The 134,720-nt window shown below is 33.5% G+C and overlaps 7 protein-coding genes, 1 long non-coding RNA gene and 2 pseudogenes across 9 annotated transcripts in view; 3 read left to right on the forward strand and 7 right to left on the reverse strand.

The window, feature by feature from the left end:
• LOC11434448 (uncharacterized) overlaps positions 1-2,556 on the forward strand; it is a 4,239-nt gene extending 1,683 nt beyond the window's left edge. The window contains exons 3-10 of the mRNA XM_003622864.4: positions 438-510; positions 613-725; positions 810-894; positions 1,152-1,224; positions 1,355-1,410; positions 1,872-1,937; positions 2,050-2,115; positions 2,202-2,556. Of these exons, the coding sequence (XP_003622912.1) occupies positions 438-510; positions 613-725; positions 810-894; positions 1,152-1,224; positions 1,355-1,410; positions 1,872-1,937; positions 2,050-2,115; positions 2,202-2,282 (613 nt within the window). The 3' untranslated portion in view covers positions 2,283-2,556. The remainder of the gene's footprint in view (positions 1-437; positions 511-612; positions 726-809; positions 895-1,151; positions 1,225-1,354; positions 1,411-1,871; positions 1,938-2,049; positions 2,116-2,201) is intronic.
• Positions 2,557-2,713: 157 nt separating this feature from the next.
• LOC11433990 (probable LRR receptor-like serine/threonine-protein kinase At5g48740) lies at positions 2,714-9,177 on the reverse strand. The gene is made up of 16 exons (XM_003622863.4): positions 8,855-9,177; positions 7,914-8,454; positions 6,931-7,382; positions 6,514-6,631; positions 6,051-6,119; positions 5,892-5,960; positions 5,742-5,810; positions 5,560-5,631; positions 5,365-5,433; positions 4,955-5,190; positions 4,672-4,877; positions 4,310-4,436; positions 4,138-4,206; positions 3,858-4,047; positions 3,643-3,775; positions 2,714-3,101 (listed from the first exon to the last, which is right to left on the reverse strand). Exons 1-16 carry the CDS (start codon positions 8,928-8,930, stop codon positions 2,895-2,897), a joined length of 2,703 nt encoding a protein of 900 aa, XP_003622911.2. The 5' UTR covers positions 8,931-9,177; the 3' UTR covers positions 2,714-2,894.
• A 2,684-nt stretch (positions 9,178-11,861) lies between these two features.
• LOC11420561 (transcription factor HY5-like) lies at positions 11,862-14,746 on the forward strand. The gene is made up of 4 exons (XM_003622862.4): positions 11,862-12,113; positions 13,089-13,284; positions 14,228-14,384; positions 14,505-14,746. The coding sequence occupies exons 1-4, from the start codon at positions 11,999-12,001 to the stop codon at positions 14,550-14,552; spliced, it is 516 nt and encodes a 171-aa protein (XP_003622910.1). The 5' UTR covers positions 11,862-11,998; the 3' UTR covers positions 14,553-14,746.
• A 4,887-nt stretch (positions 14,747-19,633) lies between these two features.
• On the reverse strand, positions 19,634-19,995 carry LOC120577130 (uncharacterized). Its single transcript, XR_005643184.1, has 2 exons — positions 19,937-19,995; positions 19,634-19,732 (listed from the first exon to the last, which is right to left on the reverse strand). It is a non-coding gene; the product is annotated as an uncharacterized lncRNA (long non-coding RNA).
• Positions 19,996-53,456: 33,461 nt separating this feature from the next.
• On the forward strand, positions 53,457-54,549 carry LOC25498397 (putative F-box protein At1g23770). Its single transcript, XM_024770163.2, has 2 exons — positions 53,457-53,689; positions 53,978-54,549. Exons 1-2 carry the CDS (start codon positions 53,551-53,553, stop codon positions 54,367-54,369), a joined length of 531 nt encoding a protein of 176 aa, XP_024625931.2. The 5' UTR covers positions 53,457-53,550; the 3' UTR covers positions 54,370-54,549.
• Positions 54,550-56,459: 1,910 nt separating this feature from the next.
• On the reverse strand, positions 56,460-57,104 carry LOC25498398 ((-)-germacrene D synthase). Its single transcript, XM_024769980.2, has 2 exons — positions 56,898-57,104; positions 56,460-56,831 (listed from the first exon to the last, which is right to left on the reverse strand). Exons 1-2 carry the CDS (start codon positions 57,066-57,068, stop codon positions 56,538-56,540), a joined length of 465 nt encoding a protein of 154 aa, XP_024625748.2. The 5' UTR covers positions 57,069-57,104; the 3' UTR covers positions 56,460-56,537.
• Positions 57,105-75,541: 18,437 nt separating this feature from the next.
• Positions 75,542-76,156, reverse strand: LOC120577043 (probable terpene synthase 2). Its single transcript, XM_039827946.1, has 2 exons — positions 75,932-76,156; positions 75,542-75,826 (listed from the first exon to the last, which is right to left on the reverse strand). Exons 1-2 carry the CDS (start codon positions 76,154-76,156, stop codon positions 75,542-75,544), a joined length of 510 nt encoding a protein of 169 aa, XP_039683880.1.
• Positions 76,157-85,882: 9,726 nt separating this feature from the next.
• On the reverse strand, positions 85,883-100,831 carry LOC120577044 (uncharacterized; the record flags this gene model as incomplete). Its single annotated transcript, XM_039827947.1, has 2 exons — positions 100,664-100,831; positions 85,883-86,287 (listed from the first exon to the last, which is right to left on the reverse strand). Coding segments are annotated over exons 1-2 (573 nt in total), but the record flags the coding sequence as incomplete, so codon positions are not given.
• A 15,261-nt stretch (positions 100,832-116,092) lies between these two features.
• On the reverse strand, positions 116,093-119,728 carry LOC120576883 (probable terpene synthase 2; annotated as a pseudogene).
• A 5,032-nt stretch (positions 119,729-124,760) lies between these two features.
• LOC120576879 (probable terpene synthase 2) lies at positions 124,761-128,222 on the reverse strand (annotated as a pseudogene). The gene is made up of 7 exons (XR_005642959.1): positions 128,116-128,222; positions 127,613-127,892; positions 126,860-127,232; positions 126,535-126,753; positions 126,298-126,436; positions 125,502-125,750; positions 124,761-125,405 (listed from the first exon to the last, which is right to left on the reverse strand). The product of XR_005642959.1 is annotated as a probable terpene synthase 2 (transcript).
• Positions 128,223-134,720: the final 6,498 nt, after the last annotated feature.

Raw genomic sequence — 134,720 nt, forward strand, 5'->3', positions numbered from 1 at the left:
TCTTATTTGTGGTTGAGCTACTGCTTAATAGTTATGGAAAATCTCTTCATTGTATTGCTCCATATTTGTGTGTTCTTGTAGATTAAGATTTTGGTTTATTGTTTACTATGTCCGCTACTTGTAATTCATCCATGCATAGTGAACTAGCAGTTAGAGACCAAACACGCCAAAGCTGAAGTAACATAACAACTATTGCTTATAAGAATGGACAAAGAGGTTAAGTTTACTTCTTGACAAGAATAAGAAATCTCTTGCTACAAGACTGTTTTGTTGTTAACTAATTGACATTTTACTGTTATAGTGACAAAGGATACATGTAAAAAATCAGCCTATAATGGCATTGTGGTAGCATGCATAGTTCTTCATATTGCAGCTAAGAGTATTTTAAGCTTTCTCGTAAGTTAACAAGTTCTATCATGTATCTGAATTCCCTGCAGATGGATCTACTTCTGGTTGCTGATGGCTGCAGGTTGCGGACTTTTCATCAGTGAAGAAGCTTTAAATATTTGGGTCTGTGCTTTTCACTGATACTTCTGTTTTACATCCTCGTGTTTTTGCTTCTTGTTTTTCCCGTTGAATTGAAAACAACTTTGCTTTCAAGATATTTATTAGGTTGGTACGTCAATAGCAAGGCTTCTGTCTCTCGATGGAACATGGCAGTCGTTTGCTGAATCTTTCTCAAGGAATGCTCCGTACATCATATCAACCGTTCTATGGGTTTATTGGTAATTAGCAACTCTATCAAACATTTATTTACATCATTTATACACATTGTTTTACATTCAAATAAAAACTACTGATTGTTACAGGGGAGTTTGCATTAGTGACATGATACCCTTTTACTTGGGGAAGCTTTTCAGACAGTCTGGCGCATCTGCTGATGTTACTTCAAGGGTAAGTTGTACATAATACTTCCTTCGGAACCTGAGTTAGTTTAGTTCAGATTTATACATTGGAAATCGAATCCAACTAGGATGGCCTGTTTATATTGGCTTATTTTAGTTTATCTAATGACATAAACACTTGTGATACTGTTTGAGAGAGCTTATGGAGACAGCCTATGACATGTCGATAAACTTCGGTGATTTTTTTTTAATGAATTGTTTTGATGTTTTCATTTTATTCACGAATATTTTTGGTGGTGCCAACAGTTAGGCATTGGCAAAGAGAAGGCTATAGAAATCACAGACGTTGTACAAAAGTATGGCAATCTTATTGGTTTTGGTAAGCTCATAGTGCTTTCTATTTGTGTGTTAAACCTGTCCGTGTCTTTATGTATAAGTATACAGTCTTGTGTGTCAAATTGTACTTAAATATTTTGTTATTTATGATGTTCTTGTTACTGAATTTGCAGTTGAACGATTCTCTCTCGGAGTGAGAAACCCTACAGCTTTTCTTGCAGGAGCCTTGGTTAGTGATTGATAGATTTCCCTTTTATATTTGATAAAGTTACATGGAAAGAAAAAGTAAAAGAAATCACGTTAAGAAGGACTCATTTAATGTGGCTTGTGAATAATACATTGGAAAATACAATATAGATACAACATTAAGTCATACTTTCACAAGAATTATTTCAATTTTCGAAAGTTCTTTTAGGTTCTAGAAAATGTAGATTGTGATAATGTGATTTCTGTAAGCAGATTTCTCCCGGTATACGGCATACACCTAAAGTTTGTGTTTATTAGTGTCCATGTATGGCCCTAGATGAACTTCTAATAGCAAATTTTGCACCTGTTTTTGTACATCTTTTCGGTTAAAGATAATCCACATTTCTATAATTAACTAGGCCATGGTGATGATTTTTTATGCTAATTTTGTTTAAAAAAGACTTGGCCCTTTTATATGGATAATAATTTTTTCTTCAAGTGCAGGGTATTTCTCCGGAGTTGTTTTTTGCAGGGGTCTGTGGTGGGGGTCTGTTCACACTTTCCATTCAGGTGAATTTGAAGCACAAATCTTTACAAGAACAAAACTTTAATTTTTTACATACAAGGAGTAAGCAAGTTTCTAATGTGGTCACTAATACTTCTCCTTTTCATATGTGATCAGCTTGGAATAGGATTCCTTTTGAGGGAACGGCCGATATTTGCTCTTGCTACTGTCGCAACCGTAATGGTAATAATAATGTTAGTTTGAACAATAAAATTCTTGTTTAGTCAAAAATGTTAACTAAAAATTACCCTTTTTTTTATTTTATACAGGGAATTTGGACAATTTTTCCATATGCTGTGGCTGCTTCAACTGCTTTATTCTTTTATGTCAGGCGGAAGTACTTATCTTAGTCCTTGAATGCCATATAAGAGTATTCGGGATATTGATTCCTAAGTTGTATATGCAGATAAGTGACATATTCATCCATTTATTGAACTTTTTCTATCTTATCAGTCACGTCAACCAATTTCTGTTATAGGTAATGATCAATTACTATGGCTGATTAGCCATATATACGAGTCTAGGGTTCAACATTTAAGATTCTTTTGTAAATGAAGAATAACTTATTAATAAATCCCTTTGTGGTACTTGAATGTATTTAATAAATAATTGGCTTTTTTAATATTTCTTGAGGATAAACTGCAAATTATGATGAGCTTATTGATAGAAAACCCTTGTTTATGATGATTTCTACTGCACACGGCATGCATTTTAAAAGATAATCTGTCTTACCCGTGTTTCCGCAATGTGCTTATTGGATTGGACATATTACAACAAACGATAGTAAAGCATATGTAATTTTTTCTGTTCAGAATAAATACTCATTTATAGACTATAGCACAATTTAGAAGCTATGTAAAATAATTTACTAACTTTCTGTTCAGAACTTGATTAGATCTCTCCCTCTCGTTGTTTCTCTGATGTGAGAAGAATCAAACTTCTTTGGCATTGCAAATCAATTCTCATTTTGACTCGAGAAATCTGAGCTGAATACCATAAGCTTCCTTAAGCTCTGCTAATACTTCAGCAATAGGCGGCCTCTGTGATGCATCCCTTTCCACTGACTTCACAGCAATGAATGTCGCCTTCTTCATGCTTTCTAGATCAAAAGTTCCTTGTATGCTTTCATCGACAACTTCGAATGCACCTGCCTGCAAATAGGGTTTGGCCTGCAGTAGGAAAGTTTGAAACAGCGATGTAAATCCCTAAATTTTGTATACTATAGTTGCAGTGCACAAGTCATAAATGTGAAAAGAGGGAGGAAAAACAACACTGGAAATTGTAGACATGCATGAAATATATGCAAACAAATTAAGGAAAGAAACACACTTAGTTTGAGTATAAAATTGGAATAAAATAATCATTGTTACATTGAAAAATACACATTTCTGTCAAGAAATTATTTTCTTTGCTAAAGCAACACTTATTGTGAGATGGAAGTTATTGTCTTTCCAATGAAATATGAGCTTTATGAAACATGGATACAGACACGAACATCGGACATGACACAGACACATACACTGACACACCGACACCGCTAATAATTTGAGAAAATCACGTAATTCAGTGTAATTATATGTGTCGGTGTCGGACACAACACATGTCCGACAATGAGACACGCCTAATCCGAGGAGTGCCCGTGCTTCATACTATGAGAAAAAAATGTCAAGTTATAGCTTTGTAGAAACAATTGAAGGGACTTTAGGTTACCCATAAAACCAAATTGAATGAATCAGGAGTCCCAGAGTGAATCAATGGCTCTCTTCCACAAATGAGTTCCAAAAGAACAACTCCAAAACTATATACATCACTTTTCTCAGTAAGCTGTTGAGTGGAATAATACCTATACACAGAAAATTGACATGATAAATATGATATAAGGGTTTAAGGTAACTATAACAACTTGATTAATTGCAATAACATACTCTGGATCTAGATAGCCAGCAGTTCCCTTGACAACAGTGGTGACATGAGTTGCATCTGCTTTGGTTACCTGCTTAGAGAGGCCAAAATCACAGACCTTGGCATTCAAATCCATGTCTAAGAGGATATTACTACACTTGACATCGCGGTGTATGATTCTTGGTTCACTTCCATTATGCAAATAATCCAATCCTTGACAAGATGGAGAGTGAGCTTAAGACGTAGTTTATACCAGTAGATAGTCTTAAATAAACCAATCCAAACAGACCCTTAAAGCAGTACCTTTTGCTGCATCAACAGCAATTTTCAACCTTCGAATCCAGCTTAAGGGAGTTTTATGGCTGTTTGCACCTATACAAAAGAGAATAAAAGGTCATTATTAAACAGAAAACTCTACTGAAACTAAATGGCATGATTATAAACTAGCAAGTATTTGTGTTCAAGAATACAGTACCGTAGAGGTGATCAGCTAGGGATCCACCAGGCAAGTATTCATAAACCAATATCTGATGCTTTGCTTCATGACAGAATCCTTCCAAAGACACGAGATTTTGATGTCGGATTTTCGACAAGAGATGAATCTAGGAGCAACATAAGATAGAAAAGGAAAAATTAGAGGAAATCATGAGCAGACGGCTGTAAGTGTTGATCACTTAGCCGTTAGATTAATCCAACAAACGTTATTTCATTCAAGAGGCAGGAGGCGTAGCTAAGGATTCAACTCAAACGCCAATACGTATCACATGTTGTTTTACTTATTCAGATATACTTACATAAGCATTAATGGTATATGCGAGTAGAATTTAGTTAATAAACCTCATTGATAAAGGAATCAACCCCAAGTTGGGATTTATCGAACCGAACTTTGACAGCAACTGATTTTCCATTTGGAAGCTTTCCAAGGTAAACAGATCCAAAACCTCCTCTTCCAATAATTTCCTTAAAATTGCTAGTAGCTACTTTGATTTCTTTGTAGGTAAAAACTTTTTCTGCACCCCAGTTCCTCATATCAGTTTCTTCCCCTAAGTCAAAAAATAGTACCCCCTTAGCACATGAAAGAAGTGCTAACTATATAAACATGATGTCAAAGAATACATACTAGTTGTGTGCGAGGCTCGATATCTTATTTTAGAATTGTATATATATACTGAAATACATATCAGGAAAATGGTAAATGTAGCTCCTCCAATTGTGCCTAATATTATTGGTAGATGGTTTTGTCCATGGTTCTTCTTTTTGGGAATTATAATCAGTTGTGGTTCCACAATTGGAGGATTGGATGATGCATCATCGCACGTGGTTGTGGAAAAAGTAAGACACAAATTTCCAGATGTTCTGCAAAAGATCAAGATATTAATATGCATACTTTTTAGGCTGTGGATCCTCTCCCTTTACTAGATGGTTTCGGTAGGAGAGATTCGCCGTGTTTTTCTCTCCTACCGAAACCATCCTATAACTGAGAGGAATCCAACTATACTTTGTACGGATACCTATGTACCACTTCCATACCTGATCTCTATAGTGTCTTTGTTCAAAGACTGTGGAAGTGGTCCTTGTAGTTTGTTATTTTCTAGATTCCTGCAGAATCGAACACATTGTTATAACTTATACGAAAAGGAAAAGAAACAGAAAGTTAAATTAGAACTATATATGAAAATAAAAAAGGATTTCAATCTTTGAGCTAATTGTGTGTTGCTCACTTACAGTAAGTGGAGGTCTTCTAACTCTCCCAAGTTATCTGGCACTACTCCTCGGAGACTATTATCTCGCAAGTCTCTTCATGTAAGGCAAAAAGAAAGTTTAAAAAAGTGATAAAATTAATAGAATTTTTGGAATCCATGTTCTGGCTTATTTGAAGTTCTAATTTTGTTTTTTTGGAGACTCACAAAATTTGAAGACTAATCAAGTTCTCCAGCTCTTCACCAAAGGATGTCAGCTGATTGAAACTAAGGTTCCTGCAAGTTTGAGCAGTCACTATCAATCTTTGCTTAGAAATTTAGACCTAAGTTCAAGGTGTTATGGTTTAGGAGCATTACAGTTTTGCAAGGCTTTGCAAACTACCCAGATTCTGGATTTCACCAGCAAGTGATGTGTTGTGCAAATCCCTGATAAATAATTAAGGTCAATTATCATCGTAAGACAGATTATATGCAATAATTATATGGACTATGTCCAAATAGGAGAAAGAAAATTACAATGTTTTAAGGTCTAACAAGTCACCAAATGTAGGACTAATTGATCTCAAATTTATGTCTGAGAGAGCCCTGAAAAAATTTCATTACTATTAGATCTTTGTTTCAAAAGTGTGTAAAAGCACACAACTCTACTTGTCCATCTAATGATAAAGGTTTCTACACATTAGTGGTCAAATAATGTCACCAAATTAGTCCCTCAAAGATACAACATAGTCACCATATCTATCCTTTTCTGTCACCACTTTAGTCTTCTATAACGGCGAATATAACGACACCTTAGATCGTTGAAGAACTAAACTAATTAGTGACTTATTAGGTAACTTAACTAATATGGTGATATAGTACTCTATTAAGGGATTGATTTGTCGACCAAAAGTTTTGGATAAATAGTGTGATGACAACTTAATAGTTGAAGGACTAAGTAGAGGATTTAATCATAAAAGAATGTAATGAATTCACACACAATGATATCACTAAGTTTCCTTCACAATGTATGTGATCCCATGGGAAAGGAGAACATGGATCATCTTGCCATCCTAGATCCAATCCAGTGGACTGTTGAATAACCTGCATTGCTGAAACTGGAATTCAAGTTGAGCAAACAGTAAGTATAAAACAAACAATAGTTAGACCATGTTTGTATCAACAGCCTAATTAAGCACTTACGTATAAGCTGTTTTTATAACAAAAAATAAAATATAGTCAAGTTTTTTCTCATACAAGCTATAAGTTGTTTTCACAAGTTATCCTAGTGAGCTTATGGAAATAATCTGAAAACAACTTATGAACATGTCGTAAGCTGTTTCCATAAGCTCTCCTGAACAGTCTCACAAGTGCTTATGCTAGTTGGTAAGTTAAAAAAAAGAAGGCGATGAGGCACCTGTGGTTGACGAGGCTTCAGGTGGAATATCAACCATATTATATACCTCAAATGCATTGATCTGAGGGTAAAAGTTGATACTTCTTAGTGTTATATTCAAGCTGCTTATCCTCTTTTTTGTAACATATAAAGCACTGATTTCTGATCTTTTTATTGTATAGTTTGACTTTACAAGATCTCCATTTATGAATACATCAAATGAAGGGAACACAGGAAGAATTCCAGCAAAATAGAGGATAATATAGTAGTCTCCTAAGCCCTCAAGAGGTAGGTTATATGCCATTATATTTCGTCGCGCCAAGACTCTTCCAGTTTGAAGAACAGGAGCTGGTGGTTTCTCGAAAATATTGGATTGATTGAAGCTATTCTTGATCTTAAACCCACTTGTAGCATGAAAAGGAATGAAACTTCTATCACTGTTCCATATTCTGTCATATGGATCCATAGGGTACCTGTTTTTTAGAAGCTAAACCATGTTATCAAATCGAAATTCAAATCATGAACTAGAAGACCTATTTTCTGAATTGTGAATAGAATCCTCTTACGAATCGTAAGATACATTACCGATAAAAATATGACATTTTAAACTAAAAACATGTGACAGCTATTATAAGTTGATATATCATATTCGAACCTTAAAATAATTGAAGATTTAAGTCATAAATCAAATGACAAAAGAAAAGTGTCTGACTAAAAAAAGTTGACAAAAAAAAGTGCCTGACTATACTAAATTTAGGTAACGATTCATTACAGTGAAGTGAGATTCATCGTAGTGAATCGGAGTTCATCGTAATGAATCAGGATTCAGCATGAGATTTTTCCGAAATAGTTGCACACTAGAGATTCATAGTGATTGGACTCGGTTTTGCATCGAATCGAGATAAAACTCAAATGCATAATAAGATACTGCTAACCATGAGCTAAACCATAACTGTTCATAATAAAATTAGTTGCATAATTAGAAATCAATCTATGGTTCATACCTTATAGACTCATTGATGTGTCCACAATCAACTCTATAACTCATCCTAAGCAATTTATTTGGAAAATTTTCCTTGCCCTTTATGTAGGAACCTTTAGGAAGTGGTCTAATTTCAAGTAAAGAAATTATAGGAGAACCACCACTTGGAATTGAATTCAAACAGCATGCCAATGTATCCTTATTGACTTCCCATAGAAACTCTTCTATCCATGGATCCTTTCTAGCTAGATTTATCTTAGCAGCAATGGCTGTCCCAAGAGAAACATAAAAAATAGGCGGTTTTCCAAGTCCATCATAGTTCTTGTACACAAATTTTGCTCTAACAAGAATCAAACTAGTGGCATTGCTCATTGGTATCCGATAGCATGCGCGACGTTTGGAATGAGGGAAGAACCGAGCTGAGACATTTGTTGACAAGGAACCGTCATTGTAATTGATGGTGGTTGTTTTTCCTGTGGTTATGTAAGGAGTGTCTGAGAACCATGAAATGTTTGATGAATCATTGAAGCTTGTTGTTCCACCACATGATAGACTCAAGAAACCTGTTACATGAAATTCAACAAGAAAATAGTGAAAACTACTTTCATGTTTGTAATCTAATAGGCTTTGTGAAAGATATTAATATTCAACAAGTATTGAACTTAGAAAAAATGGCCATGAAATCATGAGTATATAAGTTAGTGATGAACTTTTCCCACCCTCTAAGATACTACGGATGCACACATTCGGAAAAAACGTAGTTTTTGTGTTGTCCAGATGTGTACTTCTGAACAAAAATACTGTTTCTCCTTTGAAAATGCACACTCTCAGGTCCGAGGTCAATACCACCAGGTCAACCCAAGTATTGAGGATGGACAAAGATTTTTCTATAAGTTAAGATTGAATAATGAAAAAACATGCTTAGAAAAATGTCATTATCTTATAAAGTTGTATAAGACATACCATCTTGTCCAGAGAAAGCAACAAACAAGAAGCTATGAAGCAAAAAGAAGATAGTCCATGAATTTCTTGAATCCATGAATTGTGATGCATACTATAAATTCCAAATGTTGTGTTTATCTTTTACAGAATCAAAGGAAGAAAAGTGTATATAAATAAAAGTAGTGTGACTAGTGTCATAGTTGTGTGTAATGATGAGAAAGAACAATTGTTACAACATTATATGAAAGAAACATGATAAAGCTTTAAGGAAGGGAAAAGAACACTAAGTGTAAATTCAGGAAAGTGTCTTGGTTTGGTAGAGTGATCAAGTTGTTGAGCATAGAGATGGAGAAAGGAAAAGTGCATAGTTGAGGTTATGATGATTAAAGGATTGTAGAGTCATTGAAGATGGGAAAGTTATTATATTATTTTAATTTGTTTCTTTAATGTAAGCTTTAACTAGATTTTCCTAGTACTTCTAGTGCAGTGTTCCTTTTGGAAACATTGGGAAAAAAATACCTTCCATATCTAGTTTGAATAGTGTTTTTTTTACATTTTTTATATTTTAGCAAATGAAGTTTGAATAGTGTTATTTATAAAAAATAAATTAAATTTTCTTTCAAAAAAAAAAATTTAATTTTTAATATAAATATAGACGTCTCAAAGGAGTGGTCCAATGATTTAGGTTGAAACATTGAAAGAGTTATATGTAGAAGGTGGAGGTTTAAATCTACTTTTAACATTTATATATTAGGATATACACCCTCCGATCACTATTATAAGTAAAAACCCAATTGTTTGTTTCATTGAATAACCAATGAATCTTGTTTATAATATTGACTATATACATCAATCATTTTTTTTGAGCAATGTCATCAATTATTCATGAAACCCAACAAGTAAATTTTTGTCTATAATAATGACTAAAGAATACATAGGGTTAATGGAGATCTCAAATACAATGTGGCAACAATAACATTTGATTAAGGTTACATATTTAATCAAACTCATGCTAAAAAAGTTGTTTAAGATTTTTTATAAAAATTAAAAATCATTTAGTTAATGCATCTTGATACAAAAATATCCTTTTTTTTATTTCAGAAATTATTTTACCAATTTATATTTTCAAAGCAAAAAAGAGTATACATTTCTACAAACAATTTAAAGATATAATTGAAACAAATATAAATTATATTTTTGGTCTATAAAAGAAGTATAAACTATTACTTCTGAAGGCTACCTAATCTTCAAATTCAATGCTTAGAGTACAAGTCTTGATTAACATTAGTGGTACTTGATTGGGTTAAATCATTCATGTAGAAAATAGGTCCTTCGTATCAAAGTAACTTCTAAAGCACAATTAATGCATTGGCCCTTCATATTAACAAATAATTATTGGCTAAATCATGTTTATAGTTTGACCCAGATTGGTAAATTAAATATTTTTATCAGGATTGGAGTGTATTTGTATACTATATTTATAGTTTTAGCTTTTAAGTTAAGAATAAAGATCGGTAGACACCCTTAATGTGTATATCTCTTTGTGTTACTCTCGAAAATTTCAGTTAACCAAATATATGGTCGGTGTGACCATATTTTTTCAGTTGTGTGACCACTATTTAGAAGCTGAAAAATGTGGTCACGCAACTAAAATACGCGTGACCAATATTTTTCCACTTAGTTAACCAAATAAATTCTGAAAAAAAAATAGTGGTCACTCAACCAAAAAAATGTGGTCAAACAGACTATATATTTAGTTAACTGAAAATTTTCAAAGTGATACAAAGGAGTGTGCATATTAAGGATATCTACCTATCATTGCTCTTAAGTTAAACTCTGCCAATCACAGGTTTTGTTCCACAACTAAAGATGAAGGACATTCAAGTGTCTATGCATGGTACCTCACACTAGATTTTTTTGATGTACCCATTGTTGTGTTTATAAATTCGAAGCATTGCTATGAAGACATTATTGGGTAAAATTATGTAAGATTTTTAATTTGGAAATTTAGATTCAAAGAAAAAGAAGTTATTGGAGAAAGAAAAAGGAAGAATGTGACATGTCTATATGAGTTATCCCAATAGTAAATCCATCATATTTTACTTCGTTAGCTTTTGTTTTACTCAACCTTAGCATGTTCGAATATAAAAAAATTTAAAATTTATATTTGATCAATGCATGGTAGGATTGGTGAAATATGTTTTAGCTTAGAGTGAAAAAATTCATTACTTTATACAATCATTAATCTACTGAATTATTGTGTCTAGTCGCTTTGTTAATTTTCTTATCATTTTGAAACAAATTGTAGTCGGAACGAGGCAAAGTGATTACAAATTAGAATCTAAGTTAGTGAAATCAACAATATCATAATTAAGCACGATGGAGGTTGTTTAATTTGAAATAAAATTTATTTTTATAAAAGAAAGGTACGGTTGACGGCCGTGGCTGAGTACGAGTTTTGTGTCGAAGCTAGGTGGTTGGTAACGGAGAGTATTCATCATTGTATAAAAAAGAACGTTGAAAACTACTCTCTCCGTTTCAAAATATAAGCAAAATTCACTTTTTTAGTTCATTCATTTAATAATGTATGTGGTCTATACATGTTAGATAATGTATTGCTAACACTAATCATGCAAAAACTAATTTTGAAGTTGGAACGTTTACATGACTATAAAAACTAAGTCGTGGTAAAGCTATATAAGAGTTGTATGTTCTCATACCCGGTTTTAAATATAAATAAAAGGAAACAAATATAAACAAAAGAAAAAAAATTAAACAAAATTGATCTATATGATTAAAAATTTGAACCATATGCATCAACTTTGTTTATAAATGATTGTTATTTTGTTTATTTGTAAAAAAGAAAAGATTTTCGTTTTAAAAATATTTAATATGAAATAGTAATTGGACGTATTGTGTAAAATGAGGCTACAGAAACACGTAAAACACAGAAGAAAGGTTTGGTTGAATGCACATCAACGTGTTCATTTCTGAACCAAAACTCTTTTAGGCCCCATCACTCTTTCAAAGACAATGTTTCATCATGAAAACATTTCAACACAACCCAACATTGCAAGTGCATTAACATGTTACACACACACACATTTCTTTTTTGTTACTTGAAATTTCTCTGAGGTATCATAAACAAATCATAGAAAACAAAACATGTCTCTTTCAAGAGCCAATGATACTGAGATGAAGGAATCTGCAACAACAGGAGCACCTTCATCTTCATCTTCTTCATGGAATAGGTTACCTCCTATGCCTCCAAATAGATTTGGTAAGTGTCATTTTCAATTTTTTTTTATTATTTTATTTTATGCTAAAGTTTTTTTTGACTCATATTTTATCCTCAAGTTAAGGTCTTTTATTTTATTTTATTTTTGACATAATCCTAAGTCAAGAGTTTATCAATATGTTATTAAAAAAATATGATAAACTAATCCAAAGTCCAAACATACAAAGATTCTTCATAAAGTTTGTCAAAACAAAAAAATATTAAGTATATTGTTTTTTTTTTTTTTTTCATTAAGTATATTGTTGGATTCCGATCATTTAAAAACAACTTGTTTCATGAAAAGTAAAGGTATATATATATATATATATATATATATATATATATATATATATATATATATATATATATATATATATATATATATATATATATATATATATATATATATATTGTCATGTAGTAAAATTTAATTGTGAAGAAGTGGAGTGTCCAAGGTTCGAACCCCGATCCCTAAATATAAAATACAATATCCCTACCAACTGAGCTAAACTCATGGATAGTTGGTCCATATATTAAAGGGCCCTTATAATATACACGCGCATATATATATTAAATTGGTCTAACATTCTACCCAATTATACTTTCATAGCATCATTCTTTTTAGATATGATTGAATCTGTATAAACCGTTTTTATATCAACAATTTGACAAATTTAGATTATCCACAATATCATATCAGGGAAGTTTATCCACATTCATATGATCGATACATCAATAATCATTTGATTGAGATGAAATAGTATAGATTTCAAACTTATTTTATCAATACAAAATTGTTACTTTTAAATTCTTTAACATGTAATCTTAGTACACAAGTTAGTTATTATAACTCTTTAAATTTCATTTGACATTGTATGCAAATTCAACTTAGTCCATATTAAACGTGACATGTTTTGTTTTTACAAATACTACTAAATATGTCATGCTAATAAGTCATGATTTTTTTACAAATTCCAGAAGATAGCGATGAAGATCTATTTGAAGTTCCGGATGTGGAAGGTACACAATGTCAAAGTGTCCATTCTGAGTTAACAAATCAAAATAGTAACCACAATCAAAGCAATGTAACTGATGCTCAACTTCAAGCTGGCTTCCCCGGAAAGCGCCGCCGCGGAAGAAACCCGGCAGACAAGGAACATAGACGTCTCAAAAGGTAAGGGACATAAGTTAACACAAATTTTAACTATACCTTACACCCTATAGTCACTATTATAAACAAATAATCACTTTTTAAATTCATTGAATAACTGATGTATTTTGTATATAATATAGACTTTTGAATTAATTTCTACATTAAATTATCAAACTTGTCACTAAGAAGATTTGGATACATATTGCAATTAAGGTGAGGTTTAGCATGGGAAAGCTATTTTTTTTCCACCATGGGAAAGTTAGTTTTTGACCATTAAATCAAACCAAGAACACATCCTTATCATACTCCCTCATCACTAGATTTTGTAATTTTATTATTTTAAAAACAAAAAATATATTTCAAAATTAAAATAAATATTTAAAAATAAAAAATAAATTTAAAAATATGGAAATTAATTTTCCAAAATTTTAAAAAATATAAATAAACTTTTTGAAATAAACTTGTTTTCAAAAAATTTAATTATGATTTTCGAAGATTAAATTTTTGTAATTTTCAAAAATTAATTTCCATATTTTTTTAGAATTTTTTTATTTCGAAAAAAATGTAAAAATTTCTGAAAATATTTTTTTTTGTATCAATCAGACTTTTATTTTTAAATTTATTTTTTTTATTTTTAAATGATTATTTTAATTTCGAAATATATTTTTTATTTTTAAAATAATAAAATCTAGTGATGAGGGAGTATGATAAGGATGTGTTCTTGGTTTGATCTAATGGTCAAAAACTAACTTTCCCATGGTGGGAAAAATATAGCTTTCCCATGCTAAACCTCACCTGCAATTAAAATGTTATTCAAGAGTAATTAAGTTATTGAACTCAAACGGTTCAAGAAGAATCATTCATAATACTTAATTAGAACAATTTTAGTCCAATTTTACATATCTTTCAGCCGAACTGCAGACTATACTATTTGAAACTAATAAATGACTTATATTACAAATAGGTTGCTAAGGAATAGGGTCTCGGCCCAACAAGCCCGTGAAAGAAAAAAACTGTACGTGAATGACTTAGAATCAAGAGCTAAAGAGTTTGAAGATAAGAACTCCAATTTAGAAGAACGTATCTCAACTTTGACCAATGAAAACACCATGCTCCGAAAGGTAACATAATCTGAACTAAATATGTTTTAACAAATTGTTTGTCACTTACTATTTACTATAGAATTATATAACATCATGTTGATCAAGTGAAAATTTATTCTATGATATTTACTTGTACAGGTTCTTATGAACACTAGACCCAAAGTTGATGAGAGCAATGAAGGTTAGACAGGGATATAAGGTTCTTCTAAATTAGGGCATTGTTTATGAGGTAGTATTATATACCTCACTCACATGTGTACCACTATTACTTATTTATAAAATTGTGTAATTCATTATGAACACTAGTATTATTTCCCAAAAAAAACTGATAGTTTACATTTTTACTTTTAAATTGTGTAATTCATCAATTATATTTAAAATGTGCAATTGCTTGATAAAAGTAAACAAGCCCAAGCCCAATAACTCTGATCGCTTCATTTGACCAACAAAAATTCCAATTTGTTGAGGATTCATGGTCATCCATCGGTTAAACTCTTAATCCCATTAACTTGATGGGTTTCATGGTCAATTGACTATTAAGTAATAAGAAAAAACATATTTGTTTCCTTAAAAAAAAAAAAAAAACTATATTTGTTGATATTATTGAAAACGATAAGAAATTTTATTATATTTTTATATTATTGGTAAAAGATAAACATATTTTGTTACAGTTTAAAAGTCACAAGTATCTATACATATAATTTTAATGAAAATCAAAATTTTATTAAAAACATTGCCAATAAATTACACACATTAGTGCAGTAAAAAAAGTAGATTGATATAAACATGTACAAAATAGATTTTTAATAGAAACACCAGATAATGTTGATGTTTTGAAAATAGTCACGACTTTTCAAAAGAAATTCATATCGACTTTCTCATATAGGTAGATAAACATTTGCTTTCACATATACAAACACATAAAATCTACAACAAGCATGGTGCAAATATTTAACGGTGTTTTGCATATAAAATAATAGAATATTTATAAGAAACACTAAATTAATATTGATATTTTGAAAATAGTCATGAGTTTTTAAAATATTATTATATTGATTTTTTTTGAACAAGCCTAAATGGAATATATTAATCACCAAAAAAATCTACTTCTCAGCAAGGTGTGCCAAAAAGAAGAAAAGATTTATATACAACACCATATAACCCACGCCTTTAAAAGACAAAGGCGTTGAAAAAGAAAACAAAGAAAAACAATTAACCAACACCCAAACAATCAAAAGGGCCTTACGACCAACCAACAAACGCAAGAGATACAAAAGTAGTATTATACTTCAACCACCATAAAGACACATATTTGACCTTATCGAGCAACTACAACAGTGATTTCTCCTTTTGGTTAAAGATCTTGTGATTACGTTCTAGCTAAATAACCCACATAGTAGAAAACCAAAATAAGTGCATAAGGGATCTTCGCGCTTTCGAACCACTTATCAAAATAACATAGTGAATAAAGTGATCTGAAACAGAATGAGGATCAACAAAAAAAAAAACCAACCTACCACGAACAAAATACAAATGAGAACTAAAAATACTGCAATGAAGGAACAAATGATTTATTGACTCCATCTCACCACAATCTTCAAAAATGACCGTCATCCTGAAGAACACCATGCCTAACCAAGTTATCCTTAGTTGACAACCTGCTTTTGAAGTTATCGCCATGCAAACACAAAAACCTTCAGAAGAACTTTCTTACGCCACACCAACTTGGGATCTACATCTGAAATGAGCCCTTGATGACTAGTAAGAAGTTGGTACACACAACGAAAAAAAGTAAACACCACTCCTGTCCAACTGGAACTGCCACAAATCAACGGCATCCTCATGCAAGTGAACATAAGAAAGCAGCAACGTGCACTCCCTAACCAACTCCTCCTCCCACGCCCACAGACGATGCCTCCACCTCCAACCCCCCCACCCCCACCCCACCTTGACTCCCTCATATCTGCCACTGAAATATATTTATCCACCGTTAACTTGAACAACCTCGTATAACGAACGCATAACAGGACCTCTCCTAATCACCTATTTGTCCAAAAGCACGTGTCAACCCCATTACCTATCTTCCTAAACACATTCTCCTCAAACCAACTCCCTCCCTCAAAATCAACACCATCCTGAATCCTCCCCATATCCTTCCACCAACAGAAACCTATACCACAATCCCTTCATGTCCACCAACATCCTCCAACACCATTTACCTAACAAAACAACATTAAAGTCCCTCAATCTCCTAGCTCTCAATCCTCTTTTATTTTTACTAGAACAAATATAATTCCAGGCAATCCAAGATATTTTCCTAAAATCCTCACCCCCGTAAAAATAGATCGAGGCAACAAAGAATAAATAGAGGAAATGACTCCGGAAGGGGACTTGAAGACGGAAAGGTCATAGACAGAAAGAGAGGACAAAACAACCTTCAAAAGAATAAGTCGACCACCCAAAGATAAATTCTTACTCCTCCACCCAGACAGTCTAGACTTAATTCAATTAAGCACCGGTTCCCAAAACAAAGCACACTTTGGATTACCCCTAACGACAAACCTAGATAGACGAATGGAAGCTTTCCAAATTTACAATTCAGCATGGTGGCCGCCTCAGTTAACCAAGAATCATTGACATTAACTCCAACTAACAAGCTTTTTGTGGAAATTCACTTGAAGGCCAGAAAGAGCCTCAAATAAAATTAAAATTGCACGCAAAGCTCTAACATTTACCCAATTCTTACGACCAAGTAGCAAAGTGTCATCATTAAATTGAAAATGAGGAATTGCCAAAGAACCAAAAGAACCCACCTGATACCCCGCAAAAAGATTGTGATCCACCAAAGAAGACATCATCACATGAAGACCTTTAGTTGCCAACAAAAACAGGTAGGGAGAAAGAGGATCCCCTGCCTCAACCCCTCTCCAAATGGAATTCCTCTGTAGGACTTCCATTAACCAACATTGAACCGTCGTTGTACTAAAATTTTGCTTATATTTTATTAGTACATATATAAAAATTTGCTTCCACAAATAAAATCAGCAACAAGACACATTGCAAATATTTAACAGATTTTCGTATATAGAAAAATTTAGGCTTTTATATGTGTTTAGTCCCTGCAAATAGGGGTCATTTAAAATTTAGTCCGTAAATTTGCTAATCCTTGTTTTTTGCCACTACAAAATTTAATCATTTAAAATTTAGTCTCTCTCCCCAATTAACCACCGCCACGTCACTAATCTAATGAGATGGCAATGCTGATTGATTCATATGCACGTGAAATGACCAAAATGCCCTTAGTTGTTCTAGTTAAACAAGAAAGGACTGAAATACCCTACTATTTCATCTTCTTCTTCCATTGAAGAAGGAGAATTGCTGTTCCCACATATAGTATGGTTGTGCCATACGAGTAAAATACCAAAATGCCCTTCGGCAGTTTGCTACCGAAGTTTTAAGGAAACCGGCGGCAGTTAGCTGCCGAAGAAAACCTCGGTAGTTAACTGCCGAGGAAATTCCTCGGCAGTTAACTCCCGAGGTTTTCTTCGGCAGTTTTCTTCGGCAGTTAACTGCCGAAATTTTCTCAAATCCGGCAGCAGTTAACTGCCGAGGAAATCTCTCAAATTCTCTCTAACAAACACAACCAAATCCAACAAACTTTATTCAACAAAATCACAAGTAAGTAATTATAATACTATTAACTTACATTTTAGTTGTTATAAATGTTATTATTTTTTAGTTTTTGAGTACATTTATTATTTTTTAGTAGATTTACATGTTATAATTAAATTTTAGGGTATATGTTAGTTGATTAATGTTGTTAAAATATTTGCATGATGTTTATGTTATATGATATAAAATTTTTTATTTTAGTAAGAGTATATGATTTATAATTTTAGGGTTATTTTTATGAATTTTAGAGTGTATGTATAATGTGTTTTTGATTGATTGTTTTTAGTTTCTTATTGTGTAGATTTAAAACAATGGCGGGGTGGATCGACGTTCATGCGCAATTCAACGGTGGAGAACCTCAGAGGTTGAAGGTTCGGTGCCTTGGTGTAACGTTAAGAGGTCTCAAGGATACACTGACTGAATTCAACCAAGGAGTCAACCCCAGAGACACAAGGATGGTGGAACACATTTGGTATAAACGTCCAACACTCGACGAGGGGAGAGTATCATTCAGTTGGGTGGAATTAACGAACGACGAAAACGTGACGACCATGTTTTGGGAGCACAGCATGTTCCAGTGGATCGATATGCGGGTGAAGTTGCTTAGATCAACTGAAGATATCATCAAAAGTTTGATTCCGCCACAAGATCGTCATTAGTTAGGGTAAGGTGCATTCCAACTACAACATTTGTATTCCTTTGAATGAGGTAATTCAAACTTGTCAAACAACAGGACTCAAGCATTTCGCAAGCACCTCATGTTTCTCCTTTGAAAATATTAAATTTTTGTTATGCTGGTTTAGATGAAGGTATTAAGTGTCAAGGATTGAACCTCAATTCGGTGGCACTTGAATACCATCATCTAAAGCAAGCCTCACAAAAATTTATTATTTTCAAAGGGAAAACATGAGGTGTTTGGCGAAATGCTTGAGTCCTGTTGTTTTGCAGGTTTGAATTTATCCCATTCAAAGGTAACACAATTGTTGTGGTTGGAATGCACATTCCAACTGCAACAATTGTCTTACCCTGGATGGGGCAATTCAAACTTGCCAATCTGCAGGACTCCAGTATTCGATGAGCATCTTGAATAATGGTATTCAAGTGTCAAGGAATGCACCTCATTCTGTTGACACTTGAATACCAGCGTTCAAGATGCTGATCGAATGCTGGTGTCCTGCTGCTTGGCAAGTTTGAATTTGCCCCATTCAGTGGTAAGATGATTGTTGCAGCTGGAAGGTAAATTTCAGAATGTAATGTAAAATGCAATGTAATGTGATAACATATATTTTGTTTTGAATGGAACAATAATTATCTTATTTTGTTTTCAAATTTATTTATTCCAAATGCAATTTTATTCTAAGTACCATAATGTCAAACAAAATGTGCGCGACACAAAAATAAAACATAAAAAAATCCAAAACAATTAGGCATTAAAAGCCATTACATTCATTCTTCCTCGTCACACAAATCGATTGGCTTGTCCGCTACAGTCCCTGCGGTACCTTGTTTTGGTTGAGGACCGAAATAGCATGTCCTCCCGCTCCTCCTCAACCTCGAGTGATTGTACACCGGCACCTTCGAACCCTTCTTTTTTTCGGAACCATCGCAAACAATTCCATGCCATGTCATAGGTGACTTTTCTTTTTTCGTCTCATCATCGTGAACGTTACCCTGATTCTGATTCTGAGACATATCTACATTTAAAAAAATATGGCGATCAATTCAACCTACACTAACCTAAACTATCCTAACAATTCTAACCATTCTAACCCAAACTATCCTAACATATCATAAAATCAACAAATCAATATAATCGAACCTATATAATCAAAATTTAACAAAAAATAACATACAATTCGACCACAAAGCAACAATGCAATAGGATTCAAAAAACTTACTTGTTTTTGTGATTAAAATTGGCTTCTAATGGCTTCAAATGACTCAAAATCGCACCTTGAAAAATTAAAAACGCAACAATGGAGTTTTGGAAACTCCTATGAAGTTCTGTTCTTATAACATTCTCCTCGGCAGTTAACTACCGAGGCGGCACTTAACTGCCGCCGGTGTCCTAAAAACTTCGGCAGTTAACTGCCGCCGATTCCTAAAAACCTCGGTAGCAAACTGTCGAGGGGCATTTTGGTATTTTACTCGTGTGGCACAGCCAAACTATATGTGGGAACAACAATTCTCTTGAAGAAGAACAAAGAACATAATGATGTCTTTCCACCTCCAACTCTGACGGCAATAACGATGGTGATAACAATCTCGGCTGCGATACCGCTGGTTTCACTGATCTCGTGAACAAGCCTTCATCGAGAACAACTCACCGTCACCGAACGGAATCGGGTCATCACTTCCCGATTTCACTTGTGGATTCACCGATTTCCTCGAGATTTCAAAAACATTTTTTACTCCGATTTCCCTCAACGCGAAAACATCATGTCCGGTAACAGTTTCAACACAAATCGAAATTGAAGGGATGTTTGGATCTGGGTTTTCGGTCCTCTCATTACAACAATAATCCTTCTTGTTCTTCTGATTCACCATCAAACCCCTTTGTCAATTGGATATGTTGCCTTTATTGTTTTTGCTTTCGTTTTTTGCATTCTTCGTTTCTTTCGTGAATTGAGGAGCTGGAAAATTCTTCGTTTCTTAATTTGATTAAGTTTCTTTCTTGAATTGGATCTGTTCCAAGAATTCGGAGCTGGAAAATGTTTTCTTAATTATAAACAATCAAGAAATCAACAACAAAATAATCTTTCATTTGCTTTCTTTACCCATGAAGATGTTAAATCAAGATTGAAATATTGGGTACAAATTGTTGTGGTTTTGAAGATGAATATGGAAGATGAAATCAGAGGTATTATGGTCTTTTCAAATTTGTTTGAGAAGCATAGGGGTATTATTGTCCATCCGCGCCATTATATGATGAGTCATACATCCATTGGACCAATCAGAGGTGACACGTCAGCTAATCAGTGACGTGGCACTGATTAACTAGGTTGAGGACCAGTTCTTAAATGATTAAATTTTGCAGTAGCTAAATACAAGAATTAGCGGATTCAGAGACTAAATTTTAAATAACCCCTATTTGTAGGGACTAAACACATATAAATGCTAAAAAATTAATAGAAAGATTACGTTAATGTATTTAACAATATTACAAATGTATTTTTTTTTATGTCATTACCACAATGTTACGCTATCTGTGAATGCATGAGTCTTTTTCTATGAACTCCTTCACCAGTGGACCACTATTAAGAGGTGTCAGATTAATCAAATTACACACATCTTTTTGTACATTATCTACACTGGATCACAAATATCTTCTTCTCTTAGGGGTAAATCATGGCTCTAGGATGATGTTATTTTCACAACTGTTGCCTGGGTTGAAAACACGATCTCTGGTTTTGCAGGCAATCAAAGATTAAAAGGAAATTAAGTCATCATATCAATTTAAAAACTTTAATTCTTTTGCCTAAAAAAAACTTTACAGTGTTCCATTTTTTAATTTATTTATAGAATGATTGAGTTATAGAAGAACAAAAGGAATCAGAGATTAAAAGGAATCAAATCTTTATAGAATGATGATTCAGTTATAGAAGAACACCCTTTATATGATATTTGGGGGAGAAAGATACATTTAATTTTTTAAAGATAATTCATAAATTCAAAGGAATTTTTTTTATTAAGGAATAGTTGTGCATGATGGAATGAACGACAATAGGATTTGAAAAGGTGATAGATGTAAACAAGGAAGGCATCAATAGAGAAAATTAAAGAGGATAAAAGAAGAAAGAAAAGAGGTCAAGTGCAGGAAGGTATATGATAAAAACTGTGGACTCATTTAATCTAATGGGGGACTTAATTGCTCCCTCACCCTAAAATCGACCATATATATATATATATATATATATATATATATATATATATATATATATATATGATTTTTCTAGAAAACACCCTTTATGAATGTGTCTTTTAGCAAGTTATCCTATTAACATTTGCTAAAAGACACCAAGTAATTTTTTATCAAGGTGTCTTGTAGCAAATTATAACTAAAAAGTGGATAATCACACCTTGAGGTGTGGATTGCTAAATGTAACGCTCACTTTCGTTTAATTAATTATTTAATCGAGTTTAGACGAGTTATATTATATTTATATAATATATGTGTGAATTTTGTTGATTTATGACGATTTAGATGATTTGGATGATTTTGAGATGAGTTATGAGTTTTGATGAGATTATGAGACTTATTTTATTGTTAAATAAAATAAGATTTGAAAATAAAATAAAATATTTAGTTGAGGGCTGTTTTGAGATTTTAGATAGTTTTGGGGGAGAAAGTGAGATAAGATAAGATATTATGAAGAGATATAAAAGAGAAAAACCTAGTTTTAGAAAAACACTTTGTACGTACGATCAAAACTTTGGAAAAGGAGGAAAAAGCCATAGAAGGGAGAAGACCAAGAGGAGAGCTGCGATTTTCATCTAACAAGGTAAGGGTGAGACTAATAATTCAGTAATGTTAATTCTTATAATTCTGATGATTAGTTAGCAAGAATTAGGATTGAATTGGAGAAATCGAAAACTAGGTCAAATCCCTAAAATTGATGATCAAACGATAGAAATTGATTAGATTGTTGTAGAAAACGTCCCTTGACCTTAGAATATGTTTAGGATGAATTCTGGAACTGAAATTAGGCTTAGAACCATGAGATTAGATGAATTTTTGAAGAAAACTGCATTCTGCCCGAGCCAACATTCATCGCTCGCCCTGGCGAACGATGATCCTCGCCTCGCGAGGGATGAAGTTCATCGCTCGCCACGCGAGCCATTTCCCCTCGCCTCGCGAGTTACAAGTCGTAGCTCGCCACAGCGAGCAACCCTACTCGCCATAGCGAGCATGACCAGAGAGCATGTTGATTTTCGTATTTTGAACTTTTGAGTTGAACTTTTGATGCTTTTGAGTACCTTTAGATGTCTACTAAAGATTATAGGATGATTTAGAACTAGATTGAACCTGGAACAACCTTAGTTGAAAATCTGGCAAGTACTCGCCATGGCGAGCAGATGCTCTCGCCTCGCGAGCACTTCTAGAACTGAATGTTTTTTATAATGTCGTGACCTGAGTTGAATGAATTGATTAGGAATGGACATTAGGTAGTAATGAAACCTATTTAAGATGTTAGCTGATACATGTGAAGTTGTTAAGAACTGTTAAGTTGTTTGTAATGTGATTTAACGATTAAATGCATTACTTGAATTATTCTTGAATAAACTTGATGTTGTTGAAAATGAATTGTTGTTATGAAATTATAATGCTGTTGTGATATGATTATGTTGCTGCTGTTATTTAACTAAGTTGCATGAGTCATTATAAGATGAATAGATGTTGTTGAGCTCCAAATTATGGGATGCATATTGAGATGTTGATTAAGATTGTTTTAGATTGATTGAGTTCATGCATTAGCATATTTGTTGGGGGCTCATGCCTTGGAGCTTTGTCCTCACCATGAATTGAGCTTTGTCCTCACTTGATGCCTTAATAGTATATTAATACTATGATTGTTGGGGGCTCATGCCCTGATTGGTACCACATGTATAAAGAGGTTTAGATTTGCATTGTCGCATTTGTCGAGTCAAAAGATGTTTTGTTATTGATGATGATTGAAATGATGTGATTACTTGATAATTGTTTATTGAAGATGCAATGATGCTTAAGATTGATTATGTCGTTAATTATGATTTTGAATTATATTGATTAATATTATTGTGTTATGAAATCTCACCCCTTCTGCTTGAAAATGTTGCTCTTCGTATGAGTAACTTGCAGGTGATCGTGCTTAGTGTGCAGTTTGCTGTCGTGAGTGGCCTTGCCTCACTGAGTCGTCTAGGTTGCTCTGATACGTAACGGGATGGGGTCTATGTTATGCATGCTTCATTTCCTTTACGTGAATCATTTATGATATATTATGATGTTGATTATTTAATTGAGATATTTTGATGGGGCCTACGTGCCAAAACGATTTATTGATTTTCGAATTAATTTCCGCTGCAAAGTTTGAGATATTTGTTGAAGTTAAATTGTTATTTAACTGATTTTGGACTATGTTTCGAATGTGATATCCCGTTATTTGATGTTTACTCTGACAATTGTTTAGAAATTTTCATATTGGAAAAACGGGGTGTTACACTAAAAGACACCTTCATTAAAACTAAAAGGTGTCTTCTAGCAAAACTCATATATATTTGCAAAATTATCATATTTTTATTTTTTCCTAGAACAAATTAAGTTCCACCAGCTAATGAGTTCCACCAAAGGCCAAACTTTGGATGATTACTAGGGTTGTCAAAATCGGGACTCTACTTCAGGTTGAAAGGGAATAACAAAATTGAGACTCATAAAATCGCAATCAAAATTGAAAGATTTTACTCAAGGACTTTTGTAGAATCGATATAAGAAATTATAAAATCACAATCAAAATCGATGGACTTTACCAAAAAAGAATAATACTAAATATATGTTATAAATGGTATATAGTCATAAATGACTTATTTTATAAGAAATCGTAAAATTGCAATCAAAATCGATGGATTTTGTCTATTTTTAGATTCTACTATAGATTTAGGTAGATGAAGAAAGTCACAAAATCTTGGATTTCAGAATTTAAGTCGGGAGTTTGACTTTTCCATGTGAATCTAAGATTAACACAAAAAATTATAATATTCTTTCTATACTTACGTGAATAGAAAATCAAAACAAATCTTTATTTAAAAAAAATATATATACATTAAAAAAGAAAAAAACAAAACAAATCTCGAAATAGTCAAATGCCGATTCTCCCGTAAAATATTGATCTCAATATCCTTATAAATATTGCTTTTTTTTTTTTTTTTGAGAGATTATAAATATTGCTTGTTGGATTGTTACCTTGCATCAACTATTTATTTAGTTATTAGGGTTGGACGTCGACCGCAATCTCTCAGCCTCAGCCATGTGTTATCAGTCTCCTACCACCAAAATCGCGGCAGAGTCACTAGCAATCCTCCCGGAAAAACTTCTCATGGAAATGCTTTCCTACCTTCCTTTGAAAACTCTAATTCGATTTAAATGTGTTAGTCATTCGTGGAAAGAACTCATACCACTACTACAATTTTGGCTTTTTATAGCAGTATTTTAATAGCGTTTTTACATAAACGCTATTATAAAGGCAACATAGAAACTTACCATAGCACTTTTGGTCGAATGCTAATATAGGCTACTCAAAAATTGGGTTCGATAGCGTTTTTTCAAAAACGCTATTATTCTACTTCCCAAAGATAGCGCTTTCGGTAAGGCGCTAATGTTTTGCTTCACTTAGATAGCGTTTTCCTTTATCAAATTAATAAAACAAGGTGGGCCCCTCACGTTAACCCAAAACGCTTCTCTCACATAAGCCAAAACCATTCACGATTGTCACCTATGTATCAATCCTGATATCAACATCCCCTTTTCCCTTCAATCTCCTCGATCCCACACCATTATCACCATCTCTCCCAAATCCTTGTAACTCACTCTCCGCTTCACCACCTCAATTCAAACTCACCCACCTTCGCTGAAGCTGATTCATGGAACCTCCGAGCTTCTTCTAACCCTAATTTCATTGATCTCAACTCCTATCTCTTCTCGTAGCCCAAAATCGAAGATTCCGTCTCCGTCGACGTTAAAATAGACTCGTCGGAGCAATACCGCAGTCTCAGAGCAAAACCACCGTAGGCGGAGTCGTTCCAATGTAGTCTTGCTCTGTCATCGAACACTAACACTACTCCCATATCAACATCGATTTATGCATGTGTTTATTTAATCTGATTTCCATCTTTTTGTTTTCAAAATGAGTGAATGATGATGGTGCATTTGAATTGGGGATTAATTTTCTGTTTCCATCATTTTTCAAAATACAAGCTTTTAAATCACGTATGAGCTTTATATATGTATTTTAATGCAAGTGTACACTAGATGTCTTTTATGATTAATTAATATTATGACATTTGTATTAAGTTTCTAAACAACACATTACTAGTGTTTATTTCTAATCAATAGATTACTCATGAATGCAATGAGGTTTGTTAGCAATTTGTAATATTGTTTTAGTTATGGCTTCAATTTTCATATTTTGTTAGCAGTTTTTATATATATATATAAATATCAGTGTCTTATCAGAGCTATTTTGGCAGTAGTTTTAATTATAAAAAAAGGGGACTTATATTAGCGCTTTAGTGCAGATGCTATTAAAGAGGGGTTCATTTTGATAGCGCTTTTTGTAAAACACTAAGAAACACCTGTGTAAAAATCTACTTTAATAGCACAAAAGAAAAGCTATAATAGCGCTTTTCTGAATGCGCTATCGAAACGGTGCTATTTAATAGCCTTTTGAAAGCGCTATTATAAGGGTTTTGACCTATTATAGCGGGGGCTTTCTTAGCGCTTCACAAACACTATTAAATACCCAAAATGAATGCTATTAAAGGGGGTATTTTGTAGTAGTGTACCCACTATAATTCGATCGATAGTTAGGTCATGGCTACAATAGGGTAAGGCTTGTGCGTCTTGTGCTGGTTTCACGTCAACAATATTTGCTAGTTTAAGAATTATGGTTTTTCTATTGAATTTAACTCTTTGTGTGATGATGGATTGACTGTTTTTCTTATGGAGAATGATCTTGTTACATGGTAGTTCAAATTTGGAGTTCTAGAGTTTTGGCATAGTTGGTTTAAATTATTTATCGAAGTTCTCTTCCCATTATACATTTTTTTTTTGTGTTAAGCCTTTGATTTTCACGGATCTTGTTAATTCAGAGTTGGGTTATGAGGTAAGAAAAGTCTAACAACAAATTATTTCATCTAATAATTGAATTTAGTTCTCTTAGCTAATTTATTATTCTTTATTGAAATTTATTAATCACTTGAGCCCGACCAAGATTTTTATTATACATTCTAATTGTTTGCTACTTTTGAAAATATCATCCCATGGATTGTTGCCTTTTTTTTTGTCTTTCTTTGAATATAGTTTAATTTAATTGATAAACAATCATGAGAGATGCTTATAATTTAGAGAGATAATATAATAGAGTGATAGACAAAAACGCCGTTGTAATTGTATCTTTCGTCAAAAACTAAATGACTTTTAAGAAACTTCAAAAAAACCTTTGAAATTGTCAACGTATGTCAATTACCCCTTCGTTTGTTTTCCTTGTTAACCCGTATGATGTGACAAGTAACTGTATACGTGACACCTCCACGTGAACTGAACGTTATACCACGTCACAGGGGGTAATTAATTATTTTTTTTTTTAAATCGGTGTGATTATAAAAATAGGAAAGTACCCCCTTCAAATTTAACAATTATATGCAAATAACCCCTCAAATTTAAAATTTATGTAATAAATATGTTTAAAACTTATGTTCAAATATCCTCCACAAATTTAAAACTTATGTGTAAATATCTCCCTAAAATTTAAAACTTATTTACAAATTACACTCTGAAAATGATAAGAATCATAGGTTAGCACGAAAAAAATTTATTATATATTTTTTTAGGAGTTATTAGTATAATTATTAATAGCGGAAGGACGGGCATGTAGAGCCCGCTTGTCTTCTCTTTTTACTACGCTAACGTGTTTGTATATTTTATTATTTTTATTTGTATAATTTTGATTATAGTTTTTAAATATTAATGGAAATTGGAAATTATTCTTTCATCAATTTATTTACAAATTATTGTCAGTGCATGCATATAACAAAATTATTTATCAATTTGTTTATTCTAATAATAATTAGTAAAATGATAACATAAATGTATAAATGACTTGTTATGTAAAGAAAATATCATATGATTACGATAAAAGACTATCTTTAAAAACTACATTTTTTGTAAAGGTTTTTTTTGAACAAGCCAAAATGAAATATATATTAACACAACAAAAGTGACCCCCTCCCACACAAGGTGTGCTAAGGGAAGTTATCAAGAGTTAGTACAAAGGTAGCAAAGCCAAAAGCAAAGGTGAGCTGCCGCAAAGCAATGAAGTAATTGCAAAAAAATGCCCATACATACTAATGGGTGTCACAACCACTCATGGTAAGTGTAGGAAAAGTTTATCGATTTAGTATTGAGCCTTGTAAAAGAAAGTAATTTGACTTAATCTAGCAATTGATGTAGCTCCAAAATTGATTGCTGAATATCCGATTGTTTGTTTCTTTCTTTCTAGATTGTCCAAACAAATGTGAACCATATAAGTTTTAGGAACAAATGAGTTTGTCTGGGGAATCCACCTAACTGATTGAATTGATGGAAATTATTGTTAGCACAAAAAAAATCGACCGAAGAGATGCGAAGCCAACTAAAAATTTGCGTCCATAATTGACTGAAATGACGACAAGTAATGAAAAGATGATCTGCTGACTCTTGAATCCCGCAACCACCTAAGCAGGCATTTGCTTCTGCTTGAATGATACCCCTCGTGATGAGATTATCCTTTGTTGGAGGACGGTTGTGGAAGAGGTGCAATGAAAATAAAAATATTTTAAGTGAGCCAAACATTAGTTGTGTTAACCCGTGCAGTGTTTTGAATTGGATGTGATTAACATCGCTGATTGAGAAACCGTTGATTGGATCAAGTAACCATTTCCAACGGTCGTGAACACCATCCTGCAAAACAATGATACAACTTTTTTTTTTTTAAATAATCACTTTTAAGATTATTTCATCCATTTGTTACAACTTTTAAAAAAAATCTAAATGTAAATTATAATATTTTAAAAAATAACTTTTATTTTAATTCGTAATAAACGGGCCTAACACACAAAATTATAATATATTTTCTTTACTTTTTTTTAAGGAATATCTTTTCTTTACTTACCGTGCATAGAAAAACAAAACAAATCTTTATTTAAAAAAAATAAATACATTAAAAAAGAAAAAAAAACAAAACAAATCTCAAAATAATCAAATACGGATTTTCCCGTATAATAATATTGCTCTCATCCGTTGCACGAACATAATATATATCCTTATAAATATTGCTTGTTGGATTGTTAACCTACATCAACTATTTATTTCTTGAAGAGTAGTATTTAGTTATTAGGGTTCGACGTCGACTGCAATCTCTCAGCCATGAATCATCAGTCTCTCACCATCAAAATCGCGACGGAGTCACCAGCCATCTTTCCGGAAAAACTCATCAATATGGAAGTGGTTTCCTACCTTCCTGTGAAAACTTTGATGCGATTTAACTGTGTCAGTCATTCATGGAAAGAATTCATCTCAACTCCTTCCTTTGTTAAGTTGCACCTTAAGCGAACAGTTAGGTCACTGTCTATAAGGGCATAAGGCACCTTTGTATTTAGTTTCTGTTGCTACCTGTGCGTCTTGTGCAGGTTTAACGTCAATAATATTTGCTGATTAAGTTTTGGTGATAATGTATTGAAGTTTTCCTTTTGTTTTCTATTCAATATTCTCTAGTTTAAGAATTATGGTTTGTATTTTGAGTAACATTGTTACTTACTTGGTTGATCGACTATAGTGTATATCATGAGTAATAATATTAACTGGTTGATTATTTACAATAACTGAGTTTTGAATGATCAATTTGGGATAATTATTGAACTCTTTGTGGGATGATGGATTGACTTTTTATTTTATTTTATAGAATGACCTTGTTATATGGTAGTTCAAATTTGGAGTTCCAGAGTTTTGGCATAGTTGGTTTAAGTTATAATCAAATTTCTTCCTACTATACTTTTTTTTTTTTGTGTGTGTGTGTGTGTGTGTTAAGCCTTCGATTTCTAGGTGTGAACAGATCTTAAATTCAGAGTTGGGTTAGGAGGTAAGTCAAGTGAAAAATTATTTCATCTAATAATTGAATTTAGTTCTCCCGAATGAACTGGAAGGACTGGAGTTGTTGGATGTTGCTATAAATTAACCGACAAAAAGCTCAGTGTCAAACTTCAGCCCCTTCAAGTCGGCGACGGAGCAACAACCTATGATGCCCACCATTGCGGCAGGTTTGTTCTTTGATGGAATTCATTGATCACTTTTTTTTTTTTTTTTTGGCCAGGGTTTGAATCCCAGACCTTGCATATTTTATACATTGTCCCAACCAGCTGAGCTAAGCTCACGAGGACATTCATTGACCACTTTAGGCCTATCAAGGGTGGAGTAATAAAAGTGTGACGAATATGCATCTCTAAAAAATAGTTCAATAGTGGACTTATTCCATTTTTAATAATAAGAAATGAATTTTATAATAATAAAAAGACAATAAAAATAGTATTCTATTTTGAAAAAAAGTATTTTATTAAAGTTCACTAAAAATAGGAGAATCTATTGTTGGGCCGGAGTTCATATTAAACGGGCCATCTTATAATATTAAAAAATTGTTTAAAAATATTTTATTAAAATTTAAATTTAAATGCAATTTTGATTCCCTTATATATTTAGTAACTTTTATTCCCCCTATTTTAAAAATCAACTTTTTTGGTCCCTCCATTATAAAAGTCAATGATATATTTAAGTCTCATCAATTTTCTTAATTTGGCACTGACTTGTCCATGATGTGTTGGATAACATGTTGGCCACCTCATTATTGTCGTAATTAATTCTATTATATATTTTATTTATATATTAAAATATTAAAAATCAATTAAATTCTTTTTTTTCCAAAACGGAAGCAGGAAAAGACAGTTGCGCCTCGACTTTTTGCATGCATGGGGCGCATATGGGATGCCTTAGGCGCATGAGAGTGAAGCGAAAACCATGCCCTAGGCAGATGGTAAATTCGCTAGGCACATGGTAAATGCCCTAGGTGCATTGCTTGCTAAACAATGCCCTAGGCATTTTTCAAATGACCTAGGCGCATTATGTCTTCCTTCCTGGCCCAATCTCCGATTTTCCGTTGTTTTTAGGTCTTCGTCTTCAAATAACTTTCCTCGGTACTTTGGGAACAAAATTTCTTTCATTTGTAATACTTCCGAGACCTCTTGAATCTTTATTCTTGTGTCTTTAATCTTCACAATTCTTCAGATGCTTTTGATTTGCCGATTTGCATGATTTCTTCGTGAATTACTTCAAAACCCCCCTCAAATTGCTATGTTTCGGGAATACTAGAATTACAGGCTCAAATATAGAAAACATTACAAAAGTCTCGAAATCATAGGCAATCGTTCTAATACTCCTCAATTTTGCTACTAATAACAGAAAAAATTGCTAAGAATAACGTAAGATGACATGTCATCACAACCCCGAACTTAGACTGTTGCTTGTCCTCAAGTAACGAAAGAAAAACATAATTTATTCTATGCATTTTTTCAGGAAAAACATAACTTTCTGGGAGTTGTACTTAAGAATTATTCATCATATTTATAGCAGAGCAACAACTAACTTACCACTGTACATTTAAGTGGGTCCGGCTTGGTGAAAGGAACCTATATTCTCAGCCATATTCTTTTATATGATAAACATAAACATATGGATCTCCTAAAGCCAGTAGGGCTGGTCACGATATTTTTCCACTCTAGTCATCACATGAATGTACTTGTTATTCAAACACTTGGAGGACTTTGAGGGTTATAATTTGGCTTAGGTTAAGGGTGGATATAATTTGGAAAGTAGGCTAACAAAGAACTTGGAGTTAGGTCACTAACCTAGGGATTCCTAATAAAACATTAATGTACTGCAATCCTTCCTTCCTTGATTCAAACATGATGGGTAAAACATTAGAATTATTTTTCGTTTTATTTTGATAAAAAGATACTTTTTTTTTATAAGAGACCATTATTAGCTCTTGATTTTTTTTTTCTATTTTTTTTTGGTGTAGACCATTCATCTACATTTTTTCATTTTTTTCTTTTTATGACAAATGTGTTCTACTGTTACCCAACCCTAAACTTAAGATGTTTCTAATCCCAAAGAGAAACCCCAAACTTAGTTTTAAAGCATGTGTAGTCATTATAATACCTATCTAACTCCAAGTGAAATCAAACAAGGTTCATGTAAGTGCAGGACTGTGACGTGATTCGTCACTAATAAAGAAAATAAATATTTCGTCTGGAGGCTCAAAGTGGTTTCACAAAGTATAATAAGAATATAAACATGGTGGCTTGAAAGGCTCAAGGTACCAAAGAAAAATTGACTCATGTGTAATATAACCTAACTGTTTGTCCGTAACGAACGGGCGGAAATTCAAGCAATAATAACATTCATATGGAACATTCATAATATTTGAGTATCTAACTACCTAGAATGGATATGAAAATATTTGGCTCTGAATCTCACCGGTATGCTATTCAGAAAAGAGTTGGTGATCCTATAAGTACCATTACTAGCAAGCCCTAGAAATTTACCTCCTTTGGCGAAAGAAGGAAACTTTGCTCTTGAATGTATGGATAAACTAGCCTTTGACTTAAATTGTAACACTCTAATTTTTATTTAATTATTTTTAATTGTGTGGTGTCATTTATGTGATTTTTGGTGATTTATGTAGTGTATATTTATTTATTATATGATTATTTTATTAAATAATTAAAATAATATAAGAATAGGATTAATTATTATTTTGGGGGTTATGAAATAATTAACATAATTAGTAGGGAGTTAATTGCTAATTAGGGAGTGGGAGGTTACATTTTGGGAGTTGAGAAAAGGAAAGAAAAATAGAGAAAACAGTTTTACGTGAAAACAGTCTAGTTTGGGAGAAAACCAAGAACAAAGGAGAGGAGCCTAGGAACCATTTTCTGCTGTGTTTATTCTGCAATTCTAAGGTAAGGGTGAGGTTTACCGCAATTATATAGATTCTGAATGTTGATTGTGTTCTAACAGGTTTATGTGAGGATTTGGGAGAAATTGGGTTTTTGTTGATTAAGGAGTTTTGGGTGTAGGAATCATAGAATTGAGGGTAGAAATGGGTTCTGGGTGCATAAAACCTTTCGTTTCATATCTGTAAACTAATTTGGGGAGTGATTTGAGGAAAAATGGGATTTTTGGGAAAAACCTGCATTCTGCCCGTACAGGAGTTCATCGCTCGCCATAGCGAGTGAACAACTTCATCGCTCGCCTCGCGAGTGATACAGCTCGCCATGGCGAGTAGCCTTGTGAAAATCTGGATTTTGAAAAAGTTGTTATAAGCCGTATTTTGGGTAGTTTCGTGTACCTAGATGATTCTTAAGAGGACTAGAGCAAGTTTTAAGTGTAAAAGATGATTAGGGAGCTTAGAATTGAGGTTTGAGTGAGAAAAATGTCATTTTTCCCGAGAGCACCATATTTCTGTTCGCCTCGAGTTCGCCTCCAACTCGCCATGGCGAGTACCTGTTTTTCTGAGCTCGCCATAGCGAGTAGATGAGCTCGCGAGGCGAGCTGCCCAGTATTTGGTTGGTTAATTTCTGTTGTTGTTTGGATTGTGTATTTTGTTGAATTATTGCATGGCTTGTATGCTGATATATATTTCCCTGGATGCTTAGTTGGTTTTGATGAATGGATGCTGACTGATGTGTGTTGTATATAATTAAATTCCTTTAAAGGTGTAAGTTGGTTGGTGAATCATATATATGTATATGTCTAGGTTGGTTGGTATGTAGATATACTCTATGGGGATTAGTTGCATTAACATAACAGTGGGAGAGCTTCGGCTCTGGAATGCTTAGTCGTTCAAAGTGGTGGAGTACTAGTTACTCAAAGTGGTGTAGTGGTGAGGACTTATGTCCTGTTGAGAATGCTTTAACCATTCGACAGCGGTGTGGGTCACGGCCCTGATTTATGGTACCACATGCATGGGAGTTTAGAGGAGTCTTAGTGGAGTGGTGATAAGTTGCATATATTGTTGAGAGGTGTATGAATTAATATTATTAATAGTATGCGAAAATGATGTTATGAAATTATAATTAATGTGGATGAATTATGATAGGGTGTTAGATTCAATTGATGTATTCTTTATCTATATTTTGTTGTGAATCTCATCCCTTCTGCTTGGAAATGTTGCCCTTCCTATGGGTAACTTGCAGGTGATCCTGAGTAGTTGGTGGTGGCTCAATGTGTCTAGGACTCTGATGCGTGGGATGGGATTTATAGTTTAAATTTCTATCTATGTATCAAATTTTGGAACAAGTTAACGTAGTCCATGTTTATCGTTGATTTTTATGTTGCGGCTTAATGCCAAGATTATTTTGGATAATGGAGTTTAATTTAAAGAATTTTCCGCTGCAGTTTAATGAAGGATGTTGTTAAATAGTTTTAATCTATTTAAGAGTTTATATTTTGTAGTGTGACATGCCGTTTAATGTGGAACTCTGATTCTATAATTATAATTAAATTGATTTTGGGAAACGGGGTGTTACATAAATTCTTTGAAATGAATACCTAAAACAAATTTAAGCATAAAAGGAAAGGCTGCAAATGTAATGCAAAAGAAATAAAATTTTATTAGATAATACATGAATGAAAAGCAACAGAAGAAAAAAGGAAATTGATTAGTCAGATCATCTCAGCATAGCAAAAATAAAATGCAGAAAAATAAAAAAAATGGGTTGCCTGTCATAACTTCTGAGTCGCTACAATCAATAGGTTGCATCCTACTCAGCGCTTCTTTTACGTATTGATCCCGATGGTTTCCATGGGTTGTCGCCCATGCATCGCTCCATTTAACGTCTATTAGCTCGACCCCTTGATCATCTTAGGGTGGCCTGTATGAAAGAAAGAACACATCAACCTTCCTCTTTCTCTTGTTCGGAAGGAACTCCATGAATTTGACATAGAGTGGTAAGTGTTCACATCCTTCCATCAAAAGGATTTCAGAATCAAATCATGTTGTTCTCTCATAACAATTAGACTTCTTTTGTCGATGAACCTTCTTTTGTGGCTCTGATGTCACAAAGGTCTTGTCCGCTTCCAACACTGTTTCCTCCACTACTTTTAATGGATCATACATTGATCTATCTGCAAGTGTTAGAGGGCAATTTGATGGTTTTAACTGAATTCCTTCGATCTTTCTTATCAGAGATGATGGAATACTTTCACTTGGACCACACCATGCTTTTTTAATGGACAACTTCCCAATAGAATTGAAGGTTCCTGGCTCCTTCTTCGTTTGAGGTAACCACCATTGAGATATTGCATTACAACTTCTGGTTAATACTACAATTTTTTTTTTTTTTTGGAAACCCCTGCTTCCCTAACAGGACCTCATTCATAAACTTTGCGTAGATGGGCATCTTATTCAATGCTTCAGCAAAGGAGATGTTTACTTGTAGATTCTTCAACAATTCAATGAGTCCAAGAAATTCTTCATCTTCTTCCTTATTATGAGGTTTTTTTTTTTTTTTTTCTTCTAATGTGAGGGTAATAAGGCGGTTTAGTTTGGCTTGGGAGATCCTTAGGATTGTCTTCTTTGTCCATGTTTCCTTCCGACTAGTTCCTACATTGGAATCTTGCTCTCTAAGTGGTTCCTCCAGCTAAACTGTGTTTTGCTTTTCCTCTATTCTCTTCTTCTTAATCTATAAGGGAGCCAACACCTTTTTTCTTCTTAATTGTACTGCCATTCCAGTGTGACGAATATCCCTCTTTGTATCTAACCAGTCTTGAGCTTTGTTAATAAACATGCTTAAGTGTGAGCCTCTTCTTTGATGTTCACGTTCAACCTCTCTAATTTTATTAACAATCGAAGAAAGAGCTCGCTAAGTGGTTTTCATGAAGGTAAGAAAATAGTTTTCCAACGGGAAATGTATAGCGTCCAGAAGTTTATAACGTTCATACTCCCTAGCATAGGTATTGGATAGGTGTGATAATGACAGGAAATTAAATAATAGAAAACTAAAGATAGAAAAAATAAGTAATTGAAATTGCTTAGTAAAAAATATCAACAATCCCCGGCAACGGCGACAAAAATTTGATGAAACGTTTGATGCGGTACAAATATGGCAAGGGTACCAAATCGTTTACCAATTAATAAAGTGATAAGTGTATCGTATCCACAGGGATCGTCGTTTCTTCCATACAATTCTCGTTACTTAATTTTATAAGTTGACGATATAAAAGGTAAGGGTTAAAAAGATTTGCAATTTTTATCTATTTGCAACAGAGCAAGTTTACCTGTTTTGGTTGCAGAAAAGTAAGCAGCAGTTAGGATTCTTCGAATCCCATTTGTATATATGTTGTTGAATAATAAGTAATATAAATGTCGCGTTTATTTATCTTAGGTAGACTATACAAGTGATGAGGTCGTTGGGACGTTACTAACCTAATTTGGTCTATACCACCGACGGCTAACTGCACCTGCTGATCGCACGGTGATCCTTACATGCCGGGTCTTGCTAATTCAAAGGTAATTGAAACATAAACTTAAATTGTCTTTCAAGTGTTTTCCAAGGCAATGAAGGTCAAGGTTCCCTTAGATCTACCCATCCATGAATCTTATGATACTCATAGCACACTCTCTCTACACTTTCTTAGTAGTTCTACAAACAGGTAACCCTAATCTACGTCTTCCTTACTAAGGGTTTCAAAAGAATGGTTCTATTAGGTTATATATTAAATCAGACAGCTAGGCATTTGTTTCCCTTATTACTAACCAGTTAATTCCTAGGTTCGGTAAGGCACCATGTAACAGCCCGATATTCGCTAGATTTATTTTTAATTGTTTTAATATGTGTTTTTATGTGCTTGTGTGTGATTATTTATCGTTGGGTGCATTTTCATGGGTTTTCGTGTTAGAAGGGTAAATTAGTAATTTTTGGTGAGGGACATTCTTAGTGTTCAAGTGAGAACCATTATTTTTACTAAGTTGCTAGAATGGTAAATAGTTGGGAACCGGTAAGTGACCGATGTTAGTATTTTACCGTTAAGTGTGTAGAAACTTTTAGACTTGTGATTGAGTGGGTTAAGTCCACTAAGGCATTAGGATTAAACCCATTTGAGTAGAGCCTATATAAGTTTTAGACTTGAAAGAAAAATAAGTTTACATTTCATTTCACAAGATATTTTGAGAGAGGTAGAGAGAGAAAGTGCAAGAGAAGATAAAAGGGTTAGAAGAGAAGAGACTTGAAGACCTAAGAGGTGGTGGTGATTCTAGGAGCTAAAGTGTAGCTTGGGGTAGGATTTTTGCTAACTAAGGTAAGGGGGTTAGAATTCAACCATAATCAATTAGTTGTAATTTTTCATTAATTGCATGATTAAGTGCCTAATTGAATAAGTGATTATTTGTTCATAGTTGTTGAAATTTTTGCCCTAATTATGAAGATATGTTTGAATACATGAAATTGGTGATAATTGAATTATTGTTGATGAAATTGCATGTTCATAGTATGTGAAAATGATATATTGTGAATTATGCTCAAATTGTTGAATTGTGCTATGTTGTTGTTGAATTATGATGAGAATCATGTTTAATTGATGTTGTTGTTGTTAAGGGATATTGTTGTTGATGATTCATGGCTTGGGTGTTCATAAATCATGATTTGATGATGAGAAATAAGTTGTTGTTGTTGTTGGTTTTGTAAAAATGGGTTGATTTGGTGAATTATGTTCAAATAGCCATTGTTTTCATGTTTGATGTGTTCTTGGGAACCCTTTTCGTTGTTTTGACATGTAAACAAACTTTGGAAACATATTTGGCCGTTTGTCACTTGATACGGTCTTTGTCAAAAACGATTCCTTAAAGCCAATTACCTTATAAATCTTTCGTGACTAGCTTTATATGACTAAATGAAGATACGTGAATGAATTGTTAAGTGTTGGATATGATGTTTATCATAGGGTGTTGTATTTTCTCTTACTTGAAATATGAGAAATACGTGGAGTGATGAAACTATATTATGTAGTTGATATTGAATGATGTTGATGATTATTGATGATTATGATGACAATGTGATGATGACTCTTAATGAAATCATGACTTGATTGTTGTGTGGACGTAAATACTTGATAATGCAATTGTTGTTGAGGTAATCAATATAATTGGAGGTTATCTGTAACACATCGTTTTCCTAACTTGATTTTTTTTGCATAAATCAGAGTAAAACAACTAAACAGGATGCTACACTTCTTTCAAATCTGAGTATAGTAAAATTACTAATTATCTCAATCATCAAATTAAATCTTATTGCAGCGGAAATTATTTCAACGTTTAAAATAACCTTGGCACAAAGGCCTCAATGTAAAATCTCATAAAATTATTTCAATAATATGTTCATAAAACTTCATAAAATAATACGTAAGGAACAGAAAGCAACAACCAAAATTCCCATCCCGTTACGTATCAGAGCGACCCTAAGACGACGACACGTGAGAGAGTTGACTCACTTCATAGCTAATCTTGATTACCTGCAAGTTACCCAATTGTGAGGGTAACATTTCCAAGCAGAAGGGGTGAGATTTCACATTCAATAATAATAAGCATATAATTCATCAAAAGCATTTAACAACTTAAACTTCATCAATTAATAACATTAACTCTTCTTATAATACTTCATTAATAGATCAACCAACTTCTGATCATCATTAACTTCATATTCATCACATTATATACAACATCATATAGCACATAATAATCAGATCATAAACATCATCATATAACGACATAATCTTCACATCATAAACATCATCTTATAACAACATAAACGATACATCATAAACATTATCTTATAACAACATAGACAACACATCATTTTATAACAACATAAACAACACATCATATACGTCATCTTATAACAACATAAACAACACATCATAAACAACATCATAACATCATAATCAATATCATAAACAACATAACAACAACATAATCAATATCATAAACAACATCATATAATCTTCATAAGCACTTCATTAACAACATGTGGATAGAAGACAACTCAACAACTTAACAACTCATGGATGACAACTCATCAACAACTTAACAACTCATGGATGACAACTCATCAACAATGACTTTGACTCGACAATGCAAATTCGACTTCTTAATCATGCATGTGGTACCAATTCAGGGCATCAAGCCCCCAACATATTGAGCATAAATACACTCCCAGGGCATCAAGCCCTCAACTTAAAGAGCAAAAGCTCACAGGGCATCAAGCCATCAACGTAAATGAGTATGCATGGACTCAACAACTAATGCAACGACAACCAACAACTTCAACGACATCGACAACAACTTACAACTTTAACGACATTGACAACAACTTACAACTTTAACAACTTGACCAACATATGCAACTTAATGATTTAATAATCAATACAGCAGAGACAACAACATACAACAACTTCACGACATAGCATCATTAATAATAACAACTTGAATGGTATAACAACATTATTTTCTATATCATACCTTTTCCACATAAATATATGTAACTCAAATTATTCAACAACAACATTCACATAATATATGTATTTCAAATTATCCAACAAAAATGTTCACATCAAACCAAATTAGATCCATCACAACATAAGTTAAATACTCTTAAACACCCTAGTTGAACTCATAGTACTTCTAATTTTGAGGTTTGAAATTATTCCTTAAGTTTTGGATTAACTTAGAAACGGTTATGCTGAATTTTCATAAGATTTCACACCTCCTTGGAGTATTTTCATCATACCTCAAGAACCAAAACTCATTTTCACGTCAAACCAAAGCCACGGGAAAGCTAACTCAATTATCTACAACTTTCATGTTTACACCTAAGGCCAATTCAAAACAGAAAAGTGTGAAAAAGACGCAAGAACATGAAACAGGACGTGCTGTCAGAGAGCAACTCGGGAAAAACCCACCTTTCACCCCAAAATCCCAATTTTAACTTCCCTATGCCCAAATTTGATCCAAAAACTTGTCAAACCATTTCTATACATGTTAAGGCACTCAAAACCATATAAAACATTGCATTAAAAATAACCCATTATCTGAACATCAATTCTACACAAATTCAACGGATTTTCTACTCTATTAACAACCAATTGCAACTTCAAACCCTAGTTTCCTAATTCCCATAACTACAACCTACAACATGGTAAACTCAATTTCAGAATTATACAACTTAGAATTAGAGAAAGTTAGTCCCACCCTTACCTTAGATTGATCGACGAAGGACTCTACCGTTTTCTCTCCTCTGACTCTTCTCTTCTCTTGGTTTTCTCCCTTTTTCTCCAAAAACAGGTTTCACGTAATCCTATTTTCTAATTCTCCCCTTTTATATAAATCCTTAACCTACTTATTTTCTTTTATTTCCAAATCTGCCCTCAAAGTCTCAATATTCTATCCTAATATATATATATATATATATATATATATATATATATATATATATATATATAATATAAAATTTTTCTATAACAAATAACAAATATATCTCTATAACAAATATATTTCTATAACATATATATTTCTTCACCAAATAACAAATATATTTCTACACCAAATAACAAATATATTTCTACACCAGATAACATATATATTTCTACACCAAATAAAAATATATTTCTACACCACATAACATATATATTTCCACACCAAATAAAATAATATTTCAACACCAAATAACATAATATTTCTACACCAAATAACATAATATTTTATATTAATATATACCAACATATAACATAACAAAATATCACTCATCAAAATAAATCGACTAAATTATAAAAAGACATCTAAATTCAATTAAAGTAAATAAATAATAAAATAGGGCGTTACATTATCCTTTATATTGTGTGAATATTATGAAGTGATTTTGAATTGTCGAGTCATTGCTTATATGTCCATGCATCATAGTCATGTTGAGTCTTGATGTTATAAAGGAGGGGTACTCTTTTATTTCGGTGATAATGTAAGACGGGTGTGAAATCTTACATATGATGTTTTTGTTGCATCATGAGTGACGACCTTGAGGTGATTTGGTACCACATGCATATATGTGTCGGAATTAGGCGCATAGCATATTAGCATGAGTCGTAATTGTTGGATGTGAATGATAATTGTTGAAGGTTGTGATGAGATTGTGAATGATAATTGTTGATGATAAGTGTGCTTGGTTAGTACTTGATCGTGATATTGGGATGGTTATGTGAATGTGTACATTGAATTAACTGTTATATGAAGTACTCAGAATTGATTTTAATTCATATATGCTTAAATTTATTTTATTGATTTTGATTGATGTAAAGCTTACCCCCAGTGGTTTTGACCGCCTACCTGTCTATATGGATGGGTAGACGACATGCAGGATTAGTTGATTCGGTGAGTTGTTTGGTGCTTGCTTGGATATCGGGAGCTATCTTCAATATCAGTTTCCTTAGAGTCTAGGATAGACTCTGATCTAGGTGTCGGTCTTATGATATATCTTAGATTTTCTATCCTAAATGTATTTATGTTTTGGAGAATTTTTATATTGAGATATTTTTATATCATGGTATGTATACTTTTGAGGTGTATGGTTTATATTCGTTGCGTCTGTTGAGAATTTTTATACATGCATGTTGTTTTGGATTTTGTTGAAGACGTGATGTCTATTTCTTGAATATTCATATTATTCGCGTGTTTTATCGCTTTAATAGAAATAGGGCGTTCCACACCACCCGACTCAATGGGCATCATCCATGAAGTACGTACGTCTAGGGTCAACAATTCTTATGATATCTTTGGGTAATTAATAATCACTTACTTCCTAGATAAATATTTATCAGTAAAGGGATATAATTATCAAGATATAAGCATCCAGTTAGTGATAGCAATATTAGGCCATGTCACAACCCAAGTACCTAATCTAAGGTTGCACCTCTCACAGAAATGAATTACTTCAATAAAATTTAATAGCGAAGAAAAGAATAGATAAAATAAAATAAACGATATCCAACAAAAATATACAGAGGTTCATCTTAGAACTTTAACCTAAAAAGATTTAGTTACATATGGTAACCAAAAACAAATTGCTAAACAAATTGCCACAATGGTCGACACGTGGCACCTCACTTAAGGGATGTGGGTGCCACGTCAGCGAAGACTAAGTCAAAAGTGGCCTTGGGGGCTAAAACTGCCAAAGATCCAATACATAGGGGGCTGTTTTGTATTTTAATTAGTTAGGGGGCCAAAATCGCAACTTTTGAAAAGATAGAGGGCCAAAAGTGCAATTAAGTCAATTATATATTCAAGCCGTCATTTCATATTAGAGCTTTTAGGGTTTTGAGTCAGTGTGAATTTGAGTATTTCTTGTATCACCTTGATGAAAGTATAGGATTGTGTTATTGAGTTGTAAGGTTGTATACTGCTCCTAAGCTTTGAAGCACGGAGTTAGTTTGTGTTTGAAGGTGTCTTCATCATATCGTTTGTATTCATATAATCACAGGGTGTGTGATTGAGTGGAAGTGAGATGAGATCTCAGATCTAGGAGTTCTTAGGTTGAAGTTAGTGCGAGTAGGTCCTAGGTGATATATTGTAAACTTGGAGTTTGTTGAGAACTTAGAACAACGACTACACTAGTTGATTTCCTTCCTGGCTTGGTAGCCCCCAAAGTAGTTTGTTTGTCACCGAACTGAGTTAACAAATCATCTGTGCATTTTACTTTCTGTCTTTTACTTTTACCTTGTTTTGTTTGTTATTGTTAGCACGATTTTTAAACATTATTCTCAACTTACGTTTTTTGTCTGGTGTTGAAACATTATATAAAACATTTGAAAGTTAGCGTGCTAGAATTTCAATAGGTATTGATGCAGGCACCCTGGCTGTTTTAGGGTGAGCTCCAGGGAAGATACTTTATGGAGTTATGGACAAGGAAGGAAGATTTGTGAACAGACCACCTCTATTGGATGGTTCCAACTATGATTATTATAAATCTCACATGAGTGCTTTCCTTAAATCAATTGATAGTAAGACCTGGAAAGAAGTTATGAAGGGTTGGGAACATCCCGTTGTACTTGACAAAGTTGGAAACAAGACAACTGATCTAAAAACAGAAGAGTGGTACAAGGATGAATATGAATTAGCTCTTGGAAACTCCAAGCTAAGGCATTAATTGCTTTATTCAATGGAGTGGACAAGAACATGTTCAGATTGATCAAGCAGTGCATTGTGGCTAAGGATGCTCGGGAGATCCTCAAAACTTCTCACAAAGGTACATTTAAATTAAAAGTCTAAACTTCAACTTCTTACCACCAAGTTTGAGAATATAAAAATGAAGGAGGATGAGAACATAAAAGATTATTATATGAATGTCCTTGACATTGGTAACTTTTTTGACTCACTTGGGGAAAAATGTCAAATGAAAAACTACTAAGGAAAATTTTCAGATCTCTACCTAAGAAATTTGATAGGAAGGTAACTGCATTGAAGAAGATCAAGACATTTCCAGTATGAAGGTTGATGAACTTATATGATCCCTTCAGAATTTTGAAATAGTTGTTGATAACACGACTGAAAAGAAAGGCAAAGGCATTGCTTTTTTTCAAATACTGATGCTGAGGAGTCACAAGGAGACCATGTTCATGATGAATGCTTGTCAGAGGATATTATGTTGCTTGGAAGACAGTTTAACAGGATTCTAAAACAAGTGAACAAGATACCCAGGAGAAATGGTCTGAACATCAGGTTCGACATCAGTAAGCAACAAAACAATGTGAAGAAAACAAGACTGATGAGAAGAGCAGTCAATCCAAGGGAGTCCAGTGTCATGAATGTGAAGGATATGGTCACATTAGATCAAAATGTGCCACATTTCTCAAGAGACAAAAGAAAATCTTGGTTGTTTCTTGGTCTGATGAAGATGACTCTTGTTATACCCTGATTTTGGACCTAAAAATACTCGTTCAAATTTCTTTTTTAACAACTGATATTTGTCAATTCTCTGTTATTTTACTCTGAATCCTTACTCTCTTTTTAAACGAATTTTACTGCCTCTGTCTTTTCTGACATTCCAAGTCATTTAAGAACTCTCTGAAACGTCGCGTTACTTTTTTGCATTTTATTTCAAAAATCATACAAAAGGGTATTTTGGTCATTTCCTGCAGTGGAACCCATTTTAGTCCCTGTGTTTGCCTCTGAGTCTTTTCAATTTGTCTGTACAAATCATTGTTGAGTCTTTGTTAAAAAAAAAATCATTTCAAAATTGCATTTGAGTCAGTTTGGGTCAGTTTAGTCCCTAGGGGCATTTTGGTCTTTTCCTGTCAAAATTCCGACAGGGAGGTATTTTAAAATACCTCATGTCGGTAATTTGTTCGTTTTAGTCCGTTTGTTGATTTTATTTTTCGTTTCACTTTACCTTTTTACCAATTACCAATTTTAATTCATTTTATTTTTTATTTACATTTCGGTCCCCCAAAAGGGTCCCAAAATTGCATTTTTGTCCAATACTTTTTTTAATCGCATTTTTTTTTAGTCTTTTTTTTTATTGCAGATTAGTCCTCATATTAACTTTTTTGCAGATTAGTCCTTAAGTCCAAAACAGTCCAGGTGTCAATTTTCCATTGGGTCTCCAATACACATGGCAGGCTATAAATAGTAAATGTGTCAGATCCATCACAATCAGTCAAAAAAATCAGAATCAATCACAATCAGTCTCAAACAGAATCTTTTTCTCTCTCTCATCCATAACAGAATCAAAACAGAAAAAACTCAGAAAAAAGAGGAAGAACACCAAGAACACCTCATCACCAAAATCAACAGATCTAAACCGGATCTGCTCGGAATCAACTCCAATCACCACAAAATCAACAAATCCGAACCGGATTCACTCAAAACCACCGCGAATCATCACATCAACACCAAAACGTACCGGATTTTCGAGCAAAAACAACCACAAACGGAGTAAAACGCGCGCGCACGGAGGGGGAAAAAGGGAGATTCGAAGTTTTCCGAAGATTTTTCTCCGTTCTACGACAGAGGTAACGCATTTCTCTCCTCTTTTTCTTCATTTTCGCGCGCGCATATAGTGTAAAAAGTGTGAAAAAGTTTGTTACGGATATGTATTTGTAGATCTAGGCTTGTACGTTCGGATTTTAGAAATTCCGAGACCGGATTCGGACTCTATAAAGAAAAGGATATCTAGATCCGTAGTTTTTTTTGCGAAAAGTGTGAAAAAAATTTCAAAATAAAAACGTAGATCTAGCCCAAATCTCTCAGCCCTTTCTAAAACTAGTGCCGGATTTGTGTAGAGGAGGAGGAGACGAAGCTTTTGGTATAAAAATTTTGAAAAAAAAAAAGAAAAAAAAAACTCCGACGCGGTGGCGCCGCCGCCGGAAACCGGCCGGCCACCGCGCCGGAGCAGCTCCGGCCACCACCCCCACTTAGCTCGCCGGCGGCGAGTTTCTAGAGAGAAGGGAGAGCTTTTTTGTGATTTTTGAGTTTTAGAGAGAGAAGGAGAAGAGGTTTATGTGTTTTTTGTGTGAAAATTCCTTTATATACTCCCTCCGTTCCCACGCGCGCGCGTGCATGCTTCTGTGGTGTTCCCTCGCTCTGTGAACCATCAGATCTGGATTGTTCCAAGATCTGATGGCTGCTGTGTGTTTGATTTTGAATCCTGTATGTGATTTTTTGTGTGGAATATGGTATATGATCTAACGGTCACTGTGCTTCCTGCATTTTTACACTATCTTTTGTGCTTTTTTTTGGACCCTTGGATCTTTGATCCAGTGGCTGTGATGTGATCTTGGGAGTTAGATCTGGACCTCTGGATTCATCCAGCGGACCAGATTAAATCCTGCTGAGCCTTTTTTTAATTGCTTTTTAATTGTGTTTTAAATACTTTTTTACACTTTCTTGGCATTTTATGCTCCTAAAAAATTTCCTAAAAATATTTCCCTATCATTTTAATTTTTCCTCCAAGTGTTAGAATTTATTTACTTATTTTTGCATTTATTTTCTTTACTTTGTTCTTTTAATTCTTGCTCATTAAATTCCATATATGTTCTTGATGCATTTTTTTTACATATTATGATATTTTTGCATGTGAAATAATGTGTGAAAATATCTCTAGGAATATGATATAATGCTTTGCTTGTGTGTACTCTTATGATCCTCACATTGTAGCTTAAATTCAAACCTTTCAAAAAATGGCTATAATGAGGGAATTATAGGTCATATGCATGTCTAAGTATCATAACCAATTTTAGGTATATTTTGCCACTTTATTTCATTTCATTACTTTTTTTCTCTCTTGCTATTCTATTCAATTTTGTTTACCTTTCTACTATTTTTATGCCTTATGATACTAACCATTTCATCTCACATTTCATTCATCCCATAGTTTTAGCATCATTTTTTTTGTTTTTATTCATTTCTATATCAATTGGGTTTGTAATAATTTTAGATAGATTAGTTCTTTTTTTAATTCCTTGCAAGACCATAGCATGTATTTAGGATTCAATGTAAAGGACTATGGACACTATAAGTGATGTACACCGACACAAGCACCGACACGCACACACGTTGCATGTTTACCGTTTAGATGTATGCTTAGGAAACGCGATTTTTTAGACAAATGCCAATTTTCAAGAAAATAATAAACCAATTCCATCACTCAAATTTTTCCAAACAAACCTTGGAGTCAAAACTCCATTGAATTTTTTCTTTCTTAAACAAATCCAAATGAATCCTAATTTCTACTTAGACTTTTTTAATAACAATTGAACCAACCATTCACCATTTTTCTCTCTTATGCCTTTAAGGCCTCTTTCTCTTCTTCAAAACCATTTTCCAACAAAAACTAAAATCAACCAAACACACAAAAAAACATTTTTTGAGAGAGAACTACATGGAGTTTGATCCCTTAAATGGGTATGTAGGCATGAGGTCAAAACCTCTCCAAGTCCACTAAAATAAAACCTCACACACTTTCCCCCCCCCCCCCCCCCCATTCTTAACATAAATAAATTTCTTTTTTCATAAATAGCATTAAAAATAAAGCGTAGACATAAATTAAGAAAACGGCTCCTATAGAGTACTATAGTCATCGCGGGTGCCTAACACCTTCCCGTAATGAAAACGACCCCCGAACTTAGAATCAAAGGGTTTTTCCTCAATTTTGCCCTTCCCAAGAAAAAATAGAGAATATCAAAGATTGAAAGGTTCAAGCCTAATTAATGACTTGACACCCGAAAATCGCGATAACAACTCTGAAGGAGAAGTGGAGAGTAAATCTGCCAAGCATGTTGATGAAATCTCGTCATTACGTAATTTTTATATGTATTTTGATCACAATTTGGAGTTCACAAGACAACTTATGCAGCAAAAAGAGCAGAAAACTGAAGAAAATAGAAGGGACGAAAACGTGTCACGATTTGGTAAAAACGTGACACGATTTTAGAAGACCAAAAACATGCTTCGACATTGAAGAAAACGTGTCACGATGGCAAAATCGTGACACGATTTGAGGAAACCCTAATTTAGTTATTTGTGATTCAAAGGGAAACGTGTCACAATTTACTTAAATCGTGACACGATTTTAGGCGAATTTTTGTGCCTATTTAAGCTGAAGTCTATTCCAAAGACATGGGTTACGAATTGGAGAGAGCAAAGTGCGATTTTGAGACCTAAAGACGGCTAGGAGGGCGATTTCTTCAACCTTCTATCAGTTCATGTATGTTTTGATTCCACTATTGATTATGCTATTTGTAAACTCAATTATGAGAAGCTAAATCTCTTAGAAATTAGGTCTGAGATGATTCTTTGTAACCCTAATTGAAACTCTATTTATTGTGAATGACATTCTAGTTCTTATTCAATTCAATTGTTCTTAATGCTTTTTATATTCTGATCAAATATAAATATGATTTAGTGAGAATGAATGACTACTGACCATAACTTTCTACTTAGACATAATTGAATTGTTCTAATAAACAGGGTTAGTGTAAGAATGGATAATCGTTTTTTAGTGATATTAGGTTAACGTGCTTAAACCTTCAAAGATTATTAGACCACCTAAGGAATTAGGGGCTGTAGTTTGAGAAGAGGGTCCTAAGTCAAGGGATTGATTAGGACTATTTTGTTAACTATCGTGAAACTAGAAAATCATTCATAAGAATACGTGCAGTATACCAATTAGGGGAACATAGATGATTCGAAAGACCTGATCTCATCTCTCTTCATATTTTCTAACCAAATCTTTAAGGTGGGAGAGCTCAAATGACAAAGATTTAGTGGCTGGAGCATGGGAGCATCTACTGCTTTGTGCCAAATTCATGGAATTCCTACCAAACAAGAGGAAGAAGAAGGATGACATATTCTTTCTATCATTTTTGCCACCCTAACAGTGGTTGAAGCGTCAAGCTCAATGACGTAAAAGAAAGCGCTTGGTGGGAGGAAACCCATCATTTTTATTATGTTTTTATTTTCAGTATTTTATTCCTATTATTGAGTCAGACAATTGTCAGTGTGTTTGAATAACTCAGTTGTATCCCTTGTTATGTGATTGAATCTGAACTTGTTTATTATTGATGAATTTACTTGTTTGTTGACTTTTTCCAGTTTAGTAACAATTGTTTGTTCAAGTGGTATTCCAAAAGTTCAAAAGGAGGAGTGAATTGTAATTCAAAGGCGAAGTGTACGGCAGTGAAAGATAGGTAGTCACAGCTCACAGAAATCTAAACTGTAAGGTTCATGGCCAAATTTTATTTTTCCAATTTACTTATAAAGAGTGTTCCATGCATTTACTTTTCTAGAACTTGTAATTTTTCTCTACTGTCGATTGATCTTTGTCATTAGCACACTGAGGCAAAAGTGCTTTGTCCTGTGAGCCTTTTTGAAGCCTACCCTGTTTTTATATGAATAATTATCCTTTCTTTAGCCAAGTTAAGCCCGTAGGTTTAGAACTTTTTGTTCGGTGACAAACTACATTACAAGCTTAGAGACTTTAGGATTTATCCCTTATTGTTTTTCTGAGTTAGGCATTGTAGGATGTTGCTAAATATTAAGTTGGGGTTGCTATTGGAATTTGCAACCAATTAAGTTTGGGGTGGGGGTACTAGAGAACAAAAGGAAAAAAAATATAAAAACATTCTCATGAAAACAATATGCCAAAATGGTGTATTAGAAAAAAAAAAAAAAAAAAAAAGAGAGAATAGAATGAAAAAGGTACAAGACATTGAAAACCCGAGTAACTTCAAACTCGATTGTCCCAATTATTAGAAATAATCTCTAGTACCCTTGCAAGAATTGTTGTTCCAAAGGTGAATGATGGATCAAATTTGTGCTTTAACTTTTGTAGGAGTGCCTAACTCAAATTTTGTGTAGCCTACTTATCCAAATATTATCCCACCTTCACCTAAGCCCCGTTATAACCCTTTAAGACCTCAAAGTGTGCATTGACAATTGATTTTGATTGACGTTTAGAAACTTTTCAAGCTTATGGTAATATGTAGATTGCATGTCGACTGTGTGTGAACCCTTTCATATTTTTTTGCGTGGAGTTGTGAATTGGTGGTTGCTAACAAGTCAAACTAGCTCATCTTTAGCTAGTAAGGTGTTGAACTTTTGGGTACAATCGCTTGATCAGGTAATTGTTATTTTACTGTCATTTGTCAATTTTTCAAGTGAATTCCTTGAGGACAAGGAATAGTTCAAGTTTGATTCCCTTCATACTTACTTGATAGAATTTTGGCAAGTGTATCAAATACTATCTAAGTAGTAAAAATTTCGTTCCCACAATGACTGGTTTTAATTTCAATAATTCAACTACGTTGTAAACTAACTTACAACGTAGTGGTACTCCACATTTTTTCTTGCTAGAATTTTTTGTTTCTGTTGCTACATGGCTCTGCTACTCTTTAGTGGTACTCCACATTTTTTCTTATCTACTACATTCCATTTACAAAAATTCTTCTAGCCAAAAATTTGCCAAAGGGGAAGATTGTTGGATATTTGTATGTAGGCCTCATTTTTGCTAAATCAAATTTACAAGCAAGATGTTGGACCAAGTGTTGCAACATGTTGGTACGGTTCAGTGTGCTATGATTATGTGTCATGTTTAACGCACACTTGTCTATTTAAGGAAACGACGTGTATTTACTTGTTGGCCAAGACACATGTGTTTTGTCCAGAATCAGCTTTGTGATTATTTCCTAAAGTAGTGACAATATTTTAGGAAACTTTTGATGTGTATTTGTTGTTCCGAAAAATGTTCCTACATTTTGGGAAACGTTTTGTTTGTTCCTGATTCTTGTGAAGCAGATCAGCTCTTGGATCAGGAGTGTTTCTAAAGCCCAACAAGTTTATTCAGACCGTACTGCTTCAGAGTATTTATACAAGGACTCAAAACCTAATTCAATATTCAACCCGTCATTTCATATTAGAGCTGTTAGGGTTTTGAGTCAGTGTGAATTGTGAGCCTTTATTGTATCACTTTGATGCAAGTATATAATCGTGTTATTGAGTTGTAAGTGTGTATACTGCTCCTAAGCTTTGAAGCACAAAGTTAGTTTGTGTTTGAAGGTGTCTTCATCATATTGTTTGTAATCATATAATCACAGTGTGTGTGATTAAGTGGAAGTGATATGGGATCTCAGATCTAGGAGTTCCTAGGTTGAAGTTAGTACACTTGGGTCCTAGAAGATAAGTTGTAAACTTGGAGTTTTCTGAGAACTTAGAACAAGTACTACACTAGTCGATTTCCTTCTTGGCTTGGTAGCCCCCAGAGTAGGTGTGTTTGTCACCGAACTCGGTTAACAAATCACTTGTGCCTTTTACTTTCTGTCTTTTACTTTTACCTTGTTCTGTTTGTTATTGTTAACACGATGTTTAAACATTAATCTCAACATATGTTTTGTGTCCGGTGTTGAAACATCGTATAAAACATCTGAAAGCTAACGTGCTAGAATTTCAGAGAGTTTCTACCTAGGTTTGAGCTAAGAGTGCGGACTTTACCCAAAACGGATGCAGGAAAAGATAGTTATGCTCCGATTTTTTGTATGCACGGGGCGTATGAGGGATGCCCTAGGCGTATGAGAGTGAAGCAAAAACCATGCCCTAGGCGAATGGTAAATTCCCTAGGCGCATTTTGTCTTCCTTCTAGGTCCAATCTCCGATTTTTTGTCGTTTTTGGTCTTCGTCTTCAAATAACTTGCCTCGGTACTTTGAAAAAAATTCCTCCCATTTCTATGTCTTCTGAGGCCTCTTGAATCTTTATTCTTGTTTTTTTTAATCGTTAGATGTTCTTGGTTTGCTGATTTGCATGATTTCTTCGTGACTTACTTCAAAAACCCCCTAAAATTGCTATGTTTCGGGAAAACTAGAATTACAGACTCAAATATAGAAAACATAACAAAAGTCCTGAAATCATAAGTAATTGTTCTAATACTCCTCCTTTTTTATGCTAATAACTGAAAAGCATGTTAAGAATAACGTAAGATAACCTGTCGTCAAATGTTCAGAGTTAAGTGAAGCAGATATAAGAGAGAGAGAGAGAGAGAGAGAGAGAGAGAGAGAGAGAGAGGAGACAAAGACACAAGCAACTATCCTGGTTCCTTTCACAATCCGGAAGTAATTCAGTGCCCTTGTCACTTACACGAGATTTGTCACTATAATCATACAAGATTACAATTGCTCAAGCACATTAGCAAGAGACTTACTATGCTCAACCACATAGGCAAGAGAATTCTAACAAACAAAGTCTACAACGGAAAAATTGTTTGGTTGATCACTAGATATACTATCAGTGGTGTTCACAAATACAAAATAGTTCAGACTCTAGACTAAGAATTTCTAAGATATGAAAGTTTACAAGAAATTCTAAGGATGCGTAATGAATTTGATGGAGTTTTAGTTTTTGTAAAATATTGCAGAGTCTTGTTTATTCTTCAAGTCTTCAATACTTTATAAAGAGGTAGAAAAGAGACGTTGATGAGTGATAACGCATCAAAGAGTCATTTGAGAAGCTTGATCATTCAACATTGATTTGTTGCTTGATTTAGTTAATGTCATGTGAAGGAATGAATTTGAATCCTTTCCCTGATAAGGAATTAACCGTTCTTTATATCTTCACTGAAAGTGACATCCATTGACCTTCTAATATCTCCAAAACCATTGTGCATGAATATCATAATATTTCAGACTTGATCTTCAAGGCTTCAGCTCCTTTGTCGTTTATCTAGATCCTGACCTTCAAAGTCTGAAACATCTTCAGAGTTTGACTGCTTCCAGAGTCTGGATGACTTTCAGAGTTTGACTACTTCCAGAGTCTGACTTGCAACATACCTTCTCAGTTCTCATGAAAATCATTGCTCTTGATTTGTTCTTTCATAATCAATACTTGATTTAGACATAATAAACTTTAGTCTATGTTCCTGCACACTTGAACAAATATTAACATATCCAATTGAAATTTTAATACCTTATTATCATCAAAACTTAAGAGACATAGTTAAACTTATTTTTGAAAAATTAAATAATTTAACTACCACAATAATGAAAGGAGCAGTAATTTTTTTTATTGACTTATCTAATGACAAGTCAGCGCCACATCATCAAAATTGATGGAGCACTGATTTTTTTATTGACTTTCATAATGGAAGGACTAAAAAGTTGATTTTTAAAAGAAGGGGACTAAAACTAATTAAGCTCATACCACACCACGTCTTGAGCATAAAACATGTGCTTAATATATGGTTAAAAAAAAAAACATGACTTTTAAGAAAAAATACATGGTTTTCAAAAAATAAATTACTATCATAATATTCTATAAGCAATAACTTGGAGAAAAAAACGTGTTGATTGTATTGTTAATAATTATAAAAGTGTGAAGAGTTTCAACGTTCCGTTCTCTCTCTCACTTGATTTCCACATGTTTCCAATTTTATTTTGTTTCTTTAAGTGATTTCTTTTATTTGCATATTCGGCTTGTTTTAACTTACCATCTTTATGGGTTGTGTTTTTGATTTAACATCTTATTGAAGTGTTTATTTATTTGATGTAGGTTAAAAAATTATCGTTGAGCAGATTAGAATTTAATCAATGATTTTGGTTTCGTCAATGTTGCAGATCTTGTTGTTGTCTATAAGTGTGAGTTATATGTCCCATATCGGATAAAAAAGTAAAGGATAAACACTTTATAAATAAGAGGACATATAAACTCATTGCCTTAACGTTTTGGGTAAGAGAGTGTGGTGTCTCTCTTGCTTGTATGGTTGTTTTAACCTTGATGTGAACGGTCTCTCGAGCTCCCTCATGACCCAGATCTAAAGTTATGAAATATTTGGATATACCATGTTTTTTTATAATATCACCGCTGCTCCCCTTATAAAAATCATTTAGAAATCAATTAACAATAACTAGAGGACAATAACAGCCACTTTCAAATTAAACAAATCTTAAAAAATATCGCAGTACTCGTGCGTGACAAAACATAGTAATATATTGCTAACCAGCAATAATAGTTTCTCCCCACAAAACACTACTCTATTAATAACACCATGTATCATAGTACTATATATTTATATATTGCTACCAACAATTGCTTCTCCCCACATAACGCTACTCTTCATCTCTTACCATCATCAACCGATCATTATATTAGAATGGAATCAACACCTAATTTTGTGAAAAGGGTGCTTAGAGAAGCACTTGGCGACGACGTTAGCGATTTCAAACTACTGGTATTTGCTGTTCATGCTTTTATTCTTGAATCAGGGTTTGTTCGTGTGGATCACGTTTCAGGTATGGCTATCAGTATCTCTCATCTTATTGATGACATGTCTTCTTCTTCAATGATATCCTTGAGGTATACTCTTCCTGAGATTCTTACTAATGGTTCATCTCATTCTTTGAATTTGAAAATTCAGACATTAGGGCATTTTGTGAATGTTTATGGTTCATTGTATGATGATGTTGGGTCAAGTGTACATATGGTTTATTTAGATAAATGTAGATTTGCCAAGCCTTTAGAGTTTCTGCTGATGTCAAATTCTGAATCTAATGCTTGTGTTAATGTTGATGGTGATAAAGATGAAGTTTTGGAATTGTGGAAGATAGTGAACGATAGGCTTGCATTTCCACTTTTAATTGATCTTTGTGATAAAGCTGGATTGATTCTTCCACCTTGTTTTATGAGCCTCCCAATGGAACTTAAGCTCGTAATATTTGAGTATCTTCCTGGTGATGATTTGGCCAAAGTCTGTTGTACTTGTTCAAAGTTGCAATACCTTGCCTCAAATGATGAGTTATGGAAGAAAAAGTTTGAGGAGGAGTTTGGACAAAGTGTGAATGGTATGAGGTTTTATAAGAGCTTGTATGCTCAATACCGGGAAACAAAGAAGAATTCAGAGCAATCGTTTTCTTTTCGAATTCCTCGGACTCGTATTTTGAGATACTTTCAAAGGAGAAGAGGTGGTGGTTAGTGTCATCTTGGAGGATTTAAAAGAATAATCCGGTGATTCCAAGTGTTAGGAATGAATCCTTGTTAACCTTTGTGTGGAAAAGACCTTGCTAGAGTGAATGATGTAATGAGTTTTATAAAATATTAAAATGTATTAGGTCTTTTGGTGAAATATATTTACTTGCTCACAAGTCTAAATAAAATATTCATTTAGGCACATAATGAAAAAAGTATGAATTTCATTTTTCCTATAAAAAATACTTACTCATTATATTTAGTTCCTTGCAAGTATTTAACTATAGCTCTCCCTGAAAAGTGTACTATTTAACTAACTGCCCCTAACAATGATATGTATTTATTTATATTTATTTTTTTCCTACAAAAGAGGGCCGAAACCCATAGTGATATGTATTTTATTAGGGTGTGTTTGTTTTAAGTTTATTAAACTTATTTCTAAGAATATTATTCTTGGGAATATAAATAAGGGAGTTTTATTTCTGGACATTTAAAAAAAAATGTTTGGTTAATATTTATTTATTCCCAAAAACTATTATAATAGGAAGGTTAATGGATAGGTACAATTTATTCCTATATTTGTGGGAACTTTTTATTCCCAACATTTTCCATGGAAATATTTTTTTCTTAGGAAAATTTTACACCTAGAAATAAAATTTAATAAATTTATAACAAACATTAGAATGTACATTCCTATCATTTTATTCCATGGAATATACAAATATGAATTATAAAAGGAGTTATTATTTACAAAATTAATTGTAAATACTAATTGAAAACAGAAATCCCTATATATAAAATGAGCACAAACATTTTTAAACTCATCATTAACCTAACTAGTGTGATACCCGTGCTAAGCACCGGAAATTAAGTACTTGTTATTATTTTTACTCAAGGAACTAACATACTTATCAAAGTTTAATAAAATATTATTTCAAGTTGAAAATTAATTTACTCAAAGTTAGTGAATGTTTTAGTTATTTGATATATAAATCAGTACAAATTTAAAGTATTTTTAATATAAAATATATATTTTTTTGACAAAACATATGACTTATAATATTGTTTAGTTTTTGTAAAAAATATTATATAGTTGTATTAAGATATTTTAAATTAAAATTTTATCCTAACTAATAAATTGTTTCAGGGGTTGAGTAGTTTAAATGATTTGAGTTAAGGATTAAGGAGTTGAAGGTAATGGGTCAAAATTAAATGAAGGAGTAAATATTAATTTAACAACTAACTATTAACATTTTTTATTAAAAAAAAAGGACAAATGTTTCGATCTCTCTGACATAATTACATCTGCCCCAATAATATATTACATTGACATTTAATAAAAAACATAGATTTACTATTGTCAAAATGGTTTTTCGATAAGATCTAGGGTAACCCATGTTCCTAAGATAATTGTCAAGGCTCTAAAGATATAGATACCCACTTCGAACCAGTACCAAATGTAGAAATATATTTATATGTAACATGAAAGTCTCTAAATATTATCCCTACTTTTGACATATTTTTGAAAACATATTCATATTCGTAATCCTTAAACAAATAAGTTTCCCTCTTATCTTATTTGTGTTTTTTAAGTTGTTGTTGGGGAAACATGGAATGAATAATACATTTTATCGTTTAAATATTTGTCTTGCTTTTTTTTTAGGGATAACATGTCTCATGTTATTTTTACGTATTCATGACAATATCTGTCTTGCGTTTTTTCTTCATCTTCATCAAAGACAAATATTTATTCTATACACTAATTTTAACTAATTATTTACTGACAATCATTTTTCTTATGCATGGTTTTTATTTATATCACCTCATATTCTTTAATTTCATTAACAACTAAAACTTCATTGATTTCCATTAGTTACAATAACACATTACTATACAACTCACCCGCACGACGCATGGATGTACGATCTACTTTCTTTTTATTCATGAAAATGAAACCCCACACACGAAATACAAGCAGTGCATGCATATTCAAAGTAGAAATATAAAGAACATAAAAACAAATTTTTTAATAGGAATTATTTTAGGCTTAATATAATCAAGGCGTGTCATATAGATGTTGGCAATTACTCCACTCTGGAACTTTAAGAAAATCCATGTGCCACTTGGATTTTTCAAACTTAATGTGAATCCAAACATCCACTAAAACCTCGGTGCTCAAATTGGAACAGGATCAACCAACACTTCTTTAATAAATGTCTTCATTAGTCCGTTAGAATCCGTGTAGTTATCTTTGTTTTTGTAAATAACATCCATAAAACGCGAAAGATTGAGAACACAAATCATAAAAGGCATTGGAACTTTGGTTGGCCTAAGACATTCTTCATTTATATCTTTCCAAACAATTGTCATACAATTTTTGCATTCTTGAATAGCAGCTTCTCTAGACATATCAAATTGCTTCATATAACAATCTAACAATGAGCAAACATGTCCTCTTTTCTGTTCAAACTGTACATTAGCCTGCAAAGAGTTGCAGCGGCGTTAACAATTTCATCCATTATATTTTATAAATACCTCACTGGAAACAATTTCATCCATTAGCCTGCAAAGAGTTGCAGCGGCGTTAACAATTCTTGGCTCATTTGATACCCAACTGAAGATCTCCTTTGTGGTTATGTCACCCATACCAATGTAAGACGTTAATATCAGCAAAGGGTAAGCACCTGATTTTTTTGATATGCGCATGTACTCTTCTATTGTTGGTATATGGTTTTCATTCAGCCATCTCGCCTCTGTCATAAATGCTTGGACTGACTTTTTGAACTACCATCATTAACAGACAACAAATTTAAATACGAGGACACTCATGTTTCTTATATAGGAACCTTTTACTTAATTAGTCCAAAAAAAGGTTAGCGGTTTCTTGGTCTATCCTTTTCTTATTTTAAAAATCAAGATCTGATATAGAGACTAACTAATCTAAGGGCTCTCATCCAACAATTCACTTGTATGGACTTGCCCACCGAAATGGGCATAGGGGAAATTGAAAGTGGATCGTTGAAAGGAGCACACACCAAAAACCCAAGCCAACACCACTGGACACTAACACAAATGGTTTTTTAAAAGTACATATTTATATTGTTTTACTTACGAAACTGAACCACAAAGAAGTGAACAGTAGAAATTCCCAAAAAATAGTTAAAAGTGCATAAAAAAATTTGTGGCCCATACTCTGTTACTAGTGGGTAATTAGAAAAAGCAGAAAGTCATACTTCAGTTTTGTAGTAGGCAAGGGTATATATCCTTCCTTCTTTTCTAATTTCTTTCTCTATTTCTTCGTAAACTGTTAAGAATGATCTATATATAGGCAGATCCCTCGACCTCTTATTGATTTCTCAACCGTGGCAGCGCAGGCTTTAAATATCACGCTTCTGGTAACGCCCTTACCGGACAAGCGTGTTTGGAAGCATGCTACTGATGGCGTTCTTACTGCTAGGCTTGCACATCTGTTTTTACGGCCTACTCTTGTTTGTCTTGATTGGCCGGCTGTTATTTGGAGAACTTGCATTCCTCCCTCACATTCATTTGTTTTCTGGAGAATGATGTTGTCTAAGCTCCCAACTGATGAGAACTTACGAATGCGGGGCTGCACCTTAGTTTCGGTTTGTGTCCTTTGTTTCAAGCAGGCTGAAACATCATCTCATTTATTTCTTGAATGTGACTTTGCGGTTTCTGTTTGGAGATGGTTGAGCGTTAAATTACAATGCAATATCTCGCTGCTATCTTTCTCCTCCATTCTTGATTGCATACCGCAGCGCTGCAGCTCTCAGGTTTCAGATGTATTTGCTGCTGCCCTCGTTCATACGGTGCACACTATTTTGTTGGCAAGAAATGCAATTCGGTTCAGCTCTTTAAAAACTACTCTTCATAACACTTTCGCAAAAATTTCTACTTTGGTAACCATGTCGGGTGTAATTTCTACCGGTAATTGTGTTATTGGTGATGTTGATTTGTTACATAGCCTGTTAATTCCTCCATCGCACCGTCGTGTTAGGGATATTTTTTCAGTTATTTGGAAGCCTCCAACAATTACTTGGGTGAAGGCGAACACGGATGGATCCGTTATTGGTATTAATTCTTCTTGTGGGGGAATTTTTAGAGATTTTACAGGCGCTTACTTGGGCGGCTTTTCTAGCAATCTTGGAGAGGGAACCGTTTTTGAAGCGGAGCTTACAGGTCTTATGCTTGCTATGGAATATGCGGCAAGACATATGCTTTTAAAAATCATTCCGCCATTCTTATGCGTTTCAGAAACCGTTGGCATAATTGCATGCAACTTGGTTTATTTGTTATCTGTTCTCATATTTACAGGGAAGGAAATTGCTGTGCAGACGCTATGGCTTCATTGGGACATGAATTGACTGACACTACTTGGTTCCACATTATGCCAGTTTCTTTGTCAATTGATTTCAGTAGAGATAGAAATGGGCTGCCTAACTTTAGATTTCCGTAGCCTTTTCTGTCTGTTTTTCTGTTTTGTTTTTTGCTTTGTTTTGAGGGTAATGGCCCAGTCCCCCCTCCTTTGTACAGTTTTCCCTTTTTTATTAATATTACTGCGTATTGAGAGGCGGTACAGGATGGGAGCTGCTGTTGTGTGCCAACCTAGTTGGGATGTTTCAGCTTCTCCCTGATACCTCACCTCTCTGTTTGCCTATATAGATATTTATAGTAAACTTTAAAGAATTATACTAATTCCCATTGTACGCATGTTGAACTAAAACTTTTTTAATATATTCTCAAGTTCCTGCATGTGTTAAAAACCTTTAAAATATATTCTCAAGTTTCGGCATGTGTTAATTTGAGCATTTATTTTTGAACATTGTTGACCTAATTGCCTGTCTTATTTTAACTCTAGCTACTGGATCTAGATTTGTTTTTTTATATATTTATTTCATTAATTTGGCATGTACATCATATATAAGTTTAATATTTATTTCAACCTCTAATTTTTAAGGCAAAGCTGTTGGTGTGCGCACGCAACAATTGTTGACATGCATATAGTATATGCATTCTTAGAAACATGTGATAATTTGATTATCTTCATAATTATAAATAAATAAGTTCCAATTTGTGCTTGTTATCTTTTCATCATATTCCTCTCAACAAAATAAAAAATATTCTTTTCAACTTTTCGTTTTTTTCTTATAAACTAAAGGATTAATTGTTTGAATTGACCATGCAAAATACGCAATGTTGAAAAATGACTCTGTAAAACAAAAAATAGAGATTCTTTTATTTGTTTTACCTTATAATATACGCGTGGTCCAAAAAAATGATCTAGAGATTGAATTTTTTCTTGGTTTTTTTCGGATATCTTTAATTAGGATGTTAAAACATGGTTTTACACACAAAAGTTAGATTTTTCCGACTAGGGACAGATTTATCATGAAATTTTATTACCCATAATTATGAATTTCTTAAACAATTCATAATTAATTTGTATCTCGTTTAAAAACATCAAAATTTCATGGTGAAGGTTCTTATCATGTTCTAACCATGCCTACAGAATTATATAACGAAATTTGATCCGTGAGTATACACTTACTCGGAACAAAATTGCAATTTCGCACGTTTTTGTTGAAAAATAATAATCGATCGAAACATCTTTGAAAACCTACAAAATTTTTGCAGATCCTTTTTTTGTATTTCTATAAATGTCTCTGCAAACAATCAGCTCAAAATTAGTTTTTAGGTTAGTGTTTTCATTTTTTTGTTTTTTGTGTTTTTGACGCTTTAAAAATTCATAATTAATTCAACCTTAGTTGAAAAATTATAAATTTTTGTGTAAAGTCATATTTTAATGTCCTAAACATGCTTGAAAAAATTCAACCTCTAAGAAGATTTTTTGGACTTCAACTATATCACAAGGTCAAAAGCCTATACTTGATGCTTATTAGGCCAAAAACCACTATCGAATAGTGCCCCGATTAACATATGATTCAAAAGGTAGTGTATGATGTATCGTCAACAAAATACAAAACTATCTATACGCCCATCAATGAGAAGCTTTAGATTCCTGATAATCTTTAATGTCTCCGACCATCTTTACTCTACGATGGTTGATGGATACAAAAATTGCCGTACAAAACAGTTTTCTAACGACTCTTTAGGAGTTGTTCCATAAGTTCTATGGAAGGATCCTTAGACCACCACTCAAGTACACAATTATTATCCTTTCAATACATCTCACTCTTGCTGTCTTACCTAAATAAGTGTCGCCGTGTTTGCAAGTGTCTCCCGAATTGCATAGCCATGGTTGCTGCTCGACAAATGTCAACATTATGATCACTTCAGGTCATTAGTGAAAACTAAATTCTTAATAAGGATGAATGAAAAAATAGTCTACACGAAACTTTAGCAACAGACAAGGATATTTAATTTTAAGAAAGAAACAAAGACTAGTCTTTAACGTTTTTTAAAGAATCTTATTAGTTTTGCATGTCTTAAAGCAACCAAACAATGGCATTTGTTTTTAAAACATTAATTATTTATTAAAAATTATATATTTAATATTTATTAAATGTACAAATTCTAATATAAACTTACTATTTTCAACTTCTTAAACATGTGAAATTTTACACATTATGCAAAAATCCTTAGTTTATTAATATTTTGTTGAGGGAAAGGTTTCAAATGGAAAAATGCTTAGTTTAATGTCCTAAACATGCTTGAAAAAATTCAACCTCTAAGAAGATTTTTTGGACTTCAACTATATTACAAGGTCAAAAGCCTATATTTGATGCTTATTAAGCCAAAAACAACTATCGAATAGTGCCTTGATTAACATATGATCCAAAAGGTAGGGTATGATGTATCGTCAACAAAATACAAAATTATCTTGACGCCCACCAATGAGAAGCTTTAGATTCCTGATAATCTGTAATGTCTCCGACCATCATTACTCTACGATGGTTGATGGTTACAAAAATTGCCGTACAAAACAGTTTTCTAACGACTCTTTGGGAGTTGTTCCATTAGTTCTATGAAAGGATTCTTAGACCACCACTGAAGTACACTATTATTATACTTTCAATACTTCTCACTCTTGCTGTCTTACCTAAATAAATGTCGCCGTGTTTGCAAGTGTCTCCCGAATTGCATAGCCATGGTTGCTGCTCGACAAATGTCAACATTATGATCACTTCAAGTCATTAGTGAAAATTAAATTCTTAATAAGTCTGCACGAAAAAATAGTCTGCACGGAACTTTAGCAATAGTCTTTAACGTTTTTTAAAGAATATTATTAGTTTTCATGTTTTAAAGGAACCAACAAATGGCATTTTTTTAAAAACATCAATTATTTATTAAAAATGATATATTTAATATTTATTAAATGTACAAATTCTAATATAAACTTACTATTTTCAACTTCTTAAACATGTGACATTTTATACATTATGAAAAAAATCCTTAGTTTATTAATATTTTGTTGAGGAAAGGTATCAAATGGAAAAATGCTTAGTTTATTGATATTTTGTTGAGGAACAGTTTCACAATATCTATAATTAAATTTATTGCATATGTACTTCCAACATGTATAAATATCCATCCGATAATTTTTTAAGGTAGGCTTCCGGTGTGCGCATGTCGTAGTTTATCACATATGCACATTCTAAGAAACATATTCATATTCGTAATCCTGAAACAAGTAAGTTTCCCTCTTAACATATTTGTGTTTGTTAAGTTGGTACTGGGGAAACATGGAATGAATAATACATTTTATCGTTTAAATATTTGTCTTGCGTTTTTTTAGGGATAACATGTCTCATGTTATTTTTACGTATTCGTTACAATATCTGTTTTGCGTTTTTTGTTCATCGTCATCAAAGACAAATATTTAATTTACACACTAATTTTAACTGATTACTTAATGACAATCAATTTTCTTATGCATGGTTTTTATTTATAACACCTCATATTCTTTAATTTCATTCACAACTAAAACTTCATTTATTTTCCATTAGTTTCAACTAGCGGAAAGACGGGCACGCTATTGCACTAAGGCATGTGATCATTTTATTTTGTTTGTCAAACTCATGATTGAGGATTATTTCATTGTTTAGAACGAAAGAAAATTTTCGGAACTCAAACTCATGACTGCGGATAATCAATTATATTTATAAAAGAAATAATAAAAAAATAAAATCCTTAGTATTTTTAATTTTGGGTACAAATTTATTTTAACTATATTTAGAATTTCATTAATTTGGCATGTACATCTACATATATAAGTTTAATATTTATTTCAACCTCTAATTTTTTAAGGCAAAGCTGTTGGTGTGCGCACGCAACAGTTGACATGCATATAGTATATGCATTCTAAGAAACATGTGATAATTTGATTATCTTCATAATCTATCAATAAATAAGTTCCCCTTTGTGCTTGTTATCTTTGCATCATTTTCCTCTCAACAAAATAAAAAATATTCTTTTCATACTTTTCGTTTTTTTTCTTATAAACTAAAGGATTAATTGCTTGAATTGACCATGCAAAATACGCAATGTTGAAAAATGACCCTGTAAAATAAAAAATAGATATTCTAACCCTGTAATTAGAGATTCTTTTTTTTTTACCTTATAATATACGCGTGGTCCAAAAAAGTGATCTAGAGATTGAATTTTTTCATGGTTTTTTTTTTCCAGATATCTTTAATTAGGATGTTAAGACATGGTTTTACACACAAAAGTTAGATTTTTCTAACTAGGGACAGATTTATCACGAATTTTTATTACCCATAATTATGAATTTCTTAAACTATTCATAATTAATTTGTATCTCATTTAAAATCTTCAAAATTGCATGGTGAAGGTTCTTATCTTGTTCTAACCATGCCTACAGAATTATATAACGGAATTTGACCCGTGAGTATACGCTTATTCGGAAAAAAATTGCTATTTTGCACGTTTTTGTTAAAAAAAAAATAATCGATCGAAACATCTTTGAAAACCTACGAAATTTTGCAGATCCTTTTTTTGTGTTTCTATAGATGTCTCTGCAAAAAAACAGCTCAAAATTAGTTTTTAGGTTAGTGTTTTCATTATTTTGTTTTTTTTTTTTTGTGTTTCTGATGCTTTAAAAATTCATAATTAATTCAACCTTAGTTGAAAAATTATAATTTTTTGTGGAAAGTCGTATTTTAGTGTCCTAAACATGCTTGAAAAAATTCAACCTCTAAGAAGATTTTTTGGACTTCAACTATATTACAAGGTCAAAACCCTATACTTGATGCTTATTAGGCCAAAAACCACTATCGAATAGTGCCTTGATTAACATATGATCCAAAATGTAGGGTATGATGTATCGTCAACAAAATACAAAATTATCTTGACGCCTACCAATGAGAAGCTTTAGATTCCTGATAATCTTTAATGTCTCCGACCATCATTACTCTACGATGGTTGATGGTTACAAAATTTGCCGTACAAAACAGTTTTCTAACGACTCTTTGGGAGTTGTTCCATTAGTTCTATGAAAGGATCCTTAGACCACCACTCAAGTACACTATTATTATCCTTTCAATACTTCTCACTCTTGCTGTCTTACCTAAATAAGAGTCGCCGTGTTTGCAAGTGTCTCCCGAATTGGATAGCCATGTTTGCGGCTCAACAAATGTCAGCATTATGATCATTTCAAGTCATTAATGAAAATTAAATTCTTAATAAGTCTGGACGAAAAAATAGTCTGCACGGAACTTTAGCAATAGTCTTTAACGTTTTTTAAAGAATCTTATTAGTTTTCATGTCTTAAAGGAACCAAAAAATGGCATTTTTTTTAAAACATCAATTATTTATTAAAAATGATATATTTAATATTTATTAAATGTACAAATTCTAATATAAACTTACTATTTTCAACTTCTTAAACATGTGACATTTTATACATTATGAAAAAAATCCTTAGTTTATTAATATTTTGTTGAGGAAATGTATCAAATGGAAAAATGCTTAGTTTATTGATATTTTATTGAGGAACAGTTTCACAATATCTATAATTAAATTTATTGCATATGTACATCCAACATGTATAAATATCCATCCGATAATTTTTTAAGGTAGGCTTCTGGTGTGCGCATGCCGTAGTTTATCACATATGCACATTCTAAAAAACATATTCATATTTGTAATCCTCAAACAAGTAAGTTTCCCTCTTAACATATTTGTGTTTGTTAAGTTGGTGCTGGGGAAACATGGAATGAATAATACATTTTATCGTTTAAATATTTGTCTTGCGTTTTTTTAGGGATAACATGTCTCATGTTATTTTTACGTATTCGTTACAATATTTGTTTTGCGTTTTTTGTTCATCGTCATCAAAGACAAATATTTAATTTACACACTAATTTTAACTGATTATTTAATGACAATCATTTTTCTTATGCATGGTTTTTATTTATAACACCTCATATTCTTTAATTTCATTCACAACTAAAACTTCATTTATTTTCGATTAGTTTCAACTAGCGGAAAGACGGGCACGCTACTGCGCTAACGCATGTGATCATTTTATTCTGTTTGTCAAACTCATGATTGAGGATTATTTCTTTGTTTAGAACCAAAGAAAATTTTCGGAACTCAAACTCATGACTGCGGATAATCAATTATATTTATAAAAGAAAGAATAAAAAAATAAAATCCTTAGTATTTTTAATTTTGGGTACAAATTTGTTTTAACTATATTTAGAATTTCATTAATTTGGCATGTACATCTACATATATAAGTTTAATATTTATTTCAACCTCTAATTGTTTAAGGCAAAGCTGTTGGTGTGCGCACGCAACAGTTGACATGCATATAGTATATGCATTGTAAGAAACATGTGATAATTTGATTATCTTCATAATCTATAAATAAATAAGTTCCCCTTTGTGCTTGTTATCTTTGCATCATTTTCCTTTCAACAAAATAAAAAAATATTCTTTTCATACTTTTCGTTTTTTTTTCTTATAAACTAAAGGATTAATTGTTTGAATTGACCATGCAAAATACGCAATGTTGGAAAATGACCCTGTAAAATAAAAAATAGATATTCTAACCCTGTAATTAGAGATTCCTTTTTTTTTACCTTATAATATACGCGTGGTCCAAAAAAGTGATCTAGAGATTGAATTTTTTCATGGTTTTTTTTTTCCAGATATCTTTAATCAGGATGTTAAGACATGGTTTTACACACAAAAGTTAGATTTTTCTGACTAGGGACAGATTTATCACGAATTTTTATTACCCATAATTATGAATTTCTTAAACTATTCATAATTAATTTGTATCTCATTTAAAATCTTCAAAATTGCATGGTGAAGGTTCTTATCATGTTCTAACTATGCCTACAGAATTATATAACGGAATTTGACGCGTGAGTATACGCTTACTCGGAAAAAAATTGCTATTTCGCACGTTTTTGTTAAAAAAAAAATAATCGATCGAAACATCTTTGAAAATCTACGAAATTGTGCAGATCCTTTTTTTGTATTTCTATAGATGTCTCTGCAAAAAAACAGCTCAAAATTAGTGTTTTCATTATTTTGTTTTTTTTTTGTGTTTCTGATGCTTTAAAAATTCATAATTAATTCAATCTTAGTTGAAAAATTATAATTTTTTGTGGAAAGTCGTATTTTAGTGTCCTAAACATGCTTGAAAAAATTCAACCTCTAAGAAGATTTTTTGGACTTCAACTATATTACAAGGTCAAAACCCTATACTTGATGCTTATTAGGCCAAAAACCACTATCGAATAGTGCCTTGATTAACATATGATCCAAAAGGTAGGGTATGATGTATCGTCAACAAAATACAAAATTATCTTGACGCCCAACAATGAGAAGCTTTAGATTCCTGATAATCTTTAATGTCTCCGACCATCATTACTCTACGATGGTTGATGGTTACAAAATTTGCCGTACAAAACAGTTTTCTAACGACTCTTTGGGATTTGTTCCATTAGTTCTATGAAAGGATCCTTAGACCACCATTCAAGTACACTATTATTATCCTTTCAATACTTCTCACTCTTGTTGTCTTACCTAAATAAGTGTCGCCGTGTTTGCAAGTGTCTCCCGAATTGCATAGTCATGGTTGCTGCTCGACAAATGTCAGCATTATGATCATTTCAAGTCATTAGTGAAAATTAAATTCTTAATAAGTCTGCACGAAAAAATAGTCTGCACGGAACTTTAGCAATAGTCTTTAACGTTTTTTAAAGAATCTTATTAGTTTTCATGTCTTAAAGGAACCAAAAAATGGCATTTTTTTTTTTAAACATCAATTATTTATTAAAAATGATATATTTAATTTTTATTAAATGTACAAATTCTAATATAAACTTACTATTTTCAACTTCTTAAACATGTGACATTTTATACATTATGAAAAAAATCCTTAGTTTATTAATATTTTGTTGAGGAAAGGTATCAAATGGAAAAAAGCTTAGTTTATTGATATTTTGTTGAGGAACAGTTTCATAATATCTATAATTAAATTTATTGCATATGTACATCCAACATGTATAAATATCCATCCGATAATTTTTTAAGGTAGGCTTCCGGTGTGCGCATGCCGTAGTTTATCACATATTCACATTCTAAAAAACATATTCTTATTCGTAATCCTTAAACAAATAAGTTTCCCTATTAACATATTTGTGTTTGTTAAGTTGGTGCTGGGGAAACATGGAATGAATAATACAATTTATCGTTTAAATTATTTGTGTTGCGTTTTTTTAGGGATAACATGTTTCATGTTATTTTTACGTATTCATTACAATATCTGTCTTGGGTTTTTTCTTCATCTTCATCAAAGACAAATATTTAATTTATACACTTATTTTAACTGATTTTGCATGCAAGCAGCTGAATCTTCACAACATATATTTTTTGACTGTCTTGTCACATATCAGCTTTCGGAGTGGCTTGGAAAGGGGACAGACCAGATTTTGGACTGTGCAAATTGGTGTCAGCTTCTTATGGGGAGAGTTGGCATCTGAAGTAAACTTGACCATCAGACTTTGAGTTCTGCTATAATTCACACCTTAGGGGCCATTTGGATTGAAAGAAATCAACGGTACTTTCATGGCAAGAAACACGCCATGACCACACTTTTTAACATTGTTCTGGCAGAAGTAAAATTAAGCTACACCTTAAGTTTGGCTAAGGTGAGTCTGCTATGCTAGACTACAAAATAGCAAAACTGTTCAGAATTCCTTTCAAAATCCAGAGAGTTGTTTTGGTGTCTGAAGTGGTTTGGAGCCCTCCCTATGAAGGAGTCATCAAGCTTAATTGTGATGGCTCATCTGTAGGTACCCAGCCTTGTGGCTCTATTGGAGTTGTTCTCGGAGACTCTCTCTCTACTTTTCTTGGGGCCATATCCAGCAACATAGGCTATGCTACACCTTTAGAAGACGAGTTTAGTGCTTGTATGCTAGCTATTGAGAAGGTCAATGCGCTTCATCTATCTCATATTTGTCTGGAAACTGATTCATTAAGTGTGGTCAAGGCCTACAATAAGGATATGGGCATACCTCGGCAGATGAGGGCCAGATGGATAAACAGCAGGAAATTTTGTGACAACATTTCATGTACTTGCAAGTTCATAGAGAGGGCAATATGGTAGCAGATGCATTAGCTAAAAACGGACAGGGCCTCTCTTGGCATTCCACTCAATGGTAGCCTTCAACACCTTCTTTCATCTTTGCTCTTCTATCTAGAGACATATTAGGATTTTTTTTTTTCTTTCTAGAATGCATATGTCTTGATTCTTTCTTCCCTTCTGCTTACTTTGAGAAGGGTTTGGATTTGCTTTGTTGTTTTTTTTTTTTTTTTTTTACTGTTTTGATTTCTATTTTGTAAAAGGTTCAGACCTCTCCTGGGTTTATATTGCATTGTTAACTTTATCAAAAAAAAAAAAAACTGATTATTCAATGACAATCATTTTTCTTATGCATGGTTTTTATTTATAACACCACATATTCTTTAATTTCATTCACAACTAAAACTTCATTTATTTCCCATTAGTTACAACTAGCGGAATGACGGGCACTATCGTGCCCGTTTGTACGCTCTTTCTACTGCACTAACACATGTGATTATTTTATTATGTTTGTTTGTATAGTTTTGATTAAAAATTTTAAATTTTTAAATATTATGAAAATTATTGATATATTGATTTATAAAAAAAATATTGTCAAGGCATATAACAAAATTATTTTTGAACTCAACATATTTTAGTTTTCCTGCATATAAAATTAAGGTAAAATAATGATCATTTATTGTTTATTCTAATAGTAATTAGTTACATCATAACATAAGTGTGTTATGTAAAAGAAACATCATAAATAAATGTATAAATGACATGTTATGTAAAAGAAACGTTGTTATGATTGCAATAAAAGAATATCTTTAAAAACTACATTTTTCGTAAAGTCTCCATCTTCCCCTTCTATTTTCCTTTCTTTAATGAGAACTTTTGTTGAATTTTGAGAAACTCCTCTTGAAATTGCAACATATAATTGACCATGGCTGAAAACATGCCGTGGAAAATAGATTCCGACATTGAAAAATAGTCTGCCCTTGTGACTTATTTATGGTAATAGAAAAAGTTAGTTTAACAGGAAACTGTTTTCTTCTAAGCACAATGGGAAGTCATGAACTCACATTTGTTTTTCATTTAATTCTGGGCAAGAATGCTCTTTTTCCAGCATTGCTTCCTGTTAAGATTTCCACATTCAACATATTCTTAAATAAACCACGACATAACAATCGTGTTCCATTACACATGCCATATCTAGGGTCTATGTTTCGCAACAACATCAAAGGTGCACCTTTTTTTTATCTTTAAAATATGTGATGGGATTCTTCCTTGAGCAGTTGAGTTTAAAAATTCATGTTGATATAAGTTATGAGTATTCCCTTCAACCTCGTTAAATGACAACAAATTATGTTATTCTCCTGAAAACTAATTGATAATTATGTTATTAATTATTGAACATCATCATTTGTAAGTGTAATTATGGCTCTTTCAACCATATATAAATTATGATATTACTCCTCGCTTATGAATCACATATATTCCTCATATTAGATGTGTCTGAACACGTGTTGCATCCGTATCCCGTATCCACTAATATAATTACCCTAAATTATGTGATTCTCTCAAATTATCAAAGTTACTGGCGTGTCAGTATCCATGTTGTATTTGGTGTCGGTGTTCGTATCCATACTCTTAGCGGTCCTCTCTTTTTATGCTCTCTCAAATGGTGGCTTGAAAGTAACCAAAAACAAAAGATGGTGGTTTGAAGCTTTCTAGTGTTTCTGTTTTTAGTTGTTGGTAACATGAGTGTGATTATCGTTTAACAATTTTGTATTGTTTAAATGGTTTTAACACTTTGATTTCACTATATTTTATTGGATATTGAACGGGGGGCATGGGAGCAGTTTATCAATTGTATACATGCAGAACGTTTGGAATCACAAATGAAAAAGCAATGCTTTTATTCCTTTAAATAGCAGTGGAAGGAGCTTAACGGAAGGTGATGTTATTACTTATTTTCCCTTTATTTAATAATTAAAAAAAACCACAGTTCTCTTTATATATAAAAAAAAGTCACGCTATCATAGTTTGTATAAGCAATTATAAACCAACAAAGTCAAATAATTCTTAAAATTAATCATAAATAATTTGAATCATAATCGCTTATAAACCAGCAAAGTCAAATATATAATCGACAAAATTAATCGACTTTGATTAGTTGTAACATGAAAGAAAAAGAAAAAAAAAACTTAACAGGTTAATTCCGAATTCTGATGCAGAGGGGTTGAGAGACGTTGAGAAAAACTAAACAATACGGGAACGGACTATTAACTATGAGAACTCTACTTATTAATATTTATTATAGTGCTAACAAAACTTTTTCTAAAATATTTTGAGTCCTAATATTTTTTTTAGAGGATTTAAAGTCCAAACATTAACATTATTTTTTGCTCACGTTTGTTATTAATATTTTTTTACAAGATTTAAAGTATAATCTTTAACATTATATTTTGTCCACGTTTGTTACTAATCTTTAAAGTCCACGTCCGAGGGTAACCCTGCTGCCTTGGGAAAACTTAATTTGGAGCTCCTCTATTCCGCCTTCTCACTCATTTATTTATTGGAGATTCCACCATGGTAAGATGCCCACGGACGAAAACCTTAGGAGTCGTGGCTGCAATGTTGTATCAATTTGTAATTTATGCTTGAAATCTGAAGAAACACCCGAGCATCTGTTTCTTCGATGCCAATTTTCTAAGAAGCTTTGGGAGTGGTTTGGTGGTAATCTCAATCGGCCAATTGACTGTTCAACAGCTGATTCGCTTCTCTCTTGTGTTCCGGCGAGTTGCTCTTCCCAAGTGTCTGATGTTTTTGTGGCAGCAATCGTGCACACTCTGCACACTATTTGATGGGTTAGGAATTCTTTGCGTTTTACATCATTCTCGCCTTCTTTACATTCAGCCAAAGTTCGTATTCACCATTTGGTTGCATCGTCTGGTAACCTCTCTAAAGGTAAGTTTTGCAATCTTATTTTGCTTTCCTTGATGCTTTGGCGGTTTCCATTCATTGCCGCACTGTCAGAGATATTATTATGGTTCTATGGAAGCCACCATCTGCTCCGTGGCTGAAAGTTAACACAGATGGGTCGGTGGTGGGTGGTTTCGCGGCTTGTGGTGGTCTGTTTCGTGACCACTTAGGTACGTTTCTTGGGGCCTTTTCTTGTAACGTTGGTATACAGTCTGTTTATTATGCAGAGGTTCTTGCTATTATTTTAGCTATGGAGTTTGCGGACCAGAAAGGGTGGAGGAATATTTGGATTGAGGGTGATTCAACAAGTGCTCTTATGATATTTTCGAACCATACCTTGGTGCCTATGATGCTGCGTAATAGATGGCATAATGCTATCACTCTTGGAATACAAGTTATTTCTTCTCCCATTTTCCGTGAAGGCAACTGTTGTGCAGATAAATTAGCTAATTTGGGGCATTCCATGATTGGTGAGGTTTGGCTTGACACACTGCCGAATGATTTGAAGGCTGATTTTTTTCGTGATAGATGCGGTCTCCCTAATTACAGATTTCCATAATCTTTTTTCTGTATTTGTCTGCTTTCTGTTTATTTTTCTGTTGCGTTTTCTTTGGCTTCTTGGAGGGTTTTGGTCTAGACCCCCCTCCTTTTGTAAATATTTTTTCCCCTTTTTTTAATAAATTTTTGTTGAGTGTGGCGGTATACGACGGTGGTATCTTGGGGTGCCAACCTAGTTGGGATGTCGATGACGTCTCCTGATGGCTGACTTCACTCCTTGCTTATCAAAAAAAGTCCAATCTTTAACATTATTTTTTTCTCACGTTTGTTACTAATATTTTTTTAGAGGATTTAAAGTCCAATCTTTAACATTATTTTTTGCTCATGTTTGTTACTAATTTTTTTTAGAGGATTTAAAGTCCAATCTTTAACAATATTTTTTGCTCACGTTTGTTACTAATCTTTTTTTAGATGATTTAAAGTCCAATCATTAACAATATTTTTTGCTCACGTTTGTTACTAATCTCTTTTTTAGAGGATTAAAAGTCCAATCTTCAACATTATTTTCTGCTCTCGTTTGTTACAATTGATCAAAGGCTAAGGAAGAGTAACTTATGTAACATCCCGTTTTCCCAACTTGAAAATTTCATATATAAATCAGATTATTTCAACATAAACGGAATGTCACACTTCTTTTCATAAAATCATAAACAGAATAAAATAACTATTTATCTTTCAAATTCAACAATATATCATTTATTACATCGCAGCGGAAATTATTTCAACGTTTAAAACAACCTTGGCACAAAGGCCTGAATGTAAATTCTCATAAAATAATTCCAACAACATGTTCATGAAAGTTCATAAAATAATACGTAAGGAATAGAAAGCAACAACAAAATTCCCATCCCGTTACGTATCAGAGCAACCCTAAGACGACGACACGTGAGAGAGTCCTCTCACTTCAACAACTATTCTTGATTTCCTGCAAGTTACCCAATTGTAAAGGCAACATTTCCAAGCAGAAGGGGTGAGATTTCACATTCAATAATAATAAGCATATAATTCATCAAATGCATTTAACAACTTAAGCTTCATCAATTAATAACATTAACTCTTCATATAATACTTCATTAAATAATCGATCAACTTCTAGTCATCATTAATATCATATTCATCACCTCTTATACATTCATCATATAACAACATAATCATCACATCATAACATCATCATGTAACATAAACATCACATCATAAACATCATCTTATAACATCATATACTTCACATCATAAACATCATCATATAACAACATAAACAAAAACGATTAATAAATATTAATACTTCGGATAGTTCTTCATTAACAACTCATTGATAAATTACAACTTAACGACAACGACAATGCGACTTCAACAACTTAAACTCGACAAATGCAACTTCAACTTCTTAATCATGCATGTGGTACCAACCAGAGCATCAAGCCCCCAACGTATTGAGCGTAAATAGGCTCATAGGGCATCAAGCCCTCAACGTATTGAGCGTAAATAGGCTCACAGGGCATCAAGCCCTCAACATAATATGTATAAATATACATTACAGGGCATCAAGCCCTCAACTTGAATGAGTATGCATGGACTCAACGTCTTACAACTTAGAAACATCGACCTCTTATATAAATCTAATAATTTGGAACAACATCTTTCATCTTAGACCGACTCATGCAGTTTAATTAATATACAACAACAACATAGGCAACACATAAACATCTCAAGATATAACAATGTCAAATAATAATCAATCATCAACTTAAGCATCTTATATAATTCACATAATGCATATACAAATATATCACATTACTAACAACATCAAATCATATTCATCAACATATACATTCATATAATAATTCATCAATCATTAACAACATCATATAACATCATATTCATCAACATATACATTCATATAGATATTAAATCATCCAACAAGGATATTCACATCAAACCAAATTAGATCCATCACCACGTAGGTTAAATACTCTTAAACCCCTTAATTAAAATCCTAATACTTCTAATTTTGAGTTTTGGAATTATTCCATAAGTTATGGATTAACTTAGAAACGGTTATGCTGAATTTTCATAAAATTTTATTAAGACCTACTTGGAGTATTTTCATCATATCTCAAGAACCAAAAATCTTTTTCACGTCACACCGAAGCTACTGGAAAGCTAACTCAATTATCTACAACTTTCATGTTTACACCAAAGGCCAATTCCAAACGGAAACGTGTGAAAAATACGCAAGAACATGAAATAGGACGTGTTGTCAGAGAGCAACTCGGGAAAACCCCACTTTTCACCCCAAAATACCAATTTTAACTTCTCTATGCCAAAATTTGATCCAAAAACTTGTCTAACCATTTCTATACATGTTAAGGCACTCAAAACCATATAAAACATTGCACTAAAAATAATCCATGATCTGAACATCAATTCTACACAAATTCAACGGATTTTCTACTCTATTAACAACCAATTACAACTTCAAAACCTAATTCCCAAATTTCCATAACTACAACCTACAACATGCTAAACTCAATTTCAGAATTATACAACTTAGAATTAGAGAAAGTTAGTCCCACACTTACCTTAACAAATCGATCCTTGGTTTTCTGACTTCTCACTTTCTCCCTTTATCTCCCAAAAACAGTTTGCACCTTATTTTTTAATTCTAACTCTCCCCTTTTATATAAATCCTTAACCTTCTTATTTTCTCTTATTTCCAAATATGCCCTTCAAGTCTCAATGTTCTATTCTAATATATATATATATATATATATATATATATATATATATATATATATAATATTTCTATAACAAATAACAATTATCTCTATAAGAAATATATTTCTATAACATATATATATTTCTACACCAAATAAGAAATATATTTCTACACCAGATAACATATATTTCTACACAAAACAACATATATTTCTACAACAAATAACTTATATTTCTACAACAAATAACATAATATTTCTACACAAAATAACATATATTTCTACAATAAATAACATATATATTCTACAACAAATAACATGTATTTCTACAACAAATAACATAATATTTCTACTTATTCAACTAAACTCTTCTAATTTCCAAAACAGCCCCCACAACTTAATCTTATTTTATTTTCAAATCTTATTCTATTAAATAATAAAATAAGCCACTTAATAAATCAACAACACCTCACAAAAACCATATAAATCACAAAAGTCATAAAAATAGACTATAAACTCAATAAAATAAATAAATATTAAAATAGTGCATTACAACTTATATTAATAAAATAATAAAATAATCTGGAAATATTGTTTTTTGTGGAAGTAATAAAATAATATGGAAATATTGTTTTTTGTGGAAGGGATATGAAAATATTTGGCAATCTTTGTGGGTTGTATTGAGGCGAACAACACAGATGTACAACATAAAATCGGCTGATAAAAAAGTAACATGAGTTTTTGTTTTGTGCTAGTTTTTTGTGAGTTTGATTTGTGGTTAACGGAGGTAAAAGAAAGTTAACGGGGACGATTAGTGACATGGATTAGTAATCTACTTGTTATTTTATAATTGCCTAATAGTAAGAACAATTCATAAGGAATTGTGTGTAAGTTTTCTCTTTAAAATTAAATTTATTCTTATATATTTGTTATATGGGTTATTTGTATTTAAAATTAAAATAAAAAATTAAGGGAATTTTTGGAAAGAAAAGTCCAACCCAAAAGCGTGCTGAAAGGGATTGTTTACTTTATATATAATATAGATAACACATTACCATACAACTCACCCGCACGACGCATGGATGTACGATCTAGTTTCTTTTTATTCATGAAAATGAAATCCCACACACGAAATACAAACATTGAATCCTTATTCAAAATTGAAATATAAAGAACATAAAAACAAATTTTTTGATTGGAATTATTTTAAGCTTCATAATATCAAGGCGTGTCATATAGTTGTCGGCAATTACTCCACTTTTGAACTTTAAGAAAATTCATGTGCCACTTGGATTTTTCAAACTTAATGTGAATTCAAACATCCACTAAACCCTCGGTGCTCAAATTGGAACAGGATCAACCAACACTTCTTTAATACAAGTCTTCATTAGTCTGTTAGAATCTGTGTAGTTATCTTCGTTTTTGTAAACAACATCCATAAAACGCGAAAGGTTAAGAACACAAGTCATAAAAGGCATTGGAACTTTGGTTGGCCTAAGACATTCTTCATTTATATCTTTCCAAACACTTGTCATTCTATTTCTGCATTCTTGAATATCAGCATCTCTAGACATATTAAATTGCTTCATATAACAATCTAACAATGAGCAAACTTGCCCTCTTTTCTGTTCAAACAGTACAATAGAAAATAAATAATGCAAGTGGTCATTTCGAGTGAAAGAAAGCAATTATATGTTAGTGAGAAGTTAATTTTGATATTTCATAAATACCTCGTTGGAAACAATTTCATCCATTAGCCTGCAAAGAGTTGCAGCGGCGTTAACAATTCTTGGCTCATTTGATACCCAATTGAAGATCTCCTTTGTGGCTATGTCACCCATACCAATGTAAGAGGTTAATATCAGCAAAGGGTAAGCACCTGATTTTTTTGATATGCGCATGTACTCTTCTGTTGTTGGTATATGGTTTTCATTCAGCCATCTCGCCTCTGTCATAAATGCTTGGACTGACTTTTTGAATTGCCATCATTAACAGAAAAAAATTTAAATACGTGGATACTCATGTTTCTTATGTTGACTAAAAGGTGTGTGTTTTTTTGTTGTCGTAGGGACTAGAAACGAAAATTTTAATATTTGTAGGGACCTTTTACTTAATTAGTCCAAAAAAAAGTTAGCAGTTTTTTGGTCTATCCTTCTTATTTTAAAAATCAAGATCTGATATAGAGACTAACTAATCTAGGGGTCCCATCCAGGAATTCACTTGTATGGACTTGTCCACCGAAATGGTCATAGGGGAAATTGAAAGTGGATCGTTGAAAGGACCACACATCAAAAACCCAAGCCAACATCACTCGACCAACAAAAATGGTTTTTTAGTTTATCCTTACCTAACTATAGCCAATTTTATAAAACAAATACATATTTATATTGTTTTACTTACCAAACTTAACCGCAAAGAAGTGAATAGTAGAAGTTCCCAAAAAATAGTTAAAAGTACACCTTGTGGCCCATTTGGATTGAAAGAAATCAATCGTACTTTCATGGCAAGAAACAGGCCATGACCACACTTTTCAACATTGTTCCGGCAGAAGTAAAATTAAGCTACAACTTAAGTTTGGTTAAGGTGAGTCTGCTATGCTAGACTACAAAATAGCAAAACTGTTCAGAATTCCTTTCAAAATCCAGAGAGTTGTTTTGGTGTCTTAAGTGGTTTGGAGCATAGTTTTAAAAACCGGACCGGTCATCGACTCGGTAAGGGCGTCGGGTCACTGAGTCAATGGTCGAATCACTGGGTCATTGGTTGAACCGCATGACTAACTCAGTTTGAACCAAATAACTCGGTTGTATGACTCGGTCATATAATTTTCTTGTATAAGTATTAAACCGAATTGAATCAGATGTTTCGGTCTCAAAATAAATTACATTATTTAAAAACAATATCATACTCAATTTAATTTTTATTTTATAACCCATACAATACCAACCTCTCAATAAAAAAAGAAGTCATAAAATATCAAGATTAAACAAATTATCATAATAAAAATTAATGGTATTCTTAACAAAACAGTTTTTGTTGGTATTTGTAAAAAGAAAACATAATTGTTAATAGTTGTAAAAGAAAAGAAAAAAAACATTGCTTTGTTATTTTTGTTGATACGGGAGTATATTGAGCAATTATATCCATGAAACATTAAAAATGGGCCTACGTTTGATAAGCCCATCAGACCACAAACCCAAACCCTAAATATCCACTAACAGGTTCAACATCAGCATAAGAAAGTATGCTTCTTCCCAAACACACCAGCCACCTCACATAAGAACAGTGTTGTTAATTTTTTTTCTTTCTTTGAGTTCTCTGCTTCTTCTTTGCAGCTTAATTGAATCATATTCCCATTCCATTTACAGTTTATAATCGAACCATATTCCTTTCTTCTCTTCTATTTCTTGTTTTCTGTTTTTTATTTTTTTTATTTTAAAATCTGAGTGTTGAACCGGTCCGGTTTTGTAAACCGGCCGATTCACCGGTTTTTACCGGTTTCCGCCGAGCCATGTCGGTTTACACCGGTTTGATTGCATGGCCGATCCAATAAATAGATTGAACCGGACACCCCACCGGTTCATGGTCCGACCGGTTCAACCGGCCGGTCCGATCCGGTTTTAAAAACTATGGTTTGGAGCCCTCCCTGTGAAGGAGTCATCAAGCTTAATTGTGATGGCTCATCTGTAGGTACCCAGCTGATGAGTCAATAATTAGATGTTTTAGTTTAATATTTAGTTTGGTTTAATTAGATTTAAGTTTATTTTATTTTAATATTATTTACTTTTTGAGCTATTTTACTTCAACTGCATTTTATTATATTTCAGAAATGAATATTTGATAGATTGAGTATTGGAGCAAAAGAAAGGGGTTTTGGAGCTGATTCGGTACGAAAATACGCAGATTCAGAGACAAAAATATATCTCCCTCAAGTCAGAAACTTGGCACGGCCCGTGCTAAGGTTGGCACGGCCGTGCCACCTCCCAGACAGCCTTTTGCTGCTTTTGCTTAGATTCTAAGCTACTCTATTTGGTTTTACCACAAAGCCCTTTGCTTGTGGAACATTCTAGTGATGTAATTGCTTAGATTTTAAGTCGAATGTTACCTATAAATAGAGTAGCTAGCCGTCACAAATATTCATCTTTTCTTTGGAATTCAATAAGCGACAGTTGTCTTTTGAATAAAAGTTCTTTTCTTTTCCTTTACTTTCTTGTTATTTACTTTTATACTTTCTCTCTTCTTCTGCATGTCTACGATGACCATGAGTGAGTAGACTTCTTATGTCTTTGGATTGTTGGATAAGTCTAATGACATAATCCTAATCAAGTCAACCTTAAATCTTAATATTATGTAACCCTAGTTTCTCTTCTAAATTCACCGTTTTAACATGGATTAAATATTATCAAATTGTGGAAACGAAAGTGGAGGGTTTGATAATCGTTAATCCGTCATTCCAAATGTTAATTCATAAAACGAAAGTGGAGCTTTAATATTCGATCAAGTGAATTTAGACAAGGATTGCGAAACATGAAAATTGTCTAGTGAACCTTGAGACTTATAGAGTTTTAAACTTCAAGGATTCTAATAGTAATCAACCATGAAAATAGGCGTGCTTGCTAGAGGAACACACTCACTGAGACCGATAGGAGATGTGATAGGCTTAAGAGAAACTCGTCTTTAGAAACTAGGTCTAAAATAAGGTTTAGGTTAGCTTGGCTTGTGAATGATTTGTTGCCTATGGCGGACCAACGATCCCAGCGCTCTCTTTTATTATTATTTTCTCTTTTAACCAATTGAAAACAACAATCTTATATTCTTAATTCTCTTCTAATCACCAACTAAAGTTAATTGAATTAAACAACTCTCTGTCAGAACGATACTCTTTTCATTACTACTTCGGTAAGACCGTGCACTTGCGGTTTTATCCTATCATTGGCATTTGAAGTAAACTTGTCCATCAGACTTTGAATTCTGCTATAATTCACACCTTGTGGGCCATTTGGATTGAAAGAAATCAATTGTACTTTCATGGCAAGAAACAGGCCATGACCACACTTTTCAACATTGTTCTGGAAGAAGTAAAATTAAGCTACAACTTAAGTTTGGCTAAGGTGAGTCTGCTATGCTAGACTACAAAATAGCAAAACTGTTCAGAATTCCTTTCAAAATCCAGAGAGTAGTTTTGGTGTCTGAAGTGATTTGGAGCCCTCCCTGTGAAGGAGTCATCAAGCTTAATTGCGATGGCTCATCTGTAGGTACCCAGCTTGTTCTAGTATGACTCAAAATTTGATGGATGGAGAATATTGTTGCTAAAAATATAAAAGATTTGTTTCAAATATATTTTGTGCTGAAAATATATTTATGGACAATAAATATATTTTTGTATCGTATGAAGAACGATTTGATACAAATATATTTTGAAAGGGAATATTATATTTTTGATGCAAATATTTTTTCACTGAAGGAGCAAAAAAAAACGTATCTTCAGTGTGGTATTCGTTCCAAATTTATGAGTTATATGTTTATTATAAATATAGACCTTCTATCAGACTAAACTTTGAGAGAGATAGAGGGGGCTGAAACAAGGGTTTAGAAAGGCAACAACAAAACTAGGGTTTGTATAGAGTTTGTCTGTTTGGAACAAACACTAGGTTTTGAGGGTTGATTCACCTTGGGAAACACTATTAGGATTGAGTCTCTTGGTTACGGGAAGAGGCTGGGACTTTGGGTAGAATTAGGATGGAGACTTATTCTTGTAACCCATTGATTTCTCTTTTGTAACGTTACTCATCATATAGTGGATCGGAGGGCTGCTCTCTCCCCCAGACTAGGTCAATTTGGACCGAACTGGGTCAACAAATTCTTTTGTGTTCTCTCATCTTTTTCTCTCGCTGTTGTTTTCTACTTTTGGCTTATATTTATAACTTCCATACACTTTATTTTGGTTGCTTGATTATCTCTTGCTCCACACATCAGGTTGTTATTGGTGTGATTTTTCATCGAATTCGCAACACAGTTGATGAGTCAATAATTAGATGTTTTAGTTTAATATTTAGTTTCGTTTTAATTAGATTTAAGTTTATTATATTTTAATATTTTTTTCTTTTTGAGCTATTTTACTTCAACTGCATTTTATTATATTTCAGGAATGAATATTTGATGGATTGAGTCTTGGAGAAAAAGAAAGGGGTTTTCGAGCTGATTCGGTACGAAAATACGCAGATTCGGAGACAAAAATATATCTCCCTCAAGTCAGAAACTTGGCACGGCCCGTGCTAAGATTGGCACGGCCGTGCCACCTCCCAGACAGCCTTTTGCTACTTTTGCTTAGATTCTAAGCTACTCTATTTGGTTTTACCACAAAGCCCTTTGCTTGTGGAACATTCTAGTGATGTAATTGCTTTGATTTTAAGTCGAATGTTACCTATGAATAGAGAAGCTATCCATCACAAATATTCATCTTTTCTTTGGAATTCAATAAGTGACAGTTGTCTTTTGAATAAAAGTTCTTTTCTTTTCCTTTACTTTCTTGTTATTTACTTTTATGTTTTCTCTCTTCTTTTTCATGTCTATGATGACCATGAGTGAGTAGACTTCTTATGTCTTTGGATTGTTGGATAAATCTAATGACATAATCCTAATCAAGTCAAGCCTTAAACCTTAATATTATGTAACCCTAGTTTATTTTCTAAATTCACCGTTTTAACTTGGATTAAATATTATCAAAATGTGGAAACGAAAGTGGAGGGTTTGATAATCGTTAATCCATCATTCCAAATGTTAATTCATAAAACGAAAGTGGAGCTTTAATTTTCGATCAAGTGAATTTAGACAGGGATTGTGAAACATGAAAATTGTCTAGTGAACCTTGAGACTTGTAGAGTTTCGAACTTCAAGGATTCTAATAGTAATCAACCATGAAAATAGGCATGCTTGCTAGAGGAACACACTCACTGAGACCGATAGGAGATGTGATAGGCTTAAGAGAAACTCGTCTTTAGAAACTAGATCTAAAATAAGGTTTAGGTTTAATGGCTTGGCTTGTGAATGATTTGTCGCCTATGACGGACCAACGATTCCAACGCTCTCTTTTATTATTATTTTCTCTTTTAACCCATTGAAAACAACAATCTTATATTCTTAATTCTCTTCTAATCACCAACTAAAGTTAATTGAATTAAACAACTCCCTGTCAGAACGATACTCTTTTCATTACTACTTCGGTAAGACCGTGCACTTGCGGTTGTATCCCATCATTGGCATCTTAAGTAAACTTGTCCATCAGACTTTGAATTCTGCCTTGTGGGCCATTTGGATTGAAAGAAATCAATCGTACTTTCATGGCAAGAAACAGGCCATGACCACACTTTTCAACATTGTTCTGGAAGAAGTAAAATTAAGCTACAACTTAAGTTTGGCTAAGGTTAGTCTGCTATGCTAGACTACAATATAGCAAAACTGTTCAGAATTCCTTTCAAAATCCAGAGAGTAGTTTTAGTGTCTGAAGTGATTTGGAGCCCTCCCTGTGAAGGAGTCATCAAGCTTAATTGTGATGGCTCATCTGTAAGTACCCAGCTGATGAGTCAATAATTAGATGTTTTAGTTTAATATTTAGTTTCATTTTAATTAGATTTAAGTTTATTTTATTTTAGGCTAAACTTCACTTTTTGCCCTCTAAGTTTTAAAATGTTGCGATTTTGGCCCCCTATTAAAAAAAATGGCAAAAGTGACCCCCTATGTTTAGGGAAATATGCTCTTTTGACCTCCTAACATAAGGGAAATATGCTTTTTGACCCCTTATCTTTACAAAAAGTTGCGATTATGACCCCTTTTTTGGGACACGTGGCGTTTTCTCAGCAATTTTGGGATGAAGGGGCCAAAATTGCCATTTTTTTAAATAGGGGGTCAAAATCGCAACATTTTGAAACATAGGGGGCGAAAAGTGCACTTTAGCCTTTATTTTAATATTATTTTCTTTTTGAGCTATTTTACTTCAACTGCATTTTATTATATTTCAGGAATGAATATTTGATGAATTGAGTCTTGGAGCGAAAGAAAGGGGTTTTGGAGCTGATTCAGTACGAAAATACGCAGATTCGGAGACAAAAATATATCTCCCTCAGGTCAGAAACTTGGCACCGCCCGTGCTAAGGTTGGCACGGCCGTGCCACCTCCCAGACAGCCTTTTGCTACTTTTGCTTAGATTCTAAGCTACTCTATTTGGTTTTACCACAAAGCCCTTTGCTTGTGGAACATTCTAGTGATGTAATTGCTTAGATTTTAAGTCAAATGTTACCTATAATTAGAGTAGCTAGCCATCACAAATATTCATATTTTCTTTGGAATTCAATAAGTGACGGTTGTCTTTTGAATAAAAGTTCTTTTCTTTTCCTTTACTTTCTTGTTATTTACTTTTATGCTTTCTGTAACACCCCGTTATCCCAACAATTAAATATTAAATAAAATAATCAAAGTTCCACAACAACGGGCATGTCACACTTCTTTTCAAAATTTCTAAATAGAATAAAATACTATTTATTAAAAATCAATTTTAAATAGTTTCACCAAAACTTTGCAATGGAATATTTTTCAGTAAATAACATCAACATCAACATCAACAATGAATTCTCCAATAATAAATTCTGGCACAAAGGCCTCAACATAATTAATCATCAACATTTGTTTCAAAACAAGCAACAACAAAAGGCTCCAACAGCATGTTCCAAAATTGATACATAAGGAATGAAAATAAACAACTAATTCCCATCCCATTACGTATTAGAGCCCTAGACATTTGAGCCACCACATCTACTACTCTGGATCACCTGCAAGTTACCCATAGGAAGGGCAACATTTCCAAGCAGAAGGGGTGAGATTCACAAACAACAATAATAGATATAAAATTCATCAATTGAATCTAACACCCTAAAATAACAATAATTCTTCAATATACATATATATTTCATAATCAACAACATCATCAACATATGACAATTTCAACCAACAACAACGACTCATGCAATGACATGACGACCCCAATATGACTCAACAACAAAATGCGACAATGCACATGCATGTGGTACCATTTTACGCGTTTGAATGACAAGGCATTCCAGGGCATGAGCCCTCACCGAATTTGAATGGTTAAAGCATTCACAGGGCATAAGCCCTCACCAATTTGAACGACAAGGCGTTCTAGGGCATGAGCCCTCATCGCTTTGAACGACAAGGCGTTCCAGGGCATGAGCCCTCACCACCGTTATGTTTATGCAATGGACTCAACATTTGTGTATATCAACATACAACTCAACAATGCATACAACGACATCTGCTACCCAACGATGCATATATATATGAATATGACTTACACCCCAACAATTCAACAACATGTATGATTTATTTAGATATAAGTATACATCACAGTCATCAACAATTCATCATAATTAATTCAATAGCTCCAGAAAATAACACAATTAATTTAATCATGTTCCTACATCAAGTTCATTCATTTCTATTCAAAACATAGCAAACAGCTTAAGGTACTAGGCAACTCGCCTCGCGAGTGTAACACCCCGTTTTCCCAATATAAAAATTTCTTAAAACAATTATCAGAGTAAACAACATAAACAAACGGGATATCACATTTAACATAATCCAATATTAGTTAAATAACAATTTAACCAAATACTTAAACAATGCAGCGGAAATTATCTCATAATCCATAAATCTTTTTGGCTCGCAGACCCCATCAAAGTATTTCAAAAGATAAACAACCTTATAAAAATAACATAAATGTTTCACGTAATAGAATGAAGCATGCATATCAAAACTCCATCCCGTTACGTATCAGAGCGACCTAGACGACACAGTGAGGCAAGGCCACTCACAACAGCAAACAGCACACTAAGCACGATCACCTGCAAGTTACCCATACGAAGGGCAACATTTTCAAGCAGAAGGGGTGAGATTTCATAACAAAATAATGTTAATCAATGTAATTCGAATCATAAATTAACATTAACATCATAATCAATCTTAAACAACTTTGCATATTTGATAAACAATTATCACGTATTCACATATTCAATCATCATCAACAACATAGCATCTTCGACACGACAATGCGACAATGCTCTTAGACTCCTTATATGCATGTGGTACCAATCGTCATCATAAGTATTAATATACTTTAAACGTGCGGAGGACAAAGCTCCTAATAAATCGTGCGGAGGACAAAGCTCCTAATAATCGTGGTGAGGACTAAGCTCAATGAATGCTAATGCATGGACTCTTATCAACAAATCATCGTAATCGTCATATCAATATGCATCCAATAATTTGGAGCTAAACGTCATCTTATTCATCATATATAGACATTATGCACTTAGTTAAATAACAACAGCAGCATAGTCAAGTCACACAACAACAGGATGATATCATTATATCAATTACAATTTAATGGCATCATAATATTTAATTCATATCTTACATAATGCATCGTACATTAATCATGCTCAATTAATATCGACATATCTTAAACGGCTTTACAGATTGCATTAAACGTCGTCATTAGGTCTCATTACCAATTAGGGATTCACTCTTGATCAAAACGTGCGACACAGATCGCACAAACACTCAAGGCACTCCAATCTGGAATTGCTCGCGAGGCGAGAGTTCCTACTCGCCATGGCGAGTACCAGTCAATTTCCAAACTAATGTTGTTCTAGGTTCCATCTTGTCCTACATTCATTCCTAATCATTACTAGGTATGTTTAGGCACTCAAGGTCCAACTAAAAAGTCGAAATTGAAAAATCTTACATGCTCTCTGCCTTAGCTCGCTATGGAGAGTAAGGTTGCTTGCTGTGGCGAGCTGCATTGCACAACTCGCGAGGCGAGGGAAAAGGGTTCGGGAGGCGAGCGATGAATGTTCATCACTCGTGAGGCGATATTCAGAGCTCGCCGTGGCGAGCGATGAATGTCGCTACAGCCAGACCTGCTATTTTCACAAAAATTCAACGATTCTCATGGTTCTAAGCCTAATACTGATTCCAAAGTTCGTCCTAAACATTATCTAAGGTCTAGGAACACTTTCTACACCAATTTAATCAATTCCTACCGTTTTGATCATCAATTCTAGGGATTTGACCTAGTTTTCGTTTTCTCCAATTCAATCCTAATTCTTGCTAACTAATCATCAGAATTATAATCGATTACCATTACTGAGTTATTAGTCTCACCCTTACCTGGTTATGAAGAAAAATCGCAGCTCTCTTTGATTCTCCCTTCTCTTAGCTTTTCTCCCTTTTTCCAAAAGTTTTCACGTACAATAGTTTTTCTAACAATTAGGTCTTCCCTATTTATATCTCTTCCTAATTACTTATCTTATCTCACTTTCTCCCCCAAAACTATCTAAAATATCAAAACAGTCCCCAACTAAATATTTTTCATATTTCTATTTTCTTATCAAATCTTATTTTATTTAACAATAAAATAAGTCTCATAATCTTATCAAAACACGTCAAATTATCCAAATTAACTCAATCAACAAAACTCACACATATATTATAAAAATATAATATAATCGCTTAAACTCGATTAAATAAACAATTAAACGAAAGTGGGCGTTACAACTCTCCCCCACTTAAAAGATTTTCGTACTCGAAAATTTACCTCAAGCAAACAATTCTGGATAAGACTCCAGCATCTTACTCTCAAGCTCCCACGTCAAGCTTTCACCAGTCGCTCCCGACCAAATGACTCTCACGAGAGGTATCTCTTTGCCTCTCAACGTCTTCACTTTACGATCATCAATCCTCACCGGTAAAGTCTCTACCGTAAGGTTGTCTCTAACTTGCACATCGTCACTCTGGATCACATGAGATGGATCCGGAACATACTTCCGAAGTTGCGACACATGGAAAACGTCGTGCAAATTCGAAAGATGCGGTGGTAAACCCACTCGATAAGCCACCGTTCCAACTCTTTCTGATATCTGATACGGACCAATAAACTTCGGGGTCAACTTCTTTGACTTCAATGCACGTCCTACACCAGTCATAGGAGTGACTCTCAAAAACACATGGTCTCCTTCCTGAAACTCAAGATCCTTTCTGCGCTTATCATGATAACTCTTTTGTCGACTCTGCGACGCTTTCATTTTCTCTTGAATCATCTTAACTTTATCAATAGTCTGCTGAACAATCTCTGGTCTTAAGACCACTCTTTCACCTGACTCAAACCAACACAACGGAGTTCTGCATCTCCGACCATACAAATCCTCAAAAGGTGCCATTCCAATACTAGAATGATAACTATTATTGTATATGAACTCGATCAACGGAAGATGACTATCCCAAGTTCCTCCTTGCTCAAGCACACAAACTCTCAACAAATCCTCTAGCGACTGAATTGTCCTCTCCGACTGACCATCTGTCTGTGGATGATAAGCCAAACTCAATCTCAACTTCGAACCCAAAGCCTCTTGCAAACTCTTCCAAAATCTAGAAGTAAATCTTGGATCTCCATCTGATACAATGCTCGAAGGAACACCATGTAACCTCACAATCTCCTTGATATAAATCTCTGCCAACTGGGCAACAGGAAAACTAATATTAATCGGTAGAAAATGAGCCGACTTCGTCAATCTATCAACAATAACCCAAATTGCATCATTCCCTCTCGGAGTATTTGGCAGACTCGTCACAAAATCCATGGATATACTATCCCATTTCCATTCTGGCACATCTAAAGATACCATCATACCAGCAGGTTTCTGATGCTCAATCTTTGACTTCTGACAAACTAAGCAGGAATACACAAACTTTGCCACATCTCGTTTCAAACCAGACCACCAGAAAATCTTCTTTTAGTCATGATACATCTTCGTAGCTCCCGGATGGATACTCAAGCTACTTCTATGACTCTCTTCAAGAATCATCTTCTTAATCTCTTCATTGTCTGGAATACAAATTCTTCCTCGGAATCTCAACACACCTTGATCATCGATTTTAAAATCAATGTCTTCAGTCTGATCTCTAGCAACCAACAAGTCCACAAACTTTACATCAACTCTCTGTGCTTCATTGATACTTTTCAGAAATTCACTATCAATCTTCAGCATACCAAGTTTCACACTTTGAGGTAACCATTCGCAAACCAAACTCATATCTCTGAACTGTTCAAGTAACTCGAACTCTCTAACCATCAAAGCGGACATATGCAATGTTTTCCTACTCAAGGCATCTGCAACAACATTAGCTTTACCTGGATGATAATTCAAACCAAAGTCATAATCCTTCAATAATTCAAGCCACCTCCTCTGCCTCATATTCAATTCCTTTTGGTCGAACAAATACTTCAAACTCTTGTGATCGCTAAACACTTCAAACCTTGAACCATACAAGTAATGTCTCCATATCTTCAATACAAAGACCACGGCCGCCAACTCTAGATCATGCGTAGGATAATTCTTCTCATGAATTCTCAACTGTCTTGAAGCATAAGCTACCACTTTACCTTCTTGCATAAGCACACCTCCTAAACCCAACTTGGACGCATCACAATACACCACAAAAGGTTCATCGGACTTCGGCAAAATCAAAACTGGAGCAGTCGTCAAACGCTTCTTCAATTCACTGAAACTTCTCTCACAATGAACATCCCACACAAAAGCTTTACCTTTACAAGTCAACTGTGTTAGCGGAAGAGCTAACTTGGAAAACCCTTCAATAAACCTTATATAGTAACCAGCTAAACCCAAGAAGCTTCTAATCTCTGTAACTGACTTAGGAGTCTCCCATTGCGATACCACTACAACTTTTGACGGATCCACTGCAATACCATCACCAGAAATAACATGGCCAAGAAAACTCACTTCTTTCAACCAGAATTCACACTTAGACAATTTGGCATCAAGTTTCTTCTCTTTCAACACTTGCAAGACAATCTTCAGATGCTCAGCATGTTCTTCTTCAGTCTTGGAGTAAATCAAAATATCATCGATGAACACAACTACCAATCGATCCGAAAATGCATGGAAGATGCGATTCATATACTCCATAAACACTCCAGGTGCATTGGTAACACCAAAAGGCATAACTTTATATTCATAGTGACCATAACGCGTTCTGAAAGCTGTCTTCTGCATATCTTCATCTTTTACTTTAATTTGGTGATAACCTGACCTCAAATCAATCTTGCTGAAAACACGTGCACCCACTAACTGATCCATTAAATCATCAATTCTCAGAAGTGGATACCTATTCTTGATAGTTACTTTGTTCAACTGTCCATAATCAATACATAACCTCATACTACCATCTTTCTTCTTTACTAGTAAAACCGGCGCTCCCCAAGGTGAAACACTTGGTCTAACAAATTTCTTCTCAAGCAAATCTTCCAACTGTTTCTTCAACTCAGATAATTCGGAAGCAGACATACGATAAGGTGCCATCGACACCGGCTTCGTTCCAGGAACAAGATCAATAGAAAACTCAACTTCCCTCTCTGGAGGCACATCAGGAATTTCATCTAGAAAAACTTCAGGAAAATCGCATACCACTCGTAGCTTATCAATCACTGCTTGATTCTCAATAGATAAAGAAGCCATTAAAGAAAACATCAAAATGCCATCACGTTCCATTTGCTTCAGCTGCTTAGCAGATAAGAACTCTGCACCACTTTCCTCTTCGGCGGAAGAGAAATACACTGACTTGCTAAAACAATTAATATGAACATGGTTGTACTCCTACCAATTCATACCCAGAATCACATCCATACCACTCAAAGGTAGACAAACTAAATCCATTTCAAAATCACGACCAAACATAGACAAAGGACAACGCAAACATACGAGAGAAGTAGTCACCGAACCCTTAGCTGGAGTTTCAACGACCATCTCTCCATTCATATCAGACAAATCAAGACCCAAAGTAGAAACACAATCGAAAGCAATAAAGCAATGAGTAGCACCAGTATCAATAATAGCAACTAAAGGAGTATTATTAATATAGCAAGTACCTCTGATCAAACGATCCTCATCCTCTGTCTGAGTACCAGTCAAAGCAAAGACCCTACCAGTAGTCGGCGCCCTCTTAGGCTGAGTACACTGTGAACTAATGTGACCCTCTTCATTGCAGTTAAAACACACAATGTCCTTACGCTTGCAATCAGCAACGATATGACCCTTCTTGCCACACCGGACACACTTCTTGATCTCTTCAGGACAAACATTGCTTTTGTGGCCTTTCCCACCACAATTGAAACACACAATCTCAGTAGCATCCTTCTTCTTAGGCCGCCTATCATCGACCATCCTCTGTTTCCCTTTATCAGCAGGGGCACTGTACGGCTTAGGACGACTCTGTTGTCCCTTGCCCTTCCTCTCGTTCACAATCTTATAGTGAGCCTTAGTATCCTCTTCATAGATCCTGCAGCTATTGACCAAATCTGGAAAAACTCTAATTTGTTGGTATCCAATCGCCCTCTTAATGTCGGGCCTCAAACCGTTCTCGAACTTGATGCATTTCGAAAACTCAGCAGTCTCAGCAGCATAATGCGGATAAAACTTCGCCAACTTAACAAACTTGGCAGCATACTCAGTCACGGACATATTTCCTTGCTTCAACTCAAGGAACTCGATCTCCTTCTTCCAGCGAACATCTTCTGGAAAGTATCTTCTCAGGAACTCTCTCCTGAACACAGCCCAAGTCAAAACAGCTCCTTCTTTCCCAAGGGTAGGTAGAAGGCTAACCCACCAGTCATCAGCTTCCTCAGCTAGCTGATGAGTACCAAATCGCACTTTCTGATCTTCAGTGCACTGCATAACACGGAAGATCCTCTCCATCTCTTTAAGCCACATCTGGGCTCCATCAGGGTCATATCTTCCTTTGAAAGTTGGAGGGTTCTTCCTCATGAAAGTCTCCAATATCCTCGTCTCAGCATTAACACCAGCATTCGCGTTAGGTTGTTGTCCCACAGCTTGGGCAACAGCTTGTAGAGCAGCAGCTAACGCAGCATCGTTCCTTCCAGCCATTTCTGATATTCTAAAAAAGTAGCAACAACAATATAAGATAGTAATATAAATATTACTAAGACTCGACACGACTCTTCTAATTGACCGGATGGACCGACCTCCTCTGATACCAATTGTAACACCCCGTTTTCCCAATATAAAAATTTCTTAAAACAATTATCAGAGTAAACAACATAAACAAACGGGATATCACATTTAACATAATCCAATATCAGTTAAATAAGAATTTAACCAAATACTTAAACAATGCAGCGGAAATTATCTCATAATCCATAAATCTTTTTGGCTCGCATGCCCCATCAAAGTATTTCAAAAGTTAAACAACCTTATAAAAATAACATAAATGTTTCACGTAATAGAATAAAGAATGCATATCAAAACCCCATCCCGTTACGTATCAGAGCGACCTAGACGACACAGTGAGGCAAGGCCAGTCACAACAGCAAACTCCACACTAAGCACGATCACCTGCAAGATACCCATACGAAGGGCAACATTTTCAAGCAGAAGGGGTGAGATTTCATAACAAAATAATGTTAATCAATGTAATTCGAATCATAAATTAACATTAACATCATAATCAATCTTAAACAACTTTGCATATTTGATAAACAATTATCACGTATTCACATATTCAATCATCATCAACAACATAGCATCTTAGACACGACAATGCTCTTAGACTCCTTATATGCATGTGGTACCAATCGTCATCATAAGTATTAATATACTTTAAACGTGTGGAGGACAAAGCTCTTAATAAATCGTGCGGAGGACAAAGCTCCTAATAATCGTGGTGAGGACTAAGCTCAATGAATGCTAATGCATGGACTCTTATCAACAAATCATCGTAATCGTCATATCAATATGCATCCAATAATTTGGAGCTAAACGTCATCTTATTCATCATATATAGACATTATGCACTTAGTTAAATAACAGCAGCAGCATAGTCAACTCACACAACAACAGGATGATATCATTATATCAATTACAATTTAATGACATCATAATATTTAATTCATATCTTACATAATGCATCATACATTAATCATGCTCAATTAATATCGACATATCTTAAACGGCTTTACAGATTGCATTAAACGTCGTCATTAGGTCTCATTACCAATTAGGGATTCACTCTTGATCAAAACGTGCGACACAGATCGCACAAACACTCAAGGCACTCCAATCTGGAAGTGCTCGCGAGGCGAGAGTTCCTACTCGCCATGGCGAGTACCAGTCAATTTCCAAACTAATGTTGTTCTAGGTTCCATCTTGTCCTACATTCATTCCTAATCATTACTAGGTATGTTTAGGCACTCAATGGCACTCAAGGTCCAACTAAAAAGTCGAAATTGAAAAATCTTACATGCTCTCTGCCTTAGCTCGCTATGGCGAGTAAGGTTGCTCGCTGTGGCGAGCTGCATTGCACAACTCGCGAGGCGAGGGAAAAGGGTTCGCGAGGCGAGCGATGAATGTTCATCACTCGCGAGGCGAGATTCATAGCTCGCCATGGCGAGCGATGAATGTCGCTACGGCCAGACCTGCTATTTTCACAAAAATTCAACGATTCTCATGCTTCTAAGCCTAATACTGATTCCAAAGTTCGTCCTAAACATTATCTAAGGTCTAGTAACACTTTCTACACCAATTTAATCAATTCCTACCGTTTGATCATCAATTCTAGGGATTTGACCTAGTTTTCGTTTTCTCCAATTCAATCCTGATTCTTGCTAACTAATTATCAGAATTATAATCGATTACCATTACTTAGTTATTAGTCTCACCCTTACCTGGTTATGAAGAAAAATCGCAGCTCTCTTTGATTCTCCCTTCTCTTAGCTTTTCTCCCTTTTTCCAAAAGTTTTCACGTACAATAGTTTTTCTAACAATTAGGTCTTCCCTATTTATATCTCTTCCTAATTACTTATCTTATCTCACTTTCTCCCCCAAAACTATCTAAAATATCAAAACAGCCCCCAACTAAATATTTTTCATATTTCTATTTTCTTATCAAATCTTATTTTATTTAACAATAAAATAAGTCTCATAATCTTATCAAAACACGTGAAATTATCCAAATTAACTCAATCATCAAAACTCACACATATATTATAAAAATATAATATAATCGCTTAAACTCGATTAAATAAACAATTAAACGAAAGTGGGCAGAATGTTTGTACGGGCAGAATGCAGGTTTTTCGCAAAAATCCCAATTTTCTCAATTTCACTCCCCAAAACAGTTTACAGAAGTGTAATAACATGTTGTATGCAATCTGAACATATTTATATCACTAATGTCATGGATTCTACACTCTTTCTATCCAAAAATCAAAGAAATCAAAATCTAAACCCAATTTCCAAACTAACCAAAAACATGTTAAACCAAAATCAGAATTATAATCTATACTATTGAAAGTAACCTCATCCTTACCTTAATTCAGACGAACAAACTCTACAGAATTTTGGTTCTCTTGGCTCTTCTCCCTTGATCTTGGTTTTTCTCCCAAAACTTGATTGTACGTAAAAACAGTTCTGACTTCTCCCTTTCCTAACTCCCAAACTTAACTCCCTTTTATTTCATTTAACTCCCTCTTAATTCTATTAATTCTAATTTAATCCCCAAACTCCAAAATAATAATAATTCTCAATTATTCTAATTAATATCAAAATAAATCATTAATAAAATATAACACACCAAAACATCAACATAAATCATTTAAAATCATATAAAAGACTCTAAATAAATCAGAAATAAATAAATAACGACTAGGGCGTTAAAACTCTCCCCAACTTAGAGAATTTCGTCCTCGAAATATTACCTTAAGCAAACAACTCGGGATAAGATTCCCGCATCTTACTCTCCAGCTCCCAAGTCAAACTTTCACCAGTTACTCCTCCCCAAACAACCTTTACTAGAGGTATATCCTTGACTCTTAACTTCTTCACCTCATGGTGTTCGATTCTCAACGGTAAGGTCTCAACTGTAAGGTTGTCTCTAACCTGCACATCATCTCTCGGAATAACATGCGAAGGATCCGCTACATACTTCCGAAGTTGCGACACATGAAACACATCATGCAAATTCGAAAGATGTGGTGGCAAACCCACTCTGTATGCCACTGTTCCAACCCTCTAAGATATCTGATACAGACCAATAAACTTCGGAGTCAACTTCTTAGACTTCAACGCACGACCTACACCTGTCATAGGAGTGACTCTCAGAAACACATGATCTCCCTCTTGAAACTCAGGGGCCTTCCTACGCTTGTCATGGTAACTCTTCTGTCGACTCTGCGACGCTTTCATCTTTTCTCTTATCATCTTGACCTTATTCGTAGTCTGATGAACCAAATCCGGTCCCAACACTACACTTTCTCCCGACTCAAACCAACACAAAGGAGTCCTGCACCTCCGACCATACAAAGCTTCGAACGGTGCCATACCAATATGAAGGTAAATCGACACATATATCAGAATAAGCAGCGGAATAAAATTTTCGATTTACTTTCCTTGGATCATTACGAATTGGAACTTGAACCAGTGATTCGATTGTTACCTTAGAACGATTGGTCTGAAAACGATCGGTGGAATCTGCGAACCGGAATCACGATCACAGCCAAGCAAATAGCAGAGCCTCTATCAAGTCCACACGAACAGTGCTCCTCCAAAACCTCGGTGCTAGCCAAGAAGACGGAAGTCAGAGAACTAGGGTTTCTGCAAAAGAACGTAACCGCAAACTGTTGCACTAGGGTTCTATTTATAGAACTCCTTATGTGCTTTGCAAGTCAAACTCGTTTTTGACTTCATTAAGCCCAATACGAGTTTAGTAAACTTTGCTAAATCATTAGCATTATTTACTAAGCGCACCCTTTATATAAGTCGTACTTATACATATCTCTTTTGACTGTTCTTTGTGTGTGTCCCTTTAGGTTCTAGTCACGTTGGCAATAATATTAAATCTAATATTTAATATTATAAACAATGAGCGGTATCTAGCAACACATCATTGCTACCCAAGTGACAAGAATGTCAAGTGATCTGACGAAACCTTTCATGATAATACATATGTGTATAATTACTCCTTTGTCTCAATATCTTCATTGATCCCAAGGCATAGATAGTGTCACCCTTGTATAGATCAATGTTCATTTATCTTGATTCCGAAATATACTATTTAACGAATAAGTCCAATATCTTATATTGACTTAGTTCGGCATGGCCATGCATATTTATAGTCATATTTCATCAAGAGGCCTAAAGATATATCTCCTGTTTATGAGGAGGGACAAATCCCATCTAGGACACTCATGACCCTCAGCATGATTCATCAAGTGCCCATCAACCAACGTTATTGTTATCCTTTTACAGACAACGTTAGAATGGCAACAAAGCACTTGAGTCCACATCTAGAGATCATAGTGGTTTCAGGTCTAAGAGCGATATACATTATTATCATTGTGAGAATATCTTATGACAATTTCATAACTTACTATGTAGTATTCTCACAGTGGGTCAATCCAATATAAATATTACTCCTAATATTTATATCTATGTATAGACTTGATATCTCATATCTATGACCCATGAGATGCGGTCATCAGTCTACATACATAATAGTCTCGACGCTTTATTATTATCCTTTATTCATATTAAAGCTTTGACTACGGATACATTTAAGAATAGCGTTCTATAAGATAATGTAATCTCATGATTAAGTCACACTTAATATATTATTACACGAACTATCTATTCTAAGGACTTTATTAACATTATCTAAATATAATAAAGAGTGTCATATATTATTCAATAATAAAAGTCATGATACATAAGATAGGTTTAACATAAACTATTGGCCTCTAGGGCTTACACCAACACAATACTCGAATGGTAACTGTTGTTGTACGTGAACGCTATCAACGGTAGATGACTATTGTAACACCCCGTTTTCCCAACATAAAAATTTCATAAAAATAATCAGAGTATTCACATAAACGGAATGTCACATTCTTTTCTTAAAATCATAAACTGAATAAATAACTATTTATCCTTTAAAATTCAATAACAAAATCTTTAATACTTCGCAGCGGAATTTATTCAACAACTAAACAGTCTTTGGCACGAAGGTCTCTTCATAAATGTCTCATAAAAATCCAATCTAAAAACATGGTCATAAATTTTCAAAAGCAATATGTAAGGAATAGAAAAGCAATAACAAAGTTCTCATCCCGTTACGTATCAGAGCACCTAAGACACACGAGAGAGTAACTTCACACGACATCAACTATTCTTGGTTACCTGCAAGTTACTCATACGAAGAGCAACATTTCCAAGCAGAATGGGTAAGATTTCACAAAACAATAATATTAAGCATATAATTCATTAATTATATTTAACAACATAAATAACTTCCTCTATTAGTAATAATAATCCTTCATGTAATAATTCTTAATAACTCAACCAACTTCTAATTATCTACTTCATATTCATCACATTATAAACATCATCATATAACACATAATAACCAAATCATAACCAACATAGATCATCACATCATAATCATAGTTCATATACAACATAACAACATCTTAATCATATTTCATATACAACATAACAACATCTTAATCCTAATTCATATACAACATAATAATAATCATATACAACACAACATAATCAGCACTTAATAATATACATCACAACATAAACATCATCTTATAATAATATAACAACAACATGTTCATCATTTTATAATAATATAACAACAACATGTTTATCATTTTATCATAATATAACAACAACATCATATTCATCATCTTATAAAAATATAAACAACACATAATAACATCATAATCAACATCACAAACAACATCATATAACAACATCACAAACAATATCATAAACAACATAGCAATCGTCCTAAGCAACTTGACAACGTCATGAACATCGTATAATCTTCATAGGTACTTCTTTAACAACACATGGGTAGAATACAACTCAGCAACTCATAGATGATAATTCGTTAACAACTTAGCAACACATGGATGATAATTCATCAACAACGACTTTGACTCGACAAATGTGACTCCAACTCGACTATGCAACTTAGACCTCTTATATGCATGTGGTACCAATTCAGGGCATGAGCCCCCAACGTTATTGAGTATTAATATACTTCCAGGGCATAAGCCCCCATCGCTAATTTGAGCTAAAGCTCCATCGTGGTGAGTACAAAGCTTCAGGGCATGAGCCCCCAACAAATGTATGCTAATGCATGGACTTGACTTCTTAAACAACTTAATTCGACAACCTCTTATATTAGTCCAATAATTTGGAACATCATCATCTTCAACAACTTAGACAACATCAACAACTTAAGACTCCAATACTTTCGAATACTTTGGAACGACAACTTACAACTTTACAACTTAGACCAACACCTGCAACTTGATCAACTTTGGAATATCACATCATAATCAACAACAACACATCTTAAACAGCTTCACAGATTATAATTAGCCTCTTCATTAAGTCTTAATACTACCCAAAGGTTCAACTCTCAACAACTCGTGCAACAAAGGTCACAAAGTCTCACAAGGCACTCTGTTTCCGGGTCACTCGCGAGACGAGAGCCTCTGCTCGCCATGGCGAGTTCAGGTCAGAATCCCACAAGTTTCATTCCAGGTTCAATCTCATCCTACATTCTTTCCTAATCATTACTAGTCATGTTCAGGCACTCAAAGTCATCTAAGGTTCAACTCAAAAGTCAAAAATACAGAATTCAACATGCTCTCTGGTCATGCTCGCTATGGCGAGTAAGGTGGTTCGCTGTGGCGAGCTACGACTTATAACTCGCGAGGCGAAGGGAAATGGCTCGCGTGGCGAGCGATGAACTTCATCCCTCGCGAGGCAAGGATCATCGTTCGCAAGGGCGAGCGATGAATATAGGGTCGGGCAGAATGCAGTTCTTCACGAAAATCCAACATCTCACATGGTTTTAAGCCTAATTTCAATTCCAGAATTCATCCTATTCATACTCTAATGTCAAAGGACAGTTTCTACATCTTTTTAACAAGTTTCCACCGTTTAATCATCAATTCTATCAATTTGACCTAATTTCCGATTCCTCTTAAACTCATCCTGATTCATCTTAAATGTAACCGTTGATTCACATACTTAATAGAATTGCAAAGTTAGTCTCACCCTTACTTTAATAATCAAAATCGCAGCTTCCTAGGTCTTCTCCCTCTTCTCTTGGCTTTTTCTCCCTTTTCTCCAAAACTGATCGTACGTACGTTATGTTTTTTCTAAAGTAGGTCTCTCCTATTTATAAAAATCCTTAACCTACTTATTTTTCTCTTATATCCAAATCTCCCCAAAATCTCAATATTCTAATATATATATATAATATTTCTATAATGAATAACAAATATATCTCTATAACGTATATATATATATATATATATATATATATATATATATATTTATATATATTTTCTACACTAAATAATATTTGTTTCTACAACAAATTATATATATTCCTATAACAGATCATATATATTTCTACAACAAATCATATATATTTCTATAACAAATAACATATATTTCTACAACAAATCATATATATATTATACTAATAAATATCAACATATAAGTATATTCTAAACTCATTAAAATAATCAAATAATTAAAGAGGGCGTTACAACTATTCCAAGCTCCACCTTGCTCAAGTACACACACTCTCAGTAAATCCTCTAACGATTGAATCGTTCTCTCCGACTGACCATCTGTTTGCGGATGATAAGCCGAACTCAACCTCAACTTAGAACCCGAGGAATCTTGCAAACTCTTCCAAAACCTTGAAGTAAACCTCGAATCTCTATCCGACACGATGCTCGATGGAACCCCATGCAACTTCACAATATTATGAATATAAATCTCCGCCAACTGAGCTATCGGAAAACTAATATTGATCGGAATAAAATGTGCCGACTTCGTCAACCTATCGACAACAACCCAAATGGCATCATGCCCTCTCGGAGTATTCGGTAAACTCGTCACAAAATCCATGGAGATGTTGTCCCACTTCCACTATGGCACATCTAACGGTGTCAACAACCCTGCAGGCTTCTGATGCTCAACCTTAGACTTCTGACAAGTCAAACATGCATAAACAAACTGAGCAACATCACGTTTCAACCCAGACCACCAAAACAGTTTCTTCAAGTCATGATACATCTTTGTAGCTCCTGGATGAATACTTAAGCTACTTCTGTGTATTTCTTCCAAAATCGACTTTTTCAACTCATCACTATCAGGAATGCAAATTCTTCCTCTGAACCTCAACACACCCTGATCATCAACCTTGAAGTCACCATCTTCAGTTTCATTACTAGTAACCATTAAATCCACACACTTGACATCAACTTTTTGTGCTTCTCTGATACTGTTCAAGAAATCACTATTAATCTTCAGCATACCCAACTGTACACTCTGAGGTGACAACTCACAAACAAGACTCAAGTCTCTAAACTGCTCTAGCAACTCAAACTCCTTTACCATCATAGCAGACATGTGCAACGTCTTCCTTCTCAAAGCATCTGCAACCACATTAGCTTTACCCGGATGGTAATTCAAACCAAAATCATAATCCTTCAACAACTCAAGCCATCTTCTCTGCCTCATATTCAATTCTTTTTTATCAAACAAATATTTCAAACTTTTATGATCACTAAACACTTCAAATTTGGAACCGTACAAATAATGTCTCCAAATTTTCAAAACAAAAACCACCGCAGCCAACTCCAAATCATGTGTAGGATAATTCCTTTCATGAATCCTCAACTTCCTAGAAGCATAAGCTGCCACTTTGCCATCTTGCATCAAAACACCACCTAAGCCCAACTTGGACGCATCACAATAAACAATAAAAGGTTCATCTGGCTTCGGTAAAATTAAAATTGGAGCAGTAGTCAACCTTCGGTTCAATTCATTGAAACTATTCTCACACTGAGCATCCCACACAAAAGATTTACCCTTACAGGTCAACTGAGTCAATGGAAGTGCTAACTTCGAAAATCCTTCTATGAACCTGCGGTAATAACCAGCCAAACCCAAGAAACTTCTAAACTCAATAACTGACTTCGGAGTCTCCCATTGTGATACTGCATCAACTTTAGATGGATCAACTGCAATACCACTACCAGAAATAATATGGCCAAGAAAACTTACTTCACTTAACCAGAATTCACATTTGGACAATTTGGCATACAACTTCTTTTCTTTCAACACTTGCAATACAATCTTCAGATGCTCTGCATGCTCTTCTTCAGTCTTAGAATAAATTAAGATGTCATCAATAAACACAACCACAAATTTATCCAGATAGGCATCGAAAATTCTATTCATATACTCCATTAATACACCAGGCGCATTAGTAACACCGAAAGGCATCACCTTATATTCATAATGACCATATCGTGTCCTAAAGGCCGTCTTCTGCATATCCTCATCCTTCACCTTAATCTGATGGTAACCTGACCTCAAATCAATTTTGCTGAACACACGAGCACCCACTAACTGATCCATTAAATCGTCAATTCTCGGAAGTGGATACCTATTCTTTATCGTCACTTTATTTAGCTGACGGTAATCTATACACAACCTCATGCTACCATCCTTCTTCTTAACCGACAATACCGGTGCTCCCCACGGTGAAACACTCGGTCTTACAAATTTCTTATCAAGTAAATCCTCGAACTGTTTCTTCAATTCAGCTAACTCGGACGCCGACATACGGTAAGGTGCCATCGACACCGGCTTCGTTCCGGGAACAAGGTCAATTGAAAATTCAACCTCCCTCTCTGGTGGCACATCTGGAATCTCATCAGGAAAAACTTCTGGAAATTCACTCACAACCGGTAATCTATCAATCACAGCTTGATTCTCCAATGACAAGTATGCCATCAAAGAAAACATTAAAATCCCATCACGTTCTAACTGCTTCAACTGTTTAGTAGTCAAGAACTCAGCTTCACTCTCTTCCTCAGCAGAAGAAAAATGTACCGTCTTACTAAAGCAATTAATATGAACACGGTTATACTCTAACCAGTTCATCCCAAAAATTACATCCATACCCGTCAACGGCAAACAAACAAGATCAACCTCAAAGTATCTACCAAACATAGACAACGGACAACTCAAACAAACAAGAGAAGTAGTTACTGAACCCTTAGCTGGAGTTTCAACAACCATTTCTCCATTCATATCAGACATAACCAGACCCAACTTATATGCACAATCAACAGCAATGAAACAATGAGTAGCGCCAGTATCTATAATAGCAATTAAAGGAGTACTATTAAAGAAACAAGTACCTCTGATAAGTCGGTCCTCATTCACAGTTTGCGTACCAGTCAACGCAAATACCTTGCCACCTGTCCGAACCTTCTTAGGCTGCGTACACTGTGAACTAATATGTCCTTCTTCATTACAGTTGTAGCAAACAATATCCCCACACTTGCAATCAGCCAATGTGTGTCCTTTCTGTCCACATCTGAAACACTTCTTCTCATCTCGGTCACATACATTACTCATCTCGGTCACATACATTCTTCAGTAGGAGCATCTCTCCTCTAAGGCCTCCTCTCATCATTCAGCCTCTGTTTATCTTTGTCAGCAGGAGCACTATACGATTTCGGACGACTCTGCTGTCTATAACACCCCAATATTTTTATACCTTTTATATGTCTTTTAATATTCTCTTTTATTTGTCAACTTATTTCATATGGTATAGAATTTAAGAAAAGTATATCATTCTCCTTTTATTTATTTTTCCATACATTCTCCTTTTGGTTCTTAAAATAATTGACCAATGTCTTAGCTAGTTTTAATCCCACGTAATATTTTTATTGATTTTTTTCAAAACATCATATAACTAATTGTTATTATCATCTTTACTATTAGTAAATTCCCTTTAATTTTGATTCAATCTCCCAACACTATATGTATTTGACCTTCATCATTTCTTTACAAATTGTTAATTACCTATTAATGATATTTAGGATATGTTTAAATGATTACATCTTTCCCTCTATGCCATGCCGCCTAGCTAGTCAACGAAAGAGGTTTTAACCAACTTTTCCTCTAATTATTGTACGTTCCTTTAGGTCGGGTTTCCATCACTTATGATCAATAGGCATTAGTCCCATCCTACTGGATGTATTTGCGACTTTCTCTCTGTTTAGTCCTTTCGTCAAAGGATCAGCTAAGTTTTCATTTGTTCGTACGAAATCTACTCTCACCGTTCCGTTCGAAAGATATTCTCTTATCGTGCTGTGTTTTCGTCTTATCTGTCGTCTCTTACCATTGTAATAACGATTCTCAATCTTTGCGATAGCCGCGGTACTATCACAATGAATTAACACAGCTGGTAACGGTCTCTCCCATAAAGGGATTTCAGATAGCAAGCATCTTAGCCAACTTGCTTCTTCACTAGCAGCAGCTAGAGCTATCATCTCAGATTCCATTGTGGACTGAGCCAGAATGGTCTGTTTCTTGGATTTCCAGGAAACAGCTCCTCCAACAATGCTAAATATATAGCCACTGGTCGCTTTGGAATCATCTGATAAGGTGTTCCAATCTGCGTCACTGTATCCTTCAAGCACTGCAGGATATCTCTGATAATGCAGTCCTAGAGTCATGGTCTTCTTCAAATATCTCATGACTCTTTCAATAGCTTGCCAATGCTCCATGCTTGGCCTGCTCGTAAACTTGCATAGTAGTCCCACGGCGTAGCCGATGTCGGGTCTAGTACAATCAGTGGCATATCTGAGACTGCCAATGATGCTCGCATATTCAGTTTGTCTAACACTATCTCCAGTGTTCTTAAATAGCTTCACACTTAGGTCACAAGGTGTGCTCGCAGGTTTACAATCGAAGTAATTATATTTCCTTAAGATCTTCTCAACGTAGTGAGATTGATTCAAGGAAATTCCATTATCAGTTCTAGTAATCTTGATTCCAAGAATGACATCTGCTTCTCCTAGGTCTTTCATATCAAAGTTGTGGCACAACAATGATTTCACATCTTTAATGACATTGAGGTTTGAACCAGATATGAGTAAGTCGTCTACGTATAGACATATGATCGTACAAGTGTTATTTTCGTACTTGTAATAAATACACTTGTCGCTTTCATTCACCTTAAACTCATTCTCAATCATAAGATTGTCGAATTTCTCATGCCATTGTTTCGGTGCTTGTTTTAGACCATACAAAGATTTGTCTAACTTACAAACTTTGTTCTCTTGTCCATGGATTACGAAACCTTCAGGTTGGTCCATGTAGATTTCTTCTTCTAATTCACCGTTTAAAAAAGCAGTTTTTACATCCATTTGGTGTACTATCAAATTGTGGACAGCCGCCAATGAGATTAGTACCCTAATGGAAGTGATTCTAGTTACAGGTGAATATGTGTCAAAGAAATCTACATTTTCTCTTTGTCTAAAACCTTTGGCTACAAGGCGTGCCTTGTATTTGTCGATTGACCCATCAGGTTTTAGTTTCTTTTTCAAAATCCACTTACAACCTATAGTCTTGCATCCAGGAGGCAAGTCAGTTAGGTGCCAAGTTTCGTTGGACATTAGAGAATCCATTTCATCATTTATAGCTTCTTGCCATAAATCAGCGTCAATTGAAGACAGAGCTTCCTTGATGCTTGATGGATCCTCTTATATTGTATATGCCACATATTCAGGGCCATATTCTTTAGCAATTCTTGCTCTCTTACCTCTACGAGGTTCTATAACATCTCTTTCGATGTTTTCATTGCTTGTTATGATTTCAGAAGGTTGATCAAGAACTGAATTATCGGTGCCCCCACTATTACCCCCACTGTCTCCTGACTTAAAGGGAAATTTATTTTCATAGAAGTCAACATCATTTGATTCTATGATCGTTTTAGATTTCAGGTCGTAAAACCTATAGGCTTTACTATTTAAGGCATACCCAATGAATACACATTCATAGGCTCTACTTGCTAGTTTGACTCTTTTGGGGTCTGGTTTTCTTACATAGGCTAGACAGCCCCATGTTCTAAAATAAGACAAGTTTGGTTGTCTTTTCTTCAAAATTTCATATGGAGAAATTTTGTTCTTTGTTTTGGGTACTCTGTTTAGCACATAGCAAACAGTCAATAAAATTTCTCCCCACCAATGAGGCGCTGCTCCGGAATTAAGCATTGTTGCAACTACTAATTCGGTAAACGTTCTATTTTTTCTTTTCCGCTTTACCGTTCATTTCAGGAGAATAAGGAGCAGTTGATTCATGAATAATTCCGAGTTCTTTATAATACTCATTGAATGTATGTGATCCATATTCAGTACCTCTGTCACTTCTAAAACGCTTGATTCTAATATTGAATTGATTTTCAATTTCTTTTACATACTGTTTAAACATATCAAGCACTTCATTTTTATTTCTCATTAAATACACATGTGTGTAATCCGAGCAGTCATCTATAAAAGTAATGAAATATCTTTTTCCATTTCTAGTCAAGTTTCCATCTAATTCGCATAAATCAGAATGAATTAATTCAAAAGTTTCAGTTATTCTGGTTACTAATTTATGTGATTCTTTATTTATTTTTGCTTGACTACAAAATTGACATTTTTCAAAATCGTTTAAAGATATTTTAGGAATTAATCCTAAATCGCTCATATTTGAAATAATTCTTTTGTTAACGTGATAGAGTCTAGAATGCCAAATATTAAAATCACACAACATATACGCAGAAGAAGAAATTTTATTCATATCAATGTTCAACTTAAACATGCCATCAGTGGCGTACCCTTTCCCAACAAAAATACCATTCTTAGTGATGGTGTACAAATCAGCCCCTATGCTTTGAGTAAACCCAGCCTTATTCAAAAGAAAACCTGAAACTAAATTCTTCCTATTCTTAGGAGTGTGCAGCACATCCTTCAGTATCAGTGTCTTTCCAGAGGTGAACTTCAGCTCTATATCTCCGATTCCAACAACATCAGTGGAGTGGGAGTCTCCCAACAACACCTTCTGATCATCACAAGCAGTATATGTTTTGAACATATCTCTATCATAGCAGACATGGCGAGAAGCACCAGTGTCCACCCACCAGCCATCATAACCTGCAATCATATTGATCTTAGTAATCATAGCCACATAGGGCTCATCAGGTGCAGCAGCAGTAGCCATGTGAGCCTGTGCTGGTCGGTTGGTTCTGTTTCTGCACTTGCGTGCCATATGACCTTCTTGCCCACAATTGTAACAGTTGAAAGGTGGAGCAGCATCATTCTTTGGTGGCTGTTGAATCTGGGGTCTTGGATTGTTCCCAGTCTTATTCCTGTTGGAATTCTTATTCATAGGGCGGTTCTGATTCTTAAATGGTTTGCCAGCAGGCTTCAGAACAGCACCTACAAATTTCTTTTTAGTGTTGTTGTTAGAAACAGCAAACACCTATTCATTTTGATCCTGCTTTCTCGCTTCTTCTTCAATACGAAGGCGAGTGATCAGACTTTCAAGAGAGAACTCCTTAGTTTTGTGTCTAAGAAGACTCTTGAAGTCCTTCCAGGCAGGAGGCAGCTTATCAATAATCACAGCTATTTGGAACTGTTCGGGAAGTGCCATCCCTTCACCTATGATCTCGTGAGCAATTTGTTGCAGCTCATGTGATTGTGCCTCAACGGACTTATCATCACTCATTTTGAAATTCAGATAGCGGCTTACAGCGTATTTCTTAACACCAGCCTCTTCAGTATCATACTTCTTCTGAAGTGCTTCCCATAGTTGTTTAGCAGTATCATAGAGTCTATAATAATCATACAAAGGGTCTGTGAGTCTAGTAAGAATATAATTCTTACAGAGGTAGTCATTTTCCTTCCATAGAGCAATGGCTAGCTGTTTATCTGGGTCAGCTTTCTCAGGTTCAGCTTTCTCAGCAGCAGTAGGTTCTGCTGCCTTACCGTTATTATTCGCTCCAGCAGGAGTCGAACTCGTAGGTGCTACAGGCATAGCTTCCTTCAAAACGTAGGCAACCTTTTTAGTGGTCAAGAAGAACAGCATCTTTTGCTGCCAACGTTTGAAGTGGCTACCAAACCGCACCTTCTGAACCTCACTGCATTGCATGACTCTGAAAATCCTCTCAACCTCTTTGAGCCACTTCTGAGCTCCATCATGGTCATACCTCCCTTTGAATGTTGGTGGATGGTTTCTCAGAAAGGTCTCCAACATCCTCACACCATCATTACCAGCACCAGCATTCGGTTGTTGTCATACAGCTTGAGCAACAGCCTCAAGTGCAGCAGCAATAACAGCATCATTTCTCCCAGCCATCTCAAAATTCTACATAAGAAACAACATTCAGAACAACAAAAGACAACTTAAAGTTGACACTATCCTATGTGGCTCAACATGACTCTACTACTTGGCCGGACGGACCAACCTGCTCTGATACCAATTGTAACACCCCGTTATCCCAACAATTAAATATTAAATAAAATAATCAAAGTTCAACAACAACGGGCATGTCACACTTCTTTTCAAAATTTCTAAATAGAATAAAATACTATTTATTAAAAATCAACTTTAAATAGTTTCACCAAAACTTTGCAGCGAAATATTTTTCAATAAATAACATCAACATCAACAATGAATTCTCCAATAATAAATTCTGGCACAAAGGCCTCAACATAATTAATCATCAACATTTGTTTCAAAACAAGCAACAACAAAAGGCTCCAACAGCATGTTTCAAAATTGATACATAAGGAATGAAAATAAACAACTAATTCTCATCCCGTTACGTATCAGAGCCCTAGACACTTGAGCCACCACATCTACTACTCTGGATCACCTGCAAGTTACCCATAGGAAGGGCAACATTTCCAAGCAGAAGGGGTGAGATTCACAAACAACAATAATAGATATAAAATTCATCAATTAAATCTAACTCCCTAAAATAACAATAATTCTTCAATATACATATATATTTCATAATCAACAACATCATCAACATATGGCAATTTCAACCAACATCAATGACTCATGCAATGACATGACGACCCCAATATGACTCAACAACAAAATGCGACAATGCACATGCATGTGGTACCATTTTACGCGTTTGAATGACAAGGCATTCCAGGGCATGAGCCCTCACCGAATTTGAATGGTTAGAGCATTCATAGGGCATAAGCCCTCACCAATTTGAACGACAAGGCGTTCCAGGGCATGAGCCCTCACCGCTTTGAACGACAAGGCGTTCCAGGGCATGAGCCCTCACCACTTTATGTTTATGCAATAGACTCAAAATTTGTGTATATCAACATACAACTCAACAATGCATAAAACGACATCTGCTACCCAACGATGCATATATATATGAATATGACCTACACCCCAACAATTCAACAACATGTATGATTTATTTAGATATAAGTATACATCACAGTCATCAACAATTCATCATAATTAATTCAATAGCTCCATAAAATAACACAATATAATTAATTTAATCATGTTCCTACATCAAGTTCATTCATTTCTATTCAAAACATAGCAAACAGCTTAAGGTACTAGGCATCGCCTCGCGAGTGTAACACCCCGTTTTCCCAATATAAAACTTCATTTTTAAGCTCCATATTCATCTTTTTAATCTAAAAATTGTCCCAGTCCTCTCTAAAAACATTCAGGCACTCAAAACTAACCAACTTATACCTTATAACAACAATCTGAAAATCATGATCTGTCACTCACTTACTCGCCATGGCGAGTGGTTCTGCTCGTGGGGTGAGCCATGAAGTTGTTCACTCGCGAGGCGAGACAGGCTACTCGCGGGGCGAGCGATGAATGTCTGTATGGGCAGAATGCAGGTTTTTTCCAAGAATCCCAATTTTCTCAATTTCACTCCCCAAAACAGTTTACAGAAGTGTAATAAAATGTTGTATGCAATCTAAACATATTTCTATCACTAATGTCATGGATTCTACACTCTTTCCATCCAAAAATCAAAGAAATCAAAATCTAAACCCAATTCCCAAACTAACCAAAAACATGTTAAACCAAAATAAGAATTATAATCTATACAATTGAAAGTAAATCTCACCCTTACCTTAATTCAGACGAACAAACTCTACAGAATTCTGGTTCTCTTGGCTCTTCTCCCTTGTTCTTGGTTTTTCTCCCAAAACTTGATTGTACGTAAAAACAGTGAGTAGACTTCTTATGTCTACGATGACCATGAGTGAGTAGACTTCTTATGTCTTTGGATTGTTGGATAAGTCTAATGACATAATCCTAATCAAGTCAAGCCTTAAACCTTAATATTATGTAACCCTAGTTTCTCTTCTAAATTCATCGTTTTTAACATGGATTAAATATTATCTAACTGTGGAAACGAAAGTGGAGAGTTTGATAATCGTTAATCCATCATTCTAAATGTTAATTCATAAAACGAAAGTGGAGCTTTAATATTCGATCAAGTGAATTTAGACAAGGATTGGGAAACATGAAAATAGTCTAGTGAACCTTGAGACTTATAGAGTTTCGAACTTCAAGGATTCTAATAGTAATCAACCATGAAAATAGGCGTGCTTGCTAGAGGAACACATTCACTGAGACCGATAGGAGATGTGATACGCTTAAGAGAAACTCGTCTTTATAAACTAGGTCTAAAATAAGGTTTAGGTTTAATGGCTTGGCTTGTGAATGATTTGTCGCATATGACAGACCAACGATCCCAAGGCTCTCTTTTATTATTATTTTCGCTTTCAACCAATTGAAAACAACAATCTTATATTCTTAATTCTCTTCTAATCACCAACTAAAGTTAATTGAATTAAACAACTCCCTGTCGGAACGATACTCTTTTCATTACTACTTCGGTAAGACCGTGCACTTGCGGTTTTATCCCATCACCAGCCTTGTGGCTCTATTGGAGTTGTTCTCAGAGACTCTCTCTCTCTCTACTTTTCTTGGGGCCATATCCAGCAACATAGGCTATGCTACACCTTTAGAAGCCGAGTTTAGTGCTTGTATGCTAGCTATTGAGAAGGCCAAGGCGCTTCATCTATCTCGTATTTGTCTGGAAACTGATTCATTAAGTCTGGTCAAGGCCTACAATAATGATATGGGCATACCTTGGCAGATGAGGGCCGTATGGATAAACTGTAGGAAATTTTGTGACAGCATTTCAGATACTTGTGTGCATGTTCATAGAGACGGCAATATGGTAGCAGATGTATTAGCTAAAAACGAACAGGGCCTCTCTTGGCATTCCACTTAATGATGGCCTTTGTAATGCCCTATTTCTATTAAAGCGATAAAAAACGCGAATAATATAATATTCAAGAAATAGACGTCACGTCATGAACAAAATCCAAAACAACATGCATGTATAAAAATTCTCAACAGTTGCAGCAAATATAAATCATACACCTCAAAAGTATACATGACATGAGATCGAATACATCATCATAAAATTCTCCAAAACATAAATAAATCCAGGATAGACAATCCATAATAGATCATAAGACAACATCCTAGGTCAGAGCCTATCCTACGACTCTACGGAACCGATAACAAAGATAGCTCCCGCTATCCAAGCAGTCACTGAGCAAATCATCAAAGCAACTAATCATGCACTTCGTCTACCCATCCATACAGACAGGTAGGCGGTAAAATCCACTGGGGGGTAAGCTTTACATCAATCATAATCAATAAAATAAATTTAAACATAAATGAATCATTCCAAGTAAATAATTAACATGAATATTTAATCTCAATAATAATTCATAATGATAAATTCAAGTATCACAACCAATCACTCACAATCACAAGTATATCAATTATTTTCACAATTAGGACTCATGCCACAATATGATATGCCCCTATACACGACACATAAATGCATGCGGTACCGTCGTCAACAACGTCTAGCCCGTCACCCCATGATGCCAACAAAACATCATAATCACCTCAATTGGATATAAAATCTGTCACCATCAGTCATGAATGCATGAACATATGACTCAACAACAATGCATATGTTCACACAAACCATTCACCACATTAGATATAAAATCTGTCACCATCAGTCATGTATGTATAAACATATATCTCAACAACAATACATATGTTCACACAAACAATTCACCACAATCTCACCAAACATTTAGCATATATGCATTCACCACCATCATTCAATATCAATACATGAATTTCCACATTTCAAGTAAAGATGAAATACAATAATCTTATGATGAACATCATATCCAACACATAAAAAGTCACTCACATAACTTCATTTAATCATTCAAAGCTATTCACCAAAGATTTACAAGTTAAACGGCTTTAAAGAATCATTATCGACAAAGTCTGTATCAAGTGGCAAAACGGCCAACTTTGATAATTTTCAAAGCAAGGTAACTTAATCAAGTTTTAAAACCGACAACTCCATCTTAATCAATCATGTAGTCATGAGATTAAGCCACTTACAAAGTATTAAACATTAGTTCAAAGATTAGCTTAAGTTCGTGTGAGAAAACCCAAAGTTCACATTTCCACATTCCCACCCGAAAAAGGAAGTTTGACATGATTGAGAAATTAAACCACTATACAAGCCTTGCCTAAGTCCACATGGATTGTAGACTCAACGTGTAATCCATTTCAGTTCACAAAAGTCCATTTCCGGCAAAATTCGAAAATTACCAAAAGTTCAAGTTTCAACCAAAATAGAAAATCCCAAATTCGAATGAGTAAATCATGTTCCAGTAGGTTTAGGAGTACAAACAGAGATTAAACAAGATGAAAGAAGTATTTTACAAAGTTTGGATTGACTTCCTAAAGCCCGGAACGTAAATCAAAGGTTGTTGAAACTGGGCATGTTCGCTTAAGCAACCACCTAGTTCGCTTAAGGAACAAGTTCCAATAGCTTACAGAAAAGTTCGCTTATGGTTCACTTACCGGTTCGCTTAAGCGATCGAGTTCCAGAACCTACTGTGATTGTTCGCTTACAGCTTCGCTTAGCGTTCGCTTAAGGGAACAGTCATCAGTTTTGCAGAAAAATTACGGGTTTCAACCCTTTTTCACCCAAAAATCCCAATTTTGATCTCCCAAGGTTCAAATATGTTTCCAAAGTTTGTTTACAGGTCAAGACACTTAAAATGACTCTCAAGAACACATCAAACATTACAACAAATGCCATTTAAACACAATTCACCAAATCAACCCATTTCGACAACAACAACTCATTTCTCATCATCAATTCATGATTTATACATACCCAAGCTGTGAATCATCAACAACAATATCTCTTAACAACAACAACATCAATTAAACATGAATCTCATCACAATTCAACAACAACATAGCCCAATTCAACATTTAGAGCACAATTCACAATATACCATTTTCACATACTATGAACATGCAATTTCACCAACAACAATTCAATTATCACCAATTTCATATACTCAAACATAACATCATAGCAAGAGCACGAATTTCAACAACTATGAGAAAAATAATCACTTATTCAATTAAGCACTTAAGCATGCAATTAATGAAAATTACAACTAATTGACTATGATTGAAATCTAACCCCCTTACCTCAATTAGCAAATAATCCTAGCCAAAGCTTCAATTTATCTTCTAGGATCTCTATCACCTCTTGAGTCTTCAAGCTTTTCTCCCTTCTAACCCTTTTCTCTTCTCTTGAACTTTCTCTCTCTAACTCTCTCAAAATTCTTGTGAAATGAAATGAAGACCTATTTTCTCTAAAGTCTAGAACTTATATAGGCTCTACTCAAATGAGCTTAACCCTAATGACTTACTGGGCTTAACCCACTCATTCACAATTCTAAAATGTTTCTACTCACCTAACGGTAAAATACTAACAACGATCACTTACCGACTCACAACTAATTACCACACTAGTAACTTAGTAAAATAATGGTTCTCACTTGAAACACTAAAAATATATTCTCAAGTTTCGGCATGTGTTAATTTGAGCATTTATTTTTGAACATTGTTGACCTAATTGCCTGTCTTATTTTAACTCTAGCTACTGGATCTAGATTTGTTTTTCTATATATTTATTTCATTAATTTGGCATGTACATCATATACTATAAGTTTAATATTTATTTCAACCTCTAATTTTTAAGGCAAAGCTGTTGGTGTGCGCACGCAACAGTTGACATGCATATAGTATATGCATTCTAAGAAACGTGTGATAATTTGATTATCTTCATAATTATAAATAAATAAGTTCCCCTTTGTGCTTGTTATCTTTTCATCATATTCCTCTCAACAAAATAAAAAATATTCTTTTCAACTTTTCGTTTTTTTCTTATAAACTAAAGGATTAATTGTTTGAATTGACCATGCAAAATACACAATGTTGAAAAATGACTCTGTAAAATAAAAAAGAGAGATTCTTTTATTTTTTTTACCTTCTAATATACGCGTGGTCCAAAAAAATGATCTAGAGAGATTGAATTTTTTCATGGTTTTTTTTCGGATATCTTTAATTAGGATGTTAAAACATGGTTTTACACACAAAAGTTAGATTTTTCCGACTAGGGACAGATTTATCATGAAATTTTATTACCCATAATTATGAATTTCTTAAACAATTCATAATTAATTTGTATCTCATTTAAAAACTTCAAAATTTCATGGTGAAGGTTCTTATCATGTTCTAACCATGCCTACAGAATTATATAACGAAATTTGATCCGTGAATATACGCTTACTCGGAACAAAATTGCAATTTCGCACGTTTTTGTTGAAAAATAATAATCGATCGAAACATCTTTGAAAACCTACGAAATTTTGCAGATTCTTTTTTTGTATTTCTATAAATGTCTCTGCAAACAATCAGCTCAAAATTAGTTTTTAGGTTAGTGTTTTCATTTTTTTGTTTTTTGTGTTTTTGATGCTTTAAAAATTCATAATTAATTCAACCTTAGTTGAAAAATTATAAATTTTTGTGTAAAGTCATATTTTAATGTCCTAAACATGCTTGAAAATATTCAACCTCTAAGAAGATTTTTTGGACTTCAACTATATTACAAGGTCAAAAGCCTATACTTGATGCTTATTAGGCCAAAAACCACTATCGAATAGTGCCCCGATTAACATATGATTCAAAAGGTAGTGTATGATGTATCGTCAACAAAATACAAAACTATATGTACGCCCACCAATGAGAAGCTTTAGATTCCTGATAATCTTTAATGTCTCCGACCATCATTACTCTACGATGGTTGATGGATATAAAAATTGTTGTACAAAACAGTTTTCTACCGACTCTTTAGGAGTTGTTCCATAAGTTCTATGGAAGGATCCTTAGACCACCACTCAAGTACACAATTATTATCCTTTCAATACATCTCACTCTTGCTGTCTTACCTAAATAAGTGTCGCCGTGTTTGCAAGTGTCTCCCGAATTGCAAAGCCATGGTTGCTGCTCGACAAATGTCAACATTATGATCACTTCAGGTCATTAGTGAAAATTAAATTCTTAATAAGGATGAACGAAAAAATAGTCTGCACGAAACTTTAGCAACATACAAGGATATTTAATTTTAATAAAGAAACAAAGACTAGTCTTAAAGCAACCAAACAATGGCATTTTTTTTTTAAAACATCAATTATTTATTAAAATTTATATATTTAATATTTATTAAATGTACAAATTCTAATATAAACTTACTATTTACAACTTCTTAAACATGTGAAATTTTACACATTATGCAAAAATCCTTAGTTTATTAATATTTTGTTGAGGGAAAGGTTTCAAATGAAAAAATGCTTAATTTATTGATATTTTGTTGAGGAACAGTTTCACAATATCTATAATTAAATTTATTGCATATGTACATCCAACAAATAGAAATATTCATTCAATAATTTGTTGGTGTAGGCTTCCGGTGTGCGCATGCCGTAGTTTATCACATATGCACATTCTAAAAAACATATTCATATTCGAAATCCTTAAACAAATAAGTTTCCCTCTTAACATATTTGTGTTTGTTAAGTTGGTGCTGGGAAAACATGGAATGAATAATACATTTTATCGTTTAAATATTTGTCTTTTGTTTTATTAGGGATAACATGCATGTCTCATGTTATTTTTACGTATTCGTTACAATATCTGTCTTGCGTTTTTTCTTCTTCTTCATCAAGGACAAATATTTAATTTATTCACTAATTTTAACTGATTATTCAATGACAATCATTTTAACTGATTATTTTCCATTACTTACAACTAGAGGAAAGACGTGCACCATCGTGCCCGTTTATCCGCTCTTTCTACTGCAATAACGCATGTGATTATTTTATTATGATTGTTTGTATAGTTTTGATTAAAAATTTTAAATTTTTAAATATTATGAAAATTATTGATATATTGATTTATAAACAAAATATTGTCAAGGCATATAACAAAATTATTTTTGAACTCAACATATTTTAGTTTGCCTGCATATAAAATTAAGGTAAAATAATGATCATTTATTGTTTATTCTAATAGTAATTAGTAACAACATAACATAAGTGTGTTGTGTAAAAGAAACATCATAAATAAATGTATAAATGACATGTTATGTAAAAGACACATTGTAATGATTGCGATAAAATAATATCTTTAAAAACTACATTTTTCGTAAAGTCTCCATCTTCCACTTCTATTTTTCCTTCTTTAATGAGAACTTTTGTTGAATTTTGAGAAACTCCTCTTGAAAAGGCTACATATAATTGACCATGGCTGAAAACATGCCGTGGAAAATAGATTCCGACATTGAAAATGGTCTGCCTTTGTGACTTATTTATGGTAATAGAAAAACTTAGTCTAATGGGAAACTGTTTTCTACTAAGCACAAAGGGAAGTCATGAACTCACATTTGTTTTTCATTTAATTCTGGACAAAAATGCTCTTTTTCCAGCATTGCTTCCTGTTAGGATTTCCACATTCAACATATTCTTAAATAAACCACGACATAAAATCGCGTTCCATTACACAGGCAATATCTAGGGTCTATGTTTCGCAACAACATCAAAGGTGCACCTTTTTTTACCTTTAAAATATGTGATGGGAATCTTCCTTTAGCAGTTGAGTTTAAAAATTCATGTTGATGTAAGTTATGAGTATTCCCTTCAACCTCGTTAAATGACAACAAATTATGTTATTCTCCTGGAAACTAATTGATAATTATGTCATTCAATTTTTGAACATCATCATTTGTAGGTGTAATTATGGCTCTTTCAACCATATATAAATTATGATATTACTCCTCGCCTATGAATCACATACATTCGTCATATTAGATGTGTCTGAACACGTGTTGCATCCGTATCCACTAATATAATTACCCTAAATTATATGATTCTTTCAAATTATCAACGTTATTGGCGTGTCAGTATCCGTGTTTTATCTGGTGTCGGTGTTCGTATCCATACTCTTAGCAGTCTTCTCTTTTTATGGTCTCTCAAATGGTGGCTTGAAAGTAACTAATAACAAAAGATGGTGGTTTGAAGCTTTCTAGTGTTTCTGTTTTTAGTTGCTGGTAACATGAGTGTAATTATCGTTTAACAATTTTGAATATAGTTTAAATGGTTTTAACACTTTGATTTCACTATATTTTGTTGGATATTGGACGGGGGGCATGGGAGCAGTTTATCAATTGTACACATGCAACGTTTCGAATCACAAAGAAAACAACAATGCTTTTATTCCTTTAAACGGCAGTGGGAAGAGCTTAACGGCAGGTGATGTTATTACTTTTTTTTCCTTTTATTTAATAATTAAAAAAAAAAACACAGTTCTCTTTATATATAAAAAAAAAGTCACGCTATCATAGTTTGCATAAACAATTATAAACCAGTAAAGTCAAATAATTCTTAAAATTAATCGTAAACAATTTGAATCATAATCGCTTATAAACCAGCAAAGTCAAATATATAATCCATAAAATTAATCGACTTTGATTAGTTTTAACATGAAAGAAAAAGAAAAAAAAAACTAAAAAGGTTAATTCTGAATTCCAATGCAGGGGGTTGAGAAAAACTAAACAATACGGGAACAGACTATTAACTGTGAGAACCCTACTTATTAATATTTATTATAGTGCTAACAAAATTATTTCTAAAATATTTTGAGTCCTATAATATTTTTTTAGAGGATTTAAAGTCCAATCTTCAACATTAATTTTTGCTCACGTTTGTTTCAATTGTTCAAAGGCTAAGGAAGAGTAAATTATATTATTAAAATAATAAATAATATGGAAATACTGTTTTTTGTGGAAGTAATAAAATAATATGGAAATATTATTTTTTGTGGAAGGGATATGAAAATACTTGGCAATCTTTGTGGGTTGTATTGAGGCGAACAACACAGATGTACAACATAAAATCGGCTGATAAAAAGGTAACTTGAGTTTTTGTTTTGTGCTAGTAATTTAGTTGATTTGTGGTTAACGGAGGTAAAAGAGAGTTAACGGGGACGATTAGTGACATGGATTAGTAATTTAGTTGTTATTTTATAATTGACTAACATTAAGAAGAATTCATAAGGAATTGTGTGTAAGTTTTCTTTTAAATTAAATTTATTCTTATATATTTGTTACATGTGTTATTTGTATTTAAAAATAAAATAAAAAATTAAGGGTATTTTTGAAAAGAAAAGTCCAACCCAAAAGGGTGCTGAAAGTAGTTTTCTTTATATATAGTATAGATATATTTGTTACATGTATTATTTGTATTTAAAATTAAAATAAAAACTTAAGGGTATTTTTGGAAAGAAAAGTCAAACCCAAAAGCGTGCTGAAAGGGGTAGTTTTCTATATATATAGTATAGATATATAGTATAGATAACACATTACCATACAACTCACCCGCACGACGCATGGATGTACGATCTAGTTTGTTTTTATTCATGAAAGTGAAATCCCACACACGAAATACAAAAATTGAATGCTTATTCAAAGTAGAAATATAAAGAACATAAAAAAAAAAAATAATAATTGATTTGAATTATTTTGAGCTTCATAATATCAAGGCGTGTCATATACTTGTTGGCAATTACTCCACTTTTGAACTTTAAAAAAATCCATGTGCCACTTGGATTTTTCAAACTTAATGTGAATCCAAACATCCACTAAAACCTCGGTGCTCAAATTGGAACAGGATCAACCAACACTTCTTTAATACATGTCTTCATTAGTCCGTCAGAATCCGTGTAGTTATCTTTGTTTTTGTAAATAACATCCATAAAACGCGAAAGATTAAGAACACGAGTCATAAAAGGCATCGGAACTTCGGTTGGCCTAAGACATTCTTCATTTATATCTTTCCAAACAATTGTCATTCTATTTTTGCATTCTTGAATAGCAGCTTCTCTCGACATATCAAATTGCTTCATATAACAATCTAACAATGAGCAAACATGTCCTCTTTTCTGTTCAAACTGTACAATAGAAAATAAATATTGCAAGTGGTCATTTCGAGTGAAAGAAAACAATAATATGTTAGTGAGTAGTTAATTTTGTTATTTTATAAATACCTCGCTGGAAACAATTTCATCCATTAGCCTGCAAAGAGTTGCAGCGGCGTTAACAATTCTTGGCTCATTTGATACCCAATTGAAGATCTCCTTGGTGGCTATGTCACCCATACCAATGTAAGAGGTTAATATCAGCAAAGGGTAAGCACCTGATTTTTTTGATATGCGCATGTACTCTTCTGTTGTTGGTATATGGTTTTCATTCAGCCATCTCGCCTCTGTCATAAATGCTTGCACTGACTTTTTGAACTGCCATCATTAACATACAAAAAAATTAAATACGAGGATACTCATGTGTCTTATGTTGACTAAAAGGTGTGTTTTTTTTTTGTTGTCGTAGGGACTAGAAGCGAAAATTTTAATATTTGTAGGGACGTTTTACCTAACTAGTCCAAAAAAAAGTTAGCGGTTTTTTGGTCTATCCTTTTCTTATTTTAAAAATCAAGATATGATATAGAGACTAACTAATCTAAGGGGTCCCATCCAACAATTCACTTGTATGGATTTGCCCACCGAAATGGACATAGGGAAATTTGAAAGTGGATAGTTGAAAGGAGCACACACCAAAAACCGAAACCAAAAACACTCAACCAACACAAATGGTTTTTTAGTTTATCCTTACCTAACTATAGCTAATTAATTTTATAGGGTAGCACTTGGGTGACATAGAGTTAGGTGACATTGGTGACATTGGCCAATCACAATGTCACAATGCTTGCGAAAGAGAGAGAAACACAAGCATTGTGACATTGTGATTGGCCAATGTCACCAATGTCACCCAACTCTATGTCACCCAAGTATTTTCCAATTTTATAAAACAAATACATATTTATATTGTTTTACTTACTAAAGTGAACCACAAAGAAGTGAACAGTAGAAATTTTCAAAAAATAGTTAAAAGTACATAAAAAAAATTGTGGCCAATACTCAAGTACTAGTGGGTAATTAGAAAAAGCAGAAAGTCATACTTCAATTTTGTAGTAGTCAAGGGTATATATCCTTCCTTCTTTTCTCATTTCTTTCTCTATTTCTTCGTAAATTGTTAAGAATGATCTATAGATAGGTTTCATGTAGTCTGGAAGTTCGTCCAAGCTGCTAATATCCCACCTGAAAAAAATTATAGATGGAAAATGAACTACTTTTAATTAGCAACCGAAAAATAAATTTGATGAAAATATTAATCTGTATATGATATCTTATTCAACCTTTCAACTGCCTTGGTAAAAAGTTCCAGTTCATCAATTGTTCCATATGCATCATATGTATCATCAATGATTGAAAGTAGGGTGATTACTTTAATCATCATTTTTCTTGCTTGAGAATATTGGGGTTCAAAAAATGCAGTCAAAACCCAAAAGCTACATTCCGCGATCCTATCTCTTGCATAAGGTAGTTTGGTAGAGAAGTCCAACTCCTTCCACCATCTTTAAAGATGAAAAACAATATAGTTATTACAAGGTTTAATATTTCCATGATATTCCTAATATTATCTTAATACAAAAGATTGGAGTGTGTAATCTAAGTACTTACTTGGAAATGTTTCCAAACTCTTTTTGATGTAGGGATTGGAGTAAATTGAAATCCAATTTTGCGAAAGTGAGTAGAACTTCATCACAGGTAGGATCTTTCTCATAGATAGAAATGTAGTGTCGTGCCTCTAGCCTTGGTATGTTTTTGTGGAGAGCCTGCTTTAAGGTATATTCGATTTGTGCAGCAAGTGAAGGGCTCGATTGAGAGGCAATGGACTCGAGGTGAGTTGAAGTGAAATTTAATGCTTCTTCTAAAATGTCATCTTCATGAACCATCATATGTGATGCTTCATACAAGCTTAACATCCCCTCAACATCCGTGCTAAGATTTTCATTAAAGTTTCCTTGCTTGTCTTTAAATTTGTTGAACACATCTAGTATAATTATTAAAAACAACCATTTGAGTCAATGAAATAACAAAACAATACCAATAAAAAAAAATATGCAAGTAATATAAAATACGTATCAAATTTTGCCACTAAGCGTTACAGGAAACGCTAAGACCTGTATTAGACACCACTGAAAATAAGAACCTTTCTTAGAGATTATAAAGAAAGTAACAAAAAAATTTCTCACCAAAACATTGAAACATTAAAATAAGAACTTTTTCTTTTGTAAGTACAATTTTTTTATGGACTAAGCGTTGTTCTAATTTTTTGAATTAATTATTGATGCAATGTAAGACAACAAAATAGTTAATTAAACAGAAATCAATATATAAATGCAAATAAAGTTGAGGCATGCATATATATACTTGGTGAAACGTGAAGTCCTTGTTGCCTGAACACCCTAAATAGCATGGCAAGAGAGCACAGGTTGTCTTCAAGCGTTATTTCTCCATTTTCAACATAACTTTTGTGAATATGTTGCAAAATTTCATCAATCTCTTTTTCAAAATGATAACCAACACCCAAACGACATATTGAATCAATCAATTTGACTTTTGTCAAGGGCATCTCAGTCTTTGAGACAAGCATGTTTCTCACTTCATCTTTCAACGTATCAATTTGTGATGCAAGATTCTGATCAAGTTCCTGTGAGGTGTTTGAGAAAAAAAAATTAATTATTAACAAAATTCACTTGATTATAAATAAATTTAACAAAATTCACTTGAGTTTCTTAATTATATATATATATATATATTAACATCCCAAAAGAAAATACTAGTAATAATCGTTGTTAACTACATAAATGAATGGAGAACATATAATATTAATATATAGAATAATAGAAAACAACTAGTGGCAATATATATGTACCATGGTTTCTGAAGCATACTGAAGGAAGAAACCCCCCAAACGCTTGGGTGATAATCTGCAAGATTTCTTTGCTTGGCGTCATGATCAGAGTAAGCTACAGTAGACATCCCAATTACTTTAATTTATTTATACCTTTCCCTAATTCTTCAACTCTAATGTTTTGGTTTGTGAAAGAAGAAGGTGTCTATATAGATATTTATAGTAAACTTTAAAGAATTATACTAATTCCCATTGTACGCATGTTGAACTAAAACTTTTTTAATATATTCTCAAGTTCCTGCATGTGTTAAAAACCTTTAAAATATATTCTCAAGTTTCGGCATGTGTTAATTTGAGCATTTATTTTTAACATTGTTGACCTAATTGCCTGTCTTATTTTAACTCTAGCTACTGGATCTAGATTTGTTTTTCTATATATTTATTTGGCATGTACATCATATACTATAAGTTTAATATTTATTTCAACCTCTAATTTTTAAGGCAAAGCTGTTGGTGTGCGCACGCAACAGTTGACATGCATATAGTATATGCATTCTAAGAAACGTGTGATAATTTGATTATCTTCATAATTATAAATAAATAAGTTCCCCTTTGTGCTTGTTATCTTTTCATCATATTCCTCTCAACAAAATAAAAAATATTCTTTTCAACTTTTCGTTTTTTTCTTATAAACTAAAGGATTAATTGTTTGAATTGACCATGCAAAATACGCAATGTTGAAAAATGACTCTGTAAAATAAAAAAGAGAGATTCTTTTATTTTTTTTACCTTCTAATATACGCGTGGTCCAAAAAAATGATCTAGAGAGATTGAATTTTTTCATGGTTTTTTTTCGGATATCTTTAATTAGGATGTTAAAACATGGTTTTACACACAAAAGTTAGATTTTTCCGACTAGGGACAGATTTATCATGAAATTTTATTACCCATAATTATGAATTTCTTAAACACAATTCATAATTAATTTGTATCTCATTTAAAAACTTCAAAATTTCATGGTGAAGGTTCTTATCATGTTCTAACCATGCCTACAGAATTATATAACGAAATTTGATTCGTGAGTATACGCTTACTCGGAACAAAATTGCAATTTCGCACGTTTTTGTTGAAAAATAATAATCGATCGAAACATCTTTGAAAACCTACGAAATTTTGCGGATTCTTTTTTTGTATTTCTATAAATGTCTCTGCAAACAATCAGCTCAAAATTAGTTTTTAGGTTAGTGTTTTCATTTTTTTGTTTTTTGTGTTTTTGATGCTTTAAAAATTCATAATTAATTCAACCTTAGTTGAAAAATTATAAATTTTTGTGTAAAGTCATATTTTAATGTCCTAAACATGCTTGAAAATATTCAACCTCTAAGAAGATTTTTTGGACTTCAACTATATTACAAGGTCAAAAGCCTATACTTGATGCTTATTAGGCCAAAAACCACTATCGAATAGTGCCCCGATTAACATATGATTCAAAAGGTAGTGTATGATGTATCGTCAACAAAATACAAAACTATCTGTACGCCCACCAATGAGAAGCTTTAGATTCCTGATAATCTTTAATGTCTCCGACCATCATTACTCTACGATGGTTGATGGATATAAAAATTGTTGTACAAAACAGTTTTCTACCGACTCTTTAGGAGTTGTTCCATAAGTTCTATGGAAGGATCCTTAGACCACCACTCAAGTAAACAATTATTATCCTTTCAATACATCTCACTCTTGCTGTCTTACCTAAATAAGTGTCGCTGTGTTTGCAAGTGTCCCCCAAATTGCAAAGCCATGGTTGCTGCTCGACAAATGTCAACATTATGATCACTTCAGGTCATTAGTGAAAATTAAATTCTTAATAAGGATGAACGAAAAAATAGTCCGCACGAAACTTTAGCAACATACAAGGATATTTAATTTTAATAAAGAAACAAAGACTAGTCTTAAAGCAACCAAACAATGGCATTTTTTTTTAAAACATCAATTATTTATTAAAAATTATATATTTAATATTTATTAAATGTACAAATTCTAATATAAACTTACTATTTACAACTTCTTAAACATGTGAAATTTTACACATTATGCAAAAATCCTTAGTTTATTAATATTTTGTTGAGGGAAAGGTTTCAAATGAAAAAATGCTTAATTTATTGATATTTTGTTGAGGAACAGTTTCACAATATCTATAATTAAATTTATTGCATATGTACATCCAACAAATAGAAATATTCATTCAATAATTTGTTGGTGTAGGCTTCCGGTGTGCGCATGCCGTAGTTTATCACATATGCACATTCTAAAAAACATATTCATATTCGAAATCCTTAAACAAATAAGTTTCCCTCTTAACATATTTGTGTTTGTTAAGTTGGTGCTGGGAAAACATGGAATGAATAATACATTTTATCGTTTAAATATTTGTCTTTTGTTTTATTAGGGATAACATGCATGTCTCATGTTATTTTTACGTATTCGTTACAATATCTGTCTTGCGTTTTTTCTTCTTCTTCATCAAGGACAAATATTTAATTTATTCACTAATTTTAACTGATTATTCAATGACAATCATTTTAACTGATTATTTTCCATTACTTACAACTAGAGGAAAGACGTGCACCATCGTGCCCGTTTATCCGCTCTTTCTACTGCAATAACGCATGTGATTATTTTATTATGATTGTTTGTATAGTTTTGATTAAAAATTTTAAATTTTTAAATATTATGAAAATTATTGATATATTGATTTATAAACAAAATATTGTCAAGGCATATAACAAAATTATTTTTGAACTCAACATATTTTAGTTTGCCTGCATATAAAATTAAGGTAAAATAATGATCATTTATTGTTTATTCTAATAGTAATTAGTAACAACATAACATAAGTGTGTTGTGTAAAAGAAACATCATAAATAAATGTATAAATGACATGTTATGTAAAAGACACATTGTAATGATTGCGATAAAATAATATCTTTAAAAACTACATTTTTCGTAAAGTCTCCATCTTCCACTTCTATTTTTCCTTCTTTAATGAGAACTTTTGTTGAATTTTGAGAAACTCCTCTTGAAAAGGCTACATATAATTGACCATGGCTGAAAACATGCCGTGGAAAATAGATTCCGACATTGAAAATGGTCTGCCTTTGTGACTTATTTATGGTAATAGAAAAACTTAGTCTAATGGGAAACTGTTTTCTACTAAGCACAAAGGGAAGTCATGAACTCACATTTGTTTTTCATTTAATTCTGGACAAAAATGCTCTTTTTCCAGCATTGCTTCCTGTTAGGATTTCCACATTCAACATATTCTTAAATAAACCACGACATAAAATCGCGTTCCATTACACAGGCAATATCTAGGGTCTATGTTTCGCAACAACATCAAAGGTGCACCTTTTTTTACCTTTAAAATATGTGATGGGAATCTTCCTTTAGCAGTTGAGTTTAAAAATTCATGTTGATGTAAGTTATGAGTATTCCCTTCAACCTCGTTAAATGACAACAAATTATGTTATTCTCCTGGAAACTAATTGATAATTATGTCATTCAATTTTTGAACATCATCATTTGTAGGTGTAATTATGGCTCTTTCAACCATATATAAATTATGATATTACTCCTCGCCTATGAATCACATACATTCGTCATATTAGATGTGTCTGAACACGTGTTGCATCCGTATCCACTAATATAATTACCCTAAATTATATGATTCTTTCAAATTATCAACGTTATTGGCGTGTCAGTATCCGTGTTTTATCTGGTGTCGGTGTTCGTATCCATACTCTTAGCAGTCTTCTCTTTTTATGGTCTCTCAAATGGTGGCTTGAAAGTAACTAATAACAAAAGATGGTGGTTTGAAGCTTTCTAGTGTTTCTGTTTTTAGTTGCTGGTAACATGAGTGTAATTATCGTTTAACAATTTTGAATATAGTTTAAATGGTTTTAACACTTTGATTTCACTATATTTTGTTGGATATTGGACGGGGGGCATGGGAGCAGTTTATCAATTGTACACATGCAACATTTCGAATCACAAAGAAAACAACAATGCTTTTATTCCTTTAAACGGCAGTGGGAAGAGCTTAACGGCAGGTGATGTTATTACTTTTTTTTCCTTTTATTTAATAATTAAAAAAAAAAACACAGTTCTCTTTATATATAAAAAAAAAGTCACGCTATCATAGTTTGCATAAACAATTATAAACCAGTAAAGTCAAATAATTCTTAAAATTAATCGTAAACAATTTGAATCATAATCGCTTATAAACCAGCAAAGTCAAATATATAATCCATAAAATTAATCGACTTTGATTAGTTTTAACATGAAAGAAAAAGAAAAAAAAAACTAAAAAGGTTAATTCTGAATTCCAATGCAGGGGGTTGAGAAAAACTAAACAATACGGGAACAGACTATTAACTGTGAGAACCCTACTTATTAATATTTATTATAGTGCTAACAAAATTATTTCTAAAATATTTTGAGTCCTATAATATTTTTTTAGAGGATTTAAAGTCCAATCTTCAACATTAATTTTTGCTCACGTTTGTTTCAATTGTTCAAAGGCTAAGGAAGAGTAAATTATATTATTAAAATAATAAATAATATGGAAATACTGTTTTTTGTGGAAGTAATAAAATAATATGGAAATATTATTTTTTGTGGAAGGGATATGAAAATACTTGGCAATCTTTGTGGGTTGTATTGAGGCGAACAACACAGATGTACAACATAAAATCGGCTGATAAAAAGGTAACTTGAGTTTTTGTTTTGTGCTAGTAATTTAGTTGATTTGTGGTTAACGGAGGTAAAAGAGAGTTAACGGGGATGATTAGTGACATGGATTAGTAATTTAGTTGTTATTTTATAATTGACTAACATTAAGAAGAATTCATAAGGAATTGTGTGTAAGTTTTCTTTTAAATTAAATTTATTCTTATATATTTGTTACATGTGTTATTTGTATTTAAAAATAAAATAAAAAATTAAGGGTATTTTTGAAAAGAAAAGTCCAACCCAAAAGGGTGCCGAAAGTAGTTTTCTTTATATATAGTATAGATATATTTGTTACATGTATTATTTGTATTTAAAATTAAAATAAAAACTTAAGGGTATTTTTGGAAAGAAAAGTCAAACCCAAAAGCGTGCTGAAAGGGGTAGTTTTCTATATATATAGTATAGATATATAGTATAGATAACACATTACCATACAACTCACCCGCACGACGCATGGATGTACGATCTAGTTTGTTTTTATTCATGAAAGTGAAATCCCACACACGAAATACAAAAATTGAATGCTTATTCAAAGTAGAAATATAAAGAACATAAAAAAAAAAAATAATAATTGATTTGAATTATTTTGAGCTTCATAATATCAAGGCGTGTCATATACTTGTTGGCAATTACTCCACTTTTGAACTTTAAGAAAATCCATGTGCCACTTGGATTTTTCAAACTTAATGTGAATCCAAACATCCACTAAAACCTCGGTGCTCAAATTGGAACAGGATCAACCAACACTTCTTTAATACATGTCTTCATTAGTCCGTCAGAATCCGTGTAGTTATCTTTGTTTTTGTAAATAACATCCATAAAACGCGAAAGATTAAGAACACGAGTCATAAAAGGCATCGGAACTTCGGTTGGCCTAAGACATTCTTCATTTATATCTTTCCAAACAATTGTCATTCTATTTTTGCATTCTTGAATAGCAGCTTCTCTCGACATATCAAATTGCTTCATATAACAATCTAACAATGAGCAAACATGTCCTCTTTTCTGTTCAAACTGTACAATAGAAAATAAATATTGCAAGTGGTCATTTCGAGTGAAAGAAAACAATAATATGTTAGTGAGTAGTTAATTTTGTTATTTTATAAATACCTCGCTGGAAACAATTTCATCCATTAGCCTGCAAAGAGTTGCAGCGGCGTTAACAATTCTTGGCTCATTTGATACCCAATTGAAGATCTCCTTTGTGGCTATGTCACCCATACCAATGTAAGAGGTTAATATCAGCAAAGGGTAAGCACCTGATTTTTTTGATATGCGCATGTACTCTTCTGTTGTTGGTATATGGTTTTCATTCAGCCATCTCGCCTCTGTCATAAATGCTTGCACTGACTTTTTGAACTGCCATCATTAACATACAAAAAAATTAAATACGAGGATACTCATGTGTCTTATGTTGACTAAAAGGTGTGTTTTTTTTTTGTTGTCGTAGGGACTAGAAGCGAAAATTTTAATATTTGTAGGGACGTTTTACCTAACTAGTCCAAAAAAAAGTTAGCGGTTTTTTGGTCTATCCTTTTCTTATTTTAAAAATCAAGATATGATATAGAGACTAACTAATCTAAGGGGTCCCATCCAACAATTCACTTGTATGGATTTGCCCACCGAAATGGACATAGGGAAATTTGAAAGTGGATAGTTGAAAGGAGCACACACCAAAAACCGAAACCAAAAACACTCAACCAACACAAATGGTTTTTTAGTTTATCCTTACCTAACTATAGCTAATTTTATAAAACAAATACATATTTATATTGTTTTACTTACTAAAGTGAACCACAAAGAAGTGAACAGTAGAAATTTTCAAAAAATAGTTAAAAGTACATAAAAAAAATTGTGGCCAATACTCAAGTACTAGTGGGTAATTAGAAAAAGCAGAAAGTCATACTTCAATTTTGTAGTAGTCAAGGGTATATATCCTTCCTTCTTTTCTCATTTCTTTCTCTATTTCTTCGTAAATTGTTAAGAATGATCTATAGATAGGTTTCATGTAGTCTGGAAGTTCGTCCAAGCTGCTAATATCCCACCTGAAAAAAATTATAGATGGAAAATGAACTACTTTTAATTAGCAACCGAAAAATAAATTTGATGAAAATATTAATCTGTATATGATATCTTATTCAACCTTTCAACTGCCTTGGTAAAAAGTTCCAGTTCATCAATTGTTCCATATGCATCATATGTATCATCAATGATTGAAAGTAGGGTGATTACTTTAATCATCATTTTTCTTGCTTGAGAATATTGGGGTTCAAAAAATGCAGTCAAAACCCAAAAGCTACATTCCGCGATCCTATCTCTTGCATAAGGTAGTTTGGTAGAGAAGTCCAACTCCTTCCACCATCTTTAAAGATGAAAAACAATATAGTTATTACAAGGTTTAATATTTCCATGATATTCCTAATATTATCTTAATACAAAAGATTGGAGTGTGTAATCTAAGTACTTACTTGGAAATGTTTCCAAACTCTTTTTGATGTAGGGATTGGAGTAAATTGAAATCCAATTTTGCGAAAGTGAGTAGAACTTCATCACAGGTAGGATCTTTCTCATAGATAGAAATGTAGTGTCGTGCCTCTAGCCTTGGTATGTTTTTGTGGAGAGCCTGCTTTAAGGTATATTCGATTTGTGCAGCAAGTGAAGGGCTCGATTGAGAGGCAATGGACTCGAGGTGAGTTGAAGTGAAATTTAATGCTTCTTCTAAAATGTCATCTTCATGAACCATCATATGTGATGCTTCATACAAGCTTAACATCCCCTCAACATCCGTGCTAAGATTTTCATTAAAGTTTCCTTGCTTGTCTTTAAATTTGTTGAACACATCTAGTATAATTATTAAAAACAACCATTTGAGTCAATGAAATAACAAAACAATACCAATAAAAAAAAATATGCAAGTAATATAAAATACGTATCAAATTTTGCCACTAAGCGTTACAGGAAACGCTAAGACCTGTATTAGACACCACTGAAAATAAGAACCTTTCTTAGAGATTATAAAGAAAGTAACAAAAAAATTTCTCACCAAAACATTGAAACATTAAAATAAGAACTTTTTCTTTTGTAAGTACAATTTTTTTATGGACTAAGCGTTGTTCTAATTTTTTGAATTAATTATTGATGCAATGTAAGACAACAAAATAGTTAATTAAACAGAAATCAATATATAAATGCAAATAAAGTTGAGGCATGCATATATATACTTGGTGAAACGTGAAGTCCTTGTTGCCTGAACACCCTAAATAGCATGGCAAGAGAGCACAGGTTGTCTTCAAGCGTTATTTCTCCATTTTCAACATAACTTTTGTGAATATGTTGCAAAATTTCATCAATCTCTTTTTCAAAATGATAACCAACACCCAAACGACATATTGAATCAATCAATTTGACTTTTGTCAAGGGCATCTCAGTCTTTGAGACAAGCATGTTTCTCACTTCATCTTTCAACGTATCAATTTGTGATGCAAGATTCTGATCAAGTTCCTGTGAGGTGTTTGAGAAAAAAAAATTAATTATTAACAAAATTCACTTGATTATAAATAAATTTAACAAAATTCACTTGAGTTTCTTAATTATATATATATATATATTAACATCCCAAAAGAAAATACTAGTAATAATCGTTGTTAACTACATAAATGAATGGAGAACATATAATATTAATATATAGAATAATAGAAAACAACTAGTGGCAATATATATGTACCATGGTTTCTGAAGCATACTGAAGGAAGAAACCCCCCAAACGCTTGGGTGATAATCTGCAAGATTTCTTTGCTTGGCGTCATGATCAGAGTAAGCTACAGTAGACATCCCAATTACTTTAATTTATTTATACCTTTCCCTAATTCTTCAACTCTAATGTTTTGGTTTGTGAAAGAAGAAGGTGTCTATATAGATATTTATAGTAAACTTTAAAGAATTATACTAATTCCCATTGTACGCATGTTGAACTAAAACTTTTTTAATATATTCTCAAGTTCCTGCATGTGTTAAAAACCTTTAAAATATATTCTCAAGTTTCGGCATGTGTTAATTTGAGCATTTATTTTTGAACATTGTTGACCTAATTGCCTGTCTTATTTTAACTCTAGCTACTGGATCTAGATTTGTTTTTCTATATATTTATTTCATTAATTTGGCATGTACATCATATACTATAAGTTTAATATTTATTTCAACCTCTAATTTTTAAGGCAAAGCTGTTGGTGTGCGCACGCAACAGTTGACATGCATATAGTATATGCATTCTAAGAAACGTGTGATAATTTGATTATCTTCATAATTATAAATAAATAAGTTCCCCTTTGTGCTTGTTATCTTTTCATCATATTCCTCTCAACAAAATAAAAAATATTCTTTTCAACTTTTCGTTTTTTTCTTATAAACTAAAGGATTAATTGTTTGAATTGACCATGCAAAATACGCAATGTTGAAAAATGACTCTGTAAAATAAAAAAGAGAGATTCTTTTATTTTTTTTACCTTCTAATATACGCGTGGTCCAAAAAAATGATCTAGAGAGATTGAATTTTTTCATGGTTTTTTTCGGATATCTTTAATTAGGATGTTAAAACATGGTTTTACACACAAAAGTTAGATTTTTCCGACTAGGGACAGATTTATCATGAAATTTTATTACCCATAATTATGAATTTCTTAAAACAATTCATAATTAATTTGTATCTCATTTAAAAACTTCAAAATTTCATGGTGAAGGTTCTTATCATGTTCTAACCATGCCTACAGAATTATATAACGAAATTTGATCCGTGAGTATACGCTTACTCGGAACAAAATTGCAATTTCGCACGTTTTTGTTGAAAAATAATAATCGATCGAAACATCTTTGAAAACCTACGAAATTTTGCGGATTCTTTTTTTGTATTTCTATAAATGTCTCTGCAAACAATCAGCTCAAAATTAGTTTTTAGGTTAGTGTTTTCAATTTTTTGTTTTTTGTGTTTTTGATGCTTTAAAAATTCATAATTAATTCAACCTTAGTTGAAAAATTATAAATTTTTGTGTAAAGTCATATTTTAATGTCCTAAACATGCTTGAAAATATTCAACCTCTAAGAAGATTTTTTGGACTTCAACTATATTACAAGGTCAAAAGCCTATACTTGATGCTTATTAGGCCAAAAACCACTATCGAATAGTGCCCCGATTAACATATGATTCAAAAGGTAGTGTATGATGTATCGTCAACAAAATACAAAACTATCTGTACGCCCACCAATGAGAAGCTTTAGATTCCTGATAATCTTTAATGTCTCCGACCATCATTACTCTACGATGGTTGATGGATATAAAAATTGCTGTACAAAACAGTTTTCTACCGACTCTTTACGAGTTGTTCCATAAGTTCTATGGAAGGATCCTTAGACCACCACTCAAGTACGCAATTATTATCCTTTCAATACATCTCACTCTTGCTGTCTTACCTAAATAAGTGTCGCCGTGTTTGCAAGTGTCTCCCGAATTGCAAAGCCATGGTTGCTGCTCGACAAATGTCAACATTATGATCACTTCAGGTCATTAGTGAAAATTAAATTCTTAATAAGGATGAACGAAAAAATAGTCTGCACGAAACTTTAGCAACATACAAGGATATTTAATTTTAATAAAGAAACAAAGACTAGTCTTAAAGCAACCAAACAATGGCATTTTTTTTTAAAACATCAATTATTTATTAAAAATTATATATTTAATATTTATTAAATGTTCAAATTCTAATATAAACTTACTATATACAACTTCTTAAACATGTGAAATTTTACACATTATGCAAAAATCCTTAGTTTATTAATATTTTGTTGAGGGAAAGGTTTCAAATGAAAAAATACTTAATTTATTGATATTTTGTTGAGGAACAGTTTCACAATATCTATAATTAAATTTATTGCATATGTACATCCAACAAATAGAAATATTCATCCAATAATTTGTTAGTGTAGGCTTCCGGTGTGCGCATGCCGTAGTTTATCACATATGCACATTCTAAAAAACATATTCATATTCGAAATCCTTAAACAAATAAGTTTCCCTCTTAACATATTTGTGTTTGTTAAGTTGGTGCTGGGAAAACATGGAATGAATAATACATTTCATCGTTTAAATATTTGTCTTTTGTTTTATTAGGGATAACATGCATGTCTCATGTTATTTTTACGTATTCGTTACAATATCTGTCTTGCGTTTTTTCTTCTTCTTCATCAAAGACAAATATTTAATTTATTCACTAATTTTAACTGATTATTCAATGACAATCATTTTAACTGATTATTTTCCATTACTTACAACTAGAGGAAAGACGTGCACCATCGTGCCCGTTTATCCGCTCTTTCTACTGCAATAACGCATGTGATTATTTTATTATGATTGTTTGTATAGTTTTGATTAAAAATTTTAAATTTTTAAATATTATGAAAATTATTGATATATTGATTTATAAACAAAATATTGTCAAGGCATATAACAAAATTATTTTTGAACTCAACATATTTTAGTTTGCCTGCATATAAAATTAAGGTAAAATGATGATCATTTATTGTTTATTCTAATAGTAATTAGTAACATCATAACATAAGTGTGTTGTGTAAAAGAAACATCATAAATAAATGTATAAATGACATGTTATGTAAAAGATGTAACGCCCACTTTCGTTTAATCGTTATTTAATCGAGTTTAGGCCATTATATTATAATTATATAGTAGATGCATGATTTTGATATGTTTTGATGATTTGTGATGAATTTAGTGATTTGATTGATGACGTGATAAGTTATGAGTTTTGGAGGATTTGATTATGATATGAGATTTATTTTATTGTTAAATAGAATAAAGATTTGAAAATAATATAAAATATTTAGTTGAGGGCTGTTTTGATATTTTAGATAGTTTTGGGGGAGAAAGTGAGATAAGATAAGTATTTTAAGAGGAGATATAAAAGAATAGACCTTGGTTTAGAAAAAAACACTTTGTACGTGAAAACTTTTGGAAAAGGGAGAAAAAGCCAAGTCTAGAGGAACCAAGGTAGAGTGCTGTGATTTTCTTCATACAAGGTAAGAGTGAGACTAATAATTCAATAATGTTATTTACTGTAATTCTGATGGTTAGTTGACAAAGTTAGGATTGATTTAGAGAAGTTTTGGAATTAGGTTAAAACCCTAAAAATTGATGATCAAACGGTAAAACTTGTTAGATTGATGAAAGAACCGTCCTTTAACCTTAGAATATGTTTAGGATGAATTCTGGAATCAAAACCACGCCTTGAACCATGTTGTGTGATGAATTTTTGAGAAAAACCCTAGTCTGCCCGTGCTTCTGTTCATCGCTCGCCACGGCGAGTGATGATCCTCGCCTTGCGAGGGATGAACTTCATCGCTCGCCACGCGAGCCCCTTCCCTTCGCCTCGCGAGTTGTTTGGTACAACTCGCCATGGCGAGCAACCCTTCCTCGCCTCGCGAGCTTAGGCAGAGTGCATGTCATATTTCGTGTTTCGACCTTTTTAGTTGAATCTTGTATGCCTTTGAGTACCTGAACATACCTAGTATTGATTAGGAATGAATGTAGGATCAGAGGGAACCTAGAACAACCTTAGTTTGGGAGTTGAGTGGTACTCGCCATGGCGAGTAAGTACTCTCGCCTCGCGAGTACAACCAGGATGAACTTGTTTATGAGTTTATGTGATCTGTGTCGCACTTGTTGATCAAGAGTGAACCCCTAACTGGTAATGAGACCTAGTGATGTCGCTTAATGTATACTGTAGAGTTGTTTAAGTTATATTAATATTAATTGAATATGAACTATTGTATTGTATATTCATGCAAGATAAGAAAATGTGATAATGATACAAATTATGTGCTTTGATATAATGATATCATCTTGTTATGTGACCTGTTTATGCTGCTTCCGTTATTTAACTAAGTGCATAATTACACGATGAAGTTTAGCTCCAAATTATTGGATGCATGTTGATAAGTTGATTACGATGTTTTGTTCATATGTGTCCATGCATAGCATATCATTGAGCTTAGTCCTCACCACGAATATTAGGAGCTTTGTCCTCCGCACGTTTTATAGGAGCTTTGTCCTCCGCACGATTAAAGTATATTAATACTTATGATGACGATTGGTACCACATGCATATAAGGAGTCTAGGAGCATTGTCACATTGTCATGTTCATAATGCTATGTTGTTGATGACGATTGAATAAGTGAATACGTGATACTTGTTTATTGAATATGTGAATACGTGATACTTGTTATTTGAATATGCAAAGTTATCCAAGAATGATTATGATGTTAATGTTAATTATGATTCGAATTACTTTGATTAGCATTATTTTGTTATGAAATCTCACCCCTTCTGCTTGAAAATGTTGCCCTTCGTATGGGTAACTTGCAGGTGATCGTGCTTAGTGTGCAGTTGCTTCGTGAGTTGGCCTTGCCTTCACTGTGTCGTCTAGGTCGCTCTGATACGTAACGGGATGGGGTTATATGCTATAACATGCTTCATTCTTTTACGTGAACTGCTATGACAATTTCTGTTTTGTTTAACTCTTTTAAGATCTTTATTTGGGGCCTGCGTGCCAAACTGATTTATGGTTTATGAACTAATATTCCGTTGCTACGTCAAGATATTATGTGGGAGTTAAATTATTATTTAACTGTTTTTGGATTACGTTTTAGGTGATATCCCGTTTATGGTTTTTACTCTGATAAATGTTTAAGAAATTTGTATATTGGGAAAACGGGGTGTTACAATTGGTATCAGAGCAGGTCGATCCGTCCGGTCAATTAGAAGAGTCGTGTCGAGTCTTAGTAATATTTATATTACTATCTTATGTTGTTGTTGCTACTTTTGTAGAATCTCGGAAATGGCTGGAAGAAACGATGCTGCGTTAGCTGCTGCTCTACAAGCTGTTGCCCAAGCTGTGGGACAACTACCTAACGTGAATGCTGGTGCAAATGCTGAAGCTAGGATGTTGGAGACGTTCATGAAGAAGAACCCTCCGACTTTCAAAGGACGTTATGACCCTGATGGAGCCCAGACGTGGCTTAAGGAGATTGAGAGGATTTTCCGGGTTATGCAGTGCACGGAGGATCAGAAAGTGCGATTTGGTACTCATCAGCTGGCCGAGGAAGCTGATGACTGGTGGGTTGCTCTTCTGCCTACCCTTGGGCAGGAGGGAGCTATTGTGACTTGGGCTGTTTTCAGGAGAGAGTTCCTGAGAAGATACTTTCCGGAAGATGTTCGCGGGAAGAAAGAGATCGAATTCCTTGAGCTGAAGCAAGGAAATATGTCCGTGACAGAGTATGCTGCCAAGTTCGTGGAGCTGTCTAAGTTCTATCCGCACTATACTGCAGAGAATGCTGAGTTCTCGAGATGCATCAAGTTCGAGAACGGTTTGAGGCCCGACATTAAGAGGGCGATTGGGTACCAACAGCTGAGAGTTTTTCAGGATTTGGTTAATAGCTGCAGGATCTACGAAGAGGATACGAAGGCTCACTACAAGGTAGTGAATGAAAGGAAGGGCAAGGGACAGCAGAGTCGTCCTAAGCCGTACAGTGCCCCCGCTGACAAAGGGAAACAGAAGATGGTCGATGTTAGGCGGCCTAAGAAGAAGGATGCTGCAGAGATTGTGTGCTTCAATTGTGGTGAAGTGTGCTTCAAGAAGTGTGTCCGGTGTGGTAAGAAGGGTCATGTGGTGGCTGATTGCAATCGTACAGACATTGTTTGCTTTAATTGCAACGGAGAGGGTCACATTAGTTCACAGTGTACTCAGCCTAAGAGGGCGCCGACTACTGGTAGGGTCTTTGCTTTGACTGGGACTCAGACAGAGAATGAGGATCGTTTGATCAGAGGTACTTGCTATATTAATAATACTCCTTTAGTTGCTATTATTGATACTGGTGCTACGCATTGTTTTATTGCTTTCGATTGTGTTTCTGCTTTGGGTCTTGATTTGTCTGATATGAATGGAGAGATGGTTGTCGAAACTCCAGCTAAGGGTTCGGTGACTACTTCTCTCGTATGTTTGAAATGTCCTTTGTCTATGTTTGGTCGTGATTTTGAAATGGATTTAGTTTGTCTACCTTTGAGTGGTATGGATGTGATTTTGGGTATGAACTGGTTAGAGTACAATCACGTTCTTATTAATTGTTTTAGCAAGTCAGTACATTTCTCTTCCGTCGAAGAGGAAAGTGGTGCAGAGTTTTTATCTACTAAGCAGCTGAAGCAACTGGAACGCGACGGTATCTTGATGTTTTCGTTAATGGCTACCTTATCTATTGAGAATCAAGCA

This window comes from Medicago truncatula, chromosome 7 (assembly GCF_003473485.1).
Source record: "Medicago truncatula cultivar Jemalong A17 chromosome 7, MtrunA17r5.0-ANR, whole genome shotgun sequence".
NCBI lineage: Eukaryota > Viridiplantae > Streptophyta > Magnoliopsida > Fabales > Fabaceae > Medicago > Medicago truncatula.

What these genes read in the sequence shown, in the direction of transcription:
- LOC11433990 (XM_003622863.4), bottom strand. Translation starts at nt 8,930, where the DNA reads ATGGATTCAAGAAATTCATGGACTATCTTCTTTTTGCTTCATAGCTTC. An exon ending in TTAGAAGACCTCCACTTACT is followed by an intron (nt 5,434 to 5,559) that starts GTAAGTGAGCAA and finishes TCGATTCTGCAG; the next exon opens with GAATCTAGAAAATAACAAAC. An exon ending in CCTAGCTGATCACCTCTACG is followed by an intron (nt 4,207 to 4,309) that starts GTACTGTATTCT and finishes TCTTTTGTATAG; the next exon opens with GTGCAAACAGCCATAAAACT.
- LOC11420561 (XM_003622862.4), top strand. Translation starts at nt 11,999, where the DNA reads ATGTCTCTTTCAAGAGCCAATGATACTGAGATGAAGGAATCTGCAACA. An exon ending in TATGCCTCCAAATAGATTTG is followed by an intron (nt 12,114 to 13,088) that starts GTAAGTGTCATT and finishes TACAAATTCCAG; the next exon opens with AAGATAGCGATGAAGATCTA. An exon ending in GAACATAGACGTCTCAAAAG is followed by an intron (nt 13,285 to 14,227) that starts GTAAGGGACATA and finishes TATTACAAATAG; the next exon opens with GTTGCTAAGGAATAGGGTCT.
- LOC25498397 (XM_024770163.2), top strand. Translation starts at nt 53,551, where the DNA reads ATGGAATCAACACCTAATTTTGTGAAAAGGGTGCTTAGAGAAGCACTT. An exon ending in TCGTGTGGATCACGTTTCAG is followed by an intron (nt 53,690 to 53,977) that starts GTATGGCTATCA and finishes ATGGTGATAAAG; the next exon opens with ATGAAGTTTTGGAATTGTGG.
- LOC25498398 (XM_024769980.2), bottom strand. Translation starts at nt 57,068, where the DNA reads ATGCGCATATCAAAAAAATCAGGTGCTTACCCTTTGCTGATATTAACG. An exon ending in ATGAAATTGTTTCCAGTGAG is followed by an intron (nt 56,832 to 56,897) that starts GTATTTATAAAA and finishes GCTAATGTACAG; the next exon opens with TTTGAACAGAAAAGAGGACA.
- LOC120577043 (XM_039827946.1), bottom strand. Translation starts at nt 76,156, where the DNA reads ATGACAGAGGCGAGATGGCTGAATGAAAACCATATACCAACAACAGAA. An exon ending in ATGAAATTGTTTCCAACGAG is followed by an intron (nt 75,827 to 75,931) that starts GTATTTATGAAA and finishes CTGTTTGAACAG; the next exon opens with AAAAGAGGGCAAGTTTGCTC.